At 52.2% G+C, this 114,272-nt stretch overlaps 2 protein-coding genes and 1 pseudogene across 2 annotated transcripts; 1 reads left to right on the forward strand and 2 right to left on the reverse strand.

The window, feature by feature from the left end:
* Positions 1-9,139: 9,139 nt before the first annotated feature.
* On the reverse strand, positions 9,140-67,392 carry ARHGEF17 (Rho guanine nucleotide exchange factor 17). Its single transcript, XM_016208482.2, has 21 exons — positions 63,872-67,392; positions 29,350-29,427; positions 23,411-23,593; positions 20,018-20,134; positions 19,712-19,804; positions 19,346-19,522; positions 19,033-19,083; positions 18,672-18,781; positions 18,482-18,567; positions 16,909-17,027; positions 16,341-16,554; positions 15,743-15,816; positions 14,964-15,163; positions 14,465-14,763; positions 13,707-13,956; positions 13,354-13,440; positions 12,969-13,036; positions 12,573-12,721; positions 11,962-12,136; positions 11,581-11,850; positions 9,140-10,658 (listed from the first exon to the last, which is right to left on the reverse strand). Exons 1-21 carry the CDS (start codon positions 67,055-67,057, stop codon positions 10,462-10,464), a joined length of 6,183 nt encoding a protein of 2,060 aa, XP_016063968.2. The 5' UTR covers positions 67,058-67,392; the 3' UTR covers positions 9,140-10,461.
* LOC148091978 (uncharacterized) lies at positions 67,056-68,448 on the forward strand (annotated as a pseudogene).
* Positions 68,449-76,204: 7,756 nt separating this feature from the next.
* P2RY6 (pyrimidinergic receptor P2Y6) lies at positions 76,205-79,022 on the reverse strand. Its single transcript, XM_016208450.2, has 4 exons — positions 78,971-79,022; positions 78,112-78,116; positions 77,270-77,283; positions 76,205-77,225 (listed from the first exon to the last, which is right to left on the reverse strand). The coding sequence occupies exon 4, from the start codon at positions 77,189-77,191 to the stop codon at positions 76,205-76,207; it is 987 nt and encodes a 328-aa protein (XP_016063936.1). The 5' UTR covers positions 77,192-77,225; positions 77,270-77,283; positions 78,112-78,116; positions 78,971-79,022.
* Between the last annotated feature and the right edge of the window lie 35,250 nt (positions 79,023-114,272).

Below are 114,272 nucleotides of genomic sequence, written 5' to 3' on the forward strand. Positions count from 1 at the left end.
CTAGGGTCTTGCAAATCCCTTCCCCTCTCTGGGCCTTCTTTTCCCTGCCTGTATCTGGAGGGAATTGCTGACCCTCTGGACATGAGGCAGAGGATGTGCAAACCTCTGGGTTCTCACCCCAGGACTGGGCACACAATAGGAACACAGCATCGACTCCTTCCTGTCTTCCCTGCCACCCAAATCCCAACTGGTAGCACTAAGCCTAGGCCCAGGCACCCAAGGGCTCAGCACAGAGTGGATGCTGAGCTCTGCCAGAGACCACATCCCAGCACTCCCAATCCTGAGTGGGGGTGGGGCTGGATGGGTCCACTGGCTGACCTCAGGCAAAACTGGGAGAAGGGCTGGGCCCATAGCCAAGGGAGTCCAGTCTCGCCCAGCCAGGCCAAGTGCTGAACAGCCCCACCAGTATCGCCCCCCACCCCCTGCCCCAGGTAGCCAGCCTGCTCCTTCTTGGAAACTGATGCCTGAAGGGCAGACAACCCTTATCTCCTCCTGGGGTCTGGGTGAGAACTTGAGTGCCAGACTCCAGCACCAGTGGCTGTGACTCAAACTAGGGCTGGTTCCCTCTTCTCTCTGAGACTTAGTTCCAATTAGTAGCTTGGGAAGGAGGGGGTCCCTCGGCAATGCTGCTTCGAGGATACCTGCACCCAGGGCCTGGCACTCAGCAGGGCCTCAGCAGGGTTTGCTCTGCTGGCCCCGAATGAAGACCATACCTGAAAAGACCCAGGACAAGCACCAAACTCGCCCCTACCCACAGGGGTGACCTTGAGTTCTCACCCCAAACCCCAGAACACACTTGGAAACCTCAGAGGCCCTGACTGCAAACCTCCTGTGTATCCCAGCACACAGGAACACCCTCAGAGGCCTGGCCAGCACAGACAGGGCAGGGGGAGAGGGCAGGCTGCTGGGCATGCAATTCCCATAAATGCCCTACACCTGTGCCTGTTCCCAGAGGTGAGGGGGGACACCTGGCAGGTGGGCCACAATAATAAAGAGGGGCTCACATTGGGCTAGGAGGGCTTCATGGGTGAGGGGGCTGGGGTTACACCTTGAATGGCCAGTAGAGTTCTAGAAAGTGGAGACAAAAGCAAAGGCAGAGTAGGACCAGGATCTGGTACATAGAGATAAGGGTGAACATGTAAAGTTCAAAAGAGTCTTGGAAGGATAAGACTTGTTGTTAGGATATGGCATCTGGACTGTATTTTATTGGCAAAAAGTAAGAGTTGCCTTAGGGAGGTCGCTCTGTCAGTGTGTGGAGGAACTGGAAATGAAGGCAGAGAGGCTGGTACAAGAGTCTAGCAATGGACAGCAGGCCAGAGCTGGACATAAGAGGGAGCTCTGATTTTGTGAAGGTTTGTCTGGGGCCTGCTTCTTGTCCTGGGTCACATCCAGATGGCCTGGGAACATGTGGGAGAACCCAAGGCAGGTGCCCTGCCTGGAGGGTGAGAGTCAGAATATCAGGGTTCTGGGGTTCTTGGTAAAGTCTCTGCACTTCTCCTAACCTCAGTCCCTCTATAAAATGGGGCTGGGCCTATGAGCAGTGGCAGAATGCTGATTGCCTCTCAAAGCCTCCCCTCCTTGGCCAGACTCAGATACCTCCCTCCAGCCATTATCACACTGGCCCCAACTGGAGCCACATGTGGATACCCAGCCTGGCCTCACTGTCATTCCTATCACCCTCGGAGGGCCAAGTTCCCAGAAAGGTTTGGCTTGGGCAGGGCACATGGTGGGATGGGATGGGGACCTCCATCAGGGCTGAGACCAGAAAAGAAGGTTAACCCTTGGTTAACCCTTCCCATCTACCCCCTCCTGGGCCCTGAGCTATTTCCACCTCTTTGCTGGGGATGGAAATAACTCAGGCTCGGCCCCAAGAGACCAAGATAGCTATTCTGATCAGCCCCAAGAAGCACAGCTCCAGTCATTCCAGAGAGGATAGAGGGACACCCTGATCCCCAGCTCCAGCCCTCAGCCAGGCAGCAGCAATGGTTAAAGCTAGCAGGGGCCTCTGAGGAAAATGGGGAGACTGAGAGGGTGGGGCACAAGCTCAATGTCTTCCAGACTGCTCCCCACCACAGCATGTGGGTGGATTTAGGAAAGTGACCCTAGAGCAACTCTGAGGAGGGGATAGGGCCTCTTAGGTATGGTGAAGGTCAACGGGGACTCTCAATTATCTCTGCCACCCTTGTAGCCTGTGCTGTGCTGCTGACTACTAACACTCTTCAGAGTTATGTGGACTGGTCCCAAAACCAATTGCAGGCTCCAGAAGGCAGGGAACAAGCCTTTCTGGTGACCTCTGGCCAGGGATGGGAGCTGGGGGGGAGGGAGGAGGAAGAGCAGGAAGAATACATAACCCAACTACCTCCAAAGTCTCAGAGGTGTGTAAACACACACCACACTTAGAATTCACAATGGCACACCCGGCAAGGCCAGGCTTCTCAGCCTGGGTTTGAGAGAAGGAAACCCAGCTAAGCCATGAGCAGATTACAGGCATACCTCATTTTATTGAGTTTCACTTTATTATGCTTCACAGGTGGTGTTTTTTTAACAAATTGAAGGCAAGACCCACCGCCAGCAAAAGCATTAGGACTCGCTTGATTGCAATACTGGCTTTATTACGGTGGTCTAGAATCGAACCCGCAATATCTCTGAGCTGTGCCTGTATTAAGAAAATGGGTGGCCCTCTCCAGGCTTCTCACAGGGCTTCAGGGGCAGAACACCTGAATTCCAATCCTGGCACTGTCCTGACTCCATGTGACCTTGGGCAAGTCACCTGCTTCTCTGAGCCTGTTTCCTTCTCTGAAAAAGTCACCACATCTCAGAACCACTGTGAGGATTCAACAAGAACACTCCATAAAGTGTTGCACACAACACTTGTCCTCCTACCCTCACCCCCACCAGAATGCAATCAACATTTTCAGAGGATGTCAGCAGAGGGCCGAGCTTCCAGATCCTTCAGCAGGTGCCCCCTTGCCCCTCCTGGTCTGGGGAGCCAGATTTCCATTCCACCCTGACTGAACCTGACAGACCCTCTTATGGGGGTGGAAGCCTCAGAGGGATCTAGCCCAGGTAGAGAAGAGGCCCTGCTCCAGCTCTCCAAATCGGAGACCACAAGTGGATCAAGTCCATGCCCCCTCTCCTCCCACACAGGGAGATGAAGAAAGGAGACCTGGGCTAGAGAAGTCAATGTCTATGGATCAGAATTTCAGGTTTGGCCCCTGAAATTCTGAGCTGTGCTTCCAACTCTGTCACCAGCACCTACCTGGGTGTAGCCCCTGGGCCACTATGTCACCAGCAGCCAGCCTGCCCCCACCCCCCACTGCAGTCTTTCTGCCTGAAAGGAGGAAAGGGAGAACAGAGGCGGTTGACCCAAAAACAATAAAGAATCCCAAAGTGATGATTCACAGTCCATTCACAGCTCAACACCTCTGTGGCAGACAGGGAGACTGAGGCCCAGGGACAGCAGGGAGTGGGAGCAAGATGGTGCCTGGGCCCAGGGAGAATACAGGTTACTAGGGGAGCAGAGCTTTGTCAGGCCTCCGGGACATACGTGTTGGGAGGTGGAGCCTGAGGCCACCTTAGGGACCCTCAGCTGTTGCCAGAGGTGTCACTCCACCAGATGCGGCCCAGCCTGGCTCCGTCTCAGTCGCCAGGGCAAATCACTAAGGGTCCACCCACCTCACTAAACTGAACTCCTGAGGGGCGCCCTCTTGAGGACAGTCCCGGAGAGCCCCTTGTCCCCTGGGTACACAGCCCCCCCCCCCCCCAGTCTGCCGGCATGTTTTGAGGTCCCTCCTCTTTCCGCCTCCTACTCATTGCCCTGAGGCGTAGACACGCACACAGACCCTACTTGACCCCGCAAACACACGCTGGCTCCAGTGATCCCGGGGCTGGGTCTCGGTCACTTGGGGTTCCTCTCCTATTTCACACTCACATTAAAGAGCGGCCCTGGCCCGGCCCTGGTCACACCCTACGCCACTCACACTCAGTGACCCCAGTAACCCGGGGTCCCACAGTTGGCTGGGGCCACTGTCTCTCACACACACTCTGCCTGTCACAGACACACAGGGCCCCTCTGTCTCCCGCTCGCCGCGGCGTCACGGCCCAGCGGCCCGACCACACGTTCGCCCAGGCTGGGCCGCTTCACGCGCCCTGTCACTCAGTCACCGGCTGACACCGTTCAGAGCCCCCCACCTCCCACCCCCGCCCCCCGCCCAACTCGGCTGCCTGGCGCCTCCGTCCGGTCCCGCACCTGGTCCTGGGCTCGGTCCAAGTTTCCCGGGCCGGGGGCGTCTCCGGGGCCCGCCGGCTTCTCAGTCAGTAAGTCGCGCGGCTGCTTCAACACCGTGCACGGCCGTGTCTGCGGTCGCGGCCGGGGGACGCGCAGGTCCCGGGGCCGGGGCTCCGAGACGCGCGGGTGTCGGTGCGCGAAAGACTCCGGGACAGGACGCGGGGACGGGGGTTGCGGGGCGCGGGGCCGAGGCTGCCGCAGCCGCCACGCCGCCGAACTTCGTCAGAGACGCGCGGAGGCAGCGGGCGCCACTCGGGTCGGCATCCCTCTGGAGGACGCGGGGAGCGGCCCCCGGGCTGGGGCTGCGCGCACCCTCCTCACCCGGCTCCGCGCGGCGCCCGGCCCGGCCCCGCCAGCCCACCGGCGGCCGCGCAGGCTGCGCGCCTTTTGAATGAATCGGCTGCCCGGCTGGGACTAAGCACAGCCCCAGCCCCGCGCGTCACGGCCGCCGGTCCCGCCCCCGACGTCAGACTTCGGCTCGCCCCCCCCCCCCCCACTCCCTTCCCCCGCCCCCTGGGGCGGCGGAGGGGCTCCTAGTCCCCTGCTCTGCTCTGTGTCGCCATCTCTCGCATCCCCCGGAACTGCAGGGGACAGCGAGGGATGAGGCCTCCTGGACGAGCCTCTTCTGGGCGCCAAACCAAAAAAGATGCAAGATAGACTGGACGCCTGGATGCTACTCCTCATTCGGTCACCCTGCCAGTGCCAACGGGGCCCCCGACGCCCCTTCCTGGGTCTCGTTTCCCTCCTGGAAATTGGCAGCTAGGAAGAACAACTTCACCAGGCCTGTCTCTAGAAACCCCCACCTAGAGGGTGACAGAAGGCCTGGTGAAAGTGAATCTATAATGGAGGCCCACCTGGTGGCTCCTGCACATTCCTCAGGGCCCAGCCCAAATCCCCTTCCTCCAGGAGTTCTCCTGACTCCACTCTCCACTCCACCCCTCTCTGCCAGGATAGTTAGCCCTTCCTTCCAGCAGAACAGGTGACAGACACACTGCTCTCCCTTCATTACCACAAGCTGTCTCACCCTACTGAATCCCACTGTCAGCCATCAGGGTGCCCAGCAAGGCAGTGACTAGAGACTCCAGGGCACTATTCACACTGCATTCCCAACTCTGTGAATTGTGCCCCCTGAAATTGTGTGATATAGTGGGCCGGGACCAGAGGCAGTAGCTCAGCATCCAGAGTTCTCCCCACTTAGTGCCACTGGGAAGATCCCAGGTGGCCCTCCCAGGATAGCAGGGCTGGGAGGGGATGTAGAAAGCAGGGAGGGCCTCCTGCTGTGGGCAGAGGCCTGGCTGGAATCACCATAATCACAGCCCAAGACTGAGATGGAGGACCGTAAATAAGTCTGTTGGGGATAGATTATTGGGGGAGGTGAAGAATTAAAAACAAACTGAGTCATAGAATCTGAGCGTGTGAAGTGAGGGGGCAGAGAAGTTCAGGTCCCCCAGGTCCAGGAGATTCCAGGAGAATTAGACACCTGCAGAGGGAGGAGGGGGCAGGGGAGAGTTTCCATTTCTCTGGGCCATGCCCAGGTTGTGGGGGAAGGGCAGAAAGAGCTCCAAGTCACTGACAGGGCCATAGCCCCAGGCCCCTCCTATGTCAGTGGAGACCCCCAGGGCAGGAGTGGTCTCTGGCTCATATGTCCCACATCCAAGCCCACAGAGGGCACCCAGAAAGGATTCATGCTGGGCATCTGGTGAAGGGGCCAGAGCATCCCAGAACACCCTCCATTCCTGCAAATGTTTTCTTTGTAAGGGGGACTTCTATACCCCAGTTTCAAGTTCTGGAGTTCATATAGTAGCATTCATGTGCCACTCGATAGACCAAGTGGGGTCAAGCAGCACTGGCTATTAATTGGACATCCTACCGAGGGTCTAGGCCTACCTTTACTACTGGTTCTCTGTGAGGCTTTGGTCAAATCCCTTCCCTCACTCAGTTTCCCTATCTGAAAATTAGGGTTTCAAATTTGTTGCTTTAGGCAACAAATTCTAGTTTTCTATAGGAGGAGGTGGTCACCCGACTGGGCTGAGTGGTAGGGTAGGAAGCAGTTACCTGAGCTAGGAGAAAAGACCAGGGATGAAGAGACTGAGGTGGTCCCTCCTGTGGTTCTGGGGACTATGGTTGGTAACTTCTCAGGCTGCAGCTCCATAGGGCCAGGTCCCTGGGAGCTACAGCCTGCACACATCTCACCCCCGCACATTCAGGTTATGAGGGAGCCTAATTATTATTTACTACCAGCCCTGACTCCTGAACCACAGTAGGCTGCAGATGGGACCCTGTCCAACGGTCTGAGAGCATCTAGCCACTATAGTGAGGAGACAGGGAAGAAGCTGTGGAGGCCACAAGAGATTTAGATTGGCTTTTTATGGAGCTTGGAGAACCACAGGCTGGAGAACAGACCATTCTCAGAATCACAGGCTTTTAAAACTCCTAGTATCTCAGATGGACCCACAGATTCTTAGCATTACAATCTCTGAGCTCAGGGACTTCAGAGACCATCTCCTTGAACCTCTCATAGTGCAGTGAGCCCAGAGAAAACCTGTCCTTCATCCTAGGTGGCACAGCACAAGGCCCAGTAAGCTGGAATGAGCTGTGATGGTGATCAGAGGCAGGAGCATGGGCTCCATGTCCCACTGAGGCTCTGCCTGGGGTGTGGATCCTGGGTTACAGGATCAGAGGCATGAAGTGTTGTTTGCAAGGGATTGGAGTATGTGTCAGCCTCTGGGGTTGTGGACCAGGAACAGTGGCACCCTCTGCTGGCTGCACTGGAATTCTAACATGGGAGTCTAAAGCAGGAGGTATGGGAAGGGGTGTTCATACTTAAATTTCAGTCCTCTGTGCCTGGCTAACCCCCAGCTGGCCCGCTTAGAAGGTAGGCTGCCCTCTTATGTTTGTGCCTTAGCTCCAGGGGGAGAGTGAGCTTGGTTTTAGGAGGAACCGGGCCTAGGAGGCAAGGGTGGGGCTCAGCCTAGAGCAGGGCAGAAACTGAGCTGGGGCTGACTGGGTCTTAGGGTTAGGTTCAGTCGCATTTAGGTCCAGATACTGGCTTGGGTCTGGAATCCCACTGGGGTTGGGCTTCTGTGTGACACAGATAGGGGTCAAGTCCCAGTTCTGCCACTGCTAGGCTATGTGGCCTTAAGCAAGTGGCTTTACCTGAGTGCAAGCTCACCTACCTAGGATGTTGAGGATCTACTCACACCCCATGTTGGGGTCACCTGCTTCTTCCAGGCACTGGGCTCAAACACCAGGGCTGTTCCCTCTCCTCCTACACCCTCAATGTTTGCCCCGTGTCCTCCCCACAACCTGGCACCTGGGCTCTGTCCCCATTTATTCCTGCTTGCTGTCTTCCTCCACAGTTCAGCCCTGCGGTCTACCTCTGACCCAGCTTGCATTCGCCAGGCAGGACTCCTCATCAGCCATAATGGGCCCAAAATAGCACTTCCCCTTGCGCTTCCTGCAATCTGGCCTGCGGCTTAAGGTCTATGAAGACAAAAGAAAGGCTTGGTACTTGGCAGGCATGCGAAAGATGTGAAGGGCTCTCAGAGGTCACCCATGTCCAGAGAGGACCGACACCTGCCTAGGGTCACACAGTGATGGGAGGCCAGAGCTGAGGCTTAAGACCCCTTGGTCCCCATCTTCTTCCCAGGTTCCACCCAGGCCTAAGCCAGGCCTTAGCCATATTTGCCGCTCCTTTTGCCAAGCCCTCTGGACCTACAGACTAATGGCCCTGATTCGAGGTGTGTACCAGGGCTCCTAGCCCTGTGCTTCCTGAATTCTAAGGGTCACTTTCTGACTTTTCTGACCACAGGAAACCTTCCTGCCTGGACTCTCTATACCTGCACCTGGCCTCAATACTGCCTTGTTGTGTGACCTCAGGTAAATCCCTGCACTTCTCTTTGCCCCATCTTCTCCATGAGGAAAATGTCCACCTAAACCATGCCCTCTGTCCCTAGCTCAAGGGACACTTGGAGAACCCCTTTGGAGAAGAGATGGCTTTTGGTCCTCGCTCCTGTCCTCAGAGGTACCAGTCTGAGGAATATGAGCCAGATACCTCATAAGTGACTGAAGTGTACACCAGTTTGCAAAGCATGAGCCTGCACTTCCCCTCTACCAGAAATTTTTGTAAAGTGTTAATGGTTGAGGTTGGAAAATGTTCAAGTGCATGTTTAGCAGAGCAGAGGCATGACCTGTCCTTTTCCAGTGGTCACTGTCTTGAGTCTAACGGGTAGGTCCTGGTGGTAATAGCTCTGACCCGACAGACCTGCCCCATGCTGTTGGCCTTTGCATTCTTTTGTCTGACTTAATGACACACTTCTTTGGACCAGAAATCAGACGGACTTGGATTCTACCCCAGCTCCAAAGCCTGAACTCACCCTGGCCTCTGTCAGATTCCCCAGCCTCAAATGAGGCTTTGCTGAGGTCTCCTGGAGGAGGGATAGACAGACTCACTAGCTGACTAGTTTTTTACTTGCAGTGTGTGTCAGCTTCAGACTCCCAAGCCCCATCTCAGATCCACTGACTTAGGAGCTGAGGGGAGCCTGGGAACGTGTATTTACATGGACATATAATTTATGTCATGCTTTATATTTACTCATGAATCTAAAGGATTCTAACATGTAGCTCTGGTTACAAAGCAGTGGACTAGCACATTCCTTGTTTTCCTGATGAGGAAACTGCAGCCCTGACAGGCAGTGATCTGCCCAGGATAACACAGCAAGTCAGTGGCAGCCTTGCCATCCCAGCACTTGGAGGGTCTCTGAGGCCTCCCTTCTGCGCAAGTGAGTGGGTGTCGGGGAGCCCATGCAGCTGGGGAACCCTTAGGCCACTTGGGCTACTGATGGGGAAAAGTCACTTGATGTTTCTATTTATTGACTTTAAAATTCATCATCCAAAGAAAGTTAATACATGACTGTTTGGTAGCAAGAGAAACATAATCTAAGACCGCAATGACCCACCCACCCCAAACAAAAACAGAACCAAACAAACCCCATCTGAAACCAGACCTTTGGAGCAGTAGCTGAAGAAGCAAGGGGGCTGGAGCTCAGACTGGCTCCTGTAGTCCAGGGGCAGGGGAGAGGCTGCCCTCGAGTGATTCTCAGTTGAAATGGCCATGTCCAGCCCCTTGATTTTGGGCATCCTTCCTAGAGGGGCTGCCCCTGGCAGGAGGGGTGTGAAGAGAGAAATTCAGTGGTCAGAGTGAGGGGGCTCCTAGGTCCACCCTCCTAAGGTGACCGTATGTGCCAGTGCATGAGACACAGGGGCTGGGGGGTGACTGTGAGGAGAGCAAGGGCCCTTTTCTCTTCCCTGCTCAGGCCAGGAGAGAGCCCTGTCCAAGACCCCATCAGTGTTCCCGAGGTTGAAAACCACTAAAGGCACTGCCAATAAACTAGGAAATGCCAAGGCCTGGGGAGGCCTCCCAGATGGGAGTCACTGTCCTCCTAGTTGTCACCTTGTTCTGGATGACTGAGGGGACTTGGTCCTTGGTTCTGGATACTGCAGGGTGGCCCAATCAGGATGAGGCTGTGGAAAGTGTGTTAAGAGGCAGTGTTTTAGTGCCCTGAACATGCAGTGTGTGTGTGGGTATGTGTGTGAGCATGTGCATGTATGTAATAAGGGGGGATTGGTCCCTCCAGGAAGGCTTGGTTAGGGTCCTGGGTGGCCCCCCAGGGCAGGAATAGGGTTTTTTTCCTTCTGTCATTTCCTCTAATCACTCCCTGCCCTAGGTCATTGCATAAATAAGTGCTTGGGAAGGTACACATCTAAAAAGAAACATAAATACTGTACATGGGAAAGGATTCCATTCCCCAGCCCTCCCGCTGCCCCCAGAAAACCCTCCAAATATTGCACATGGCCCTCCCCAGCCCTGTGGGGTCCAGGCCTTGCCGCGTCTTTGGTAGAAGCTCCAGGGACAGAGGTCCTAGGTAGCCCTCATGTCCCCCGCCCAGCCCCATCATGACTGGGAGCACAGGAGCAGCCAGAGGGTCAGGAAAGGTGTTGGCCCGCTGGCCAGCAGGTGTTCCATCAGAACGCTTCCACGGAGACGGGAGGAGCCCATGTAGGCACGGGTGTGCCCTGGCCGGACCCTCCTGGGCAGAGTCTGCGTGTGGGTTAGGAAGAGGCAAGCAGGCTGAGGGCAGGTGGGCGGCCAAGTCCTTAGCCTACTGACAGGGTCACACCCTCCACAGGAGGAGGTGGTTTGTGCTATCGTCACGGCCCACGGTCTCGCTGCTGCTGCCACCCCCACTGCTGAGTCTGAAGTCCTCATAGCCGTCACCTCCACTGATAACCAGCATTTTAGGCCTGGCTGAGGTGGGTCCTCGGTGCCGAGGGGAGTCCCGGTGCTCCAGTGATGGCAGCTTCTCGGGGCCTGGGGGGAGAAGGGAAAAGATCTGTTCGCCTGGGGCGACCGGTGGCTGCACCGCCCCATCTGGGCCTACGCTCTGTACCCCAGGAGATAGGAAGACAGACATACACACTTGCTGTGGGGGATCCCACTTCCTGTTAGCCAAGAACTTACTATTTGGAAAGAAATGCCCACTTCCTGGCAGTTGGACAACTTCCTACCTCCTGCCTGTACTTTCCAGGCAGGAGTGACCTAACTTCCCAGGGCCGCACACTTGCTGTCTCTCTTGACCACTGCACACACACTGGCTTCCTCAGGCTCGTTTCCTGCTTCCAATGGCCCCTTCCCGGTTAGGCAGCTTAGGTCTTCTCCGCACCCAGACAGCTCCCAACCGAGGCTGCCCTGTTCCTGATTCCTACAGCCACTTCCTCGTGGGAATACAGTTTCCTGCCCTGCCAAGGCAAGATTTTGCTAAATATTGCCTCCTTGATGACATAATTTCCCATTATGTTTCACTTTCCAATTTTCACAGTCCATTTCCTGTCCTAGCTGCCACTCTTATGTTCTGCTCTCTGGTGTTGCTTCTATTTCCGGCTCTGCACATCGCTTCCTGCCCTAAACACATATCATTCCTAGTCGTTTTATTTCCTGTTGTATAGATCTCTGCCTGCAGTGCCATATTCTAATTCTTAGCTTATAGTTCACTCCCTGTCTCCCATGACACTTCTCTGGACAGAATTTTACACACACACACACACACACACACACACACCATATCCTATTAGATTTTATTTTGGGGTTTCTATAGCCCACTTCCTGTAATAGATGCCACTTCTAGCTCTGTATTACACTGTTCCTTCCTCTTAAACCTCTTCTGGCAGGACAGCGGGAAGTCCTAAACCCAAAGTCCAGGACCCCTGCGGTGGGGCAGTCCACACAGACGCACCTGTGTCCGGTGGAGATGGGGGGGTTGAGCAGAGAAGGTTAAAGCCATCTGGTAGCTGGACAGCAGCCAGGAAACGGACATGGCCGGTGTGTCCCTGGCCTAGGCCAGCAGGGCTGAGGGGTGCTCGCGGGCAGCTGACAGTGCTGGGCGAGGTGGGCATGGTGAGCACGACCCCGGCGCTGGTGCCCACCCACAGCAGCTCCTCACACACCAGCAGCGCTGTGATCCTCAGGCAGGCAGCCTTGTGCTGCCGGATGATGGCGTCTGAGCCTGGGATGGGAGACACACCAGAGCTGAGTCTCGGTCCTGGCCCTGGCTCAGCCTCAGTGATGGGGCAAAAAGTCTCCGAGGGAAGTGACAATGGTAGACTGAGGTCACTACCTGCCAGCATCCTGTGCACAGGAGGTGTGACGTCTACCTCCGCCAGCTGCTCAAAGGTGTCTGGATGGTAGAGACACACGTGGGCACTACCTTTCAAAGTCACCCACACACCCAGGCTGGAGTCCACCATGCAAGCCACGCTGCGGCTGGAGTCCTGCCCCACGCAGAATGTGTGCTGGGGAGGGAGAGGGTTAGAGAGCACATGGGTGACTGGCAGGCCTGCCTTCCCTGGCTCCTCCCTGACTGTGCTTCACCACCAGTACCCATCCCTCCCCCCTTATAACCCACACTAAATCTCCAGAAAGCCCACCCGGACCGACAGCAAAAGCAGCCTTGCTCCTTGGTCTGGGTAATTAATCTATCCAAGCTTTCACCCGAGCCTCCCCACTTAATCCTCAGGAATTAAAAAGGAGGTGCTCTTCCCCCATGAAATTTGAGTGATTTAATGATCAGAGAATTTCAAAGCTTGAAGGGTTTTAAGAGCAATCATTGGCCCCTCCCTGGACACCTGGATACTTTTTTACACCCCCCACCCCAAGTCTCATCTCCCTCTCTCATAGGCCTAGGCTCACCCTAGTCCATTTCCCCCACACATCCACCCCCATCGCTACCTCTAGCTGCAGAGTATCAGGGTTGAGGACCAGGACTCGGTTCTGGCAGCCACACCATAGCCGCCCACCCACAGACACCATCTTGGTGATGGGGCTCCCCTGAGCTCCCAAGGTCACAGATTTGAAGTTCTGGGGGTCCCAGAAACGACCTGGAGTGGGAGTGAGGTATAGAAAACAGCAAATTCAGTTCAGTATTGTATTTGAGCCTTACCCTCTCCTGAAATGAGGTGCTAACAACCCCATTTAAAAATGAGGACACCAAGGCCCAGAGAGGGCCTGGGAGTTGCCCAAAGCCATAGTTCTAGACTCACATCCCTAAGGCCTCAGCCTCTCTCAGGAGAGAGCTCCAACACCAGCAAGGGGCTCCAGGGGGTTGGGGGAGGGCTGGGAACTCACCTGCTTCTCTTTGGTAGACCACTAGTTCCCCATTAGCCAGAGACACAAACACCTGGTTACTCAGATACCTAGGCAGGGGAAAGGAGGAGTCGGGCTTCAGGAGACCAAAGTAGGTCACCTGGGGCCAAGGAAATCACAGATAAAATGGCTATGGTTCCCAACAGACCACCTCTCCAGGTGAGAAAGCCTGAGTCTACGGAAGGGTAGTTACTTGTCCAGGGTCACACAGTGTGTGAGAGGCACAGCTAGCCTCAGGCCAAGCCTCTGGCCTCCAGCCTCCAAAGAAAGGAAGGGCCTGTAGAGCAGGAGGACCCAGGTGAACAGAAGGAAGTGTGCATGTGCAGCTGATGGGGTTAGGACAGGAAGGGCCACCCAGGGACCTTACAGGATGCAGGTCACAGAGGCTGCGTGCTGGAGCTTCATGCTGTTCCTTCGATCACGGATGCTGTCGGAGGACTGGTACACGTGGACACTGTGGATCAGGGTGCGCACCTGTGACAAGTGCTTGGGCACACCAGTGCCTGGAGTCATCCCTCTACCTCTTAATCTCCACCACCATCTCCTCCATGGCAGGTGCCTGCCCAAGATACTGATCCCGCAGCCTCCCTGTGGGCTTCAGACCCACTGGCAGCCCTGAGGTTTGACCCAAAGCCCTCCTGCTTTAGGAAACCTTATGGTTCCCAAAGCTCAGAGCTTGGGGTTCTGGCACTGTGACCCCAGCTCCTTCTGTGTCCCTACCAGCCATCCTCAGTGCCCAGCCACACGGAGCTCTGATAGGCCTCAGGGTCAACACTCAGCAGGTCCTCGAGGCTGCCCCGGGTGAAGGAGCCACGGCTGGAGCGGCGAAGGGCTCGCCCATCCATTGGGCTGGTGCCACAGGGTCCGCCAGGCCCGAAGGAGCCAGAGAGTGGCAGGAAGCCAGGTTCCTGCTCTTCCTCTGAACTGGTTGTCTCTGCCGTGGCCTCCTTGGAGCTTGGGGTCTCCTCATCTGAGGGAGACAAAGGTCTCTATTTCCATTCCCCTCTTCAGGCCTGAGCCTTGGTATCTTTCTAGGCCTCAATCTCCCCTCAATTCATCCCTCTTGGCAGTGTCCCTCCAGAGGACCTTCCACAGCTGTTCTCCCCAACCCCAAGGCCTCTGCATCAGCTCAGGCCTCGTTACCCTGCTCACTGACAGCTTAGTGCTACAGGCTCCTAGTCCTAGCCTAGCCCCCTCCAATCTGCCACCATACCACGGACAAAGGGATCAGCCACTCCACAACCTACTCCATCTTCTTTAACTCGTCAGTCATTCTAGGATCTGGTCTGACTGTCCCATTGCCCCCTGGGTCCTTAGTGTCATAGCCCCTACCCACCTTGCTGGCCCCCACTGCTCTGTGTGCTGACATCCTGAGACTTGATTCCATGCCTTTGCTTACATGGGTCCCTCCTCATCCTGGGGCTACCCCCTCCTCTGGGCAGTCCACCCTGCCTGACAGCCCCAAGCTGGGTACTCACTGCCAAAGCTAGAGGAGATGGTGGACCGGCTGGCCTGGCTCTGCAAGGTCCCGGAGGGGCTGGGTGAAGACTCATCGTCCGAGTCACTGTCAAAGGGCACCAATTCCGGGCGGGGATCACCCTCGGTGGGGCCTGGTGCCATCTCGAGGCCTGATCCGGCAATGGAGATGTGTAGGCAGGGTTGGGGCCCTGACTCTGCCAGAATCCCTGCTTCCTCGTCTGCGGCCTCGACTTCCAGTTCTGGCCCAGCAGGCTCTGGTGCTGACTCCTGGGGGGTCCTAAGCGATGAAGGCCGCTCCCTGGGAGACCAAGGGGTGGGGATGAGAGCCCCTAGGAGCCCAGGCTCAGCCCCACTCCCTGGCAAACCTACCAGGCCCCACACCATGGATACATCCTCCAGGCCCCACCTACATCCTATGGATACACCCACAACCACAACCACTAGGGTGTGTAGAAGGCAGAACCCAGTCCAGCAGCCCTGCCTACTGAGGAGCCTTACCGTTGGCTGCGGGGCTGCAGGCCTGGCACCGCCCCGATGCAGAGGATGCGAGCAGAGCAGACAGCGATGCAGGCCTCCACATCAGGCTCAGCGTGCAGGCTCAGCAGGCACACCTGGCCCACGTAGCCGTCACTGTTGCACACCCATACCTCTGGTGAGGGCTCTGGGCAACTGCTCAGGGTTGGGGCTGCACACGAGAACTGCAAAAGGCACCAATGGACAGGGGAAGGAGAATGGAGGAATCGCTACAACTCCCCACCAGGGGGACAGGGGAGGCAGGACCATGTGGTTGTGTACAGATTCCCAGCACACCCCTCTGCATGTGTGTACATGTACAGCACACATGATACTCTTTACACATCAAATGCACACACACCTGTGATACAGGTATCCATTCATTCATGCACACAGATATACACCCGAATATGTTCCAATTTTAGTATATGTGTTACCGAAGTGAGCACTATGCCCTGAATATGTAATGTATATGCACGTAACAAATGTGAAAATGATAACTTTTGTACATATGTATGCACTCATACAAGCACATAAGTTAGACACCTTCCAACTGTACAGCCTTTGTTCACATGCACATAGACATGTATGAACATAGCCATATGCGTGTCCACATGTGTGTGCAGAGAGAGCTGTATACTCACAGATATAGGGAGTAGTTGCAATAGTTAAGACACGTATGTAACATACACAAAACAGAAACATATGAACAATGCTGGTGTTGAATATGTGCACCCACGTGACCCAGGTACATACACACACACCTGCATGCCACTGCGTGTTTTCATGATGGGGATGGCCTTCAGGAACTCAGGGTCTAGACAGCTCTTGCTGGATGCTACAGTGGAGATGGACAGGCATTGCTTAGCATCCACCTCATCCTGGTTCCTGACCTTGCCCATTTCCCTTCCTCCCCTGCCCCTCAGGGTCTCTTGAGGGAGAAGAAGGTTGTAAACTGTGCCCTGCTTGTCCCTGGCCTTAAGTTCCTATCTGTACGAAGTGGGACGTAGACCAAGAGGCCTCTAAAAATCATCTAAGCCATGGACCTTGATCAACAGCTTTCCCTGATCCAGGCTTCCTCCAAGTGTGTGTGTAGAGATGAGGGGTTCCTGCCATCCATTCCCACAATGGGGCCCCAGACTTAAGCTGACCCTCTATCCATGGGATCCCCTCCCTGCCAGGAGGCCCTGGGGAAGCCCTATGTTTTACTGCAGGAGTCTATCAGCAGGGATTGGAGCACAGGGCATGGGAGTCCTGAAATTTCTGGCTCCCAATGTCTTAGACAGCTGAGATGCTGCCCACTGTCCACTGCCCACTGCCCAGAGGTTCTGGGAGGAGGTGCCAGCATGGGCCCTGGCTTACCCAGCTTCCTCTTGGCCTCATCGAAGGCCTGCTCAAAGCCAAGGCGGGCATCAGGGTGGGGGAACTCAAAGATGAAGGAGTCAGTGCCCTCAGGCCTCGTGGTACACAGCTCTAGCTTGGTTGGGGGGAAGGACAGTGCATAGCACAGCGCCTGCTTCTCTGACAGGTCCCGGTGCATGGCGGCCGAGAGGTCCCGAAGTGCATCGTCCAGGCTCTGTGGGGAGGAAGGCCCAGGCCTCAGGCCCTAACATCTCCCCACAGCCTGCTCCTGCCCTGGGGATGAGGGTAGGGACCGGCCTCTCTCCTCACACAGAAAATGGGACTCTGTCTCTCCTCTTAGACCAAGAGGAAGTCTGGATTCCCCCACAGACAGGACGGGCCCTCTCTCCTCCCTCAGCTGGGGATGGAACTGTGTCTCTACCCTCAGGCTTGGAACACATAGCTTCCCTCCGATGGGGTTAGGCTATGTTTTCCCCCTTAGATAAGTGATAGGGATGTCCTCTCTTTCAGACAGGATCAGGGAACCCCCACCAGCAACTGGGGGCAGCCTCAGGCAGAGGACACAGACCTGGTGGGGGAAGCCAAGGCTCTCAGAGAGCTTGCTCATCTGGCCCAGGGTAGTCAAGTCCTCGTCTAGGCGGCTGATGGCCTTCTGGATGCTCTCTCGATTGGTGGCTTGGGATGCCCCTGGTGGGGATAGAGGAAGGCCATGGACAGATTCAGAAACAAACAAGGTCAAGTTTGGGCAAACACTCCTCCCTTCATCACACAACTTGCAGCTGGGTGTGAGAAGTGGTCTGACAAACAGCTCGTAAATCCCAAGTGCCCAGGAACAGTTAGCGGGCAGCAGGAAGAAAAACCCCAGGCCTGAGAGCAGGGGGCTGGGCCTAAGTCAGAGCTACACAGCACAGGATGTTGGGCCCCTGGAGAACCCCCTGGAAGAGCACAAAGAATAAACAGCAGGCGCCTCTGCAGATTATGCAGGCACCAGCTGACAAACTGGCCTGCTGCAGTGGTGCAGCCTCCCTCGCAGCGTCGGGCAGGCAGAGCCTCGGGCAGTCCAATTTGCTGACTACAGGACTCAGTTCCTCCACAAAGGAGGGAGCAATGAGCTGATGTCCTGGATTTCCCTGGTCCTATACTGTACCTGACCATTGCCAAGTAGCTGGCCCCAGAGGCCAGCTCAGCATTCCCCATGTACCGCACTGCCTGGCTGGGGGTGCACATAAATGGGCAGCGTAGACAGTGGTGGAGTGTACTAAACAAGCCAGGGCTGGGGACATCTTCTCCTTCTGAGGGAAACTTCCCCATAGCTCTCACAGCCTGGGCAGCTATGTTTTCTTCCACATGACCCTGCCCCATGCATGGCCATAGCTGATTGGACCAGGGCTGGACACCTAAAGATAGTCATTTTATCGGCTGGCCTGTTCTCTAGTGAGAAGAAATGAATTGAGCCAATAATCAACTTGGATTCCTACATTGGGGCCTATGTGGGGCAGGCCTGGGTTCACCTAGGGGCAGAGCGAGCCCCTTCCTCACCTTGGAGACCACCCCAGGTAAGCTTGGGGACAGAGGCTGAGCCTGAACTGCCTGATAGCTCAGAGGTACCCACACCACCATTCTACACCAACCACCCCACTGAATAAGATGAACTGTGGGTCCTGGAGCAACTAGGCCCAGAGCTGAGGAAGAAAGGCTGATACAGAGAAGGGCATGAAGGATCACGGGAGTTATGAGGAAGCAGAGAAAGCTGAGAGCAGTGAGAGGAACAGGCAGAGAGATGCTGGACCAGAGCCGTGCCCCACCATCTAATATGAGGTGCTTAAATGAGTTTGTGCAGAATCAATGGCTAATAACAGTATGTCTGTGGCTCCATGTACCACCCCAGCCCCACCTGCCAGCCTAGGTTAGGTCCCTGCCCAGTCAGAAGGTGGTCTTCGTGGACAGGTCCTGGTCTGGCTCTGCAGATGCCAACTGGATCTCGTGTGCCAGCCCCCTTATACTGGATGGGAAAGTGAGGACCCAAAGCAGAAAGGCAGATGGATAGGTAGCCAGCCTGGCCATAGCTCAAACCCACCAGGAGGGCTTCTCAAAGGAAGACCCCAACACCCAGAACCCCAGGCAGACATGAGGTAGCCCACCTTTGATGATGTCTGCATCTTCCAGCGGCAGCTTCCACAGCAGCTTGTATTTGCTGGCCGTGTCAATGACGCTGGCTGCAGTGTACCTGTGGGGAGCCAAGGGGTGCTCTGGTCAGGGCAGGGGAGTGGGGCCCAGTGGGGACAACTGCTCCCCACTTTCCAAGCCCCCCCACTCCACCCAGCCACTCACAGGCTCATGGAGCTGCGCCGCAGGGAACCTGACTTGCGCTTCAGGGTAGTGCAGATGATGAGGTCCGTGAACAGGAAGAGGGACCGGTCCTTCTTGCCGCCGACCGCCTTCTGTGGGGCCCGAGGCAGGATTCAGGCCCAGAGGCCCACCCTCCTGCCCACAGTGCCCAAGGGGACAGCCAGGCCCAGGGAGGGGGGAGGACTCTCTCCCAGCTGCCCAGAGGCACAGGCAGAGTTGGGATGGACCCAGGGCTCCTGTTGGGGTGGAAGAGCAGGGAGAGCCATGGGCAGCGGATATGAGAAGTGTGAACAAAGTCGGTGTCGGGGTGGGACAAGCAGGCAGGCAACAGGACACTTCTTACCACTTCAATGACCATCTCCTGCCTCAGGAACCGCCGCATAGGGGCCTGGAGCTGTGGGGCAGGAGGTACAAGGTGCCTTGCAGGCCAATTGTTAATCCCCACCCCGTCCCCAGACCCCGGGCAACCCCTTGGCCCCACTCTATGGGCCCGGCGGTGGAAGCAACATCCCATCCACCCTCCTGACAGTCAGGCCGCAGACACTTGGCCAGAGAAAGATGTGGAAGAAGAAGGGTGGACACCACTGTGGAAGTGGACATGGCCACAATTCCAGGTGACCATGGATGGACACAGGCATGGGCAGGGCGGCACGTACATCCTCCATGCCCTCGATGTGAGCCTCGATCTCCTGCAGCACACGGGCGTGCCGTTCTGCCTCCTCGGCACTCCGCACGCCCTTGTTGATGCGTTCAGCCACCTCCTTGATGTTCCGCTGTGCGTCCAGCAGGAGCGGATGGTCCGGGTGGTCCTCAGGGGTGTGCTTCAGGAGGTCCTGGGATGGGAATGGGAACCAGATCTGTCTGTTTAGCTGCCCTGCTGGGCCCTGGTGCCCCACGCTGACTCTGGAGCGGGAGGGAGGGACGATGGGTAGATGTCATAGAGGACTTCCTTTCCTACCTAACCCCTGGGGACCCAGCCTCAGAGCCCCCTGCATCCCCACATGCCTCCAGGCCTTACCCACCTTCACCAGAAGCTCATAGCGTGGGATCCGCTGCACGGGCTTGATCATGAGATCTGACAGCGCCTGCTTCTCCTTGTTCTCACGCATGCTTTGCTGAAATCCCAAACAGGGCGGTTGGGCAGCCGTGGGAGGTAGGACATGCAAAGAAGAGACTGCCCAGGGACTGGCCCCCAGAAAGCCCCTCTAGTTCAGCCCGAGTTGACCCACTGGCTAGGGCTGTGGTGCCCAGGCTGGGAGCTCCTGGGGTCCCCAAAGCTGGCCCAAGGTGAGGGTGGCTTCCATCCCCTCAGCCCTGGCCAACAGTACCTCTAGGAACTTGAGAAAGGCAGGCCTCGCCTCCTTAGCCACACGCACGGCATCCTTGGCATTGAGAAAGTTATCAATGTAGGCAGAATAGATGTTGACCAGGACATCCTTGGAGAACTGTAGGTGGAGACACAGGTTGGGAACCCTCAAGGTAAGGCATGTGCTTTTGCGTTCAGTGTTATGTTGCATGTGTGACTGTGTGATAAGGTGTGTGCATATGCACAGATATACACACGTGTATCTTATCCATGTGTGTGTATGCCATGTCTGTATGTGTACCTGGATGTGTCCTGTGAGCTCAGACCAGGTTCTCTCACTTCTGACTGGGCATTTTTTTTTCCTCTCTTTTCTTTTATTTAATTAAATTAATTATTTACAGTTTCTTTATCTTTATTGTTAAAAATATTACAGATGTCCACTTTTTACCCCCATTGATCCCCTCCACCCCACATCCATCCCACCTCCAAGCCCTCCCCAGACCAGTGTCTGTGTCCATGAATTATGCTTATAAATGTATCAGTTTTTTGATTAATCTCTCCCCACCCACTCCCCCCACCCAGCCTTCCCTCTGAGATCCCTCAGTCTGTTCCATGCTTCCATGTCTCTGGATCCATTTTGCTCATCAATTTATTTTGTTTATTATATTCCACATATAAGTGAGATTATGTGGTACTTGTCTTCCTCTGACTGGCTTATTTCACTTAGCATAAGACTTTCTAGTTCCCTCCATGCTGTCCCAAAGGATAAGAGATCCTTCTTTTTTATAGCTGCATAGTATCCCATGGTGTAAATGTCCCACAGCTTTTTTGTCCACTCATCTACTGATGGGCACTTGGGCTGTTTCCAGATCTTAGCTATTGTAAATTGAACTGCTATGAACACAGGGGTGCATATATTCTTCCTGATTGGTGTTTTGGGTTCCTTAGGATATATTCCCAGAAGTGGGATCACTGGGTCAAATGGCGGGTCAATTTTTAATCTTTTGTGGAACCTCCATACTGTTTTCCATAGTGGCTGCACCCATCTGCATTCCCACCAGCAGTGTACTAGGGTGCCCTCTTCCCCACATCCTTACCAGCACTTGCAGTTCATTGATTTGTTGATGGAACCATTCTGACAGGTGTGAAGCGATACCTTATTGTGGTTTTAATTTGCATCTCTGATGATTAACAATGTTGAGCATTTTTTCATATGTCTCTTGGCCATCTGTACGTCCTCTTTGGAGAAGTGTCTATTTAGGTCCTTTGCCCATTTTTAATTGGACTGTTTGTCTTCCTTTTGTTAAGTTGTATGAGTTCCTTATACATTTTAGATATTAACCCTTTATCAGATGTGTTGCCAACTGTGCATTTCTATCCCTTGGTCTCCAATCCCAACTCCAGCCAGGCAGGTCTCCCACCTCACTCTCCTCTGAGTTACACAGACTTGTTCTAGCTGCTTGTCCTTTGCTCATGTAATTCTCTCCACTACGAATGCCCTTGCCCCATCCAAGTCTCAGCCATCCTCAGGCAGAACTGAACTCCAGTTCTGCTTCCTCCAGGAAGCATTCTGTCCTTACTAGGGCTCTGCCTGGAACTACATCTAGTCTCTGGCCTCCCTTGATCCTCAGGACTAGTTTTCCCTTTCCAAGGAGATAGATGCACCCCTCCCACCCAGTCACACTCCGTTCAGGGAAGGGCACACAGATGGTGGCTAATATCTGTTGGCTGGCTGGCAGCTGGGCTAAATGTGGGGGTTCTTGGTCAGAAGCCCTGGCTGGGAGTTAGGAAACCCAGTTCCTGTTTCAGTGGCACCATGGATGGAGTAGGTGACCTATGGTGGTGTTTCTAGTCCCCCTCTGAGCCACCAAGCCCATGTGCCTTGTCCCCCCTTCCCAGCTCTGCAGGTGTGCTTCAGGGCAGAGGCTGAAGCAGCTCAGGAAGGAAGACTGTCCTCACCAACTGTCCCCCATCCTGGGACAGAGCACCCTATGCTGACCTCTCCCTGGGGGCCAGGGTTTCTTTTGTAGTCCATGGTCAGCATCAAGATCTGAGTGACACTGAGGGTGGGGATGGGCCGGAGACATCAGCACTCAAGCTGGGGTCCCATCACCTCCAGACCGAGGTTTTGATCACATTGGTTTTAGGTCAGTAGGGACCTTTTGAGACTTTCTTAGGCCCAAGGACCACCCACATCATCACAAACACATGAAAACACACCCACACCCCACACAAACAGATAAGTTCTTTTTTTTGCTAGTACAATTTTTGGAAAGAGTTTTATAATTTTGCTTTTTGAAATTATGTGGCTCTGACTAACCACTTAGTTTGCATTTGGTTATAATTTATTCATCTTCATCATGCATTCCTGGGAATTCTGGCAAAGTAAAAAAATGTAACTTAAATTTTTCAAATGTAATAGAATTCTTATAAATGAATTCTAAATTTAACAAAGAAAATGGCATGTTATGTTTTACAGACATTTGGCTAAATATTTACTAGTTTTGCTTTTGCAGTTCCTTTTGAGTTTTGTTGCCAATCCCTTTTCAAAGATCCCAGTTTTCTATTGTAGGATCTTTTTATTTTTATGAGCATTTATTTGAGCCAAACTGATGACATATGCCAGGGAGCAGGATTGGAAAGCTTGCAGGGGGAGGGTGACAGGGAATAGAGGGTGGGATAGGGCATGAGCTCTAGAACCAGGTTTCTGGGGGCTGAATCCTGCACCCCTTGCCAACTCTGACTTTGATCAGGTCATCTTATCTCTTTGCCACAGAGTCATCAACTTTAAATTCAGGGTAATAACAGCACCTTCTTTCTAGAGTTGTTGATATATACAAGGTGGGGCAAGAGCAGGTTTATGGTTGTTCATATGGAAAGTAATGCAATAATTAATAAGTAATAACACAAGATCAAACTCTATATTTCACGTACTCACAACTGTAAACCTACTTTTGCCCCACCCTATATATTGTATTTAGACTAATGCCTAGCACATATTAAGTGCCAAATAGTTAGCTATTATTATTGAAATATCTGATGGAGAAAAGAGCTAGTCAGGTAGGAGCTGAGGTCTAGCATCCCTTTGAGGTCTGGGGCAGCGTCGGCACTAGTTCAGGGTCAGGACTAGGGTAAGTCAGTGCCAGCAACTTGAGTTAGACCCAGGATCAGGTTGGTATCTGGTTGGGATTAGGGTCCACACCAGAATCCAGCCAAGCCCTGGGGTTGGGCAATGTCCAGGTTCAGGTTAGCCCAGGGTCTAGGGTCAGTGTTAGTATCTGGTCAAGATCTGGGATTATATCTGGGATTAGAATCAGTGTCCAGGTGAAGTGGAGTGAGGTGGGGTGAGGGGTCCACAGCAGCAGCCAGCCCTGTCTAGGAGGGGCCTGAGATTGTAGGAAGCAGAGCCACTCACCGACTGGATGAGCAGGTCTCCCACCTTCTGCTGGGCGTGCCAGGTCTGCACGCAGTGCCGCACCTGCTCTAAGAACTGCTCATGGTGCTCCAGGAGCTCCGGAATCTGGTCAAAAATCTCATCCACCAGTGATGGGTCACACAGCAAGGAGTTCTCTGGCTGCTTCAGTGGCTGCATGTAGCCCTGCAGGACACATGAGGTCAGTGTAGGTCCCCTTAAAGAGATGGCACCCCAACCCATTGGCATAGGTGCACACAGTCACCCAGTCCTGCAGCTCAGTGGCTTTGCCTCCTGGATCTACATCATTACACTTGGAGCTCTAGGAGGGAGATAGGAAGACCTATTCCCATGCCCCTCACTGCATAGCCCAGGGCCTGGCAGAAGGGCGTGAGGGGGCTCAGGAAAGGTTTGTTGGATGCATTAACGAACACAGCTTGGAGTGAGGAAACCCAAGAAGATTGGGCTCCCTGGAAAACCCATACACAGTAAGTCTGCAAGTATTTTACTGAGCACTTATTATGTGTCAGGCACCATTCAAAAACTGGGTGACAGCCCTGGCCAATATGGCTCAGTTGGGCATCATTCCATGCACCAAAAGGTTGTAGGCTCAATCCCCAGTAGGGGGCGTGCAGGAGGCAGCTGATCAATGTTTCACTCTCGAACCCATGTCTCTCTCTCTCCCCCCTCTCTCTAAAAATCAATAAAAAGTATAAATAAATAACAACCCACAAAAAAACCCACAACTGGGCGACAGCACTGAACAAGACCAAAATTCCTGCCCTGAAAGAGCTTACAATCTAGTCAGATAAAATACACAAATAAAATAAAATAATAAATAAAAACAAACCACAATAAATAATAAATAAAAACAAACCAAATCTAATATGTATCTTTCAGAAAAAATTTGTTGCCAATTAAATGATGATATGAATTCAATTATAAAATGAACCTTGATTTCAGAGATGTTAAAATGTGAAGAACATGTCTCAGAATTGATTACCTGTGGAAATCACATAAGTTAAAATGTGAAGAACATGTCTCAGAATTGATTACCTGTGGAAATCACATAAGTGAAAAGATGGTAACGGCTGTGCGGAAAATAAGGCAGGGAGGGGCATGGGAGGGCATGTGGTAAGTTACCAGAGGCTTTCAGTACATCTGAACATTATTTCAACAGTTTTCAGATCTGCTGGTCAGTCTGTGGAACTAAACCTCCTATTTTTCACTTCAAATCTGCATTCAATGGTGTTTCCAGAGCATAAATAGCCCTTGCTCAGCCGTTGGTGCCCTCATGGAGAGGCCTCCCTCTCCTGGCCCAAACTGTAACTGCAGGCCGAAACAACAACAGAACACTGGCGTCTGAAAAAGTATACGCAACATTGTAATAAAATGAATATTAAATATTTAAAAAATCTGGCTTCTTTTTTAAGACAAGTTTGAGGAAGTAAATCTCAACAGAATCCTTTCCCTTGGTTGGGATTTTGAAAAGGCCAGGGGTGATGGTGAGGAGACAGGCAGGAAGCCTTCCTCTCACAGCGGAGCCAGAGTGAGCCAGTGCCTTATCTGTGCTCAGGTCTGTTGCTCCACAAGGAGCAGGAGCTAAACCTCTCAACTCCAGGTCCCAATGCCCCATATAGAAGCAGGCACACAGTGGGAGTTAAGAATAAACAGTGAGAACTGGATACAGAACCAATTAGGAGCCAACACCTGCATTCACTCGCCACATACTCGCTGAAAAACTCTTGTGTCTAGTCTTCTAAGCACAGGGCTGCATCAGTGGGCAGACAAAAGTCCCTGTGCTTGCGGAGCTGGTGTTTTAGTGGAGGGAGGCAGAAAATAGGAGCCATAAATAACAAAATTATTATTCAGTATGTTAGACGGTAGTAAGTGCTGTGTGGAAAAGACAGGGTCAGGAGTGCTAGGAGATGGGAGCTTGGTTGGCTGAGAATTTGGGTTGAGGGTGCCGCTGAGGAAAGGGTGTAGCCTTAGGACCTCGATTCAAATCCCATCTCCTTCTGGCTGTTAACCCTGGTATTTAACCTCATTTCAAGCTCCTGGCCTGCAGGCACAATACCAATCAATATGGGTGGTAGTGGTCACTTGGAGGGAACACCAAGGCTGCAGAGTCCAGTCTTGCTGTGAATGCCACCTATATTTCAGGCAGTACAGACTAGTGGGTAAGAGGGAGCACTCTAAGAGTCAGACTGGCAGGGAATCAACCCAGGCTATGGTACCTCTAGTTCTGTGGCCTTGAACAAGCTGCTTTACTTCTGTGTTCTCAGTTTCATCATGTGTGAAATGGGGGTTATAATAAGGTTTATTATGAATTAACTTATATAAAGTACAAGTATTAAGTACTCAATAAATGTCAGTTTTTAGAATTACCACTTGCTACAGATCGTTTGTGCCTCCGCGCTAGCCCCCTCCAAATTCATATGTTGACACCTAGTCCCTGATATGGTGTTATTTGGAGCAGAGGCTTTGGGAAGTAAGTAGGTGATAAGGGTGGAATCCTTGAGAGTGGGATTAGTGCCTTTATAAAAGAGACCCCAGAGAGCTCCCTCAGCATTTCTGCCATGTGAAAAGACAGCTGTCTATCAACCAGGGAAGTGGGTCCTCACCAGACACCGAATCTGCCAGTGCCTTGATCTTGGGACTTACCAGCCTCCAGTACTATGAGAAATAAATTTATATTTGTTTAAAACATCTAGTCTATGGTGTTTTCGTTATAGAAGCCCACATGAACTAGGACACCACTTAACAGATGGATGACCCTGGACAGGTTTCTTAAACTCTCTGAGACTTCATTTCCTCATCTTAAAAAAGGGGATTATAATATCTATATCTACCTCACAAAGTTAATGCAAGGATTAAATGTGGTTTTATATACACACACTCACACGTGTATGCATCATGCGTGCAGAACTGCCAGGCAGTATGCTAAATTATATACTCTTCTCTCTAGTAATCTGCGCTTGAAGCAGGTACTATTATTACATTCTACAGATGACGAAACTGAGGCAGAGACTGGTTATGGAACTTGCTCCAGGTCACTTGGCTGGTTAAGAGGCAGAGCCATGTTTGAACGCTGGTGGCCTGGCTTCTGACCCCTGCGCCAGACCTCAGTCCTTTGGACACAGGCTGCCTCAAGTGACAATCCTTGAGTTCAGCTGATACTCTCCTGTCCATCTCCACCCCTCTCCACTCTTTGGCTCCCTCAGCATGATCCCCCTTAGCATTTCCATTCACAAATACTGCAAGCCTCCATGTGTGCAGCCAGGAGATTCAAAGGGAGAGAGAAGCGCCCAGGCCCTGCCTGTCCCCTGTCTGTGAACAAAGCATGGGTGGCCTCCTCACCTTTTAATCTTTGCACTGGGAGATGGGTATGGTTAGTTACATTTTTGCAGACAAAAACACCTAGGCTCATAGAAGTGAGGTGATTCGGCTAGCATCACCCAGCAGGGAGGCAAGTGACTCAAACCAAGAACTGTCTGATCCCTATGCCTTCAACTCCCACCTAGGGGATAACACAAGGCCCCTCCACCCCCACCCCAGGCCCCTGCACATCTATTCCTGCCTGGCAGCCAAGGCATGTCCTAAAGATGGAATTCCAGTTAATAGATGGTTAACAGATGTCCCTCCAATAACTTCCCTGTACTTACAATAAAGGCCAGCTCCTTGCCCAGTAGCCACATCAGCCACTTCTCCATCCCTAACTGCTTTAGGCTTCCTCCCGCCTCCCAGCCTTTGTTCTGGCTGTACCCTCTGCTGGAATGATTCCCTCTAGCCTCTCCCCTGCTTGACTCCTACCCACACGCTCTTCAGGACTCAGCTAAATACCCCAACCGCAGAGAAGCCCTCCCTGGTCCTGGCACCAGGCAGGCCCTCATTCTGTGTTCTCAGCTCTCTATGCACTTATTAAAATATATAAAAGCATGTAACTTTTTTGTGGTAATATGTCTATAACATAAAATTTGCCATTTTAACCATTTTTTAAAAAACGATGTCTTTATTGATTTCAGAGAGAGGAAGGGGGGGAAGAGAGAGAGCTAGAAACATCAATGATGAGGGAGTCATTGATCGGCTGCCTCAAGCATGCCCCCAAGCCCACCACCCAGGCATGTGCCCTGACCGGGAATCAAACAGTGATCTCCCAGATCATGGGTCGATGCTGAACAGCTGAGCCACACCAGCGGGGCCCATTTTAACCATTTTTAAGTGTACAGTTCAGCAGGCTCACATTCACATTGTTGTGGAAGCATCACCATGTGGCGACCATCTCCAGAACTGTCTCATCTTCCCCAACTGTACCCAATAAAAACCACCTCCCCATTTCCACCTCCTGCTCTACCCCTGGCAACCACCATGCTATTTTCTGTCTCTATGGATCTGACAACTCTAGCTACCTCATATAAGTGGAATCATACAGTATTTGTCCCTTTGTAACTAGCTTATTTCATTTAGCATAATGTCTTTGAGGTTGATCTATATCGCAGCATGTGTCAGAATTTCCTTTCTTTTTAAGGCTGAACAGTATCCTGTTGTTAAGTACATACTCTCCGCGCACTTCTGCATCATCTGTCCTCATGTGCGGTCTGTCTGCCTGGTTACTGTCAGTCTCTGCCACAGACCCAGCTCCAGGAGACAGGACCTTATCACTGATGCTCACTGCTGAACTCCCCAGAGAATGGTGCGAAGGTGCTCCGGTGCGGGTTTGTGGAGTGAATCAACACTCTGGATGTTTCCAGGGCTCTACCTTCTACCCTTCGCTCTCACTCTGCCCAGGTGGCTTGAATAAATTCATCCATAATTGTGAGTGCCAGGCCCCACTTCAGCCGAGATCAATTCTCTCCATCCTGGGCCCCGGACCCAATTGTGCACCCTGGCTCCTGGGCTTTCCCAGACCCCCACTCCCTATTTCTGAACCCGAACTCACCACCTCACTCTACCTTTCCCAGGTGGGGCTACACTAGTGCCTCAGTCACCCAGGCTAGGAGCCCAGGCATCATGCTGGGCTCCCCACCTTACCCCCCACATCCAACCAGTCACCAGGCCTGGCCTGACCAATCCACCTCCTAAATGTCTGTCTTCAACTCTCTCTCCCTGCAGCCTCTGCTCCCTCGCCTGTCCTCGGTGGCTTTGGCCTGGCCTCCTCGTCTGCTACCCACCTCCCAGCAATCAATAGACTTTGTAAAGCATGAGTCAGGCTACACACTGCTCCTGCTCAAAGCTCTTTACTGACTCCCCAAGGCCCTCGAGAGAGCCCAAACCCTCCTCCTGGGATTCAAGGCCCCACCATGTGGCCCCTGCTGGCTCCCTCAGCATCACCGTAGGACCAACCCCTTGTGCTCTGTGCTGGCCACATGGACCTCTGAGTGTGCCAGGCTTCTTACTGGACTTTGTACATGCTGCTCCTGCTGCGAAGAAGACGGGTCATGAGGAAGCCGGCACCTCTTCCAGGGGAAATTTCCTGACCCCCTGACTCACAGTTGTCCCTTCAATGCTTCAGGAGTGCCTATATACTTGCCTCTCTTATTTATCCCTGTTGCCTGCCCCTGGAGGTGCTCGACATTTCATTCCATCCAACAAATATTTTCTCAGTCCACGAAAAAAATGGAGAGAGCAGGTACACCAGAGGGGCTTCACAATCTCAGCTCAGATCTGGGGCTGCCTTGGGGTAGAGGGGGCACCTGCCCTGGGGTAGCCTGAGATGGCCTCATTAAGGCCCCTTTGTATTCTCTCCTCTCCTGGAAGGGGCTTCCTCCTCTGGGACAGTCACATAGGGGGCTCTCCATGGAGGGGTGGTGTGACCCAGGGTCATTCCTCTCTCCTCTCTGACCTCGGCTCTCTGTCCTTAAAATGGGTTTGTTCCCGCATGTCTGACAGCCTCCTACTCAGAATGGCTGCCCTCGGGGGCCTGGGCAGGCCGTGAGCCTCACCTGCATCAGGGTGCGCAGTGACTCCACATATGACTGCTCCGTGTCCAGTAGGGTCATGGTCACGTGCTTCCGCATGTCCTGAGGGAACAGAAGGTAAAGGGTGAGCAGTGCACAGGGGCCCAGAGAGTACATCCACACCCTCTCCCTGGTCTTTAAGGCCTGCAGTCCCACCATCCAGGCCTGCTAGCTGCCCCCCAAGGTGCCCTGCACCTCCTTTAGGGCAGGTCTCTGTTCACGTGCTTCTACTGCAGGGAGAATCCTGCCCTGCATCTCTCTGCCCCCTCGCTTCTCCACCCAACACCCAGGGCTGTCCCAGATCTAGAGATCTGTTTACGTTTGGGCTCCCCTGCTGGGCTTCTGAGAACTCAAAAAATCAATAACCTCTCACACTGGCAAAGGAGGGTGCCCCCAGGCTCTCCCCCCCAGCTGCCAATTCTGAAAACCCCACCTTCAGGCTTAGTGCTATGGCATCAGGCTCCACCTGGTTGGGCTTCCTACCATCCCTGAGAGTGGGAACTGTTACCCCCTGCTACAGATGAAGACAAGCCCAGGGAGATGAGGTTGGCGCCAAAGGTCACACAGCCAGGAGGGCGCAGGATTCAGACACTCTCAGACAAGGCTGGATCCCAGTTCTCTCATTAAAAAAGATGCCCTACTCTGTGTCAGGCATTGTTCTAAGCATTATATATTATTTCACCCTTCTGACCACCCTGTGAGGTAGATGTTATTATTCTTCCCATTTCAAAGATGAGGAAAAGGAGACCCAAGCACCAATGCCTCCATCCTGAGAGCCTGATGATCTACGTTATAGAGTCCCTACGGGGTTGCCCAGACTCTGAACCCACACCACAGGACCTACAGGGCATGTATCCTTGACAGGGCAGCCCCTGTTCTGTGTGAAGACTTTGCTGGAAGCCAGCCTGGAATGCCTTCTTTGTGACCAACTCCCTGGGATTCACTTACTACTGCCCTTCACCACCAATCCCTATGCCTCTGGCCCACTCCTCCTCCAGGAAGCCTTCCCACATGGCAGCAGTCCCAAAGCTTCTCTTTCCAGGCAGAGACTCCACTCCAGGTCTCCTGTAAGTCTTTGGAGTGGTCCTGAGCAAGGCCCCTAACTCCTCTGGGCCCCAGATCTCTGGGGCTTATTCTTCCCTCTCTACTCTCCCTACCAGGCCACAGCTTCCCCAGAGCATCTGTCTGTCTGAACCCTATCTCAGGCTCCAGCTATCAAGGCCTGCTGATCTGAGTGCACGTGGCAATGCCATGGTGGGTGTCCATGTTTGTAGCATCCCTCCAGTCCCCACCGCAAGAAGGCCCTCAGGGTAGGGAATCACCAGCGGGGCTGCCCTGGTCACTGCTGTGCCCAGAGTCTATGTCTGGTGAGTAGACCCGAGGCCCAGGTCTGCCCAGCCTGCCTGTTCCAGCCACTAATCACCCCTCGGCTTGTGGTATGCCTACCTCAGGTCCCCCAACCTCTGACCCAGGGAATCAGGGGTCAGACCTGTCCCCAAACCTGTCCTATAATGAAACACACTCATAAAAGTGAGCTCCTATGCCAGAAATTCTGAATTGGGGTGGTGAATGATGCCCCCTCCAGCCCTGTGCTCCGATGGGTGAGAAGGCACCAGGCCCTGCCTCAGAGCCCCCTGCTCCAGACAGACCATCTATTCTCAGTGCTTCTGAGGCCCTTAAAAAAAATCAGAGCAGCTTCCAGTAGGAGAGAGCATGAGCTGGGCCCACCCTAGGATGGAGAGTTTGGGAGAGCATCAAGGTCCAGAAGAGCCTCCCAAGGAAAGGCCCAGATACCCAGCCCTCCCCTTTCCACCAGGGACATGTCAGCATTTCACAGATATGGCCTCACTTCAGCCTCACACTCATAGCTCTAGGACATAAGTGCTGTCATCTCCACTTCACAGGTGGGGAAGTCAAGTCAGAGAAGTGACATGACTTGCCCAAGGTCACATAGCTACAGCTTTGTCCTGCACGGCCAGGACCAGCATCTCTTCAGCTGCCTCAGGCTGAGTCTTAGGGCCCCAGCACCCACAGTTCTTGCCTAGACTGACCAGCCAGCTTGGACCTTACCAGCTATGAGACTTTGGGTGGTTACCTAACCACCTGAGTTTCCACATTCTCTTCTATGAAATGGAATAATACCTCCCTCTCAAAACTGTGAAAACAAAGATACAGGGAGCAGAGCAGCACTCTCCATACACACTGGGTATGCAAGATCCATTCTTCCTCCACCTCAGTGAGGCTATTTATCTTATGTCCATCTCCCTGCTGGACAGAGAGCTCCCTGAGAGTAGGACCAGGCCAGGTCCAGCCTTAAGTGGCATGGCCACCCTCCCCCACTACTCCCCAGCCCTGCCAGGCTCAGCAGTGAGGGTCATGGGCAGGGAGGCCTCCTGAGGGAGGCAGGGCTGGTGCTGGGCCTGATGGCCGGGAGGGCTGGGGCAATTCATGCAGGGAGGCTGACTTTGCAGTGTCTGCCTTTCCCAGCCTCCTCCCTGCTAAAAAGCACAGCAGGCTGTCACTCAGCTGTCAGGTAGAGGCACAGAAAACAAGGCCAGCTCCCTGTCACTGCATGAGCACCCTCTTGCACGTGCCCAGACACGGGTGTGAGTGTATGTGGGGGTGGGGGACCCAGGGGAAGCAGCGATGGGCAATGCAGCTGTCAACCAGATCAGCAGGCCCACCTGTTCTGGGCGGAACAGCTCTGTAGGCCCAGCCTCCCCCCGGAGTCCATCATCCCTCAACAGCCCAGCCCTAGCCCTTCACTACATGGGGCACTGAAGTGGGAGCTGGTGGGGGCTGAAGGGATACAGCAGGGAGATGCAGGGAGGGGGGTTTCTCCTACCAGTATGATTGGGACATCATGACCCAAAGCCTAAGACCCCAATAAACATGGCATGAAGACAGAGACACATATACACAGAGAAGCCATAAAGGCGAGGTACCCTGCAAACTGACAAAAAATGCAGCCAAGTCACCCAGCTGAGGACTGGGGCCTTCAGCCCAAAGATGAGGCAGTGGAGAGAGAAACACACAACACAGCACAGGGAGGAAGACAGAACCACAGCCCCCACTGGAGTTGGGAGAGGGAAGAATCCAGGCGGAGACACAAAGCCATGGAAACAGCCCCTGGAAGCCTCCTCATCCCCCTCAGGGGACCAAATACTGATCCAGGAATGGGGATACCACCATTGCCATCACAGCATGGTTCCTCCAAGGCCCAGTGAGTACAGTGGCAGGGAGAGGATTTTAAGGGGTGGGGGGAAAATTGCACCACCACCACCCAGCACATACGTATATATACACCTGGAGACTCCCTCAGGCATGACAGGGAGGCTGGAAAACCTCCCCTTCTTGAACCCAGGAGACCCCTGGCAAGGGTCTCTTAGTCCATGCTGATCTATATCGCTGTGTTAAGTACTGCTAGGTCTTGCCAAGGCTGGGTCTCAGGGTCCAGGCCTCCCACCCCAGCTGAGTTTGCCAGCCCTTCTGCCATCCTAAGCTTGCATCCTGGTGGCACCAAACCTCAGTGCCCTGCCAGCCACTCCACCCCTGCCAGGGCTCCTCACACATCTTCAATTCTCCCTGCCCGCATCACTTATCACTGAGCCCCCAGCCCTGGGGCCAGGCAGCTGGTGTGCCTGATCCTACGTCTCCGGTCCTGCGTCCAGCATCTGCCCATGTCTCCCCCTCCCCCCGCCGTCCGGGGTCAGATGAGTTCTAGGCTTTGGCCCAGGTCCCTGGCTGTCCCTCCCTCTCCTGGTACCTGGGTCTCCCCAGGCTCCTCAGCATCAGCGCCGCTGTTCTCGGTGGGCTCCCCGGAGGCGGCGACCGGGCCCAGATCGCGCATGTCTTCCAGCGCGATGGTGAACTGGGCCAGGGTTTTCACCATCTGCAGCATACGGCCGGCCAGCCGCCTGGGCGGGGACGCCGGGGCGGCGGGGATCTGCGGGCCCCCTCCCTCCCACCGCTGTTCCCTTCAGGGGCTCAGCCAGGCCACCGAGGCGGTCACAGCGTCAGTTCCAGCGTCGATCTGTTCGCTACGGGCCTGGCCAGCGGCGGCGCTGTTACCTCCAAGGCTCTGCAAGTGCGCAGGGAGAGCCAGGCGCTAACCGCGCAGCTGGCGGAGGGGGGCCGGTGTGGGGGCGTGGCGGGGGTGTGGGGCGGAGAAGCCCCGCCCTCTGCGCGCGGTCCCATCTACCCCCATACGCACAGGGCTGCCCAACCGGGTCCCTCGCTCAGCTGCGTCTTCCTCCTGACTCGTCACCTCTGAGCACACAAGTCGGTGCAAACCCGTGGACAAAAGCAAATACACTTGGTGACACGCACTTTTTGTCCACACCTGTACCCATGGAGGCACACACTGGGGCATGCACATACCTACGCAAAACAGGCCCACATAAAGGAAACCTGCCCTCCAGCCTGGATTCGTATCCACGTGTGGGTCAGTGCCAAGTGCACCCGCATCAACACAGTCCTGTACAAACCTAAACCCTGACGGGCATGAACCCAACCCAGTGCAGTACACAGTTGCACGGGTTCCACGTTCACAGCACTACAACCAGACACAAACATTTTTAGAGATGCACACAAAGGCACATGCCTGAAAACTGACACTGTCCTCCTGGGGCAAGCACTTGGGCCTGATAGAGAGGGCTACCAGGGGAAAGGGCCCACCCTGAGTAATCCCTACACCCACCCCACCCAGCTGACCAGTGTCCTGTACTTGAGACAGTCCTGGAGGGTTCCAGTCCTATCTCCTGCCCCCACCCCCACGGGGCTCAGGCATTTACACCCCCCAAACACCTGTCCCTCAAATCCCAGGTGATGTCAGAATCTGTCCCAGACCCCTTAATCAGGAGGGGGACAGGGTGAACTTTGTTTTGCACAGGCTCCCACCCCCCACCAGGGGGCTCTGATACCTCCCTCAGCTGACTGGGGGACCCCTCTATTGTGACTCAGCTCCAGGAAACTTCAGACTTCATGCTCCCCTAGTGTACTAAGGGCTCTCACATTCACCAAACCCTTTACTGACTCCCTCCTCCAAACCTGCTTGTACCTGGACTTCCTGCACAGTGGAGATCTCCTGACTTCACCACCCCCCAACCTATCTCTCCCCTGCTTAATACCTGCAGTCACTTATGTTTTAACTTTTGGAAACAGACCAGGGTCTCTCCTGCCTCAAGGTCTTGGCCCAGGCCTTCTCCCTTCCCTTGGAAGTGCTTTTTCTTTTCCTTTAAGATTAGTCTTAGTGCAAATGTTACTTCAGGGAGGCCCTCCTGATCCACAGATTAGGTCAGGTGCACTTGCTCTGCGCTCTCAAAGATTCTATTTTTCTTAATCAGGTATCAAAGTCTGTAATTATACATTTGAGCAACTACTAGACTGATGCCCATCCCTGGGAACTGTAGCTTACCTCTGGCAGACAGAGTCCATGTCCCTTTTGTAAGCCATAGCACTCTGCACTTAGATGCTGGCTATAAATAAATCCCCAATAACTCTTCCCTTTCCCTTCTTCCCATACAGCAAGCCAGCCCAAACTTCCCTGCTCACAAACCTTCCCTGGCATCCTCATGGCACAGGCTCAGCCTCTCCTGCTGGCCCTTGAAGCCTCCTATCCCTTTCTGCCCCACTGTCTCCCCTCCTCCTGTTCAACCCTCAACCAGGTGAGTCCACCCTCACCCCCATCCAAGGAAATCATTCCTCATCCTCTCCTGAGAAGGTAGGATACAAGCCCTGGCAGCACTGGCCAGCTCAGAGTCTAAAATATCTAACACTAAAATTTTAACTCCCCAACAATTCCCAAGTAGCCAAAAACAAAAACAGGAACAGAAAATCCCCAGAGAACTGGTGTGACCCCCACCTGGCAGTAGGCCCCAATGCAGTGAGCACCACACAGAGGTTGGTGAGCTCCCAGAGCGTGCACTAGGGGGTAGAGCCTGCCTGACACCTGATAGGTGCTTGCTAAGTGCTAAGTTTGTGCCACATAAATGAGTGAACCTGTCTATCTCCCCTGGGTTCCACGAGGGCCTGGCCCACAGTAACTGTCAGTTTGCTGAATGAAAGAATGAATGAAGGCATGAGTGTGTGCTCTGAACTACCCTTCTGGTCCCACTCTGCGGTGATTCTCAAAGTGTGGTCCCTGGACCAAGAGCTTCAGTGCCTCCTGGAAATGTATTAGAAATGCACATTTTCAGCTCCCACCACCACCCCAACTACTCTACTGGTCTAAAACTCTGGAGTAGGGCCCAGCAATCTGTGCACTGGCAACATGGAGCCTTAGACATCTACAGCCTACCTGGTCACCACATCTTCTGTGAATGGGTTCTTGCCAAGCCCCTTCTGCCCCTAGAAGGAGCAAGGGTCCTCCTCTGCCTCCAGTTTGGACTAAGAAAATCAGTGAGTCCTACCTCTTATCCTCCCATTGGGATGGATTGTGGGCTTCCCTGGGGTGAGGCCTGCTCTTCCTCCCTCTCCTCTCAGGGCTGAGCATATGGGGGGAGGAACTGGGACAGCCAGGCCAGCTGACTGAGTTATGGTTTGAGCAAGGAGGATGGATACACCCCATGCTCTAGTCCAAAGAGCCAGGTACCAAAGATAATCCTACACTAGCATGAGGGCCAGTGGTCAGCAGGCCCCACCCCCGGCCCCATTGCTTGATCACTAGAGCTACTGAACCTACATTTGGCTTTCTCTCAGAACACCTTCTTCCCCATCTGATTCTCTCCAGCTATATGACCTAGGGCCTCATTTCCTGAGCAGTTGGGAGGTGGTGCATAGCTTGGGCTTGTTAGTGAGGTGTATCCATTCCCTCAACATCTCCAGCAGGACAGGCCCTGTAGAGATGAATCCACTCTGGCTGGCATCTAGGAGCTCCCAGGCAACACTCATAAGGCTCAGCAAAGGGAGTCACTTCTGCCTAGGGGTTAGAGGGTATTCAGGGAGGGCTTCCTGGAGGAGGAAGGGTTTGAACAAGGTCCCGAGGTCAAGGGATTCAAAGGTATGTGAGTGCCCAGCCTGGAGAAGGGGTTGGGGATTGGTGCCAAAGGCACTGCTAGCTTCTGATGCTTCGTTAAGAATGGCTAATTAGATCTGAGCATGTTGCCATGGCAACAAAAGGATGGGTGGGAGTATGAAAGGAAGCTGAGAGAAGGACCAAGAGTACACAGCTGCTTGATCAGGGTGTCCAGATCACAGACATTGGAGCCTGGAGCCTGTCAAGGTGAGGGAGCTGTGGCGGGGGCTGGGGAACACATTGTGGAGGTCTGGTTCTGTTGTTCCTCTGAGCTCCTGTTTCAGGCATTGATTTTTTCCTTTTGGGTCTCTGCAGTTGTTTGGGTAGGTCTGGCTCAGAATGGTTTTTATAAATGTATGAGGTGCTCGGTAAAGGCCTACCCAGCCCCCTTCTCCATACCTCACACCCCACTACAATACATACACCCCTTCCCCTAACCATCTGCCAGCCCTGGGAACACCTAACCCTCCCTACTTCCACCCAGTCTGCTGATAGCTTCCTCATCTCTGACAGAAGCCCAAAGCCTTGCTTGCCTGCCTCTGAACACACTCCCATTCTGCACTGGGACACTGTCCACTTGGGGCCACTTGGTCCTGCAGCTGGTGCTGGACCAATTGGGGACCCAGTGATGAGAAAGGACATATGGAAGGACAAATGGATGGGTAATGAATGGCTGAATAAATGAAAGGATGGCATGACGATAGAGCAATAAATAATAAATGGATGGATGAACAGAATGATGAATGGAATGACAAAAGAAGGGATGCACAGATACATGTTTCAATAGTAAATAGTTCACTGAGTTTTTATTTTGTTCATTTGTTGATTAGTTCAATAAATATTTATTTAGCACCCACTATGTACCAAGCACTGTGCTGGGGATTAAAGGTAAGAAAAGAGTACTGTGCCCTGCTGGGCACAAAGTTTGTGTAGAAATTGAAAAAGAAATGAGAAGTGCAATGCAGGTTATGAAGGAGAAATGCAGGTTCTGGGGCAAAGGGCTCTAGCCTTTCATATCTGCGTGGGTGTATATAAATACCTGTCAGGAGAGAGTCTGGGCCCCAGGGTTCCCAAAACTGGAACACTGGGAACTCCATAATCTTAGAATCCTCACAATCACTAATGTTGTTTGAACATTTGTCAGGTGCCAGGCATCCCAGGGTTTTCCAAATCCTGGCTCCTTTAATCCCCAAAGCAGCCCTATATCAAGGACGGTTGGTTATTGTTACTCCCCCATTTAAGGGTCAGGGAAGTCGCCTAACTGGAAAGGGAAGGAGCCCAGTGGCTGCCTCCAGGCTCCAAGTTCTTTTTTTCTAAGACAATTTCTTTTTAAAAATATATCTTTATTGATTTCAGAGAGAGGAAAGGAGAGGGAGAGAGACAGAAACATCAATGATGAGAGAGCCACTGATCAAGCCCACAACCTGGGCATGTGCCCTGACCAGGAGTCGAACCCCGATCGCCTGGATCCTAGGTCGATGCTCAACCACTGAGCCACGCCCTGCTGGGCTCCAAGTTCTTTTTTCCCTTTATCCTCACCCAGGGACATGCTTAGAGAGAGGAATGGGGAGAGAGGTGTGGGGGTAGAGAGAAACACTGATGTGAGAAACATCGGTTGACTGCCTTCCCCACTTTCTAGACCAGGAATCAAACCCTCAACCCAGGCATCAAACCCGCAACCCAGGCATGTGCCCTGACTGGGAACTGAACCAGTATCCTTTCGGTGCATGAGACAATGCTCAACAAGCTGAGCCAGTCTGGCGGGGCTTTTATTTTCTTTATAGGCTCCATGTTGTTAAACCCACCACCTCCTGAGAGAGCACTTCTCCACCTCCCCTCGGCCTCCATGGGGCACTGGTGGCCTGAGCTGCCTTTTTCTAGCCTCATTTGTATTGAGAGAGTGACATAAACAGGTTTTCCTGACCCAGGATGGTTTTGGTGGAAAACAAAATGCTGCCCATGGGCAATGCTGAGATCCTCTTTCCTGGGAACCGAGCCCTGGCTAACAGCCCAGATGGACCATCTGACGTTCCTGACCCCACTGATGTCCACGGACATGGAGTCAGTACTGGATGTTCCCAACCTAATGGGCTATCCATTTCACTGATGGCGCTGCCCTCCTCATGTCCTTAGGTTCGTAAATGAGACGAAAGTTCCAAAAGAGGGGCTTCTTGGTATAAAGATTAAGAAAGCAAACTTGAGCCAGGTAGCTTGGGCTCAAATTCTGGCTCTACCATGTACTCGTGATGTGACCTTGAGCAAGATGCTTCCTTTCTTGGGGCCTCAATGCCTTCATTTGTTCCTGAGACCCTTTCCCTCTTCTTCCCTTCATCAGTCCCTTCCCTATGCATTCCCACGTCATAGCCTGTTCCCTACAAACCCTCCCTTCTGGAAGCAAGGGCCTCTCAAGGCTCCAAAGAGTTCCCAGGCCTCATAGGCAGCTGCAAGGGCAGTGTCCAAGCCACAGGGCTCCCTTGGGACTGGCTGTTCCGGGTAGGCCCCCGAATTCTGGGGAATGTGCTTTGGGAACTGAAAAGGGAGATCAAAGGCCTAAGGAGCCTCAGGTCTTTCCTGTAAAAGGCCACTGTCCTGCTTAGGTGGGTCTCTGTGTGTACCTGGAGGTGGGACTATAATTGACATGACATGTGTCCCATCTGTGTGGACTCATCCATGTGTCTGTGTATGCCTGTCAGTGGTCTACTGCACAGCTTGTCTGTGGGTGATGGTCCATGTAGTTCTGTGGCAGAGTTGGAAAGTGAAGGGGACACTTTGATAATAACCCAAAGTAACTAGCTATAGCTGTTGTTTGCCAAGCACTTATTATGTGCCAGGCACGGGCTAAGTACTTCACATCACACTCATTTTATCCACATAATCATCCCAGGGAGGTGTGGCAGGTTGCATTTCTCAGATAGCTACAACAGTATTTTCCATCCCATGTGCTCTTCTGACAATGAGGTATTGACACTCTTCCCATACAGTGATGAGGCTTAGGTCCCCTCTCCTTGAAACTGGGTGGACCTTTGTGACTGCCTCAGCCAACAGAGGACAGCAGAAGGGATACTATGTGTCATCCAAAGCTAGGCCATACAAATGTCATGACAATAAACCCTCAATTTTTCGGACCTCGATTTAATGGACTTTGGATTTAACAGACAAAATTTCCAGTCCATATGTCGTATGGGAAAGTTGACACCCTGCTAATTTTTTTTAAAAAAATGTATCTTTGTTGATTTCAGAGAGAGGAAGGGAGAGGGGAGAGAGATAGAAACATCAGTGATGAGAGAGTCATTGATTGGCCGCCTCCTGCACGCCCTTGACTGGGGATCGAGCCCGCAACTGGTGTATGTGCCCTGTCCGGGAATAGAACCCCGATCGCCTGGATCCTAGGTTGAGCCACCCCCGGCCGGGCACACCTTGCTAATTTTAAAATGCTTTTAACTAAGATTTGCTTATAGTTAAGTCAACAGGTTATTTTTGTTTTTGTTATGAATTCACTGTTATTTTTAACAAATTTTAGCAAATAGGCCATATGTTGGAAAAAATACTATAGTACTTTCGCCAACATAAATAAATATTACATGTCTACAACTATGGTCTACATCTTTAAATTCAAGAGTCACCACTTGTAAATAACGTTCAGGGAATGATTAGCACGTGATCACACTGCATCACTCATGGTAATTGGTTCTGTTGTCTCGTGGCGTGACTTTCTGCAGCAATTTTAACGCATGGGGCCGATGTTGCCTCTTGCGCTAAGCCACGCCCCAGCCACGTACATTTGTTTACTTGCGGTGACTGGTGAATGCATGCATTTACTAGATCTATTCAGTATAAATTTAAACTTACTGTAATACACATAAAAAATTTTCTGTGAAATTAAACTTTTCACACATACTTAATTTTAATTATACATAAATATGTCTACATAATTAAAACAGGTAAACTAATTTGTCAATTTTTTAATATAACAGACACCCCCTGGCCCGAATTAGTCTGTTATATCGAGATTTTACTGCACTTCCATAGTGCTCTTGAGTTGCTCATTCTGGAAACCTACTGCCACATTGTGAGGAAGCCCAGGCCACATGCAGCGGCCACGTGCTGGGTATTCCAGCTCACAGCCCGGATTGAAGAATCGTCAGATTTGTGAGTGAGGAAGCCTTTAAGGTGATTTCAGCCCAGCCGCTTTAATCTTCACTTAACCCTAACACCAGTCCTCTGAGTTATGTATTACCATTACCGCATTTACAAATGAGTGAACAAAGGCTCTGAGAAGTGAAGCAACTTGCCTGAGGTTATGAAGTCTTCATGTGGAACTTCACTCCAGGTAATCAGCACACCAGAGGGGCCTGAGTGATTTCACCAAGGTCACAGAGCACATAAATGAGGAGCTAGCCACTATCTGACTGCAATTGCAGGAGACTCTGAGTGAGAACTACTGAGCTGAAGAAAGACTCAGAAAGGTGAAGAAGCCACAGTCATGCAGCCAGTGAGTGGCAGAGCTGGGATAAGAACCCCAGGTCCTTAAAGTCCTGACAGGAGAAGTGAGGCAAGGAGATGATTTCTGTATAGACCCAGCTTTCATCCATTAGCCTGGAGAGATCTGGCTGGGATCCCAACCTTGGCAGCACTATAAAATCTCACTACCCTTCCAGAAACTGTCCCTAATGGCTGAAAGGAGGATGAGTACAGATGAGTAAACAAAGGTTCCAAGAAGTGAAGCAACTTGCCTGAGATTATAAAGTCTGATGTGGAATTTGACTCCTGGTAATCAGCACACCAGAGAGGCCTGAGTGATTTCACCAAGGTCACATAGCACATAACTGAAGAAACAAGCCAACCCCAGAGCACCTTGTGTTGGGTGGTGGTGGGCTGTATATACTCTTCCCTGGATGACTGGAAATAGACAAATGAAATAGGAGGGAGGTCTCTGTGTCTGCCTCCCCACCTCCACTAGAAGGTCCATAAAGGCAGAAACCAGGTCTCTGTGTTCACAGCTGTGTCCCTACATACAGTAGGTGCACAATACATACCTGTTGATTGACTGACTTGCTCTGTAACTTTAGCCAAGTTGCTCCCCACTCTCGGACTCAGCTTCCCTCTCAGTGAACAAATCGGGGGTAGGGTTCAGGTACTCTAAATTCCCCACCAGGTTCCCTGAAGGAGGTGGGTCAATGAGGTCATGCCCAGAGATGGGAGATGGACCTGATCCTACTCCCTGATTTCCCTGCCAGGATTCAGCCTTCTGGCTTTTGTGAGGAGGCTAGGGCTCCAGAAACTGAAATTCTACCAGATGTCCCACAGGTGGCAGCAGAGGCCCGCATGGCAGGGGCTATGGTGCATGTGGTTTGAATTTAACATGTATTTTTTACATTTGGGTTTCCCCCCTTTTCTTTTCCTCTCTCCTGCCCCCTCTCCCTTATTTTCAAGAAGATACAGGTGGATCTTCCAGCCTGTGAAGGAGGAGTTTCTTTAATGTCATGATAATGGCCAAAAGCGGAGGGGGGGGTTAGAGGGCAGATGGATCGACAGACCCCAACGGATGTGAAAAACATCTCCTGATGAGCTAGTAAGCTCTGAACATCTTCACTTCCAGGGCCCAAGGGGCTGGGACTATCACCTCCATTTTATAGGCAGAGAAACAGAAACCCAGATCTTCTGGGTTCCACATCTGAGTCTGAGGGGGCAACTTGCCCCACCCTTGAGAGGAAGGAGGGATACCATTGGGAATCTGATGAAGTCTTAGGGTAGAATTTGCTAAATCTGGCAACCCTAGCTCCCAGGAAATGCACCCACCCACTTCTGCCCACAATAGTGGTCTGGCCTGTGGTCTCAGGCCTGGATCAAAATTTGTGGATGAGATCAGCTTCCAGAGTCTTCCCCTCCCAGTACTAAAAATTATTTCATTCAAAATGTTTAAATTTTGCTCATCATATATGTGCTGGCGAAGTGAGGATGTAAACCCTGCTCATCATAGATCACTGCACAGGGAATTGGGCCCATGTGGTTTGGGACCAGTACCACTACCTTCTAGCTGTTACAAGCATCACTTCCTTTCAGCCTCAGCTTCCTTACTTGAAAAATGAGGGTGAACACCTACTGCACAGTAGGTGCTCTGCAAAGGAGAGCTCCCTTCCCTTGCATCCACCCAGTTCTCCAGCCTGCAGGGAGGCTGGGGTGAAGGATCGTGAGAACGGAAGTTATCCAGTGTCTGTGTCCAGCCCCTCCTGTTCTCTCCCTCCCTCCCTTGGACACAGGCACAAATTGGGGGGGGGACTACATTTGTATGTGTGTTGTTGGGGTGGGATGGGGTGTCCTGCCTCTAGAGCGGAAGATGATTCACTGGGCTATGGGCCAGGCACCCTGGGAAAGGCCAGGCCAGCCTCAGGCCAGAGCCCCAGGGAGCTAAGAGGCAGGGAAGAGGGGGGCAGGGCCTGTCTGAGCCACAGATATAACCCTGTAGTCTCTCAAAGCCCCCACAGCCAAAAGAGGCCATCTTCCCCACTTACCAGAGTGCCAGAAATTCTACTCAGATACCAAAGGCCCAGGGAAGATTGAAGCGTTATCAGCTCCTATTAACCTAGTAATCTGACCTCTGTTCTAGGCTTGGATGTTGCTGTAACAAGGCAGAGGTGCTCCCTCCCCTTCGGAGCTCACACAGTTCAGTGTCCATGCCTAGAACAGAGTCTGGCTCACAGTAGGAGCTTGGTACATATTTGTGAATTAGTGGATGGATGACACCAAGTATCAGTTTTATGAATGTGCACATTCCTTCCTATTTTATATATGGGCACCAGGGTCCAGAGAGGAAAAAGTCTCGTGACCCCCCAGGGCAGCAGGAAGTCAGCTGAGGTTGGAACCAGGCCTTTGGGGCTCTTCCACTATAGCTTTTGTCCAAAGGGGCCCAGCCAGCTGAGAGGCATTGTGCCCCCCACTTTCCCTGCCCCTACCCTATTCCAGGACCCAGGGGACACTCCCAGGAGAGGAGCAAGTTCCATCCATCAGTCAGTCACTGTGGCCCAACCCAGAGCCCAGGGAAGCCCCCCACCCCCCCGCCCTGCATCACATGAGACAAGTCTAGGGTGGTGGAGATGACCAGTGACAGTGACCATGCCTTGCTTAGGTCCCTCCACCCCAGCCTCCAGAAGCCCAAGACTGGGCCATGCTGACAGGAGTGGTCTCTGCCTTGGGTGGATCAGAGGCAGCCTTGGCTTCTAAGCCTTTTTGCTCTCTATTAGCAACTAATGACCAGCCTTAGTGTCAGGGCAGAAAGTCACGTGTGTGTGTGTGTGTGTGTGTTGCACAAGATTCACAGCTGAAGGTCAGCCTGAGCAGGTCTAGGCCCCACTCTCCCGAGGCCCCATAACTGGAGCCACCACTGCGAGGAAGCTGTCCCGATAGCTCAGATCTGCTGACTCCCCTCTTTCTCTGAGCATCTTGGGCTTCTGGAGTTGCAGTCTTGAAACCTCAGAGTCTCTCTAGGCTTAGTTTTAATGTTGTCAATAAGTGGTATCACCCAGCACTTCACAGTTTACAACAGGCTTGAATGGCCTAATTGCATCAGATTTTCATAGCAACTCAGTGGGGAAAGCAAGGCTCAGTGAAAAGCCATAACTTGCTCAGGTTCTCAAGACTAAAGAGGTGGTGGGGCTGGGGCTCAAAACTTCCCTTTGCCACTGACCTGCTGTGGGACTTTGGGTAAATCACTTAACCTGTACCTGAGTACAGGAATAGAGCAATGGCATACAAATAGGAGTTAATATTTCTTGAGGGGCTTCCACGTGCTGCTTACAGGTATTTATTTGAACCTCGAGTTAAGCCTCCTGGGCGGGCGCTATTATTACCCTGCTTTACACAAGAGGATGATGGGTAGAGGGAAGAGCCTGGCTCAAAGTCTCATAGCAGACAGGATTCCTGCCCCCACTGGGCTGAGGAGGCAGAATATCCACATCTATTCCACAGTGAAGGAGAAGTTCCAGCCCAAGGGAGTAACCCAGATAGTAGCCCAGGACCCCAGCACGAGAAGGGCCGAGGAGGACGCTCACACTGCTTGCCTTCTTCGCAACAGTGGGAACTGACCATGGGGCAGAGTGAATCTGCACTTAAGGAGCTAAAATGCCAAGGAGAAATGTTCAGTGTAATAAGAAATGGAAGAAGCATGAAACACATGCTATACCATCTCAACATCATGAAATATACATGTGTATGCACATGCAAGGAGAAAAGGCTGAAAGCAAAATACCATACACCAGTATTTAACAGTGGGCCAGGTCCCTGGAAAAAGGAGGGCAAAGCCAGTGATCACCCTGTATTGATGGCTATTCCGATCTCTAGGAAGCCCACATCTGTGCCTCAGTTTCTTCATCTACATAATAGAAAATGTAAAGGGTTTACTTAGCACACTGCCTGGAACATAGAGCTCTCAATAAATACTGGCTATTATGAAAAACCATAGAACCTTAGAAGTCATGTCAGAGGATGACTGGGCCAGCCCCCTCCCAGGGCAAGTATCTCCTGGCAGCCCTTGCTTGCATACCCCCAGGACCAAGGATCTCACCCTCTCCATGGTTGCTCCTACTATGGGGCAGGTTTGCTTGGGAGAAAGCCCAAGCTGGGCTGGGCCCCTTACTTAGTCCCTGGGTGGCCTTAGAATTGGATGGTGGTGACCTTAGGATCATCCATCTCCCATTCTAAATCCTCTGGTCTTAGACCCTTCTTTGGGGTGATTCTCCAGGTGAGAGGTTGGGAGAGGCTTTCTGGGTGGATCTCTTGCCCTCAGCCCAGGCGACCACCTCTGACCCTCTACTGTCTCTGGGATAACAGAGTAGCCTTTGTTGGCAGCATTTTGTGCCTTTTCCATTTTCTTGTTTGGAAAACTCGTGAGCAACCAGTTGGGTCTGACCTCCTCCCTACTCCACCTCCAACCCCGCCAGTCCCCCAGGGGCAGGAGGCTCTGTCTCCTCCCTGGACAACAGCCTGGTGGAAAGCCCTCAGAGGAGGGGCCCTATGAGCTGGCTGGCTGTTGCCATAGCAATGGCAGCCCTGGAATTTGACCACTGGGGCCCAGGAGTGGGGGCAGGGAATTGATACAGGCCATGCTGGGGGCAGGGAGGAAGGTCCAGAGGCCCAGGAAAGCTAAGAGTAAAGGAAGGGCAGGGGTCAGGGTCCCCTCCATGGCCTCAGTTCCCCCATCTGTAAAGGGCAAAGAGGCATGGACCTCGAGATCTCTTTCCAGATCTAATCCAAACTGGAACCTGGGTAAGGGCTAGGTTTGGGGGAAGTAACCAAAGCAAGGCCAGTTGACCCCTTTGATGTATAGGTACCCCAGAGGACAGGCACTTGCCCCTAGTGGCACAGCAAGTTCATGGTAGTACCAGGACTAGACTATGGTGTGTGGTGGTGGTGGGGTCTGTCCACTCTGGCTTCCCTACTTCTCCACTGGAGGGGGCATAAAACAAGGATGCCTGCTTTATGGTGGGGGGAAGAGGACCTTCAAGAATGGCTATGGTTATTGCTGCTCCCCCAGCAATCCTGAGCATTCCTGGATCTGGAGGGCTGGCAGAGGCCCTGCTCCCACCCTTGATTGCAGTGCCAGGCTGTGGTGGGTATTTTTATTTTATTTTATTTTATTATTTTATTTTATTTTTTAAAATATATTTTTATTGATTTCAGAGAGAGGAAGGGAGAGGGAAAGAGAGAAACACTGATGAAAGTCATCAATCGGTTGCCTCCTGCACGCCCCCTGCTGGCATGTGCCCTGACTGGGAATCGAATCTTGATCTCCTGGATCATAGGTCAATGCTCAACCGCTGAGCCATGTTGGCTGGGCTGTGGTGGGTATTTTTAAATGGCTGCCCTGCCTGCCCTCTCTGCCTTCCCTCCTGCCTACTTCAGGAACACAGTGAATTCTGCTGCCAGCCTCCCTCCCCATTCCACTTTGGCCAAGCCTGAATGGGTGCTAGATCTGTGGCCATCCTCTGTGCCCCCACCTTAAGGACATCACCATCTTGCTGGCTACCTCCTCCCACACAGTCAGCCCTGGGGTCAGGGTGATCTCCAGGGCCCCTTCAGCTATGACACTCTAGGCCCAGAAAGGGGATGGGACTTGTCCAAAGTCACACAGCACTGATGAGGATTTGGGAATGCTATGCCACAAGCCTATGCCTCATCTCCAACTATCCATCATGTTATACTGGTACAGCCCCAAGCCCTTCCCTTCACCCCACTTTAGCCCTCAGCAGCCACAGCTGGCTCCTCCAGCTGGCCCTTGCTCCCACCCCAGAAAGATACTCCCATTCTGACCAAGTCGTTTCTCAGCTTAAAATGCCAGCTGGCTGGGAAAAAAAATAGAGTTGGAACCATAACTCACACTATGCACCAGGATAAATTCCAAATGGATCAAAGCTTTAAATGTAAAACAAAACAAGAAAACATAAAACGCCAGAGGAAAACATGAGGAAATTGCTTTATAACCTTGGGAGTGGGAGAGGCCTTTCTCATCATGACTCCCAAGTCCAGAAGCCATAAAATAAAAGCTTGATAAATTAGACCGCATAAAAATGAAACCTTCTGCATGGCCAAAATACACCGTAAACAAAGTCAAAAGTCAAGTGACAAGTCAGGAAAAAAATATCTGCAACTCATAACCCAAACAAAGGACTAACCTCCCTAACATGTATTTAAAGGTTCCTAAAAATTGATAAAACAAAAGGCCAACAACCCAACAGAAAAACAGGCAAAGGGTATGAACTGTTCACAGAAAAGGGAAACCAAATGTCTCTTGGAAATGTGGGAAGATGCTCAGCCTTACTCATTATGAGATAAGTACCAATTAAAAGACACTATGGTACCATTTTCCACCTATCAGATTGGAAAAATACCCGAAGGTCTTACTGGTGAGGCTGTGGGAACCAGGTGTCTTGGTGGACCCCTGTGGATAGCATCAAAATTAGAATCACATATACCTTCTGTCCCAGCAATTCCACTCCTAAGAAGGTGCCCTCAACAAACACCAGCCCCTATACAAATGAGTTATGAATGAGGTTGTTCACTGCAGCACTGTTTGTAACAGCCTCAAATGGAAAATAACTGAAATATCCTTTATGATCACGCAGTACAAGAATACGGAAGCTCTGAAAGTGTTGCTAAGGCAAGATCTGCAAGCAATGCCGTATGGAGAGCAGTGGGGACAGTGTGCTGCCGTGTGTGAGGAAAGTGGGGGAAAGACAGTGCATTTGCTGGTATCTGAATATAGGAGTAACGAGAACTAATACCCAGGTGTCCCAGGTGGGGCCAGGTGGGTACTACTAAGCAGCTGGTGGGAAGAGACTTTCTAACCTTTTTGATATTTTTAAACCACATGAATATATTATTTATTCACATTTTAAAATATACAGAGTGAACTGTTTAAAACGTCACCTCACAATCTGGCCCCTGCTGCCTGCTCCAGGCTCATGGCTCAGCCTTTGCAGCCCTCCTCCTCCTCATCCTTCAAAGGCTTCCTTTCAGCCCTTCTGTAGGGGACACCCCCTGGGTTCCTCCAGTCTCTGGGCATCTCTGTCCCAATCCTGATCACCGCCAGTGTCCTCATCTATGCATGTGTCTGGGTACTGCCCCCCCCATAGAATAGGACCAGGTCCCAAGGGGGCTCCCAGTGAATGAAGACTGAATGAAGAGGGGGTGGGCCTGGTCTGGGACCCTGAGTTTGGAGGCTTGTTTCCTAACTGGCCTCCTTCTGGACAATCCCAATCTCATCTGTGATGCCCTCCAGGGACACTCTCCCTGTCCACACTGCAGTCAGAAAGGACCTTGGCTCTCCGGCCCTTTCTGCAGAGAATTGTCAATTCGTCCTTCACAGGCTCCCCAAACCCTCCTTAGGTCCTGGCAATCCTGCCCCTTTCTTGGCCATAGATACTATCTGTAAAGTGAGGTTGGAAACAAGGCAAATTTACAGTGGGGTGGGAATTCCACCAGTGAGAATCCAGCAGAGCCCCAAGCCCACAGAATCCCACCCCACTTCTGCAGAGCCCCTTAGCTCCCTTCCTACAGGCAACTGCCTTGGGGGTAAAATTTGAGCCTCCCTCAGGAACTCACTATACCCTCTCCTCTCAAAGATGACCCTAGGCTATTCTTGGTGACCCCATCCACTTCTCTCCATCCTTGGGGCTCCTCTTCAGCCAGGCCAGGCCACCACCCTCCCTCACCTTCCAGCTTGCTTCATGATTTCCCACTGATCCCCCACTGGTCAGTGGTCCAGTCCAGCCACCACAGGCATCAGATTTAAATCTCACAAAACCCCTGTAAATAGGGGCCATCATTATCATGCCTGTTTTACAGATGCATAAACTGAGCCACAGAGGGATTAAGTATTTACTCGTGGTCACACAGCAAAGAGGAAGAGCTGAATCTGAACCTAAACCATCCAACTCCAGTTTGTTCTAACCACTACACCAACACATCTGGATGTAGTATCAACTACGAGCACTCGGGCTGACTCCTGACACGGTGGATGGCCTGGCTCTTGCTGACCCACCAGCATCAAATTTCCCCAACCATATCACACTCTGACTGCAGTAGCTCCTCAACCCATCACACTTACACCCTGGGCATCCATATGTGCTGGTCTCTCTGCCAGGTGTTCCCTCCCCAGTCTTTATGCTTGACAATTTCCTACTCATCCTATGTTTTTGATGGCCAAAGAAGTGGGAGCCTACATTGTGTGGTGGGCCAGGTAGGCTGGCATCTGAGGTGGGCAAAGCCTGGGTCCTGAAGGGCCTTGAACCTGCCAGGCTCAGACAGAGCTCATTTTACTCATTCTAAACTCTGGGGAAGTCTTCCTGATTCTAACCTAAACTACCTCAACCTAGATGAGTCAGGGGGATTCCTGGGCCTCTAGAGAACGTGTCTCTACTTGTCCCTGATCAATGACCAAGCTGGGCCACACAGTGTTCCTTTGGATGCATGGCTGGCTGCCAGCTCTTATCTCTCTCAAAGGGCCTGTACATTCCCAGGTGGCAGCAGTGGGCAATCAGTGTCTTCTCACCACGCTGACAGGCCATCCTCCTGATCAAGTTGGGCACAGCCCAGCTCTATAGGTGCCTGGTGGGGGGCATGGCCTGCTCATAGGAGCCCCAAGGGGGATGTTCCATCAGCCTGGTTCCCTGTGGAAAACTGGCCCCCAACAGGGTTTGTCCCTGCCCAGGGAGCCTGGCTGGGCTGAACTTCTGAGCCTGCAGAGAAGCTGAAGGGAAAGTCTTGTCTGGCCCTAAACCCCTCCAGCAGGGCCCCTCTGACCCAAACAGAGAATCTCTGCCTGAGTCCTAAGGGGCTCCATAGAAGCACATGGGGGGAGATGTGGTCAAGGGGGGCAAACACACTCCCACCTTTGCTTAAATCAACAAGGTCCCAAGTTGACATATTTTATAGTTGTGTGTCACGATTCCTCTAGAAGAAAGGGTTCCACTGTTCTTAAAAGCTTGAAAATTGCTGCCTGGGATAAAGTCCAGCCTTTCAGGGATGGTCTTCCAGACTCCCCAGGACCCACCAACGTCTCCAGAACCAGGGAGCTTTCATAGGGCCCCAGTTGCACCAGGGCTTTTCCATCACAGGCTTTGCCTTCCCTGTTCTCTCTGCCTGAAGGACCTGGCCCCATTTCTTTCTGTCAAGGCCCGGCTGGTCCTTCAAGGCTCCAGCTACTCCCTCATCCCTCATAAGCCTCCCTCTTCCTCCTTGGCCTCCTTTTTTCTGATCCTCAGTTCTAAGATGGGGCTCCTGGGTCAGGAACTCCTTCCTATTAGTCCTATAGCCCACAGGCTAACCCTGTACATATGGGTACCAATGTATGGCAATGGAATTGAATTTCTTTTAAAATTACCCTGGGATCTCCAAACCTATTGCCCAGGCTGATTTCAGAGTTAATTAGAAAAGCTAGGAGCAGCTGTGCAGTCAGCTCAGTTATTCCACCAGTGACAAGTACCCCAGTCCTCAGTCAAATCTCCGGGCCTTCCCCCTGGGAGTGAGGCCCTGCTCTAGGCAGAAAGTGGGCTGAGGCTCTCTCCCCATTCACCTGGTTCTGGAATCCACTGCCCAGTCCAGCCCCATGATGGGAACTCAGGGGTTTTAGTGCTCTGTTCACATCTGCCCAGATGGATAATGCCTATTTACATTACTTGTTGACATCTGGCTGCCCCTAACTATTCCAACTTTACTGTCATCAAAGCTTTCTCCCCAGGAGGTATGAGCAGTTCTCAGGCTCGGTACTCACTTCCAGTATCTGCACAGATGTCTTCATGGGTATAAGTCTGTCGGGATTGAAAAGGAATATATGTGTACGCATGCCTATGTGTAGTATACCTTGGGCTTTGCCCATGTTGGGACTGGTGGGGGGCTATAGTCAACTTACCTCACAGCATGGGAATTGCTGGTTTCAGTGCACACCCCCCTCCATCCTGCGGGCTCTGCCAGGGCTCCTTTCTGCATCTCCAGTCTGAGCTCAGGGCCCAACACTGGGTGCTTCTTCCCTAGCACCCATGGCCCAGGCCTGGCCACACAGAAGGTGGTCTAATAACTGAGGGGAGGGTGCCACAGTGCTGCCTACAGCCCAAGAGCTAAACTCCTGGGACAGGGCTCAGGGCCAGGGGCCCAGTGGGAGACAGGGCAGCAGGCTGGGGGTGAGGGAGGCAGCCTGGGTTGGCTGCGGGTCTGGGCCTCTCTGGGCTCTTTGTCCAAATATGGAAGGTTTTTTTGTCTCCATTTGAGTCATGCCGGCCATGGCCCAAGAGATCTGCTTTCCAGATACTGCAGGCGGGAGGGATTGTGCCAGCAATGCCTAGTCTGCCCCCGTCCACCTCTCCTTCCTCTGCCTGTGGCTCATCTCAGCACTCCTCCAAAATCCTGGGGCACAGCTTTCTTCACCAGCAGGGAGCCCAGAACCTAAGTTAGTTGCTCTCCAGCACCAAGAGAAAGGGCCTACATTGGGGAGGAAACACTCATTCCCTCTGTCTGACCATCACCTCATCTCACTCCCCAAGGGCCCTTATATTCAACTGAGTCATCCAATATTTACTGAGCAACTACTATGTGCTAGTTCCTGGGGCTAGGACTGTGGATTGTGAATCCAGTAGGCTCCCCATGTCCAAACTGAAATTCACTTTCTCTTTCCATGCACCCACCCTGGGTATGGCACCACCCCCACCAGGCAGTCCTGAAAGCCAGGAGCCTGGGTAACCTGCAAGAATTCAGGAACCAGACTGTCTGGGTTTGAACTGGAACTGTGCCACCTGAACTTTCCTAACCTGGGCAAACTACTTCGCCATGCTGTGCCTCGGTTCCTTATCTGTGTCACAGGATGTCGGCACATCCCCACAGGGTGGTGTGAGAATTAAATGAATACATGGAAAGTGATCAGACCAGTGCCTGGCACACAGGAAGAGCACTGCTACCAGTACTGTGACTCTCTGCCCCCTGACCGTACCACATTCAGTCAGGTACTGTGAACTAGACTGCCTAAGGCTTTACACCAGCTTTCTCCTGATCTCTCTGCTTTAGACGAGTCACTACTGCAGCACTGGAGTGAGGCCAGCCTAGGCTCCAATACCACCTTTCTCCTTCTGAGCTCTGTGATCTAAGCTTGGCACCTCAACCTCTCCAGGCCTGTGTCTAGTTCTCACCCCCACCCCGAATCAGTACTGGCTTGACACAGTACACTTTGCCCATCTGCCAGCTCCCACCTGCCTGGGTGCTCAGGCCTGTGAGCCCACACAGGGCTGGGCATGGTGGTGGGAAGACTAGCCTGAGAATTCCTCAGGGGCAGGGCGCAGCTCTCCTCCTCCTGCCTTCCTTACCCCCTCCATATTATTTATTTAATAAATGTGTTTTGATGTCCCACCGTGTGCCAGGAACAGCAGGATTTGGCATGGAGTGGGGGCACCTGACCAGAACCAAGCATTAGGTCACAGGGTGAACTGGGGGCCACACCCACAATGCCACACTGCCAGAGAGCCTTTGAGGTCTGTCCATCCCCAAGCAGAGAGTGGTTGCAATAGCTGTGAGTCCTGGGGCGAGGGAGGATTCCTGACAACAGGACTGGGATGCCAAGGGGACACTGCCCAATACAGGGCCCTCTTCCAAAGGCCTGGCCTTAGCCAGGAACCTCTGTCTAGCTCTGTCGGAGGCAGGGAGATGCAGAAGACGGAAGGAGCAAGACTGATGGAGGAGGGCAGGAAGGACCCAGGAGGAAAGAGAGAAGAAAGCCAAGAGCTTCCAGTGAGGGGAAAGTCTCGAGTGAGTCTGTACAAGAAAAGAGTGCAGGAGGAGGAGGAGGAGGAGGAGGAGGAGGAAGAGGAGGAGGAGGCCTCCACAGCCCAGGCCCTGGGTCCAGGTGCAGAGGTGCCGCCGGCAGGCCGGTAATCCGCTTGGCTGGCCCCGCCCTCCTCCTCCTCCAGCCTTGGGGCCAGGCCCAGGGCTATTTTTAGTGGAAACTGAATTTAGCTGTTCCCTCGGAAATTCCTCACCCTCCCCAGGCTACGCCCCCGCTGGCCTTGGGGAGAAGCCTGGAAGCCCTGGTCCAGGCGGGAGGGGAAAGGAGGGCCCAGGAGCAGCAAAGAGCTAGAAGGGAACTTGGACATCTAATGAGAAAACTGAGGTTCCGATAAGGCCCCAAATGTGAGTCACTCCTTTTCCTACAGCCCCCCTACCCTATTCTCCTCCAGGAAGCCTTCTGGGCTGCAGGGCCAGAGAATAGCACTTGTCTGAGGGTCTCAGGTACAAATATCATAAGGATACTTTGTCTCCATCTATATGATACACTGCTAGCAAGATTGCCTGCCTATCCACCTACCAGTCACTCTACCCCCAGCTCTCAAGAGTCTGCATAGTCCAGAGCTCTCCTGCCCTCTGCCACATCTGGAACTCCCACTTCACAGATGGGGAGACTAAGGCCAAGCAACTTGTCTTGTGTCATAGCCAGTGAGATGAAAAGGGGGTTTTATGGAAAATAACCTCAAAGGGTGATCTGATCATAAATTCCCAACTGGGCAGGTCATGATGGGTAGTCATACCCCAGGCCTGTAACTTATTTAGTGAAAGGTTTTAAGCAAGCCCTGTCCATTGTTCTTGTCCATCTAGGTTAACATACCAGCCCCCGAAGGCATAACCACCCTTAAGAGGACATAGAACTTAACCTGTAATCTAATCCTGGCCTTGCTTTCTCCCGCCTTCATGTAATCTTCCTTATTTCCTTCTTTAATTTTAAATGCGTAAAGGACACTGCAAAACTGTCATTCTCCAGAGCATTTGAGATCTTACTTCTTGGCATATGTCATCAGTTTGGCTCAAATAAACTTATAAAAATTCTCTACAGGTTTGGACATTTCTTATGTCAACACCAGCAAGGCAGCACAGGCCTGCTCCTTTTCTCCCATGCTCCCTGCCCAGGCTGCTCCCAGAGGGCTGACTGGGGGTATAGCCTGGAGCTCTGCTGTTCTCTGGGGACCCCATTGAGAAGCAGGGCCCTTCCACCAGAGCAGGAGAGGGATTGAAGTTAGACAAGAAGCATGTGGTCACAGAAGCAGGGACCTGAGCTGGCTCAGAGCCCTCTCACCCTTCCAGAGATGCAGACGAAAGTTCTTCGAGGAGGAAGGGGGATGACTCAGAAGACCCTGCATCCTGTCCCAAAGCCTCATTCTCTAACTCAAATAAGGTAGGTGGGACCCCCCAGATTCTGATAGGACTCCTGAGTCTAAGTTTAAACCATCAGATTTTACATCCAAACGATCTCCCTGTGAAGTCCTTTTCCCTCTAGCCCCACATCACCTGCTCCCCTCGGCTCAGGACTCTCACCTTCCTGTTCCCTCGTCACCACTCAGAACCAGAGGATGCTTTCCGATGTGCCAATCTGGCATTGCTCTTCTTCAGCTCTTAACCTTCCACGGTTCCCCACTGCCCATAGGACAAAGCCCAGGCTGTTTAATTTGGCACTCGTGGCCTGCAACCTGGCTCCTGCATACATAGCCTCTCCCTGTAAGCTCTGGTGAGAAACTTCCCTGCGCTCTTGGCCTCAGACATATGTTGAGGCTTCGCTTTCCTGCTTGGCTCAGCCCCATTCCCTAAAATGCCAAATGACCTCCCCTCTCAAGAACTCACAGTGGCCCCTTAGACCTGCAGTCCAAGTGGGGCTGAGCAGTGGTGAGGTGCCCAGGGCAGATTGCTGGGCCTGCTCTGCTACTGTGTGGCCTTGGGCAAGATCCCTCCCCTTGCTGGGCCCCAGTTGCTTCTCCTAATAATGCAGGGTGAGAGGTGGTTAGAAGACACAGCTGGCCCAGGGGGACCATCCTAGCATTCAAGGCCCTGCCCCTCCTTCCTCCTCCTACCTCCTGGCCTGCCAAGAAGTTGGATGTCTCACCACCAGACCCCGCCCCAGGGAGACAGGGAGAGAGACTGGGGCACACAGTGAGGAACCAGGAGTGAGACCTCGGTGACACAGGCAGCCATGATGGAGTCAGTAGGATTTGGGGGGAGGGGGTCCCTTCCCATGCTTCCACCCCTTCCCTTCCACATCTGCTCCTTGACCTCCAGTGCCCCGTCCTGGGAAAGGACTGGATGTTTGTCCAAGGGGTTGGGGGGAGGGGTCTCAGAAGTCCCAGGAGGCCAGGCTATGGGGCTGGCTGGCAGCCAGGACCCCAGGCCTCCCTCCTTCCAGCTAGGGAGCAGGGCCTGCTCACCCCCTGGGAACCAATAAACAGGAAACAGATACCAACCTGGCGCTTGCTCCCTTGGCCTGGCCCCCTCAATCACAGTCCCCTCCATCAGTCCCCCCACTGCCCTCCCACTGGTCCAGGACCTGCCCCACTTCTCCAGGCCTCAGAATCTCAGAACCAAGAAGTAATGATCTCAAATAATCTTGAACAAAATCAAGCTAAGAGGTATGTGGAAAAAACTCAGAATTCACTGTGAAACCACGAAATTCTGCACACTGGCCTGGCCATCTCAAAATCACACACTTCAGCCCTAGCCGGTCTGGCTAGTAGTGAGAGCGTCAGCCGATGGACTGAAGGGTCCTGGGTTTGATTCCAGCTAAGGGCACGTACCTCGGTTGCAGGCTTGATCCCCAGATCCTGTGGGGGTACATGCGGGAGGCAACCAATCAATGTCTCTCTCTCACATCGATGTTTTTTTCTCTCTTTCTCGCCCCCCCTTCCACTCTCTCTGAAAAGCAATGGAAAAAATATCCTCTGGTGAGGATCAAAAACAACAACAAAAAACACACACTTCAAAGTGGCCACATTTCTGAGAGCTTCTAGACCTGGGGTCATGGGCTGAGGGCTCCATAAGCATTATCTCTTTGGCCTTCATATTAACTCCTTAGTGTCCCCATGTTACAGAGCAAGAAACTGAGACTCAGAACTGAGGTGTGGTGACTTGTTAGGCATCACCTAGTGAGTGAGTCAGAATCAGGTCTGAGATGTTAACCCTTATCAGTTTGACCCCAAAGCCCACCAGGCACACAGACCCTCAGACTCCCTGCCTTGGAGGGGACCAACCCCCATTTCATAGGCTGGTTCCAATAGGTATGGGGCTCTGACCCAGAGAGAGCTTTGGCTCTGCTGTGCCTGCCAGGTTGGGGCTGGTGGTAACAAAAGGAGAGAGGAGCTAGAGAGGGATGCCAGGACAGTGGGTGCTTCTACCCAACTGCCCAGCCCCTCTACCCCGCCCACTTCCAAAGGCCCAGGATGTGGGGCCACCTAGCCTACCCAGATGTAGCCAGGACTCCACCTGCCCTCCTATCCAGAGCTTTATCCTGTGCTTCAGTGCTGGAAAGGGATGCCAAGAATCCAAGCATCTTGGAGTCAATGTCTCTCAGAAGCTTAGAATCCTAACATCTTAGCATCTCAGTCATTAGGGGAAGAACTAACATTTCTTGAACACTTACTATGTGCCAAGCCATCTTAGCATTATTTCATTTAATTTGAACAATAATCCTTGATGGAGGGGATAATGCATCCATTTTTTGGACTCAGAGAAGTCTGTAAATGCTTGCCCTGGGTCCTGAAGCCAGACTGGGGGGAGAAGAGATCTGGGCCATGCTCCTTACTGTCCCTCCCACATGGCATCCTGGCCTTTCAGGGTGCTCCCAAGAGGAACCTAACAGGTCCTCTGGTCCAACAGCATCAGTCACCAATACTGGATAACCCCAGAGCTACTGGAGAGGGGTTGTGGATGCCTCTCTGGGGACCCAGATACCTTGGCTCCTGGCACAGGGGGCTCCTCTCCAGATGCCCCTAAGGTCCACCTGGGACACATGGGAGAGATGTGACTCCCACCCCCTCCCTAGGCCTCTACCTTCCCTTGGTTCTAAACTCTCCTGCCAACTGCCTTACTTGGGAGCTGCTTCATCCCAATTTTTAGTCAGCAAACCCAGGACCAGCCAACCTGGAAGCCAAGCCTGTCCACAAGGAACCCACTGGTTCTTCAATCCCTCTCCCACCAGGCCAAGGCTCAGCCACCATCTGAACCCCACCCAGCTCAGGGGGCTGGGACCCTTGTTGAAAGCTTCTGGCAAGCAGGGATGGTGTCCAAGCTTTCCCTGTGTTTACTCACTGCCCATCAAGGGCCTCAACAATTGACTGCTGAGTTATGAATGACCAATAAACTTGAGAAGAAATACCTGCAAGATAAATGCAGTGGACTTGAATTCACAGGCTCAGCTCTGTAACCAGCACCTACCAGAGGCTCTGGATCTCAGGAGCTGACAACCTGGCCCCTCTGCCCACCTGTGACAGACAGAAGAATGGCCCCCAAAGATGTATACGTTCTAATCCTCGGAACCTGTGAATACATTACCTTACAGGGCAAAAGGGACTTTGAAGATGTGATTAAGGATTTTGAGATGGGAAGGTTATCCTGAATAATCCAAGCTGGCCCTAAGTAATCACGAGGGTCCTTATAAGAGGGTTAAGAGGGAGGCAGGAGGTCTGGTTCAGAGTGAGAGAGAGATTTGAAGGTGCTATGCTGCTGGCTATGAAGATGGAAGAAGAGGACATGAACCAAGAAGTGACAGTAGCCACCAGAAGCTGGAAAAGACAAGGAAACTGATTTTCCCCTAAAGCCTCCAGAAGGAACGCAATCCCGTTAACATCTTAATTTTAGCCCCATTCGTATTGTTTTAAGCCACTAAATGGAGAGTAATTTGCTACATCAGCAATAAGAAACTAATACACTATCCATCTCTGCCAACCTAAACCTTGGAATCATGTCCCTCCCACCTCAGGTAGGTCTGTATGACTCTTCTCACTCTCACTCTCTCTACCCAGGGAGAGTGTCAGAGCCCTGTGACTTCCACAAGCCCCACAGGAAGTTTTAACATACTGGCAACAGCAGCATCGATACCTCTGGGGACAGGCCACAGAGTGAGACCCACAGCCTGCCACAAGTGTGGGGAGAGGCCTGCATCTATAAGTGTGTGTTAGGAGTGGTGGAGCCTAGAGCAGCTGCTAGTGGTAGGGGAAAGGGCCTTGGGGGACAGACCAGGGTGAGTATGGCATCACTCTCCTCAGTGGCCTAATGAGGCTGCGAGTCACCCTACCTACCAGCACTTAGTCTACAGGTCAAGAGTTTACTCAATGCAGCTGCTACCTCTTCCAGCAGCTCTGGGAGATTTTATCCTGGTGCCCAAGAGCACCAGGCTGAGAGGGAACGGACTTATTTAAGGACACACAGCAGGAAAATGGAGAAGCTTAGGCTGGAACCCAGGTCTTCTGACCCTAGTGCAGACAGACCTCTGATGTGTTATGCCAGGTAATTCCTGGTTACCCCACAGCTACTGGAAGGGGGCCAGGGGCACCCTTCTGGGGGCTCTGATACCCTTGCTGGGGCGTTAGGCCCCTGCATGTCATGGGCTGGAGCTTACCACTGCTCAGGGCCCGGCAGCCTGGTAGTCTTCTTCTGCCTGCCTTGGTCCACCCCTGGAATGCCCCAGAGGCCTGGGAGTAGAAGTGGGGGGAATGAGGAGGGATCAACTCCCACTGGGGGGGACACCAGCTCCAACAGACTCCTGCTTCCCAGGGGACCCAGGGCCCCTGTTTCAGGGCCTGCCAGCAAGGCGCCAGGCTGCCTGGGCACACTTCCCAATAAGTACACCAGGGCTTCGAGCCTTTCTGGGAAACATGGGCTCCCCTTTCCCCCGCCCTGCTACCACCATCCCCGCCAACTCTGCTCAGTAGGAACTCTGTGGGGCCAATATATGACCTAGGCATCAGGATGCCTGGGGCCAAATCCCATACTCAAGCCACAGGGCCTTGGGGAACCTCTCCCCACTGTGGGTCCTACTTCTTCATCTGTACATTGGAGACATGGCAATGCCTACCCAGCTGGAGGACCATATGGGAGGGACAGAACTGCCTTGGGGTGGCACGCACTCTCTGTCCTGGGAGACACGCAAGCTGGAGCTAAAGGGTGTCACTGTGCTTATAGAGCAGACACCAATGGAATACGGCACTGTCACAGTCCTCACTGAGGCCCTGTGCAGCCCCAGGCTCCTAGGCTTTGAGCCAAGCCAACATAGGTCTGCAGGGGACAGCCAGTCAGCCAGCGCAACCTACAGTCCCAGCCTACCCTGTCACTCTCTAATCCCCTATCTTGATATCTTTTGCTGCCCAACCCCCACCTCTCCCTAACACATAATATATCCATTTACAAACAGGTCTCCTCCAATCTGGAAGCTCCATGAGGCCAGGCCTTTGTTTGCTGATGTATCCCCAGAGCCTAGAAGAGAACCTGACGTGGAGGCTCAGTATTTGCTAAATGGATGAATGCATTACCCTATCAAGGGTCACCCAAGTCTCTGAGACAAACTCCGTCTGCACGCAGTCTGCCATGTTCTTTCCAACCTCTTAGCCTCTGTTCATGCTGTACCCTCCTCGGAGTAATCCCTCCCTCCCTTTGTTTTTAAAAAAATATGTTTTTATTGATTTTTTAGAGAGGAAGGGAGAGGGAGAGAGAAACATCGATGTGAGAGAAAACATTGATAAGCTGCCTCCCCATATGCACCCTGACCAGGGATTAAATCCGCAACCTGGGCATGTGTCCTGCCCAGGAATCCAACCAGCGACCTTTTGGTGTACAGGATGATGCTCAGCAACTGAGCCACACCAGCCAGGTTCCTCTCTTCAGTTTTAAAGGCCAAGCTCAGGCAGAGCCTTCTCCAGGAAGCCTCTCCTGCCAACATGGGGTCAAGTCCCTCAACATCCCACAGCTTCTTCAGTCTGTGACTAGATTCTGAAAGCTCTTGAGTGTTTCAGCTCCCCAGGTAGCCTGGGGGTGCCTCCCCTCCACTGTGAGGGGGGCATGTGTAGCCTGAGAGATCACAGATGGGACGGAAGAAGCAGGAGGGACAAGTCCTTACACTGGGTTGGGGGCTGGGGGCAGGGTTAGCAGAGACTGCCAGCCTCCCAAACCCAGCTGGTCCCAGAAATGTGGGACTGGAAAATGTCAGGCTCAACTCTGGTCCATCCCCCAACTCTTCCCGGCTGTGGGGGGAACCACTCCTGGGTCACACTCCCCCCACTAGCCCAGGGCCCTTAGGAAGGGAGTGGGGGGGGCAAGGAATAAACAGAGGAAAGGGACAAACCTCTGCCTGTACTCCCTCTTCCTACTCTCCTCCTGCTGGGTGACAAGACGTTTAATTATAGATATTTGGTACCGCTCAGAATTCCAAATGTCCTAATCGCTTCCCCTCCCAGAACCAGTTTCCACGGAAAAATCATAGCAAAGAGCCAAGGAGGGGAAGGAGAGAACCCCCACTCCCGTGGGTTCCCTGCCAAGGGGAGACAGAGAGAAGAAAGGTGACGAAGAGCTGCAGCCAGGCCTTCCTCTGTAAAGCAGGGAGCTGGCTGGGCAAGCTGGGGGGTGGGGGCCGTGTCTGCTGGGGCAGGCGGTGAATAGTAAGGCCAGGGTTCTGGTGCTTGGGTCTGGCTCTGCCCTGCCTTACTGTGTGAACTCAGACTCAGCATTCTCCTTTCTGAGTCCTGAAGTTCTTCCCACGACAACCCCAGGCTCCGGTGAATTAAATAACCACCATAAAGGTGTTAGGGGTGTGCAGGTGACGCCTCCATCTGCCCCCTGATCCTGTTCCTCTACTCGGATGGCAGGCCAATCCCACTGAGAAACAGGAACCCGTTGGGCCCCTTCACCTCTAAGACACTGACATTTTAGGATTCAGTGGGAATCCAAGTCTGCAATTCTAAGAATTCAGCACTGTAAGATTCCCACAGCTTTCACATTTGAAGAAACATTCAGAGTGTCTGGCATATAGAAAGCACTTAAAAAATGTTAGCCACTGTTACTGCTATTTCAATATGCTAAAGTTCTGTGAGCCCATTGATCTGATTCTGACAGACAAGTCACTTCCTGTTTCTGGACAACAGTTGTCAACATCTGTCAAATGGGTATCAAGTATCTGAGGGCAGCAGGTCGGACCACAAGACTGTGCTTTGAGGCCAGGGTGAGGGAAGCCCTGAGTGAAGTCACTGATCATTGAGGCTATGCTATGTGACCTCTAAGTGGAAATGCCAAGGGTCATGGGAGGGGCAGGGAGGCTCCCACAGCTCTACCTCCTCCCCCCAGCGTATAAGCAAGCAGGTGTCCACACAACAAAGCCACCATGAGTTATCCCTCATTCCTTGAGCTCTTAGGTTCTTATAGCTCTTGCATAGACCTGCCTTTCTCTCCCTTCCAGCCACACCCCAACTCCTCCTTTTTCCTTGACCACCCTGCAGGCTGAGTCCTTCCTATAGAGCCTCAAAGAGCAGTCTAACCTCCCATTGTACAGATGGCAAAACCAAGTTGACTTTCCAGGTCTTAGAGTAGGTCAGAGGCAGAGCCAGGCCTGGTACCTAGGCTTCCTGTGCCCAACAATGGGGGCAATGCCATGTGGAGGGCAAATATGAACTTGGGCAGGAGACTAAGGGACTTGTATGCAGCCTGGGGTCAGGTCAGGGGCCTCCTCTACCCCTGGGCAGCTCCTAGCTGGGTTCACACTGGTTTCTGCCTCATCAGCAAAGTGTGAAAGCCTCTTCTCTTCACTTACTCTGGAGCCCACACCATACCATCTCCACCCACAGTCCAGGGAGCGTGACTGCAGCCCTGGGCCCAAAACAAGGGAACATTGTCTCCTCCATGGAGGCCAGCAGGAGGGGGCAGACAGCTTCTCCCCATCTTCCTGGGAAGCCAAAAGGAAGGGAACAGCAGGAGAGATTCAGGCTAGCAGATGGGAGAACTTCCAGATTTCATGAGGGGTTAAGGAATTAGGGGATGGTGAATATCTTCTGAGCCAATACAAGTTTAGCAGGTTACAATGAGGCCAGGAGTGCATAGCCCTGTGCTCAGAAACCAGTAGGTAGCAAGGGAGGAGGGTCGGAGGGTCCCAGGCTGGTCACTAGAAGCAGCTGGAACAGCGGAATCTGTTTTTTCCCTCTCCTGCCCCCAGGGAGAAGTGGTCATACCAGCACTCATTGTACAAGAGTCTGTCAGGTGGAGACCATTACGCCCATTTTACAGAAAGGGAAAGGTGAGGCATGGAACAGGTATGTGACTGATCTGAGGCCACACAGGGACCTGGAGCAGAAGCTCAAAACCTGTTCTATGATAGGCTCACCAGTTCTCTCCCCTAAGGGGTAAGCTGGGCCTGGAAAAGTGGGAGGATTGGAGCAGGCAAAGGCTTAGGGGTTGGAGAGAGCCTCCGTTGAGGGCAGAGAGAAACCTATGTTATGGGCAGGTATGTCCCGCTGCACAGCCCCCTGGAGGGCAGAGGGACCCTAAGCTTCTCCCTGAAGTCAGGCAGGCAAGGAGAGAATGTGCCGGGAGGTAGACAAGTAACCAATTCTGCAAAAAATCCCACCTCCTCTTTGGGTCTCAATGCCTCTTCGTAGAAGTAACCCCCCACCCCCAACAGTCTCCTTGAATCCCTTGATTCACCCCTGCTCTCTCCCCTAATTTAGCCTTCAAGGCTCCCAAAGGAGATAATTATATAGGAAAGGCAGCTGGGGAGGGGCCGATGGCAAAAGCTGCCCTGCTCTCCCCCTCCCCCACTCCCATGTTCCAAAGACAACAGGCACTGAAATTAGGGGCACCTGAGCTGCCCTACCAGGCCCTCAGAAGGAAGGACAGGCCCTAAATTTCCCCTCTCCCCACTCTCTGTTTTGCTGACTCTGTGGCCTCTGGGGTCTCTGTGAGAGACAACAACCAGAGCCAAAATCAGGGGGAACTCGAGACAAGGAGAGAAAAACAAAGAGAAGGAAAATTCAGAGTGAGGCGTGAGAGCGCTGGGAACGGGAGTGACCAAATTAGTCCAGGGTTTAGGGTTTCCAGGCTCTTCACTCAAGCAGGGAACACAGTGGTAGTGCAGGTCATGGCTGAAATAACCCCAGGGTCATCCCCTCGATAGGACCGGAACCCAGAGCCTCAAATCTAGCTTCCAACCTGATGCCAAGGATTCAAGCACCTGGAACCTATCTGAACCCACAGCCAAAACTCCGGGGACTCCTGAAGCCAGAAGGCAGAAGTGGAGGCCTCAGGGAGAGAGTCCCCAGGGCCTTTGCTCTTGGCAGAGGAATGGGGAAGGATCTCAGAGTCACCAGGAAGGAGATGCAAGAAGCAGGATAATGGACCAGAACCTCCACCCTGACCCACAGAGGCAACGCTGCCTGTGGGTGTCAGAACCACTCTCAACCTCTCAAGGCTGCTCTCTGCAACCCCATCCCTGAGCCTGCCCTCCCCTAGAGGCCCCCATTCTAATCAGAAGCTCCAGCAGACCTCAGGCCCCAAGAATGCCCCAATTCCAACCCACAGACTCCCCCAAGTTTGGCATCACCGGCTGGAGACAGGAACCACCTTGTCCACAATTCCCCGATTTTACAATGGGGAGGTTATGTCACAAAGAAAGGCCAGGCCCTCTCTGCTGCTCCATAAAGTAATGCCTTGCACCTCTCCAATTTTCCCAGGCCCAGGGACAGACCTACACTTGGATCTGTCATAGGAAAGCTACACAAGGAAAGGCAAACCCATGTCAACTGTGGGCCCCCAAGCCCAAACATCCTACAAGGGGTCTGGCTAAAAGGGCATCAAGGCTCTCTAGAAAGTCACATCACTCTATCATCTCCTTGTGTATTTAAAACAAAGAACCAGATAAGAATCTCTAAAGTCAATCCCTGAGAAACAGCTAAAGGACAAGATTAAAACCCTGTGTAATTATCACCCAGAGCACCTTGGAGCAGGTAAGAACCTTTGACGTTAGCACTAGCAGAGACCTGAAGCCCCTGGGGCCTGAACGGGTAGAAGCCCCGTCATTAACACTTAAAACTGCCTGGGCACTTCCAGGACTAGAGAAGCACCCTCAGACCTGGGTACCTGCCCAATGAGCACTCTCAAAAGGCTCCTGCAGAAGTCAGCGCCCATGGCCTTCCCTCAGCCCCTGAAGGCCCCCCACAAAGGACTTACCACCTGTGGTTTGCTGCACTTGCTGGCTGGGGCAGGCTCATCTGGAGTCTGGGCTGCCTCCAGGGGCTTGGCCTCAGCAGAGGGCGGTACAACCACTGGAGTCAAGCATGGCATATCCACTGGCACTGGGGCAGGCACCTCGCCAGAATGGAGGGTAAGCATGTACTGCTTAGTGACATCCTCAAGGGATGGTGCCTGCAATGTGGGGTGGGCTCGGGCTGGAAAGCCCATGGGCTCTGGCACAGCCACAGGGGGGCCAACAGAAGTCGGTGGCTCAGGCACCACAATAGGTGTGAAGGTGGCAGGCACACTGGCATGACGAACATGTTTGGATGAGGGTCGGGCCCGAGACAGGTTGCAAGTCTGGTCCTGATTGTCCTCCTCTCTCTGTAGCTCCTGATGACTGCTCCGGGCTGGGCGCTTCTTGGAACCACGGCGGATGAGCCGTGGGGACAGAATATTAGCCAGTTTAGGGTCAAGGTGGAAGTCATGGTGGGAGGCAGGCGGGGCCTCAGGTAGGGCCCTCTCAGACTGTGCCCGGCCCCTGGCAGGACTGGGCTCTTCTGGTTCTGCCTGTCGATCTGCAAGGATGGGCTCACTGCTGGACGGAGGCAACATGGGCTCAACCTCTCGGATGGGCTCCCCTCCAGGGCCCTCAAATCCAGGCCCTGCCAGCTCCCCACGGCGGCTGGGGTCACTCAAAGATTTCTTCTTGGGGGCTTTGCCAGCAACCCTGTCATCCACTACACGCTCCAAGGCACCAGGCCCTTGAACAATGCTTTGAATGACCTCTTGGTATCCCTTGCTCTCTTCACTGCCCACAGACCAGTCACTGTGGCCACTGGTCAAGCCCTCATCTACAGCTGGAGCCACTGGAAGCCCTGTTTTGGGGTTCAGTGAGCCCAGGAGGTTGCTATCCACAGAAAACCCAGAGGGCTCCTCAGAGGTGGCAGCCCGGTGGCGCTGTGGAATTGGGTCACTTAGAGACCGGTAGGCCTCTCCTGCATCCCCATTGCTCAGTTCAGTTCCACCAGGGCCTGAAGGAGGGACTTTGCGTCTCCTGCGGAGGGCACCTGGTGTGGGAGGAGTATCAGGGGACACCAGGGACCACCCTCCCAGACTGTCTTCAGCCCCAGGGAGTTGGTTGGTCTGGGCTGAAGAATTAAGGGGTCGCCACACTCCTGTTGTACCTAGGCTGCAAAAGGCTGAAACAGGAGGCTCAGGGTCTGCCCCAATGCCCTCATCTGTCAGGCTGGATTCAGGGCCAGAGAGTTCCTCCTGGGACCGCTGCCCTTGGGTCATGTCCCCTGCCCACTCAGGGCTTCCAGGGGGGATATCACTTCCATCATCCTGCTGGGCACCCATGCGCTGGATCTTCTCAAAAACCTGACGGGCCTCTTGGACATACTGATCCTGGACAACAAGGGGCAGTGGGTCGTCGTCAGCACCCGGGCCTGCCAGCAGGAGCTCAGAGGAGCTGGGCTTTAGGGCACTGGTGCGGGGTAGGCGGCGGGCCATGGGCTTCTCAGAGCAAGTAAATGACTTTGTTCTCCGAAGGGTGGCTGTCAAATCCTTGAGTGTGGGGCGGGTGCCAGGGGCTGCTGGGGCTGCTGGGGGCATAGGCCCAAGTTGCCCCCCCATACCACCTGCTGATGGTGAGTCTCTGCCATCTAACGGACCACTCCCAAGGTCCCCGGGGTGCCCACCAGGCTTTCGGACCCTCAGCTCTGAAAGGTCTGAGCGCAGGAAACTGAGCAGCGTTAGGGTCTCTGAGGCAATGTCTGGATTTGACAGGGACTTGCGCTGCCGGCTCTTGTCCAAATCCAATCCTCCATCCCTCAATGCCCTTATGGTGCCCACAGGTCCCTTGGTGCGGGTTCGAGCCTGAGGCCTTAGGAGGAGCCCTTCTCCAGCTCCAAAGCTAGGGGAACGGTACACACCCCAGCTCCCAGAGCCTCGGCTAGCCCACAGATCCTCATCCTTGAGGGTCTCTGTGCTGGAATGACGGCTGCTCCCACAGGAGCCTGATGGGCTAGCCAGGTAGGCGGGAAAGCTCACCTTGGCCACTCTGAAAGCTCCCCCCACAGTGTCTGACAAGGACCTTAGTCTCTCCTGGGGGGGACCCGGTACACAAGGAGGAGAGTTAGTACCCCACTCCCGGGGCCCTTCCTCGCTAGGAGCTCTCGGTGATGTTGGGGGCTCCGGGCTCCTGGCTCCCCCAGCCGAGTCCATGCTTCTCAGACTTAACCCACAACTGTCTGGCCTGCAGTCCTTATCCAGGAGGGAGCTTCCAGGCCTGGGCCCCCGTCTCCCTCTCCAGCGCTGGCCGCCCTCACCATCTTGGTCCTCTTCACTGCCTGAGGAGAGGCCTCCGTGGTAGGCCGGACTCTGCACCCCAGGCGGCAGCGGCGGCGGGCCCTCCTCTTCCTCCTCGCTGGAGCTGGCAGCCCGGCTGCGGCTGACAGGATAGGAGGCTATGGAGGAGGAGGAGGAGCAGGAGGCCCGGGTCCCGGCCTGCGGTTGGGAGAAGCTATGCCAAGAATGTAAACCATCCGCCGGACGCTGCGCCCGCTCCTGTTGCTGCTGCTGCTGCCGCCGCCTCCTCCCCTCGGTCCCTGGGCCAGGCAGTGGCCGCGCTGAACGCAGGCCCGCCAGGTGGAAGCACGTCCGAGGAGGTGGCGTCGGTGGTTGTCGGGGCTCCCGGGTAGGGGGTTCCCACGCGGCACCGTCGGGGCTCGCCGTCCCCGAGGCTTCAGAGTCGGCACTGGGCCGCCTGGAGCCAGGACCACCAAAGAGCTTGCGCATCTCGGTGACGCTGGGCCAGGCCCCGCGCGCTGCGCCCTCAGTCGCTTCTTCCACGGCCCCGGGGGAGGCGCCCCCGTCCCGGGCTCCAGCAGAGTCGTCCGGACGCGGCGCGTCGAAGCGCCGGGAGAGCTGGCGCACCGATGGCGAGAGACTGCGGAGCGGGCGCGGCTGCGCGGGGGCGGCCGGGGGCCCAGACGCCAGCTTGGACACGCGCCGGGAGGGCTGGCCCGAGACGGCCGCGACCGGTCGGCACGAGGCGCGGCGCCGCAGCCCGGGGGTGTCCGCGGCCCCCTCCCTCGGCCCGGACCCGCCGCTCCAACGCTCCAGCAACTTGAACGAGACGCTGCGATACAGTGGGGACCGGGGCGCCCCCTCTGCCATGGTGGCGGCACTCACTCCGGGGGGGCTGGCCTCGGGGAGCCGCGGCCAACCCCCCCTGCGCCCCCGCCCCAAAGGAGCGCAGCGGCCGGGATCCGAAGGCCTGGGTCTTGCAGCCGCAGTCGAGGGAGTTTGCAGGAAGAGGGCGCAGAGACCGGAGCAGAGCTTTATCTGCTGCGGCTCAAGTTTCTGCGGCTGCGAGCGGCTTCGGCTCCATCCCGCGCGGCCCCTCCCGCCTCAGCGCCGAACTCCAGGCCAGGCCTCCACCTCGGCCGGTGCGAACCGGAGCATCGCGCGAGGCCCGGCCCGGTCCGGATTTCTTCCTCAGCTCCGCGCCCGCCAGCCGGCCTGCCGGCCCCCCTCCCCTCGAGCTCCCGCTCCAGCTCCAGTTCCCTCCCTCTTGGCTGCTCGATCCTCGCTCCCTTTTGTTGCAAATAAACTTTGTGGCAGAGGAAAGGGGGCGGGGGGCGGGGCCTCCAGCCCCAAAGAGGGGGTGGGCTCCCCGCGCGCGCTAGGCTGGGAATCGGGAGTAGGGGGAGGGAATCGGGGAGGAGCCGAAGGAGAGAACTAGACTGGTTGAGCGACCCGCAGGGACCGAGCTTCCCCCAAAGGACTCACTCCGACACGGGCAAGCTCTGAGTGTGGTCAGCTCTGAGTGTGGACAGAGAGCCAAGGTGGTGCACCCCCTGCGGTTCAACTGCTTTTGCGCAGAAACACGTCCTGCCCAGGGGACCAACATGGCAACCTTGGACCCACAAACTTGTACACACCGATACTCAGGTACACGACTCTCTCAGCCCGGAAAGAGGCAGGACTCACCGCCAGGGGGAGTAGTGGGCGCCGCGGGCCGACTCGGGCTTTCGCTGCTCCCTGCCCCACCCTTTCGCCACGCCCTTTATTGGGCCTTGAGGGGAGATTCTTGCAGTAACAGCGACCGTGTCCAGCCCCTTGCGCCCCCAAACGCCCCGCCCCTCCCACCTCTGCGGCCCTGTCCATCTCTGATGATCTCCCCCACCCCCAAAGCCGTCCCACCCTTTGTGACCACGCCCCCGCCCCCTCTCAGGTTTCCAGCTGCCCGCCCTGGGCCCGGCCTTCTCCCCCTGTTCTAGGGTACGTGGCTCTTGCGCCCTCTACCGGCCAGATTTGCCCACCCCTTGAAACCAGAAGGTAGGAAAGACCACTTCCTTTACTTCCTTTCAGTCGTCTCCTAGTCCCTCCAGGAGCTCTTTTAAAATTAATCCCTTAACAAAGGGCACTGCCCCTCCTTCGGCCTCACGCACAAAAGGAGCTTCGATGGGACCGCCTTCGACTTGCCACTGCCAAACCTACACTCCAACCTGCGGCTGCTCCACCCTCCTGACAGGGAAGGTGTGGATCGCTTCTCCTGCTATTAGCTGATCCATCCCATGGACTCCCTCCTACCTCTGCGCTCAAGTCTCTGCCCCCAGTCTCGTCTGGCAAGTCTCACATTGTAGGGAATACTGGAGCCTTCCCCTCCTCCACCTGCCTCTGCTAGGTCCCATTCATTTTCCCTGGCCCAGTTTAAGTGCATGACAGCTCTGTACCTGAGTGAATGAATGGGAATTTATAGAGTGCCTTGGATGTATTGATAATATTATTTTATTTGTCCGATTTAGTCCTTGAACCACCCTTAGGGGTAGATATTATTGTCCCTTCTATGGGACATGGAGGAGAGGTCACTTTGACCAGTGTTAATATCAGGAAATGGCAACTCCTGCTTTGACTCAAATTCAGATTTCAGGAGCTTCAAACACCATGTTCCTCCACACAGCCTTTCCTGGCCCCAGATTCCTGATGAAGAAGGGGATTCTATCTCCTTTGAGCTCCCAGCAGCCGCCTCCTGCTTGGGCCTGAGCTCACCCTCCCCAGGAACAGAGGATCCTTCTGGTTCCCTCAACCCAGGAAGACTGTGGCTGGGCCTGACTAAAATGGGAGGCCGTGGGAGCAGGAACCCTGGTCCAGATGAGAGGGGCAGGGATGGGCAAAGGGCAGGATGGTAGACACTTAAGGGATTGTCTGACTACCGCATGAGAGAGGGAGGACTCAGCCAGGACCTTGGCTCCTGCTTGCTGATTCCCTTGGGTTGTGGGAAGTTGCTGTAAGGAGTAAGCTCTTCCTCTTTAAGTTGAGGCCAGCCTCTTTTCTGTAAGTCCCTCACTTCAACTTTGTCTCATCTCTGCCTTGAAGGGGCCAGCACATCTTTCTCTCTTCACTGGGAAATTGATGGCAAGGAAGAAAACCCTGCCTGGCCTAGTGTCTCTCTACCCTGGCCTTGCTGTGTGGACTTGGGTAAATCCTTGCACTTCCCTGGGCCTCAGTTGCCTCATCTGAAAAGTGAGGAGTGAGTCTAGGCTTCCCCAAGGTTGCCTCTCTCTGACTCTATTTGAAGTCAGATTCTGTCTCCTCTAGAGTTTCTTTCTGGTCTTTTGAGGCAGTTGTAGTATGATGGGGGGACCTTCATCCCAGGAGTCACTGCTTTCTTCCAATAATGATGTCCCCTACCATCTGAAATTTGTACTTTTCCAAACTCTTTCACACCCTGTCATATTCTGTCTTCACATCACTTCTGGAATAGAGGTTCTTATTCCCATTTCACAGATGGGCAAACTGATGAAGGGGAGTGGAGACTCAGGTCACAAGCTCCCAGCATCCTGCAGCTTGGCTGTGAGATGAGCTGGCTTGGGGCTTTGGATCAGGAATTCCCTTGGTGGGGAGGGAGGGTGTTAAAGGATCTAGGATGGGCCTCCACCAGTGGGGAGCTCACCCGATCTGAGAGGGGAGTGGCTACTTATAGCACCTCAAGAGTCCTGACAAAGTCATCTTCCTGGCACAGAGGGACCTGGGTGTTTTTAGTCCTCAAAAGACTCATCTAGAAGGGGGCTGGGAGCACTGGGCTTCAGGATGGAGAGCGGGACACTGTGTGGGGAGTCTAGAGCCGGACCCAATGCAGTTAACCTTACACAAGTGTCCAGTGACCCTAGCAGGTCACTCTTCCTTTGGGCCTCAGGCTCCTCACCCGTGAAAGGGGAATGAAACAGTAACCCGTCACCCCCATTAGTCTACTCAGCAAGATCAGAGCTGTAGAATCCCTTGGAGAATTCAAGACGGAAAGATTATATGGTCAAAATTATGGACAATGTGGGGCCTTGGGTACGTAAGGGGGAGAAACATGAGGAGTAAGAGGACTCCAAGAAGCAGTGAGCTCCAGGAAAGAACTCTGGCTCCTGACTCCATTCCAAAGCCAAATAGAAATGTCCTGGGTTTGTCCTGTTCCTTTCCTGTATAATTAGACCTCAAGTGCACAAAATTGGATTATTTATAACCTTTTGTGCATGACACATTCTCACCAGTTATTGACTCCCACCAAAAAACAAAACAACTAGGACCTTTACAATGTCTTATATCTAATTATATAGTTCCCTCACCACCTGTTCTCCTGCTGCCCCACCACCCAAGAAAACCATCACCTCCTGAGTCCAGCATTCCCTTTTTATATAGTTTTTTTGCATTTGTGCATTTCTTTACAGTATATATTTTAATTCTAATTGTTTTTAAGTTTACAAGAAGGGCATCTTGCTGTATATAATTTCGAGGATTTCTTTTTACTTAATATTATGCTGCTAATATTTATCCATATTGTTGTATGTCAGTGTAGTGCACTCTGGCTGCGTGCAATATTCTGATGTGTGAATATAGCACAGTGCATTCATCCACTCTCTGTGAGTGGCATTTGAATGTTTCCAGGTGTTTGCACTTGTGAACAGTGCTGCTCTGAGTGCTGTGCACACACACACATTTGCAGAAGTGCTCGGCGCACTGCGCCATGTGGCTACTCAACATGGGTAGGCATTGTCGAGAAGCAAATATCTTTTCTGTTTTTTGATTGTCTATATTTCCTTTTCTGGAAAGTGCCTGTTTGTGCCTCTTGTCCATTACTCTATTGGGTTATAATACTTTGTTATACTTTATGAAAATTCTCCCACCTTTCCATGCCCAATACCCCTGGTGGCTTAGGGAGAGCTGATAGTATTATCGCCATTTTACAGGTAAGGAAACAGAGGCTCAGAGAAGTGAAGGGACTTGTTCAACGTTACAGAGTTAGTAACAGCACTTCTGTGCTGAGCTAATGCCTTCTGAGGTCATTGGGCCTCAGCTAAGAAACCTTCACTGCCCCTCACACTGGGTCAGGACCCCTGTGGTCCCCAGCATCTCCTGACCATTCCATGAGCTTATTGTCTCCCTAGTGAGACCTTCTTTGCCCCTGGTCCACCCTCTGTATGTTTTCTGAACTCTTCTCTTCAACTGTAACGATCCAGATGTGTATGTGTTTATTTCATTATTGTCATTCTCCATCAGACTAGGAGCTCCCTGAGGGCAGGCGCCCACTGCCAGCATGATGCCTGGCATACAGCAGGTGCTCAATAAATGTTTACTGGATGAACTGTTTGTTTCATTGTCTGCATCCCCAGCCCCCTGGATTCTTTGAGGGTAGGATCTGGGTCTGAGCTGCCTCAGTGTTCTCAGCACCATCTCTGAGGAACACAGAGAATGTTTGTTAAATGAATGAAGAAGGGAGGAGGCCACTGCATCCATTGCTAGAACAGATCCAGTGCCCCTGGACTTTTCCTGCTTTGAATGGAAATCTCCCCAAATCAAGCCCTGGTTCCTGACTCTCTGGCTACCCCATCCTGGCCCTGCCCTGGCTCCCTGTCCTCAATTGCTGATTGTCTTCCCTGGGCTTGGCCTCCCTCAGAACCTTCCTTTCTTTACTTCTCCACCCATCACCTTCACTTCCTTTCCTCCAGCCTCTCCCTCCCTCACCCAACTCCACCTCCTCACGGTGTCACCATTATTCAGAGATCCCCAGGCTTCTACTTCCATCTCTCTGGCCCCTTCTCTTACCGGCCCCCTAATATTCTAGGACTCTGTGCAGGCCCCTCTCCTCTTCTTACTCTCTCCCTCAAGAAGTCCATCTACCCCCTTAGATTCCAGCACAGGCAAAGGCATGGAGGCTGTTAGATGAAGCATAGGAAGGGTTGTAGCCTGGGATGAGGCTGGAGAGTTGGCAGGGCTAGAAACTAAGGGCCTGATGCCAGGCCAGGGAAGCACTGGGGAGCCACAACGACAGCAGTGACTACTTGCTGGGCTCTGCAGGTTCCAGGCACCATATAATGTGCTGTGTACACATCTTCTCATTTAATCCTTACAATACTTCCTGTTATAGGAGGGGAAACTGAGGCCCAGGTATGGGACCTGATGTGCCAAGGTCACACCGCCTTTCTCTAACCCAGATACTAGATCTCTCCTGCCTCATCCTCACTCTCTTCAAGGCCCAGCTGCAGTGCTCCATCCCCTGGGAAGTCTCCAACCCATGGAAAAATTATCATGGACTCCTTTGAACCTTTATGGTCTCTCTGACCCTCACCATACTCCACCCCCACATCCCTATCTGTATCCTCTCTTTCCCCAGCCCAGCAAGGGGACACCCTCAGGGTAAGTTCTCACCTCCCACCCCGTTGCTGAGTATGCTCTGGGTTAAAGTGAGGAGGGAGAAGGGGGGATGAAGAAGATGGAGAAAAAAGGAGGGAGAAGGAAAGGAGGAACTCAAGCCCCTCAAATGGTGCTTGGAGTCCCTGGCACTGGCATGTAATAAATGGTTTTTCCTTATAGGAACAGCTGGGCTTATGGACTATGGCCCTTGTTTTTCAAAAAGTGACTGAGTTCATGTGTTTTTTTCTTAAAAAAGACTGGTGCCCAGCCAGCATGGCTCAGCGCTTGAGCATTGATCTAGGATCCAGGAGATCTCGGTTCAGTTCTCAGTCAGGGCACATGCCTTGGTTGCAGGTTCTATCCCCAGCAGGGGGTGTGCAGGAGGCAGTGGATGAATGACTCTCTCTCATCATTGATGTTTCTATTTCTCTCTCCCTCGCCCATCCTCTCTCTGAAATTAATAAAAATATATTAAAAAAAAAAAAAAAAAAAAGACTGGCTGCTTCCCAGGCAAAGGAGAAAGAGAAATTGTTGCAATCCCCTGCTTCAAGTTCCCTTGTTTAGAAACCTCCTATGACTATTCCTAGAGATAGACTTTGGAGGAACTCATGTGTCAAAAAGGCCAAGTCATTATAAGAATAACAATCATTGCACGCTTACTATGTTCTAAGTGGTTTTCACATATTAAGTAGTTTAATCCTCACAACAACTTTATAAGACAGATTTCATTATTTTCCCATTTTACAGTTAGGGAAGTTAAGATACAAAGAAGTTAACTTGTCCAGAACAACAAATGGTAGAGCCAGGATACACACCTGGGGCCATTCTGTCTCGCAGGGAAGCTGGGGATGGAATTTACCAGCGGCTCACAATTTCCACTCTTGAAAAACTTACCAGAAGGTCACAGTTCTTGGTAGTCTGCTGGGACAGTCATCTGGGTCTTTACGGGGGCTCAGCCTGGGCTGTGGAGAGAGGCCCTCTGCCTCTGCTCTCCCTCCCACCCACTCCCCCATCACAGGCACCTGAAGAGTCTGGTTGAAAGACTTGGAACAAGATGTAAGGTGGGTAATATCTGTACTGCCAGGCATAGCATGGCATCATATAGGGAGTAAGAACCAGCCTCTGCTTCTGACATCCCCTCATGTCTATCTCACTGTGGCCCAAAGAATCAAAGTTCCTTCTGCCCAACTCATCAGCCTCTCCAACAACGGCACTTGCAATGGATTCCCAAGGTGGGCTGGGCCTGGTTTCCCACTTCCCCCACCAGCTGCAAGCACACCTCTTACATTACGATGGAGTTTAACTCCTCCAGAGCCCTTCTCTGAATGTCCCCGTTGCCCAACAGCCTTGGAGATTAGGCAGGGCTAAAAGGAAGATAGTGAATCACTTTTACAGCCCTTCCCCTCCTTGCCCTGGCCCTCTGCCCTTCCCTCTCCTCCATCTTCTAAAAAGGAAGACTCTTCGACACCCTGGTCTGTCAAGTGCAGGGTCTGTGTGGTACGCCAGCAGCCAAGGGTGGGCCGGATTGTCCCACAGGAGGAAATAAGGCCTGGAGGAGAAGTGAGGGGAATGAGGGGTGCGGGTGGGGGCAGGAGAGATAAGGGAAAAGAGCAGACAAGGTGAGGATCTGCAGAGGCGTGGCTGAGGGGAGAGGTGTGCAGGGGTAGAATAGCTGAGGACCTGGAAGGGCCTTGCCTGGTATAATCCCCCTTAGCTGCCTCCTCGGGACCTTCAGTTAAGAGGTCTTTACAAGACTTTTTAAGGCTCAGGTCTGTGTTTGAGATGCTTCCATATAAGATGGCCTCCAGGCAGTCTCCAGGTACCTGCAGGCCAGAAGGATGGAGCTGAGGGCAGGATAGAGGAACCCGGCAGAATCAGTGTGTCTTAAGACTGGTCAGCAGGCTCCTGACCATGGGACCTCCGTGTAGCAGCCTCCTGACTGCTCTGAGGTGGCTCTGAGTCTCCTCAAGCTGCTGACTTCTTATTTATTTATTTATTTATTTATTTATTTATTTATTTATTTTTATTTTAATTAATTTATTTTTTTGACTTCTCCTTTTAAAATGAAGCAATGTTGTGGGGCTATTTCCCCTCACTTGAGGGTCCCGATGGAGGTGTCCCAGGCATAGAGGATACCCTGAGCCTGAAAGGGGTGCATTGGGAGAGGTGGGTGGAGCAGAAGTGGGGTCTGGGGCTCTTCCTGGCATTTAATGCTCTGGTCTTACCCAGCTTTTTTCCCCCTTTTTTTTTTGTTAATCCTCATCAGAGGAAGTTTTTTCCATTGATTTTTAGAGAGAGAGTGGAAGGAAGGGAGGGGAAGGAGAGAGAGAAACATTGATGTGAGAGAAACACATCAATAGGTTACCTCTAGCACGAGCCCTGACCGAGGCTGGGGATTGAACCTGTAACCCTTATGTGCATGGGCCGATGCTCTAACCACTAGGCACACCCACCAGGGCCCAGTTTCTCATCCCGCTCCTCACACACCCAACCCTCTGGGCTTAGTTAAAGCTCACTTGCTTTCCAGCCAGGCTTAGCGCATCTCTGCCCCTGGGTTTTTTTGTTTTGTTTTTTTAAAAATATATCTTTATTAATTTCAGAGAGAGGAAAGGAGAGGGAGAGAGAAAGATAGAAACATCAATGATGAGAAAGTCATTGATCAGCTGCAGCCCACAACCTGGGCATGTTGCCCTGACCGGGAATCGAACCCCGATCTCCTGGATCCTAGTCGACGCTCAACTGCTGAGCCACGCCCGGCCAGGCTGCCCCCGGGTTTTGTATGCACGACACCTTCAGCAGGAGCAGCCTCCTCCTCTCTGCCTTTTGGATTCCTCCCCACCTCAAGCTGCACCTCTTCTAAGAAGCACTCCCTGATTTCTCCTCCTGCTGAGCCCCCACTCCTGCGGTTGTCTGGAGACTGGCCATGAGACAGCTCTTGTTTATTCAGCTTTCACACACAGGAGGCCACATGCCCTCCACAGCTCTCTGCCTATCTGCTCCAGGGCTGGCCCAGGCTGCACTAACATAATCCCCACTTCTGTTTGCAGAGCTCCCACCAGCCTTTAACATCTGGTTCAGATGCTCCCCTCCCTACCTCCTCCCCCCCAAAAAGATCTTTCCTGACTCCTTGGACTGGGTTATGGGTATCCTTTGGGCTTTCGTTTCCCGCAGCCATGCTTACCCTCTGTCACAGCCTTCACATCACTGTGTTAGTACCTCCAGTAGTTGGGAGCCTGTATGGGGCAGGGCTTGGACTGGTTCTTTTGGGGCCCAAGAACCAACACAGGCCTGAACACACGGTGTCAGCAAAAGTTGCTGAATGAATGGAACATCACACTCAGCTCAGATTCATCCCTCAAAACCCAGCTCAAATGCCTCTTCCCAGAAGCTCTCACTTCCCCGTCTCATCTTCTCTCACTCCCTTATTAGTGACTCCAGAGCATGCCGCATACTCAGTTACAGTACATGTCACACTGTATTTCTGTGAGCAGCTTAACATGGCTTCTCCAACTCTCCATGGCTCACTGGGACCTTCTGCAGAGGTAGGCTCAGGCTTATTTGTCTCTGTGCCCACTGGTCCAGAGAAAGGGCTCATTAAATAGTTGGTGAAATTTTCAGGTCTGTCCTGCCCCGGTGGACTCAGCCACCCTGCCGCTTCCACTTGGCTGTGAGTTTCTGTAGCAGTTCATGTGGCCGCCGGCGGAACTTCTTCTGGGTGAAGTAGAAGAGAATGGGATCCAGCACACTGTTGGCACTGGCAAAGGGCCGCGTGCCTTTGTAGGCAGCTGCAAAGGCCTCCAGCACCGGGCAGGAGACACCGGGCGTAGAGCGCACTGCCAGATAGGCTGTCTTGGTGATGTGGAAAGGCAGGAAGCTGATGGCAAAGGCGGCTGCCACCACCACAGCCATGCGGGCTGCCTTGCCACGCCGCTCCTGGGCCACAGGCCCTGCCGGGCCATCCTGGCGACACAGACGGCGGGCCAGACGGCAGTAGCAGGCCAGCAGGGCGGCAAAGGGCAGCAGGAAGCCGACGACTGTGAGGGCCATGCCATAGGGCAAGTATCGCATGGCCAGGGCAGGTGGGCTCAGGTCGTAACAGACGGTGCGATTGCGCTGGATGCCTGTGGCGGCAAAGAAGGCTGTGGGCAGGCACTGGGTTGTCACGGCCAGCCACACGGCCCCACACACTACCCAGGCAGCCCGGCGACCCCCACGCTTGTGCCAGGGGGCCAGAGGGTGGCAGATGCCCAGGTAGCGCTGGAAACTGATGCAGGTGAGGAAGAGGATGCTGCCATGTAGGTTAGCATAGAAGAGGAAGCGCACCAGGCGGCAGGTGAGGTCACCGAAGGGCCAGTGGTCACCTCGGGCATAGTTGTAGATGAGCAGGGGCAGGGAGCAGGCGTACAGCAGGTCAGCCAGGGCCAGGTTCAGGGTGTACACAGCCGTGCGGGTCAAGGCCCGGCGGGACGTGCAGATCTGGGCAATGACACAGATATTCAGCGGCAGGCCAGCCGCCAGCACCACCGAGTACACAGGTGGCAGCAGTAGTCGCTTGAAGTTCTCTCGGTAGACGCAGGTGGTCGGCGGTGAGTCCAGAGCATGGCTTGTGTCATTGTGCCAGTCCATGGCTGCCTGACCGGGCTTCCTAAATCTGGAGAGGCTGGGGAAGCAACACACAACCTGTGAGTGACCACATTCACTGACCACCCAATAGGGCTCTGTCCCTCTCTGGGTCTTGGTCTCCCCACCTGAACCGTTTCTGATTACCCGTCCCCTCAAGGCCCACACAGCCCTCACAAAACCTGGAATACAATAAAGCTTGAGCTTGGGAGAAATCCAATTCATTTTTTAAAAAAATTCATTGATTTTTTTAAAGAGAGAGAAGGGGCAGAAATCGATTCATTGTTCATTTATATGCATTCATTGGTTGTATGTGCCCTGACTGGGGATCGAACCTGCAACTTTGGTATATCAGGATGATGTTCTAACCAACTGAGCTACCCAACCAGAGTTAATTTACTTTCTTTTTATAGTATTCATTTTTCACCAGACTTCCTGGTAAACTTCTTGTCATCCTTCAAAACCTTAGTCAAAAGTCTCTCCTCTGTGATTGGAGAGTGATAGACTTTGATTTGAATCCCAACTTACTTATCGGCTATGAGACCTTGAGCTACTAATACACCTTCTCTGAGTCTCAGCTTTCCTATCTGAAAAATGGGGGAATGGTGCACCTACCTCTCAGGATGTTATGAGATTAGAGGCACTAAATCATGCTATACAGGGCTTCCCCCAGCACCCTGGAGTTTGGAGATCGTGGTTATGGTGGGCCTGCTTGTCTGGGTCTCCTTCACAGATTGGGAGCCTCCTGAGAGGTGCCACGTCTGGTGCCTCTCTGTCTCTGAGAGCCCAGCCCCAGGGTCCAGGGCATAGAGGGCCATGTTTTGTTTTGTTTTTTTGGCCATGGTAACTCTTAGTGAAGCAACATGAACAAAATGTTCACATACTACCAGCTGACCAAGGACAGCGTCTACCTCCTCGGCTTGGACTCCACCTTCCAAAGCCATGGTCCTTCTTTTGGCTGCAGTTTTCTTATCTGTAAAATAAGGGAAGGAGGTGATTCAGGAGTTCACTAAGCCTCCTTCCTGACTTAAGGCTACAACGCTGGTCTGGCAGAGCCACTGAAGCCACAGCGCCCTCTGGTGGCTGGAGTAAAAACAGCTTCCCTGAAGGCAAATGGCAGGCGGAGCAACCATATCAGCAAGTTACTTAATAGGGAGGGAAATCCAAACAGTGAAGGGAAGTGGCTGCTTAATCTTACTTAGTAAATTAGAGGCAGAGCCCTGCCACCTCACTCAGGAAGCAGCTTAATGTAGCCCAGGGGTGGGGAGCTCCGGCAGCCTGTGGGTGGTGAAATCATTTGGTCTGACCCTGCCAAAGTAACCGCAGGCAGGACTCAAAAGTCAATAAACCCAGGAACTTTTTTCATAGCTAATTTTTAAGTTGATAATTTTGTATGACCCTCAAATGGTGTTATAAGTATCCAAATGGCCCTTGGCAGAAAAAAGGTTTCCCACCTTTGGTGTAGCCCAGGGACATGGAATGTAAAGGTTCAGAGAATCAGGAAGGCTTGGTTCAAATCCTGGCTTCCCTTCTTCCATGCTGTTCAACCCACCACATGTCACTTGCCTTTTCTGGGCCTGTGTCCTCATCAGTAAAATGTATGATAGGCCTGACATGCAGCAGGTGCTTAATAAATGTCATGCTGTGCTGTTTTATCCTACACCTTATCCCTCCACTCATCCCTTCAGGCTGAAGTTTGGGGGAACCAGCAGCACAAATGCCTAAGAGGTCCACTGGGGGGTAAGTCTGACTTCTTGACGCTCACCTCTCAATTGTTATTTTCACATTTACTGATGTCCAGAGAGAATTCACCATTTAACTCCAGTGGACCTGTAAGGCAAAGCCATTGAGATAGTGAGTCAAATCCTCCCCTCTCCCTATTTTACAGATGGGAGAAACTGAGTCCCAGAAAAAAATATAAAGTCCTGCAAGTGCACTCAGAGGGTGATAGAAGGTTGAGGCAGAGTAAGTACATGGGCTCTGGTCCAGACGCCCAGGTTCAAATCTCAGCTCTGCTACATGTGAGCTGTGTGGCCGTAGGCTCATTACTGAACCTCCATTTGCCCATAGGGCTGCTGTGAAGATCAGTGCTTGGCACAGGGCAAGTGGTAGCTGTTCCTAATGTGGATATACCTGCTAAGTAAAGTTATGAGATTTTAAAAAATTATATTAGAGCAAAATATAATTCTCCACACTAATTTCTTCCAACTTAAAATTTGATTTTGATGAAAATATTTTACCCAGATTCTGGGCAACTGCAAAATGATGATGTTTGGATTTTCCAGTCTGTATCTCACATGCCCTATCACCTTTAGTTACCAAAGAGTCTTTGTGAACTTCATCCCCTGAGTTAGGAGTGCTGAGTGCCCAGCTGACCAGTTAGGCACAAGGGGAAGGCCAAGGAAGAAGCTTGGCAGTATCTCCACTGTAACCAGGAAGGCAAGATTAGGACAGGCAAGAGAAAGTTTATTCATTCATCTCTTCACTCATTTGTTCAGGCCATTCTTTCATTCACATATTCATTTTTTGGTTTTTTCATGCAAGGCATTTAATGAGTATTTACTGCCTACTGGATGCATGAGACACAGTATATAGACATAGAAGTAGGTAGACAGATACAGACACAGAAATACATATGCACATTTACCTATACTTCTATATATATACCTATACAGAGTGGGGCAAAAGTTGGTTTACAATTGTTAGTAAGGAAAACGATACAATAATAAATAATAATATAAGGATAAACTCTGTGTTTATTCTTATAAACCTACTTTTGTCCCACCCTGTACATGTGCTAGTCTGAGGGGGAAGACCAGTGTGAGCCATAGGATGGAAGAGTTTTCAGAGGAGGGTGAAGGGTGGAGCAAGTCCCTGATGGCTGGCTAGGGTTTCTCTGGGTGGAGAGGGGTGTGAGGACTCCTGGGGTGTCCCCAGGTGGGGAGGAAGGTGGAGCAGACAGGGACTGAATGGAGAGCAGCCTGCTGGGCAGAGGGTCATAGTGAGAAGGAGGAAGCTGGTGGAAGGAACTGCGTTGCTGTATCCCTAAACCCTCCTGGAGAGGCCTGTTGCCCTCAGACACCACCCCAGAAAGAGCACTCTGACTTAGGTGACTGGAGACCCTAGTTGTTTTCTGCCCCCCACTCCCTGGTGAGATGGGTCCTTTTATCAGGAAGCAGGGCTGCATGAGAGGATTCAGGGCAAACCTTTAGGTCTGTCCCAGGAAAGGCAGGCTGGCTGTCACCTGGCTCCCTCAGCCATTCTGCCTTCTGAGGACACAGGAGGGGTGAGCTGTTCTCCCAGTTCCTGGCAGGAGCTGGTTCTGAGAGGGGGCTTGCTAGGCCCCTGCCTCCAGGCAGCAGCTGATGGTGGCTCTCTCCAGCTATCACATCTGTCACCCACTCTTGGGCCCTGAGGCCTGGACCAGCTCAGACCTCAGCCTCCTCCTGGGCCCCAGCTACTCCGCCCATGGTGGGGGGCTTTCTAACAGATGGCTCTGACTACCTTCTTTCCTGCATCCCTCTGTCCTTTGGGCAAAAGCTCAAACCCTTGTCCTGACAGTGAAGCTTCTGCTGAGTCTTCTAGACTCATCTGAAGTACCCCAGGTCCCTCCACTCTGCCCCTTCCTCTCTTGTCACACTGTTTCGAAGACACCGAGACTGCCAGAAATCCAGGCTTCCTCTCCAGCCTCCCCATCTTTACTGTTCTCTTCACACAAAGTGCCATTCAACCCACCTCTGTTTGTCAACCCCCCAAGTGTCCATCAAGCTCCAGATCTAATTTTGCTTCTTCCTTTTCTAAAAAAAATATGTTTTTATTGATTTTTTAATTACTTTTAAAATATATTTTTATTGATTTCAGGGAGAGGGAGAGAGATAGAACCATCAATGATGAGAGAGTCATTGATCGGCTGTTTCCTGCACACCCCTGACCAGGGATTAAGCCCACAACCCTGGCATGTGCCCTGACCGGGAATTGGACCGCGATCTCCTGGATCCTAGGTCGATGCTCAATCGCTGAGCCATACCGGTCGGGCTGTTTTTATTGATTTTGGAGAGAGAGAGAGAGAGAGAAACATCGATTTGAGAGAACATCGATGGGTTGCCTCCCGGGGACTCAGCCCACCACCGAGAATTGAACCGGTGACCTCTTGGTGCACCAGACGACCAACTGAGCCACACTGGCCAGGGCTCTTCTTCCTTTTCTGATCCCCCAGTTGGGTGGAATCCCTTCCTCTGGGAACCCCCAATTCTGTGGACCTCCTTTAGGTCAGCACTAAACGCAGCCTGCCTGCCCAAAGTCAGAGTCCCTTGGGTCCAGCCCCAGCCCCACTTCACACTGGCCCATGGCCCCGAGATACACCAACACTCACATGCAGCCTCCTGTCCCTGAAGCGCCGTGGTGGTCCGAAGTGTGATGGAGCAAGGGGAAGCCAGACATGAGGCTCCCCACCCTCCTGCCCCCAGCCTGGGCTGTGACACCTCTGCTGGGCGGGCAGCTTCCTCTGTTTCCTGGCAGGACTGTCTCTGACTGAAATAGCCCCTGCGGGGGCCCCCCCTCCCTACCACCCTTAACACCAAGGCCTGGCGGAAACTGGGCCTACGAGGAGCAAGGAGGCCAAGAAAAGATCTCCTTCCCAGAACTCTCCCCCACCCCAGCAGAGGAAAGAGGGTGAGGAGCAGAGAGAGGGGAGCAGGGGGACCAGAGGCTGCTGGATACAAGTCAGCCACGTAGGCCCAGCAGCTTCTTTCCTCCTCAGCCTCTTCTCAGTCTTCTCATCTGTCAAATGGACAGGTTAGTGGTTAAAGAGCTTCCGGCTCCTCTTTCAGCTGTGACACCCAGAGCCATCTTCCCTGTCACCAACTCCTCCATCCACTCCTCCTTCCTCCATTCACTCAATAGCTCGGACACTGGCATGCCCAATCCTCTTTGGCTAGCCACCCTCTCCCTCCCTTTCTAGCTCTCTTCCTTTTCTCCAAAAGCACTTATTGCGCACCTACTGTATGCCATCAGATATTCCCACATTTCCCCTTTAGCAGTCATTGCCTCTTTCCCATGGCAGGCCCAGGGCTCCCTGGGAGTGATAGGTGTGGGTTGTGGGGATGGAGGTGATGCCTCTGAGAACTCACCTGCCTGTGCAAGTCCTCCCCTGACTCCTCCTTACCGCCAAACCAAGACTCAGAGCTGTGGGCCCAGGTTCTTTTTCTACCTTGGCCCCTGCTCTCTGTGTGCTTCTGGACAAGCCCTTTTCCCTCTCTGACCTTCTTGGTAGAATGTGGTCATACTGGCCTGGCCACCAGCCGGCCGTGAGGATGAGCTGCCAGAGGGAGGGAGGACCTTTTTTATTCTGTACAGTCTAAGCACTGACATCACCCCCAATCTGCTTACAGGCAAGCAGACTGAGGAACCAAGTCAGGGACAAAAGTTTAGACCAAACTGAGAAAATTCAGGTTTGAACTGCTGGTAAACACTTGGTCCGTCAGGCATGAATTGAGCACCTACTACATATTCAGTTCTGCTAGGAGGCTGCTTGTGCTGGTTAAAAGCATAAATCTTCTGGTCTGATTTGAGCTGTGCTGGGACCCAGAAGGGCAAGGAGGCCTGGCCTTCAGTCCAGCAGCTAGTTCTCTGCTGAGTTCCCAGGATGAACTCCTTTGGTCATCCCCACCAGGGTAGGCCACTGTGTGTCCTAAGAATGGGAGCAGCCCCAAGGACTTCCTGGGGGTGTCAGCCTCAGGGCAGGGCTTGGGAACTTAGTTCCTGCCACCTGGGGGGAGAGTTCAGGTTTTAGGGGTCATAGGTATACCTGGAGGGCTCCTGGGGAAGACATGTCTGTTGCTGAGCCTTAAAGTGCCAAGAGGACTCAGATTTTGAAAAGTGAAGAGACATTCCAAGCAGGAGGCACAGAGGTGGGGATTGGGCCTGCCTTGTGTGGGGAAATGAAGACTAAATATTGTAGCCAGAGCACGGGATGAGGTGTGCAAAGAGGAGGCCAGACGGGAGGTCCGAGGGGGCTGGCCTATCATAGAACCTCCAAGCAGAGCCCAAGTGCCATTGCCCTAGCCTCTAAGCCTAGGTGTAAGCTCTTTCCTCTGCCTGGGATGCTTTCCTCAACCCTCTCTGAATAATCCTTATGTATCTTCCCGGTATTTTCTCATCTGTGAAATGAGGATGATCACTGGTACCTTCCACCTAGGCTAGTGTAAGAATGAAATGAAATGAAACCGTGTATTTGAGGTGCCCTGGCACACAGCAGGTACTCAATAAATGTTTGTTAAATGAATGAATCCATTCCAGGCCCAACCTAAATGCCCTCATGTTGGGCTCCCTCAGTTCACCACAGTCTCCACTACTTTCTGGGCCCTCAGCACCAAGTGTCATTTCTTAACTGCCTACCCTGTGCCAAATGTTTTATCTGCAGTTCTAAGGGGGGGGGGGGGGGAGGCGTGGGGAGAGATTCTTCTCTCCACTTTACAGGTGAAGAAACTAAGATTGAGGGAGGGCCAGTGAGTTTCCCAAGGCATCCCCCAGCCAGGTGGCATTTCAACAGGGTCTTTCTGACTCTATGGCCCTCTTTTCCAATGTTCCTCCAGAGTTCAGGGGATTCCCTGGGGAGGGTCTTCCCTGCACTGAGGGCCTATGGCCATGAGATGATGCCAGCAGATTGCTCAGGACTGCCAGCCTCACCTTCACACCTGGGCTGGGTGGCAGGTCTGCACACAGAGGGGCTCTTCCTCCTGGGGCTGGCACGGAACAACCGCAGCACCAGTTCCCAGCCTCCTTTCCTTTTGACCCACTCCTCAACCTTCTTCCTAGTTATCATTCCCAGATAAGCTCAAGCCCTATTCTCAGATCCTAGCCTGGTCAATGCAGCTTATAAGAGCCTCTGGGGACATTGGCAGGACCACAGATCCAAGGCAGAGCCTTGTCCATCTTAGGTAGAGGCCCTGGAACTGTCACCCTGACACCAGTATCCACCACCCATTTCCCCTCCAGATACACCATTAGCAGAAACACTGAATGAAATACCTCACTCCATAGAGGGGACAACCTTTTTACAATTCAAACAAAATGCATGGGGTCAGTTTGAGCCTGCAGAAGAAGCAATTCAGATTAGACGTAAGGAAGAACTGACAAGGACTGAAGCTCCTTGGGCTGTTTGGATCTTATGTCTCAAGATACCCTTCAGATGACTTAGTAGTCTCTGCCTTGCCCCCTGCCCCTGCCCCTGCCCCAAAGACCTCATATGTGGAAGGAATGAGGAGCCTGATGGCCAGGGCAGGAGCTGGAAGCCTGAGTCACAGTCTGCCAGCCAGCCAGGAACCAGTCCAGACCAGGATGGATGTGGGAAGAGACCTCCCAGCCTTGGCTTGCCTGCCTGTTGGGAAACTAGCCTGGAATCCCCCTTGCCCAGCCCCTGGCCTGTGAGTTTAGCAGCAAGGGCACAGGATGGAGGGGGTCAAGACTCAGCTTCCTTCCCTTGAGGAGTCAGACAGGCTGGGATCCATCACCAACTTGCTATGTGACCTGCCACGAGCTATCTACCCTCAATGAGCCTGTGTCTCTGCCCGATAAACAGGGCTAGTCATGGTGCTTACCTTACAGATCATTATGTCCTGTGCTCCAGTTGCTAAACCCTCCCTGACCCGGGCAGCATCCAGCCTAGGGTAAGGGAGCCCCCAGGAGCCCACCTCAGGCCAGGTTCCTGATGCCAGTCTCTCTCTGGCACCCAGAGGACAGTGGGTAGGGGGCAGAGCCAACCCCTTTGGAGGAGTTTTGATCTCAGCTGTGGTATGAGGCTGACCACAAAAGCAGGCAAACTGGCAGGAGGAGGGCACAGGGAGGGCAGGAAAGTTGATTTCTCTTCTCTTTCCCACTTCCCCTTCTCACCTCCTTTTCAACAGGAATTAAAGCTGGAACTGAAACAACCATTTTGAGCGCAAGGAAGGGGAAGCTGTAGCTTAGGGGAATTTGGGGGTTGAGGCTGCTTCCTTTGGTTTCTCTACAGGCTGAGCAAAGAGAGAACTTGCATGTCCTGAGCCTCTACTATGTGCCAGGCCCCAGCTGTCCATCATTGAGTGCATGGCATCCCCACCACGGTCTGGACAGGTATTTCCATTGTGCATTGACTGTACCTCAAGCTCTGTGAAGAAATGCTTTACACATCGTCTCGTTTCCTCTTCACATTATAGTCTCCATGCTACAGATGAGGAAGTTGAGGCTTGGAAATGAGATTAGGAGGCCAGACACCATGATGGCCCTGGTGAGCGCAAGGTTGAGAATTCATGGGTGGTCCTGGGGCTGAGGAGCTGTGTGTGTGCTTGTGTGTGTATGTGTGTGTGTGTGTATGTGAGAGAGAGAGAGAGAGAGAGAAAGAGAGGGCACTCACAGGGACTAGAAGGCAACAGCAACAGAAGAGGGAGAGCCCACAGTGCCAGGCTTTCCAAGTCCATACCCTTGGGGCTGTAGCTCCTCCCACCCCGGGCTCTGGGAGATCCCAAGACCTTCCACTAAACCCCCTTTCCCTGGAGCTGGTGTGGGAGTGTCTCTGTTCCTTGCCTGGACCCCCAGGATGTTCAGTTTTTTCCCTATGGAGGTGGACCACTTGGATCTCTCTTCAAGAAAGAATCAGCCATTTAGCTGTAAGCAGTGCAGTTGGCCGACAGCCTCCATTGGTGTCTTCAGGACCCACCCATCCTTTCAGATAACCAGCCTCCAGTCTGCTGGGAAGACATGGCCTGGGTCCAGCATCTGGTCTGCCCTATAGGCAGTCATTGTTCCACTCCTCTGTAGTTTCTTCCCACCCATTATCCAGACCCCCCCCTCGATGATTAGGGCCCCACCTCCTGTTTTTCCTTTGAGGGATCCTCTCCTTCCTCTCCTGGAGTCCTGAGGATCTGGGAGTGGTGGACCTATGACTTAAGCCTGCCAATAAGAGAAGAGTGGGCTCCTCGGGCCCCATAATGGGCTCAGAGGTAGATGGGCAACCTTCACTGGGTGCCTCACAGTCAATTCTGGAACTTTTGCTGGAACACTGGGAAGGAGACAGATTTTCCATTGGGTTTGCAAAGCTGGTAGGCAGTGAGCCTGGAGCTGCTGGCACCAAGTGAACTATGTGCCAGGTACTGTCCTAAGTAGTGCAGATACTGTCTAAGGTAAAGCCCAGGGATGGCAGAGTTGAGAGCTGGAAACACACAGGTTCCTGAGAACACCACTGAGTGCTTTGTTCCAGCTGTGCCTGAAGCTTCACCTTCCACTGGACTTTTTAGTGGTGTCTCAGTCCATGTGACATAGGATTCTGCCACTTGAAAACAGGAGTCCTGCCTATAGACCTGCACCCCTGTGCTTCTCTCTCCTGTATCCACAGCTCATGTTCACAGCTTTGGCCCCAGAACCATAACATTCCTGTAGGGGAGGCTAGAACTGACCATGTGCCTGGAGGCCACCAGCAGAGGGGCAGGTGGGGACTGAGGGACTGGCAGGTCAAGGCCTAATTCCCCCAGCAGCTCCCAGAGTAACCACTGTGTCATCTCCATAGGTCCTGGGCAGGAAACTGGAAAGCTGGAAACCCGGGTTCCAGTCCTAATTCACCTTCTACTTGTTGTGTGATCCTGGGGAGGTCACTTCACTTATCTGAACTTTATTTTTCTGAGTTATTTCACTGCTGCAGGTGCCAGCCACTGAGCTATGTGCTTTTGTTGTAGGACCTCATTTGCTCTTACAACAGCCCTGTGTGGTGAGTTGTATTTTCCCAATTTTAGAGACGAGGAAATAGGCCTAGAGAAGGTTGGTGACTTGCACAATGAGACACAGTGAGTCAGTGGTGGGCCAGGACTAGGATGCAGATCTGAGTAATGATAAAGTCTGTGCCCAGGAAGAGAGATAACAATCCCCTATGGGAAAACTGAAGCCAGAGAAATTAGAAACTTGCCCCAAGTGCCGAGTAAATCCACCATGCCATCACCCTGCCTCTCAGGAACACAGTGGCCTGAGAAAGGACAAAGAAATGGGGGCCAGGAGACAGGAAAGAAAAGAAGACCAGTCCAAGGGTCAATGTCAGCCACCCTCCCTCCATTCTCTAATTTTGTTAGGAATTGGGGGCAAGGTCTGCTTTGTCTTTGGAGCCCCAGAGACCAGCATGGGTGCCAGCTCCCAAGAAGCACTGGGAAATGTTGAATGAGTGAGCTCAGTCTGTCAAGATGAGCCATGTGGCTCTGTCCTTGGTGCTGCCTGGCTCAATAAAATTGTAAAAAATATTTGCCTTGGCTGATGACAGAGAAGACTTGTTAAGGGGAAATAAAGTTAACGGAGTAGCACCTCTGAGACTTCCTAGGTTCCCCAGCTTCTGACCCTCCAGAAGAGCATCCCACCAACACTGCTTGAGTGTTTCACAGACAGACACTGAGGGCCCAAAGGTAGGCAGCTTTGTCCATGGCTCTCACAGGTAGGATTTGGGTGTGGAGGAAGCCTCAGAGGATCCCTCAGTTCCTATGAAAGATAGCCCTCTGCCTTGGCCCTGCTCTGTCCATCCCCAGCACCTAAGCCCATCTGGCAGAAATAAGACACCCAACTGGACCCCAAAGCCCAGGTGTCAATGTCAGGGCTCTGAGCTCTGGACCATCAGGGCCAGAGAGGCCTTAAGAGCATCTAACCCAGAGCTGTCCCCAACCCCTCAGAGAAGAAGGCCCCTGAAACTTCTTTGACAGAACTTGTTTGGTCTCTCATGCCCACTGGGCAATTCTAGTGCTTATGTCCAGCAAGGGAATCTAGTGGTTGAGCCCATAAACCATGAGGCCAGGGGGCCATGACCATTTCCAAACCTGAGGACAAAACCCTTTGCCTCCCTCCTGTCTCATTCCCTGCCTGGGTCCTGTGGAGGGAGGAGGGGGGCAGCATGGTCTGTTACCATTTTGGGAGGAGGAAACTGAGCCCCCCCCCAAAGCTTAGTACCTCACCAAGGCCACCAGTCAGTTGGTGGTCTTCCAATGAATCAGCTGGACTGCCTTCCACCAAACCCCAAACCCTCATCCTCAGACATCAGCCATGTGGGACTGAAGTCCCATTTATAGCCAACCCCTTATGGGAGGAACAGGGCTTTGTGGGCATCTGAGGAGTGGCTGGCACCTGCCTGGCTCAGAGTGTATGTGAGAGATCAGCAGTGACACAGATGGTTGCTGTTGCCTGTGGAGAGTGTGTGAAGAACACAGGACGACCTCATTTCCTTCAGGTGCTCACTCAAATGACGCTTTCTCCATGAGGCCCTCCTCCAACCACTCAGCTAAAATGCAACCTCCCACTCCACTCACACGCACTTCCTACTCCCCTCCTCGGCTGTATTTTTGTTCTTAGCACTTATAATCTTTTAATATACTATTTAATTAATTTGTGTGCTAACTGTCCATCTCCCCCCACAGAACATAAACTCCACCAGGACAGGGGGTTTCATGTTTTATTCACTACTGCATTGCAGTGCCTAGGACAGTGCCTGGCACATAGTAGGTACTCAGTAATTATTTGTTGAATGGATGAATGAATTTCTAGGGGAATGTCTAGGTGGAGAGGACTTAGGAGCGGAGACCTGACTGGAGGCAAAGGAGACTTGGCTGGAGGCTATGTTTTTATCACAAGCAGCAGTTTGTACTTACAGTATGTGTTTCTTGGGGACTGACAGAGGCCCCAAAGCCACAACGGGGCTGCCTCTATCTGGCTCCATGTAAGATTCAGACTGTGAACAGTCCCAGCTGAGAAGTGTGAACAGGACATGGCCCGGTGGGCCTGGGTTGCCTGCCTCTCCCCCCTGCCCTGTCTGAGGTCTTCCCTGACACTCTCACCTACCAGATCGTCATCTCCCTCCTCCCCACACTGGTGCCACTCCATCCTAACCTCCTGCCAGAGTCTCCCAGCCACCCAGCTTCCAGCCTGCACACCATCATTCCCTCTGCACTAGGCCTTTGATTTGGAGCTGGCCAGCACCCGGGCCAGCATCTTCCTGGTATTTCTCCCTTCCCCTGCCAGTCTGGACCCAGGATTCCTGTGAACACAGCCAGTCCCTTCATATTTGGGGCTCAAATGAAGTAATGGGTCTAGAACACTGGCCCAGTATCTGGTAAAAGCAGGTATTCACTCAGTGGGGCTTCTATTATTGCCCATAATTTTATTACAGACTAGCTAAATCCATGAGAAATGGCCTCACTTGTAGCTTTTAATTATTTACTCACTTATTCATTCATTTGACATGCATTTGCAGGGAGCCTTACAGTGTACAGGGGCTTCATTGGGCTCTGGTCCCTGTCCTTGAGGAGCCCCAGCATGTGGAAAGACAAATAATGGGGCCTCTGGGAAGACAGAGGAGATCTCTATCCCTGATGAGGGTATCAAGGAAGGCTCCCTGGAGGAGGTGATTCTTTGGTGGAGTTAGACAAGGAAGTGGAGTGTGTTCCTGGTAGCAGGGAGAGCTACTGGAGATGTGAGGGCATGGGGTATCTGCATTTGTCTGTGTTTGTAGGAGCTGAGGTTGAGAGGTCATCAGAGCCAGGTCCTGATGGGCCTCAAATGCCAGGCTATAAATTTGGCATCTGCATTATGGGTGCCAGCCCAGGAGCCCTCTGTGGTTTATAAAGTAGGGCAGAGGTATGATCAAATTTGAGATTTAGGCCTGGCTGGGCCATGGCTCAGTGGTTGAGCATCGACCTAGGATCCAGGAGATCAAGGTTTGATTCCCGGTCAGAGCACATGCCAAGGTTGTGGGCTCGTCCCTAGTCGGGGGCGTGCAGGAGGCAACCAATCTATGACTCTCATCATTGATGTTTCTATCTCTCTCCCTCTTCCTTCTGCTTTCTGAAATCAATAAAGATATATATATTTTTTTAAAAATTGAGATTTAGGGGTCCCATGTGCTGCTGCATGGAGGACAGATTAGGTGTGGTTATAATTCAGGTCAGAGACAATAGGGTCTGAAGTGGGGCCCTTGTCCCAGAACAGAGAGGCTCCAGTATGGGCTGGGGATAGGGCCCAATAAAGGGGCCTTGAATGCTAGCTTCATAGCAGTCTTTCATCCCTCTTTTACACACTCCTCTACAGCCTTGGCAGCTGGAATGCTAGAAAGACAGATTGGGACGAGGAGTGGCTTCTCAGAGATGCCCTGCTCCAATCCTCAGGTTACAGAAGGAATCCAGGGTCCAGAACGAGCAAGAGGATGGCCTATAGCCCATTAATGTGACCATGTTGGCCTCCTGCCCTGGACCCTATTCTCAAGCCTGTTTCTCTAGTCTGACCCCTCTCCTATAAGTGTGTGGCTTTGGTAGATGGAGACTTTGGTAGAGGGGTCCTGAAGGATGACTTGCTCCAACTGCCAGGCCCATGCAGGCCCTCCTATTTCTGACTGGGGAACGGAACCCTTAGAGTTTTTGGAGTTCTCTCCTCTTCTCAGTTTACAGCTGGGGAAACCAGCAAAGAGAGGCATTGGGCTCCTGGGATAGAAACACAGCCATGTGGCCTATGGGAGTCAGCTGCAGAAGACAGAATACTTGGGTCCTAGGCCTGGCCTTGCTGCTGGGCAGCTGGATTCCTGAAGACACCCAACCGGTGAGGGGTGGAGCTCCTATAGCACCGGCATCTGGCCCTGGCCTGGCTTGGCCTTAGTGCTCAGCGCCGTTCGCAGGGCGTACTCCCCTCCCAAATCAGTCTGTGTCTCTGCAAAGTAGGGCTGAAGACGACAAACAGGAAGGAACCAGGTGCCATCTGCTCCAAGGAACTGTAGGCCTGGGCTGGTCCCTCTTCTGGTGGAGTAGCCTGGGCCACACCCTGCCCAAGGGAGCCAGATGTCCTATCAACACAGCTCAGCCAGGATGGGGTTGGGAGGCCAGGCTCTGGTCCCTGGGGCTTGCAGACTCGACCAAGTCTCCTCAGTGTCTGGCCTTGTGCTTGACCTGGATCCTGCTTGTGGGTGGGATGGGATGGGGGAGCGCATGGGACTACATGGGAGATATGTAACTAACTGGTTAATGTCAGTGCCAGGTACCTGCCATCTTCCAATTTCCCCGGAGAGGCCAGTGGGGCAAGGCCTGCTCATTGCCATTTCCCTGGTAGGAAAACTGTGGACATAAAAGAGGCCACATACTAAATCTGACAAGCTCAAGGGAGGCCTGCATGGTGGACTTATAAACTCAGACATGGAAAATAACCACATAGGATGATCTGAAATTAAAACTTTCTAACTAAAAGCAGGTCATGGCCATTAGTCACGTCCTAGGCCAGTATCTTCCCTGACAAAGGTCAATCTTTACCTTAGAGTCTATTACCTTAGAATCTATCTATTTTGCATCTAGGATAACATACCTGTGGAATGTCAGGGTAATTTCTTTTTTCCCCCAGGTCCCCCAGGGCACAACCACAGCACCTGAGCAGAGATCACAGATCCCCTCATTGTTACTATTTCCTGCTAACTGTTGACTTAACTATCCTATACCTACCAATGTAAAAGTATGTGTCCACTCCTTTTACTTTTTATCCAACCCCGCCTCCCTAATCCATCACCAATGAATTTCATGTAACCCACTTGCAAGCCCTTTGATTCTGATGTATAAAAGAAGTGATAAAACTGCCATTTTCTGGAGAATTTTCTCAATCCGTTGAGATTTTGCTTCCCCGCAACTGTCATCAGTTTGGCTCAAATAAACTCAAAAAAAATTCTTACAGGTTTGAACATTTCTTACATTGGCAAAACTGAGGTCCCATTTCAAATCAATCACGAAGCCCTGTTAGTTCCCCATCCTTACTGCCCCCTTCTGTCAAACTGTCCCATGATCTCATCCTGTTGTACGTGCCTCCACCTAGACTGCAGCCACCTGCTCTCTGTCTTCCATCTCCCTAGCCAATCGGTTCCCTTTCTGCAGCCAGAGGGATATTTGCTCAGTAAAAATCTGAGCTCATTACTCCCAGACCAAGCACTGTATGACTTCCTCGTGCCTGAGGATCAAAGCCAGCTCTGGCCTTGCTGACCTCTCTGTTCTCACCACCCCTTCCTGGCCCTCACATGTGACCTGCAGGGCCCTGACTACTTTCAGTTCCTGGGACCAGCTTGTTCTCCTTTGCTCCTGGTCAGTGCTGTTTCTTCCCCCAGACTGCCTTCTCCCCATATCTGCAGCTGGCAGGCTACTGCTGTGAACTTAGCAACAGAGGAGACCTAGGCCCTGCCCTCAGGAGCTCAATGTAAACAAGGGACATGCACTTGAAGGTCCATAATCCAAGGCAAAGTCCTGAGGCAGCCCAGGCAAAGAGGAACGGTTCTCCAAGCACAGAAGGCTCAGTGGAGGAGGCAACAACGAAATGGCCAAGTGCACATGGAGGCAAAGTCATGTCGGGAAGGGCAAGGGCAGAGGCTGGCTGAGGCACCTTGAAGGATGGTGAGCACAGCTGGAGTTGCCGATACACCAGTAAATGTGGTTCGAAAAGAGGCCCAAACTAAGAATAATAATGATACCATTATTGAACCTTACTGTGTGCCGGATGTATATTACACTTAATCCTTGTGAGATAGGACTGGTATTATCTCCATTTTATACCAAGGAACAGAGAGGCTAACTGACTTGCTCCAGGTGGCACAGGAAGAATGAATGGCTACTATGCTATGACTCAGGTAGTTTGGCTCCAGAGTCCATGTATTTAGTCCCTACAATACACTAGGGCTAGGGTAGGGAGGCTCTCATGTGGCAGGAAAACCCAGCTCCTCTACTGCTCTGCCTAACTGCCTGGGACCCAGCTTGACCTGGGCTCACCCTCCCCCAAGTTGCCATGCTCCATAAATGCTACCTCCTCCAAGGACCAACTAATAGGATTCCCTCTACTTCTTTCAGTGCCCCCCATGGGAAGTCTGAGGTGAGGAATGTCCTTTCAAGTAGAACCTCCTGACCCTGGCTACCCATCAGATTCCTGGCCCTCTCCTGGGGAGGAATGTTTACCTGTCAAGCATTTCTTGCTACCTGGAATCCCTCTCCCATTCCATGGTAATCTTGTTCATTCAAGGTGGGCACCTGGCCCAAAGCTGATCAATCAGAGCATCCATTCAGACCCCTGACCAGTGACTGGTTCAGGGGAAACCAGTTAGAACTGGTCCCAGGAATTGTGGTAGAACCAGCATGAAAGGTTCTTTTCCTTTTCCTCCAGGATTATTAGCTGTGAGGGCCCTTAGAGCCTGGTGCTTCTGGAAAAATCTTGGATAATAATGTACGAAGCCAGCAGGAAGTCAAAAGAAAGGATAAAAAAGAGAGAGTGCTGGTGGCATCATTGTAACTGCTGAATCCAGCCTTGTCTGATCTAGATCTACCGCGGACTCTTTCTTACATAAACTCAGACCTTTATTTCCCAAGCTAGTTGCATTGTCATTTGCAATCATAACAGCCCTGACCAACATGACAACAAAACCACAGGCAACAATAGAAAAAAATAGATAAGTTAGAATTCATCAAAATTAAAAACTTTTGTGCATCAAAGGACACTATCAACAGAATGAAAAGACAGCCCACAGAATGGGAGAAAATATTTGAAAGCATATATCTGATAAAGGATTAACATTCAGAATATATAAAGAACTGCTACAACTCAACAACAAGACAGCTAAATTCAAATATTGGCAAAAGACCTGAATGGACATTTCTCCAAAGAAAATATCCAAATGGCTAATGGCACATGAAAAGACAATCGAGTCACTAATCATTAGGAAAATGCAAATCAAAACCAATGAGCCCTGGCCGGTGTGTTTCAGTGGTTAGAGCACTGGCCTGTGCACCGAAGGGTTGCGGGTTCAACTCCCAGTCAAGGGCACATACCTGAGTTGCAGGTTCCACCCCCGGCCCTAGTTGGGGTACGTGTGGGAGGCAACCAATTGATGTGTCTCTCTCATGTTGATGTTTCTCTTCCTCCCTCCCTCCCTCCCTCCCTCCCTCCCTCCCTCCCTCCCTCCCTCCCTCCCTCCCTCCCTCTCTTTCTTTCTCCCCCCCCACCTCTCTCCCTTCCACTCTCTCTAAAAAAAAGAAAAGAATCAATGGAAAAAATATCCTCTGGTGAGTATTAACAACAACAACAAAACAAAATGAGATACCGCTTCACACTCATTAGGATGGCTACTATTAAAAAACTAGGAAATAGCAAGTATTGGAGAGGATGTGGAGAAATTGGAACCCTGTTCACTGCTGATGGGAATGTAAAATGGTGCAGCTGCAGTGAAAAATAGCTGGCAGTTCTTCAAAAAAATAAAAATAGAATTACCATAAGATTCAGCAATTTCATTTCTAGGTGAAAATAATTGAAAGCAGGAGGCTCAAACAGATATTTACACACCAGTGTTCACAGCAGTATTATTCACAACAGCCAAAAGGTGAAAACAACCCAACTGTCCATCAACAGAAGAATGGATAAACAAACAGTGGTATATCCATTTATATAATGGAATATTACTCAGCCTTAAAAAGCAAGGAAATTCTGGTACATGCCACAACATGGGTGAACCTTGAGAACATTATGCTAAGTGAAGGAAGCAATATGCAAAAGGACAAATATTGTATGATTCCACTTATATGAGGTACCTAGAGCAGTCAAATTCATGGAGACAGAAGAAAGAATGGTGGTTACCTGGGGCCGAGGGAGGGAGAAATGGAGAGTTAATGGGTGTAGTGTTTCAGTTTGGGAAGATAAAGTTCTGGAGATGGATAATGGTGATGGTTGCACAACAATGTGAGTGTACTTAATGCCGCTGAATTACACACTCAAAGGGTTAAAATGGTAAATTTTATGTGTGGCATAAGAAAGATATAATTTGTCTTTGCCCCTGGTTCTTGACACAGAGCTCCTAAATCCCTTGGAATTTCCTGATAGGAGCATCTCTTGTTCTAACGAGTTGACTCCTGGCCGGCCCCTAGGTAACTTCAGGATGGTGGCTGGTCCCCAGAAAGACCAAACCTTGATTTGGTCTTGGAAATTTCAGCACCATCCCCTAATCTCTAGAGAGAGAAGAGGAGCTGCAGATAGAGTTCAATCACCAATGGCCAATGATCTAACCAATCGTGCCCATATAATGAGGCCTCCTTATAACCCTAACCAACAGGGTTCAGAGAGCTTCTGGGTTGGTGAATGCATGGAAATGCTGGGAGGTGGTGTAGCCAAGAGGGCATGGAAGCCCCACTCTGCACCCCTTCACCCATACCTTGCTCTGTGCATCTCTTCCATTTGACTGTTCCTGAGTTGTAGCCTTTATAATAATCCCGTAATATTAAATAAAGTGCTTTCCTCAGTTCTGTGAGCTGCTCTGGCAAATAATCAAACCTGAGGAGGGGGGGAGCTCCCAATATACAGCCAGTCAATTAGAAGTATGGGAGGCCCAGGACTTGCAACTGGCATCTTCACTAGGAGGCCGTCTTTGGGGCTGAGACTTACCTATGGGGTCTGCACTAACTCTCAGAGTTGGTGTCAGAATTGGTTGGTGTAAGGAGGAGAAAACCCTACACGTTTGGTATCAGAAGAGCTGTGAACAAAAACGTACATTTTACCACCAAAAAATAATTAAAATGTAAAATTTATGTTATATATATGTATTTATTTTTAAGTATATCTTTATCAATTTCAGGGAGAGGGAGAGAGAGAGAGACAGAAACATCAGTGATGAAAGGGAGTCATTGATCAGCTGCCTCCTGTGAACCCCCTACTGGGGATCGAGCCCGCAACCTGGGCATGTGCCCTGACCAGGAATTGAACCTCGATCTCCTGGGTCAGAGGTTGATGCTCAACCACTGAGCCACACTGGCTGGGCTGTATATATTTTACTACAATAAAAAAAAGACATACAAACAAAACCAGCCTGACCATTATATCTGCATGTCAGGAAACAATTCTCCACGGGTCTCTCAGATTTCTGCATAGCCTGTGAGCAAAGACAGGCTGCCCTTGTTCAGACCATTTTTTCAAGGATGCTTGCATAGCAAACAGCCTTGGAAGACAGAGATAGTGTCTCCCTCTGGAGTAAAAGGTAGGTTTGTTGACTGTCTAGTCTGACAAAAATGATGTCTTCCTCTGGGGCAAAGGTCAGGCAGGTTTACTGCCTATTATAAAATATTTGAGTTGCCCAAAGTCCAGGTTTCTTTCTTACAACGCAACTCATTGCATGTTCAGGTATTATTTGGCCTCCTTTGCATTGTCTTGTGGGAACTGGGGCTTGAGGAACTCCTGCTAATGCTTATATTCTCCCTGTTACTTCTGCTGTGAGAAACAAAGTTCTTTGCCTCTAACCAGGAGTCTTGGGTTTTCTGCCAGCATTCGCTGAAACTGTAGCTGACTAACTTGTTAACTTGCAAGTGTGGTAAAATTGCAGATTCTGATACTCCTTGCATCAGAAATTCAGGTGGGAGATACAGGAAATTTGTGTTTTTGACAATTCATTGTGATAGTCAGGCTTGTTAGAATCTTGCCCTAGAGCTAAGCCCTGGAAGAGTTGGTTTCCCTAAGGAGCTGGCACTTTTCCTCCTCTTGGAGGCTGCTTCTCTCCCCTTTTTAAAAAATCTTCACACAAGGATATGTCTTTATTGATTTCACAGAGAGAGAGAGAGAGAGAAACATTGATGTGAGAGAGAAACACGATCAGTTGCCTCCCGTACGTGCCCTGATCGAGGATCAAACCCACAACATTTTTGTGTACCAGATGATGCGCCCACCAACTGAGCCACCTGGCCAGGGCTGCTTCTCCCTCTCAGCTGTAGCTGCTAGGAAGCTCAAAGTCAAATGTCTATGCTCTCCTGCCTTAGGATCAAAGTTAGTCTCAACCTTCTGTGTACCTTGTATATTCCTGCTCCTGCCTTTTTTTTTTTTTTTAAAAAAAAATAAGGATGTACTTCACCTGCAATAAGATTCACCCTTTAAAGAGTACAATTCAGCGGTTTAAGTGTATTCACAAGACTGTGCAACTATCTCTGCTACCTAACTTCAGAACATTTTTATCACCACAAAAGGAATCCTGTACCCATTAGCAGTTAGTTCCCATTCCTGTCTCCCTCTATCCTGTAGAAACTACTTACCTACTTTCTGTATTTGTGGATTTGCCTATTCTGGATTTTACTCTAAACAGAATCTTATGTGCCATTTTGTTTCTGGCTCACTATGCTTAGCCTATGTCCTCAAGGTTCATTTATGTTGTAACATGGGTCAGAATTTCATTTTACAGCTGACTAACATTCCATGGCATGGACATGCCTTACTTTGGTTATCTGGTCATCAACTGACGACCATTTGGGTTGTTTTCGCTTTTTGGCTATTGCAGATAACACTGTTATGAAGAGTTGTGTAAGTTTTTGCGTGGGCTTACGTTTTCAATATTCAGAACTGCTGGGTGATACGGTAGCTCTATGTTTAACTTTTTGAGGAACTGAGAAACTATTTTTCAAAGTGGCTGCACTATTTCCTATCCCATCAGCAGTGTATGAGAGCTCCAATTTCTCCACGGCCTCGTCAGCACTCCTAATTGTTTGTCGTTTTCATTATAGCCATCCTCCTGGGTGTAAAGTGGTATCCTGTTACAGTTTTGATTTGCATTTCCCTGAGAGCTTCCTTTTTTTTTTTTGGTTATCATTTATATTTTCCCATCTTATTTTGTGTATTTCTGATTCGAGGCCTGACATCTTTTGTGGATAAGTACCCCGTGGAGTAGGAGAGACATGGGTTTCAGGGCCAGGCAGTCCTGGTTTTGAATCCTCTCTGCTTCTATTAGCTGTGACCTTGAGCAAGTTATGTAACACTCTGGGTCTCAGTTTCCCTGCTTATTGGACATGGGTTACAGTATTAACATTTCATAGTTGTTGGCTCTTACTGTAAAGATAAATCTATAAAAAAGCTGTGGTGTGGGCCTGGTACAAAGTAGGTGAATCTCACTAGTGAATATGGGAGTCTGACAAGGGGATTTCTGGCTTGGTCAGGAGACATAGGTTGGGGACTGTTTAGATTTAACTCTATTATCTGCTTTATCCCAGCAACTTTTTACAGCAGAGGCATTTCAGGGTGCCTCAAACATCAGGCTCTCTGTGCCTCTATTTCCCCTTTGTGACATGAGAAGTGAGACTGTGCACCATAATGTCAAGTGTTTGTGAGTCTGTAGGGTTTATTCTAAGATCTTACCAATTTTGTCTCTTGCCTCAACCATCAGACTAGCTGCTGCCTAAAGGAATATCTCCTGCCTCGGGTGAAGGGCTCTCCAGAGAGGAGGGAAGTGAACTAAAACTTGCTAAGAACCTACAAGTAATGTTATGTGCCTTATCTTATTTTATCCACTCTGAGCTGGTCAGGTAGGTTCTATTATCTCATTTTACAAATTGGGAACCTGAGAGTCCAAGAAGTTAAATAACTTGTCTGAGAACCCACAGCCAGCAAATGCTGGTCCTGGATTTAAACCTAGCTTTAATTTCAACATCTGATTTATTTTCCCTGTGCAGAGTGTGTCTCCCCACCCCCCACAGAAAACACTCAGGGAACTTCAGGCTGACCTGAATAGCTGGTTCCCATTCCAGTGGCATGACAGAAAATGTCATCCTTCACTTCATGTATAGATCTGCCTTGTAGATGCCACAGGTCAGCTCTTTCCTGGGGCTACAAAACAAGCCCCTCTCTCCCAAGCCATGAAAACAAGCTCCTCCCTGACTACTGCTGACTTAGTCCACCCAGTTCATCAGTTCCCTAAGCAGAGAGCTGGATCAACTAACCCCTAGGTCCCTAGGCCATCTTCATAGACCCATAACTGTGTCTTGCACAGGTCTGCCCTCTAATGGGAGCTGTTGATGACAGGGCTGGCCCTGGGGCAGGGGTAATAGGAGGACATCTCCACATGCCCAGGCCATGGCACTTGCCCTTACTAGACATACCAACAGTCAGGAGAGTCAGAGCTGGGACAGCAGATCCCTGCCCCAGACTGAAACAAATGGGGAAACAGCCCCGAGACAGGAGGGGTAGAGGTAGACTATCATTGGGGAGGGCCCTGTGGACACAGCCTCCTGAGAGTCTTGACTGGCCTCTGCCACAATGGGCACCTGTCACCAGGCTCTGCTGACTCACCCCTCCTTTAGGGAGGCCAAATTGGCACCCCAGGTCCTACACTGAACAAGATGCCTTAACTTCTCTGAACCTCAGTCTCCTCAATCGAAAATGGGGACATTTGCTGCATTTGCTTTTATGTGAAGCACTTAGCACATAGTAGATGCTCAAATGGTAGCCACTGCTAATATCACTTAAACCTTCTCTTTCAACTCAATATTGAGCAAGTGATTTATTAATTTGTTTTTTTCACTCATTTATTCATTCAGCCAACCAGCCAGCACATGCCCGCCAGGTAGGCCATAACAGTTAAGAATAAAGCTTTTGGAGTTAGGTGGAGTTAAAACTCCAGCACTGCCACTAGCTGGCTGGGTAAATCTGGGAAAGCCATTTCCTCTCAGTGACTTTGTTTCCTTGCCTGTAAATTGGGAATAATAAGAGCACCTCTGGGGGGGTCCTGGGATGTTGGGTAGAGTCAATGAGAAAATGATGTGAGAGCAGCCAGTGCAGAGCCTTGAAAGGAAAAGCAGTGGCAGGTGGGCAGCATACAGGAGCCAGGCAGGCTTCCAGCCCTGCAGACCAGGCCGTGCTGGAGGGCCAGGCAGCTGGCCTCCAGGGACGGCCACAGGATGAGGCAAGGGCGGGAGGCAGGGGAAAAGAATCAGTAGGCTCAGAGACAATTGCTAGGTTTCTGGACCATGGCCCGATCCCTTTCTGGTAAACTAAGAAATAGTGAGGAAACACAAAAAAAGATTTTAAGAAGTTTAGAGGAGAAAAGCTGGATCCAAACAGGGAGCCTTGGCTGGTGTGGAGTGACTCCACCCCACCAAGCCAGGGGAACATTCGCATCCATGCACATTGCACATGTGTGCACACACTCACAAGCTGCACATTCTCACTCGTGTATACATACCCAAGGGCTTTCACACACATGCAGATGTACCATCAGAGGTATAGCACTTTACAGTTTGCAAAGAGCCTTCATGTATCATCTCATAAGAAGTGGAGAAACTGTCTCTGAATTGGCTTAGGACCTGTTCCAAAGATGTGAATCCCTGATATCCTCAAGAGGCCAGGGCCTGTCCCATGGGCTGTACTGCTTCCTTTTCTCCCCAGTGATGGTGTCAGTGGAAGTTGAAAGGCAACAGAAACCCCAGAAAAGTTTCCCTAACTCCCCCAGATATACTCATTTACCCTGCTTTGTTCCCCTTTAACAAGTCACACCTTGAATCAGGGGCATACTTTCCTTACCAGTCATGGGGTCAGCTTTAAGCTCTCTTGAAATGTAGCTGGGATGACAGAGACCAGAGCTTCTCAAGGACCTCCTCTGTGGACTCCCATCTGGTCACCTAATCATGGTAGCCTCTCCCACAACAGTCTCCTGCCTAAGGGACCCTCACCAGATACAACGCTTAACAGTTTTCAAATAGTTGGGGGGATATCACTGTTACCCCCATTTTGCAGAGTAAAAAATTGAGGCCCAGAGTGGAAAAGCATCCTGTGCCACTCAGGACTGAAACCCAGGCTGATGTGGTTCCCAGTCCTGCCTCCACTATTCCACTCCTTCACCATGGCCCAGCCTGGTCCCCAGATTTCCATCTCCTCTGCCCTCCATGCTGCATAGCCTGCAGGCTCAAGGCACAACCAGGCAGAGGAAGGGAGGAGGACCCCCCAAGTCTGCTCCTGTCTGTGAGGAGCCGCGATGGCTGCAAATGGACCTTGAGGGGAGCTCTTAGAAGAGGCAGGGGATCAGGTATCCTCACAGTATTAACCCAGAGCACTCACCCAGGACTTAGTGAGCTCCACGTTGGTCTGTGAAGTGTTAGACAAATTCTGACTCCGGAACAGCCGCTACTGCTAACCAGTTTCTGCGCCACAAAGTGTCACTTGCGTGTCTCACAGACTTCCCAGAAGGCAGCAGATGAGGAAATCAAGAAATTTGAGCAGGGGAAGTAACTTGCCGCAGCACAGAGCTGGGAAGCTGCAGGCCTGGGACCCAAACCTCAAGAGCATACCAGCTCAAGTCCCTAACACCAGGGCTGACTCAGCCCCTAACCAGCTGCGAGCTGTCACTTCACCCAAGTGTGCTCATCAACTCAGCCCTGAGGGCCGTGGGAGAGATTGAGTGAGATGACATTTAAGGACCTGGGCTTGATACAGGGTAGGTACTCATCAGGTGACCATTCTTCTCCTCCTCCTCTCCACCCCATCCCTCAGCCCTTTTCTGGCCTTTCTCAAGTCTGGAGAGAGTCCTGTTCCTTCTCATTGCTGTCACAGGGAACAATTAACTTGGTTTTCTCAGCAGTGCCTGGAAGGTCCATTAAGAGAGGCTGAGACCCTGAGATCAATGGCTCTGTTGACTGCAGCTCTGACTCCACCGGTCCAGATGCCACTCCCTCCCCCTGGGGACTGAGGATGGCTCCTCAGATGGAAGGTGACTTGGGAGGGGAGCGGGGTCCAAGCCTGGTCACCACCTCCTTCCCTAGCTCCAGTCCATCCTTGAACTTGGGCTTAATGAGAAGGAAGCCAGGGTAGCTCTGCCTTGAGTCACTGGTGGGACTGGAAGACCCCTCCCAATCATAGATGGGTCCCCCTTCTCTTCTCTTTTTATAGGTACGTATTGGCGCCTACTCTGTGGAGGTAATGTTCAAGGCACTTGAGAGCATAAAACCAAGTCCTTGCCCTTGTAACACCTACATTCCAGCAGTGGAGACTAGTTTATTCTAGTTAATGAGTAAATATATAGCAAGCCAGGTAGCAATAAGAACTATAGCGAAACATAGGAAGGGTAAGGGGCAGAGAGCCAGTGAGCTGCAATTTCAGACAGGCTGGGCTGGCGCGCTGTGGGGATTTGCTGGGTCCCCTTTTCACACAGCCATCTCCTGCCCAGCCTGGAGGAGACCCCAGGCCCTGAGGCCCACTCTGTGCCAGGCCCTGCCTTGGTTGATCTCAGCAGCAGGCCAGAGGCCAAAGCTAGAGGCTCCTTAGGCACAGGCCTCAGCTCAGGACTAGCAGGGCTCCCCATGGAGCATCCTGAGCCTGCCTTCTGCTCCAGGCCCTGTGGAAACCCCCTCTGCAGGCTCGGAGAGGGAGCACATCCTCCAACCAACCCCAATATTCCATTGTAGAGAGAGTGCCTTGGTCCAGGGAAGGGCAGGGACTTCCCTGGATCACACAGCAAGGCAAAGGAGTCCTTGTTCCCCTTCCTGCCCTCTCCTCTGGCATGTCCCCAAGGGTGGGCTAAGGGCTGCGCTTCACAGCAGAGTGTTGGCCTGTGCCGGGCTGTCTGTGCCCTCAGCCAGCTCCTGGTAACTGCGTGTGAGGTGCTCCTCTATTGGGCCCACCTGGTGGTCCCAGCCTGCCCCCACCGTCCAGTTCTTATTCTCTAAGCCACAGGAAGTTAAACCACTTCGTCCAAGCCCAAGCTCAGGAGACTAGAATTTTGGTCAACTATGCCTCATGTTGCTGTGTGACCTCAGGCATCCCATCCCTCTCTGGGCCTTGGTTCCCGCATCTGTCAAATGGAGGAAATGAAGGCACCTGTCTCAGGGCTATCATGAAGGGTGAGCAAGACATTGGCAAGAAGGCAGTTTGTAAAATTTAGGCGCTACCCAGATGACAGCGGTTGTCATGTGTTCAATAGCCCCGCTTGTCTGAAAACTTCTTCATGTTTGTGAGGCTCTGAGTCAGCCTCCAGAGAAACCCCTTGACCTTTGACAGGAAATAAGTGGACATTCCACAGAACCAGTTCTTCAGAAAGACAAAGCCACCTCTGCTCCCAACCATATGGCAGGCAGCTGACAGGAAGGGCTCCCCTCTCTCCTTGTGGTGAGAAGATGAGGAGGGAGCGACGGGAAGGGGAAAGGCTGAGAGGCCTGGAAGCTTATGCTGGGAGGAGAAGGGGTAGGCCTGGAGGGACTGTGAGGGTCACTCATCTCCCACCTCAGGTCCTCAGACTGGAAAGGATGTAAGTACATGAATGTCGGGTATACGTGGGGGGTGTCAGGCACGTGTGGGTCTGACCTGGAAGTTGCACACGTATGCACGTGTTTGGAATTGCACCAATGCATCTTTTCCTGTGCCTGTGTCTCAGCATGTGATGTACACACACACATGCCTACTCCTGGGGAGCACGCAAACCCTCGATTCACAGCCTTGTTTTCCCAGGCTAGGCGGTTCTTGCCACAATCCCAGGCTGGCCCGGATGCCGTAGGAGATTTGTGGGGTTCTTGGTCATTGCGGGTTCTCGATTTTTTCCAGGACCAAAAGCAGTTAGACAAGAGGAGGAGGAAGGCTTAGAGGATTAATGCAGGCTCTCCCAGGTCAGCCCTGGGTTTAGGCTCCTGGGGAGGAGGTGTTGGGATGGGGATTGGTCTATGCCCAAGACCAAAGCCCTCGGGGGGGTCTTCAGACTCTCTGCTGCTTGTGGGCACTGCCCCCTCCACAGCCATTCTCCTGCCCTCAGTCACAGCAGGAACCCTTTAGCCCCTGTTCAACAGTCAAGCACCTCACAGTTTACACCCCACATGTTCTTTTTTTTCCTTTTTTTAAAAAATATATCTTTATTGATTTCAGAGAGAGGAAGGGAGAGGGAGAGAGAGATAGAAACATCAATGATGAGAGTCATTGATTGAGCCCACAACCCGGGCATGTGCCCTGACCGGGAATCGAACCCCAATCACCTGGATCCTAGGTCGACGCTCAACTGCTGAGCCACGCCTGGCCGGGTGACACCCCACATGTTCTTGTTGCATGTTGCTCACCAACCTTATGCCAGGGTGACCTTAGAACCCTGCCTCCGGAGACCCTACCCCCAAGCAGTCACTGCTAGCTGGGTCTCAGGGTCTCCCCTTCTGGCCCTGGGTTGGGTTCACAGTACAGCAGAGGCCACTTCATTGGTTGGGTCTCAACCCTCCCTGAACCTTGGTTTCCCCGGCTGCAGAATGGAGCTATTCCTGTCCTCGTGAGTCAAGGGCTCAGAAGGATCACTGGCTGACAGGAATGATCTCGCACACATTGGGCACCCAAGACCACGGCCCATTGGCCCTCTGCTGCTTCCAGGAGCCAGGAGGAAAACACTACCCTCAGCCCTCTGTCTGAAACAGCCTGGTCCCAGTCTTATAGAAGAGACTCGGTACCTCTGGGATTCAGATCAGATACCGAAGGGAGCTGCCATCACTTCAGGTTTGCAGGCAGCATGCTTGGTGATCCCTCAGACAAGGGGAAGCTGGTCCCTCTTGCTACAACTCAGTTTTCCTTCTCTGCAACATGGCCATTTTGCAGTTCTGTCCAGAGTTTTACCATTGCAGGAAGGCACAGAGGGGCCACAGAGACCCGGCAGAAGAGGAAAGTGTATGCCCGTGGGTGTAATCCTGCACTGGTGCATGCACAGCACATCTAGACCCGACAGCTCCATACAACCCACACAGGTCCACACACGTGCATATGTCCAGGCACCTGCCACACCCAGTAGCACACCACTCCTATCACGCACACATGCACCCTCATAGGTATGGATCCACGTGTGGCCCAGCATACACAGGGCTCCTGAGCAGCTCAGCAGCAAGTTTCACACAAAGAACTTTCAGAACCAGGAAAGAGATGGAGGGGAAGATCTGAGTCCTCGGATGCCCTGGGCCCTTCCTCGGCTTTTTCCAAGGGGTTACCAAAAACACAGGTGGGCCGGCCCTGCCAGTGTGGCTCAGTGGTTGAGCATCAACCTATGATCCAGGAGATCAAGGTTCGACTCCTGGTCAGGGCACATGCCAGGGTTTCGGGCTTGATTCCCAGCAGCGGGCTTGCAGGAGGCAGCCAATCGATGACTCTCTCATCACTGATGTCTCTATCCCTCTCTCTTCCTTTCCCTGAAATCAATAAAAACATTTTTTAAAAAAAACACACAGGTGGTTTGTTCAGTTTTTCCTCCTCAGCCACCCTGCACAAGCCCTGGCCAGAATGCTCAGAGGTCCTTTCGGGAGTGTGGTCCCTGACTTGTCCAGTCAGCCACCAGCCCTGCTTGTCACCAGCTTAAAGTGAGACTAGGCTAATGGATCATTCCGGTTTTGGAGGCTCAAAGGGCACAATGTGGGAAAGTGGAGTTCTAGGGGGGACAGGGCCATTCCCAGACAGAGGGAGCACAGCCACCCTTGGGAGCCCTTACTTCATTACATTTTTGGTTCATTCACTCACTTAATCCATTGAGCTCTTCTGGGTCTGCTGACTTAGTGGTGAAGAAAAGTATCCTTGTCTCAGACCCAACTCAGGGCCCAGCCTCCCCAGAGCTTCAGGATGGGGTGAGAGCACCAGTCCCAGGTTTCTCCATCTCCCTCTGGATCTCTGTGATGGATCCCAGCCACAGCTGGGTCCTCACGTACAGACCGAAGTGGGAGCTCTGCTCAGGATCACTGGCATCATCCGAGAGCATGTCAGGAATGCATTTGGAGGCCCCACCTTGACCTACTGACTCAGACCTCAGGGACTGATGTGTACACGAACATTTGAGAAGCACTGATCTAGAACATTCCATACAGAGCCATCCTCTCCTCCTGCCAGCCCTCCCAGAATGGCTAAGAGCCATTCAGGTAATAACTATACTGGCAAGCATACAGTGCTTACCACAGTGTGTATACTATCTCATTTAACCCTCACACACCCTTATACTATAGGTACCATTATTAACCCTGTATTACAGATGAGAACATGAGGCACACTGAGTGGTTAAGTAACTTGCCCAAGGTTCTTACTGCTAATAGTAGCAAAGCCAGAATTTGAACGAATGTTTAGAACCAATACACTGCCCCATTCAGCAGCAGTGTCTCCATGTCTGGGTAGGGGTCAGTGTGGATGGAGAGGCAATAAGGAAAAGTAAAAAATCCAAGGAGCTGGTGGATCTCATAAAGATCTGGGAAATACTAGATTTTACTTATTGATTGCTTTAGAATTTACAACTCTGTCCATAAAAGAGCTGGGACAATACCTACATTATGCCACAGGATCCTACTGGACGCAGGACAGAAAAAAACAGTAGCAGAAACCTAGACTAAGATGGTAATTGAGCTTCCTAGCAGCCAAAGTGAAAAGGAAAAGGAAGGATGGGGCTGGAGGTGGAGAGGCTGTGAGGATTCCAGAGCTGGGCCAAAGTTATCCAAAGGAGTGGAGAAAGGGGACCAATGGAGAGTTTTGGGGAGGCAGGTTCAGTGGGGTTTGACAATTGCATGGGGGAAGTGAAGGAGAAATGGAGGAAGAAGCCCAGGAGGCATCCAAACCCCTCCCTCTTGCCAGGGTGGCTGGTTGGAGGGCAGAGACCACCCAGGTAAGGACTGAGCGCAGTGCCTCACAGTAGGTGCCTGCAAATGTGTACCACCTGGCCCCCTCTTTATTCATGCCAATACCTGCTCAGATGTGACCCACTCCCACCACCCCCCTGCCTCACACAGCCTGGGGGCCCAGGACCCTTCTGGCCTCTACTCTTCCACCAGCCTCCTGGAGGTTCCGGTTTACCACATCGGCCCTCTGAAGCTACAGTGCCTTCCATCATCAGCTCAGGGGCTGTGGGCGGGGGGTCAATGATCGTGGAGAAATAATCAAGGAGAGTAACAGGAATCCACAGCCCTGACGCCTGGGGCCTAGGGCAGGGCTGGCAGTAAAAATGCTGCAGGGCAAGGGGTGACACCCTAGAGTTCCCAACCCCCACCCAATCTCTTCAACTCTCAGCCAATCCTGGGTTCTTCCGGAGGGCAAGCCCCCCCCCCCCCCCTTCTTTTAGTTCTGAAATCCATTTCTCACTGTGGGCTGAGGCTGGGTGGGGAAGAGGGGAAGGGAGATGTGCCTTAGGCTGTATTTTTACATCTCTTCACCTGATCCTTCACCTGTTCATTCACTGTGACTCCTCACTCATTTGACTAATGTTTACAGACTGGTCCAAGGACCAGGCATTCCACAGCAGCGCTGGTGTCCCCAGTGACAGGAAGGAGAGGTCAGGGGGTTTTAGTCCTGTGCGTCAATTTGCCAGATGAGGAAAACGAGGTCTGGAGAGGGATAGTGACTTTTCCAAAGCCATACAGCTGAAACAGACTGGTCATCAGCTCTCCACTCCCCAGCCCATGCTGAGTTCAAACAGAGCTGTGCATCAATGGTGCTGCTCCTGCTAATACCTCAGGAGTCTTTCCACAACCTAAGGTGTTCTCAGACAGAATGAGGTTTGCCTTTGGGGTCTCCTCAGACCCATTTCTTTTTCTCTCCTTTCTTCCTCCAGGAACCCAGTGACCCTACATTTTTCTTATCCTGAGGGGACAGATGACAATCTGGATCCTAACCTTTCCCTCTCCTGGGCCGCACTCCCCTGCCCCAAGCACCTCCACTTCCTGGATGGGGGGAGGCCCTTCGGGTTCACTGTCACTCAGCCCAGGGAACATGTGGCCATTTTACCAGGGAACTTCCCTCGCCCAGAGGAGCCACAATGGCTGTGGCTGGCTATGGAGGGACTTTTCCTGGGGTTTCTCAAATAATTCCATCGACGTGACTCTTAGTAAATCTTCCCTGGTAGTTTATAAGCTTGAAAGTGTCGGACTGCCAGAATGGGGTCAGAATCCTCAAACATTTGAACTGGAATCAGAGAATGTTACAGCCAGAGTACAGAAAGTTAGAGTTTGGGTTATAAACTTTTAGAATGTTTGAGTTGAGATTATTGACTCTTAGGAGTAAGGCTGTAGAATCATAAACAGTTATAGCTGGGATAGCGGATTAAAGAAAACCAGGGCCGGAAGTGATGCCAATATCACTCTGTCCCACCTCCCTGAAAGCTGAGAAGAGAGAGCTGGCTTGTCACTTTGCCAGTTGGGGCTGGACCAGGCCTCCTCCTGCCCAGCAGAGCTCCATCCTCCAGACCTCCTAGAGTAGCACTTAGGGCCTCTGGGCTGAAGCACTCCTTGCCTGGGGACAGTGGGAACAGTGGTCTGCCTTTGCCCTGGCCCAAGCGTCACCGCCAGCCCATCACAGCACCCCGTCACCACAGTGGATATATTTAGGTGCCCTCCCTAAATATGTTTCCACAGCTCCCAACACTGCCTTTTATGTACCCTCATCCTTTGAGGCCTCTGGGCACCTTCTCTGAACTGACTGGATAAAATCACTAAGAGCGAGGGCTCTTGCTCTGCCAACGCAAATGTTTTCCCCCCAAAATGAAGCTCAGCTTGAGGTTTTTCCACTTAGCCTGGTTTTCCTGAGGGTGGTCCACTTAGCCTGGAGCTCAGACCCACCTGCTCTAATTGACCTCCCTCCAGCTCCCAGAGCCTACCTTGACTTTCCTCATTCTAGGCAGAGAGCACCCATAGCCCTACCAGTACACACACACATACACACACACACACTCAAGGTCACAGGCCAGCATTTTTCTGTTCCTCTGGTGTTTGTCAGGAGAGAGAGGCCTCCATCCAAGCTCCACGGTTGCCTCTGCACTTCTCCCCCAGCCTCTGTCCCACACCCCATCCCAGGCCTTGCCAGACTTGGCATCTTCCCATTTCAGACTGCATCTCCCCAGAAGCCAGATAGTCACTGAGAGTTCAACAATGATAGAGCCTGGGGTCAGGAATGGCTACCCAGTCATACTTAAATGGGGCAGCTCTCAGCTTCCCACCTGCCCAGTTCATGGGAAATCATTGGTTCTGTGGGAATTGAGGGTCCCTGTGTGGGTAGGAATCCACTCCTGTTGGGGGGGGGGGGTAAGGCTCCATCATTATTATCATAGCTTTATCACCAGCATCATAGTTTTACTACCAGCTATTAAGGGTTTTTATGTGCTGGAGACTATGCCAAGCACTTTATATCCAGGAACTCAGTTCTCACAATAACCTTACAAAACAAATACTATTAATGTCTCCATTTTATAAAGGAAGAAACCCAGGCACAGAGAGATTTTACCCCAAATCCTCCATGTACAGAGTGCTGGAGCTGGGATTTAAACCAAGCCTGATAACACAACTACCTTGACAGTCCCAGGTGGCCACCTTCTATGGGAACCCTGTCCCCTGTGGTCCTCTGGGGACCTCTTTCTGCCTGGCCAGTGGAGCAAAGCTGAGAACCTCATTGATGGTCAGGGCTCCTTCCCAGAAGCCAGCTCCCCTGGCCCTGCACTAGAAATGATCAAGACCGAGCCCACCACTGTCCCCCATGCAGGATACCCCCCCACACTGCTGTGACCCCTTCCTTCATGCACAGTACAGGTGGCCTTACACACCTCCAGCTTCCCACCACACAACTGTGCTGCACACATGCACACACAGCACAACCACACTGCCGTACTCCCTCGGAAGGTACAGGTCCTGCCATCCCAGCTTGGAGGACAGGCAGGAGATTTGTACTCTACAGGTGCCTGGGGGCTCCCATCGCAGGGTAAACTCGCTCGTCACCAAGCCTTGAGTCAACTCACTGAATGGTAACTTACCACAATGATATTTTTACACGGAAACAAATGCAGAAATATTACAGAGACAAAAGCAAAATCCACATTAATTCTGAAGAGTGAAAAGTGAGACCTCAAAGCAGCTCCGTGTGTGTGGGAAGGAGCATGGGGCTATTTGCATTCCTCCACCCAGATCCGGGCTGAGCTCCAGTCCTCCCAAGCCCTTAGGTGCTGGGCGGAAAAGTCAGAGCCACCCTGGGGTCATGGAAAACCTTGTCATTGGTAATGCCTAAATGCTTCTTACCTCCATCACCTGGCTCAGCCCACCACATGGGGCCATGGATGCGCCACACGCAGGACACACGAGCACAACACACAGGTACGCACCAATGTGCCATGGGCACACACATGGAACCCCTGGGTTACCTTGGCACAGTCACCCAAGGCTATAGATAGGTACCACACACACTTCTTGCACGCTGACACACACCACAATCCATTGGGTACACGGGGGACACCACGGACACACCACACACTGACTGCATACAACCCAGCACACAGCATTGCCCACTCTAATCTTTTACACACCGCCCACATCACGGACACAGACTCACCCCCAGAATCCCACCGTGGCAGCCACGCGAGGTTCAGGTGGGCAGACCTACCCTGTACCCCCGTGCCCCGCACCTACCGCCCCTGCGTCCCACCCCCGCACAGTCCTCCCTCACCTGGACCACGCAGCACAAGCCGGGATTGGGCCCGGGCGTCACTTGCTCTGGCTCTGGGAAGCAAACCCCCAAACCGCGGGGCAGCGTGGGCAGCGTGGGCAGCGTGGGCAGCGTGGGCAGCGGCTGCAGCTCCAGCCCGAGCCTCCCGAGCGCGCGGTGCGGGGAGAGCAAAGGGGCGGGAGGGGGTGTGGCCAGACCCAGCAGACCGCGCGGGCCGCCCGCCCCTGGGGAAACCCGGCCGCAGGGAACGGCGCTCGGGTCTAGGACAAGGGACTCCCGGATGCCCGCCCAGGTTTCCTGGTGACTCCTACCCTGCCCTGGCCTCGGTTTCCCTCTTTGTACTGGGAACGGTGGCTTAAGTGGTGATTCCTCAGGTCTTTTTGGCTCTGACATTCTGCAGTTCTGAGATGGTGGAGAAGAAGGGATAATACTATACTGTTATTTCTTGAGCACTTACTATGTGCCACGCACTGTGCTAGGTGATTTAAAACATTACCTCATTTAATCGCCATAGCAATTCCAGAGGCGTTCTTAACTCCATTTTACAGGAGGGAAAACTGAGGCACAGAGAGATGAAGCGACTTGCCCAAGGTCACACAGCTAGTAATGGCAAACCTGAGATTTGAATCCAGGCAGTCTGACTCCAGAGCCTAAGTACCCCTACAGCATGGGTTGGTGGCACTTTCCACACTATACGTTGCTCCCCGATCCTCATAACATTCCTAGGGCTTGGTGTTACACATCCATTTTACAGATTAAGAAACTGAGGTTCAGTTTATATCCAGGTCACCCAGCTAGTGGGGCATTGCACTAAAGATGGGGGTGATATGTCAGTGATGCCAGGATGGTGAGTGTCAGGATAGTGTAATGGGACAGCACCTGGAACATAGTTGGTGCTCATCAATGTCAACATCCTTCCTGAATGTCACTCCCCTTCCTTCTCTTCTATCTTTTAATATCTCCTATGGACAGTGGCCTCCAATTCCCTCATCCCTGAAACCTTCCATGACCTGTAGCCCCCAGACAAGCCGCCCCTCCTCTCAGCTACCACTGCAGCTTTTATTCAACAGCTATTGAGCCCTGACAGGGTAGCTCAGTTGGTTAGAGCCTCGTCCAGGTGAGCTAAGGTTGTGGGTTTGATCCCCAGTCAGGGCACGGACAATGAATGAATGGAACAGGAAGCCAGTGTTTCTTTCTCTCTTTCCCTCCCTTCCTCTCTTTCTCTAAAATCAATGACAAAACAACCACCAGTTATTGAGTTCCTAGTATGTGCCATATTCTGTGCTAGGCACTGAGGATGTAGGTAAACAAAATAGTCCAGATAGCACTGGCCTCATGGAGTTTATAATGTGGGGAGGGAGCACAGCCATTAAACAGTCACATAAATTTATATATAATTACACATTGCAGTAAGTGCTAAGAATGAAAAGTGGAGGGCTACAGGAGAGATTATAATAAGAGGGCATCTAGTTTAAATTGGGGAATTTGGGAACGCTTCCCAGAGGAAGTGATATTTAAGCTGAGATCAGAGCGAAGAGTTGGCCTCAGCCAGGTGACAGTGAGGGGAAGAGAGTCCCAGGCAGAGGGAACTCTACAGAGGGCTTGAGGCAAGAAAGGGAGTCTTTGGCACAGTCCAGGTAGTAAAGCTCAGCCAGCATGGGGGGGTGCCCAACAAGTCAGGAGGCATGGTTGGAGATGGGGCTGGAGGAGCAGCAGTGGCCAGCCCAGCAGGACCTTGTGGCAATGGTCAGGAATTTGGCCTTTGTTTGAAGGCCTGTGGGAGTCACCAAAGTGTTTAGAGCAGCAGTGACACAATCAAAGCTCATTTTAATAGATCTTTTGGGCTGCTGGATGGAGAATGAGGAAAGAATTGGAGGAGCGAGGTGGCAGCAGGAACCCAGATAGAAGGCTGTTCCATCTGGGAGGGGATGATGGTGGCTGGCCCAGGGAGGGGGTCCAGGCTGGATATCTGAGGGCAGACCATGGGTGTTTGGTGTCATGGGCTGTGGTTGTGGCCATCTCTCCCTGACTGAAGGGGCCTTGAGGCAAGGCCTTGTCTGGTTCAAGGGGGTTGCTGCCAGGCCCTTGTGGAAAGAAGGTGCTTGCCTGTGACTCAGTGGACTTGGGCCCCTAGAAACCCATCACCTAGGGAAGCTCTCTCATCTCCCTTCATGGAGGCCCTTTCAAATCTTCCCTCTCCATAAGCCCCAACTCACTGACACCTCAATCCTAGCTGCTGATTCCACTCTCTACCTTACTCACCAAGACAATTCACTCACCAAATGCTCATTGGTTCTTCCCCGTGCCAGGCAGACTTTAGAACTGAAGCAAAGCTCAATGGAGGGGGCTTTCTTAAGTTCCTGCCTCCAACCTCTCTGCTCAGCATCTGCCTCCCCAAGTCCCCAAGAGGTAGCTCTTCTTTCATCTGAAGGTGAAGGCCCCAGCCCTGCCCAGAACTGCTGTTCTGCTTCTGCAGCCAGGTTCCTCCACCTTCTCCTGGTTCCCTTCTCTGCAGGCCTATTGTCAACAAAAGTTAACTGTCACCAGACTAGTCAACAATAGCCCCAATTCTGGGCTGCAGAAAAAGAAGTAATCTTAGTCAAACGAGCAGTTTGCAAACCTGGGAAGCACAGCCTCCAGTGGAAACCCAAAGCCCACTCAACTGAGACAAAAGGGAGGCTGCCTTTTATAAAGTTCCTAAAGTTCCGCCCTGGTTACTAATTGGTCCATTTTATGGAAATAAGGGTTCCAAATCTGCACATTGTAATTGGTCCAAATCTCACAGCCCTGATGGGTCGGAGTTGCACATTCTGATTGGTTGTTACGGAGCTGCTCTCACTAGTCAGTGTAGATGCAATGCGGATATAGCTGTGTGGCTCTGACTGGACAGGTCAGGTTGCAGTTCTATTGGCATAACTCAGATGCCAGGAGCACCCTTGGAAGCGTTGACTCAGTTGTCAGGAACACAATACAAGGGGCTGGCAGCTCAGCCTATAGCTTTTCCCTGAAACCGAAAAGTGTGCTTGAGAGGCCTCTGTTGGCAATGGCTGCTAGACTTTGGTTATGAATTTGGGCCCAGTTAACCACAACGAGTCCTTCTTGGCAGATATGTTTCTTCTTGGGGTTCACACTATGAACATGCTTCAGCATCTCCCTAGGCCCTCCCTTAGAGCCACCTCCTCCAGGTATTGCTCCCCTCTTTTCCCCTCACTGCCAATGGTTGAGGAGGAGTTGCCTCCTCTGCAATCCTTAGCCCATTTATCTAGTCTCTGCCTCCAGAGCACTCCCAAGATGGTCCCTCCAAGGACCTAGTGACCTCCATGCGCCCGAAGGAGTGCACAGACATAGTCAAGAACTCTCTGTATGGCCCTCACAACAACCTTTCCCATTCTCCTGCTTTCCAGACTCCTCCCAGGGCTCTGTGCCCCCATCTTTGCTCACTACACATTCTACTTGGGGGAGGGCAGTGGCTCTCGGTAAATTACCCCTGTATACTGGACAATCACAGCCCCCCCCTTAGCCCAATCTTTCTCCTGCACCCCAGACCTATTGCTCCCTGGATGGTTCCCTGAAGCACCCTCTTCTCTACAATAACGTCCCCCATGTCCTCATGTCTGTGATGACACCATCAGCCCCTGTCAGCTCCGCCCAGCACCTGCAGCCTTCAGACAGAAAACAGCCCGTCCTTCCATCTCCCATCCCAACTTCTACTCAACGAACATTCATTGAATTCCTACAATGTGCCAGGATTAATGAAGAATTTCTTAAAAACAACAACAAAAGAAAGGGAAAAAACTGGTAAACTCAAGCATAATAAAAAATTTTAAATTCTGTTATTCCAAATACACACACACGTAAAAAGACAGACCACAAACTGAGAGAAGATACTTGCAACACA

The sequence above is a fragment of the Miniopterus natalensis genome, chromosome 11 (genome assembly GCF_054644295.1).
Source record: "Miniopterus natalensis isolate mMinNat1 chromosome 11, mMinNat1.hap1, whole genome shotgun sequence".
NCBI lineage: Eukaryota > Metazoa > Chordata > Mammalia > Chiroptera > Miniopteridae > Miniopterus > Miniopterus natalensis.

What these genes read in the sequence shown, in the direction of transcription:
- P2RY6 (XM_016208450.2), bottom strand. Translation starts at nt 77,191, where the DNA reads ATGGACTGGCACAATGACACAAGCCATGCTCTGGACTCACCGCCGACC.
- ARHGEF17 (XM_016208482.2), bottom strand. Translation starts at nt 67,057, where the DNA reads ATGGCAGAGGGGGCGCCCCGGTCCCCACTGTATCGCAGCGTCTCGTTC. An exon ending in GAGACCTGCTCATCCAGTCG is followed by an intron (nt 20,135 to 23,410) that starts GTGAGTGGCTCT and finishes CTCCACCTACAG; the next exon opens with TTCTCCAAGGATGTCCTGGT. An exon ending in GCCTCTGTGACCTGCATCCT is followed by an intron (nt 13,037 to 13,353) that starts GTAAGGTCCCTG and finishes TCCCCTGCCTAG; the next exon opens with GTATCTGAGTAACCAGGTGT.